The sequence below is a fragment of the Rhinatrema bivittatum genome, chromosome 2 (assembly GCF_901001135.1).
Source record: "Rhinatrema bivittatum chromosome 2, aRhiBiv1.1, whole genome shotgun sequence".
NCBI classification, from domain to species: Eukaryota; Metazoa; Chordata; class Amphibia; order Gymnophiona; family Rhinatrematidae; genus Rhinatrema; species Rhinatrema bivittatum.
In genome coordinates, this window is record NC_042616.1 from 679,437,983 (window position 1) to 679,582,161 (window position 144,179).

The window sequence follows — 144,179 nt, forward strand, 5'->3', positions numbered from 1 at the left end:
ATGGGAATCCTGTCTCTCCTCTATCAAAACATTACTAAACGACATGCAACTAGCTCTAAATCCCAGTAAGACTGAACTCTTAATCATATCAAATGGGCCCCCGCTCCCAGACATCCCACCTGCATACTCTTCCACATCTTTCCCATCACACGTTCGCAACCTTGGGGTTCTTATTGATAACCATCTTACTTTCAAACCCTTTATTAAATCCATCATCAAGGAATGCTATTTTAAGCTCCAAACCATAAAAAAACTTAGACCTATGCTACACTTTTCTGATTTCCGCACTGTACTCCAGTCTATCATTTTATCTAAGGTAGACTATTGTAATGCACTTTTGCTAGGCATTCCCGTTACTCATACTAAACCCTTACAACTATTACAAAATGCTGCCGCTAGGATTCTAACTAATTCAAAAAAAAGAGATCACATCACCCCCACACTTATCGAACTTCACTGGCTCCCTATACATTTCCGAATTCGCTATAAAGCCCTTTCTATCATCCACAAAAGTCTGCTGAACTCTAACCTTAACTGGATTAACCCCCCACTCCTCCCCCGTACTTCGAATAGACCAACACGTACAGCCCTCCAAGGAACCCTACGCGCCCAACCTATCAAATCTTTTAAATTATCCTCCACCATAAGCAGAGCTTTCTCTCTCGCCGGCCCATCTATTTGGAACTCCCTGCCCTCTGATATACGCCTGGAAACATACACTCCTACCTTCAAATAAAAACTGAAAACATGGCTCTTCCAGCAAGCTTACCAGATTTCACCAGCCATTACTTAAACCCCCCTGTTCTACTAAAACTCTTTTTAACTAATAATCCTACTATATGACTAAGGAATTCGACCCTGTGGAATCTGTATTATGCCCTTCGATTTGGTACTTTTGAATCGGCTATTTATGTCATTATCTATTGTTTATAGTTTTGTTCTTATATGTATATAGTGATTATGCTGTATCTATTTATTGACTACATGGACTCTGCCCAGTATAGTCAGCTCTATACCCTTCCAAGTTTTAGCCTCCTTTTTATCAGTTACATGTAAGGGCCCCGCCCAAAAGTTACGCTGTTTTACAATGTTATATGTAAGGGTTTCCGCCCATCTGTTACTGTTTAATTGTAAACCGATGCGATGTGTGAACGGTCATCGGTATAAAAGAGACTTTAAATAAATAAATAAAATAAATAAATAAATATTAGGTGCTACAACCCAAGAAAGAGATCTAGGTGTCATAGTGGATAACACATTGAAATCGTTGGTACAGTGTGCTGCTGTTGTGGCCTGGATTGGCCACTGTTGGAAACGGGATGCTGGGCTTGATGGACCCTTGGTCTGACCCAGTATGGCATTTTCTTATGTTTCTTATGTTTCTTATGGAAGAGTCGTGGATTTCAACACGGGAACAGACAGGGACATCCGCTGCAAACAATGTGCCTGGCATCGAGAACCCCACAATCAGCTGAAGCGAATCTTAGTTGAAGTGGGGGGAGTGTAGTTGTAGCCAGGGTAGACCGAGGATGATGGGGTGTACTGACCGTTTCAGGACCAAGAAGGGAATCTCTTCGTCATGGAGAGTCCCTACGGTCAGTCGGATGGCTATGGTGCGATGGGTGATGCGATCTGGTAAAGGATCTCCATGGATGGAGGCAATTTGCAGCGGAACTTCCAGAGGTTGAACAGGAATCAGGAGCAAAGTGACTAATTCTTCAAGAATAAAATTCCCACCGGCCCCAGTATCCACAAGGGCGGTGGTAGAGAAGGAACATTTTTCCCTAAGGAGAGATGGGAAGCAGTAGTTGGGGCCCGGTAACTGTAGTGCCCAAGCTCGGGATCCCTGTCGGGCTTTGGAGTTTCCCGGAGCCACAGGAAGTCTGGATCTGGTGACTTGGAGCCCCGCAGTAGAGGCAGAGACCAGACTTTTGTCTTCAGAGGCGTTCCTTGGGAGTAAGACGACCGCGATTGATCTGCATCGGTTCCTCTTGTGACGGGATGTCCGTCGGCAGTGCACTTGATTTGGAGCTAGCGAACCGACGTGATTCTAGGGCCACTTTTCGTATGATCTTTACTTCCCAATGCCATTCCTGGAGGCACTAGTCAATCCATCCGACCAAGGAGATAAGGTCCTCCAAAGACACAGAAATCTCTCAGGCTGCCAGTTCGTCTTTTAGGGCGGAAGATAGGCCATCCAGATAAAGTGCCCGCAGGCAGTCTTCCTGCCATCCCAATTCCATTGCCAGGGTTCGGGACTCCACGGTGTACTCTGTGAGGGAATGGGAGTCCTGGCGGAGGTGGAGGAGATGGTGTCCAGGGACCGCCTGTCGGCCTGGATCATCAAAGGTGCGTCAGAATGTGGAAATGAACTGGAGGAGCTGCTGTAGTAAGGAATCAGAATGCTCCCAAAGCGGGCAGGCCCATGCTAGAGCCTTTCCCTTCAAATGAGAGAGAATAAATGTAATCTTGGTGACTTTGTCTGGAAACAAGGAAGGTTGTAGCGCAAATTGCATGTAACACTGGTTGATGAAGCCTCAGCAGAGGTGAAGGTCCCCACTGAAGCAGGGAGGATCTGGGAGGTCCAGCAATGCCCATGAGGGCGATGAACCAGAGGAAGTACCATTAGGGAGAGTTCCAGGGTTGGCCATAACAGTCTCTGCAAGTTGGGCTCGTATTTCTTCAACCGAGGTGGCCAATGCCTCGAGGTATTGCTGCTGCTCCCGGATTCGTGTAGCCAGGCCCGGAATAGCCTGCACGGTGGAGGACTCTGCCGAGTCCATGGCCTTGGCAACCTGTTGCACTGGAGGTGGACCCTTGGCCTGGCGCAGGATTTGTATGGACCTCCGAGGGATCCCAGAGGGCGCCTGCTGCCAGGAGGCGGAGCACACAAGGAGACAGAGGCTGACAGGAACTTCACCAATAGCAATCCGGGGGCTCTGCAGGTTGAGCCCTTGGATTCCCGGACCGCCTGGGCTTCAGTGGGCCTCTTGGGGGTCTCCTGGAGAGATGACGGAGAGGTGTGCCCACCAAGAGGAGAGGTGCGCGGCTGTCAGTAAACAGGCGAGCTAGACCGGAGACCACTGGACCAAGACAGGAACTGAAGGTCCTCCGGGTAGGAAAGGCAGTGCCTAGTGGTCCAGCTCGAGAAAGGCCACGGGTGATGTCGAGGCAGGCAGGCCTGGTGATCACAGGAGGAGCGAAGAGAGCGCAAGGGTCAGAACGAGGGTATCCATCTGAGAATGGTCAGCCAAAGCAAGGGTCAGTTCCAGGTATCAGTCCGAGCGTAGTCAAAGGCGAGTAGAGGTCAGTTCCAGGTATCAGTCCGAGCATAGTCAAAGGCAAGCAGAGGTCAGTTCCAGTTATCAGTCCGAGCGTGGTCAAAGACGAGCAGAGGTCAGTTCCAGGTATCAGTCCAAGCATGGTCAAAGGCAAGCAGAGATTAGTTCCGAGGATCAGTCCAAGTGTGGTCTAGCAAGCCGAGGTCAGTACCGGGTATCAGTCCGAGAAGGTACTACCTGGGTAGGAAGACGAGGAAGAGGACTCAGGAACACAGGAACTCAGGAACCGACGCTGGAACACAGGAAGGACCACGGGAACACAGGAGCAAGGCAGAAACACTGGAACAGGCACTGGAACACTGGAACAGGCACAGGAACAAGGAAAGCAGGAACACTGGAACAGCACAGGTACAAGGAAAGCAGGAACACTGGAACATGCACAGGTACAAGGAATGCAGGAACACTGGAACAAGCACAGGAACGAGGTGATGACCCGATTACCAAGGCGAGGATCTGAGGTGCAGGGCCTCGCTTATATACTGAGGCTAAGTAACGTCATTGGGATGCGTCGCAGAGGAGTTTCCCGCCCTTGGCCCTTTAAAGGGCCGGGCGATCCTCGTGCGCGTGCCTAGGGGCGGAGTCGAGGCAGCGGAGGACGCCGAGCCCCTGCGTGGGGCAAGGAGCAAGGCCTAGGATACCGAAGCGCTGGAGGCAGCCAGGGACGCCGCTGCCCTAAGCTGGGGGTGCCGCCAACTGGCTGCGGGAGCTAGGGAGGAAGGCCTGGGACCTGCGGAGCTGGGAACAAGGTGAGCAGGCCAGGGTGCAGCCCTAGCGCAACCGGGACGCGCAACATTTTTCGCTTTGGAAATATTTTAAAATGTTTTTATTATGAGTTTTTGCCTCTATGGACAACTTCATTTCAAATTCTCTCTTAGTCCGCCTTATCAGTGTTTGAAACTTAACTTGACAATGCTTATGCCTTTTCCTATTTTCTTCAGATGGATCCTTCTTCAAATTTTTGAAGGATTTTTTTGGCTAAAATAGCCTCTTTCACCTCACCTTTTGACCTTGTTGTTAATCATTTTGCCTTCCTTCCACCTTTCTTAATGTGTGGAATACATCTTGACTGTGCTTCTAAGATTGTATTTTTAAACAATGTCCACACTTGTTGTACACTTTTAATCTTTGCAACTGTACCTTTCAGTTTTTTCTATTTTCCTCATTTTATCAAAGTTTCACCTTTGAAAATTTAGTGTTAGAGCTGTAGATGTAAATATTGTTCCCCTTCCAGTCATTAGTTAAAATTTGATCATGCTGTGATCACTATTGCCAAGTGGCCCCCACCACCATTACCTCTCTCACTAGATCCTGTGTTCCACTAAGAATTAAATCTAAAATAGCTCCCTCTCTCATTGGTTCCTGAACCTATGGTTCCATGAAGCAGTCATTTATTCAATCCAAGAACTTTATGTCTCTAGCATGTCCTAATGTTACATTTATCCAGTCAGTATTGAGGTAACTGAAATCTCCCATTATTATTGCACTGCCAAATTGTTTAGCTTCCCTGATTTCTCTTAGCATTTCATCATCTGACCATTTTATCCAGGTGGATGGTAGTATACTCCTATCCCAACCTTTTACCCAACACATATGGGATTTCTACCCATATAGATTCCACTGAGCATTTAGTCTCTTGTATGATCTTTACTCTGTTGGACTCTATACCCTCCTAGACATAAAGTGCCATACCCCTAACAAGTTTATCCTCCCTATCATTGCATTATAATTTGCACCCTGATATAGCACTGTCCCATTGGTTATCCTCCTTCCACTAGGTCTCTGAGATGCCAATTATGTCTATCTCATAATTCACAGCTATACACTCTAACTTTCCCATCTTAGGGGGTCATTCACTTAAGCTTAATCACATGCAAAAAGGGCCTTTTTGCATGCGATATAATGCAAATTAGGGGAAGGGGAGGAGTCGGGAGGGGAGGAGTCGGTGACGCTATTCGGTGCGAAAGCCGGCAGCGAAGACAGGCTTGCCTCCCCCCTTCACCGGCAGCGAAGACAGGCTTGCCCCCCATTTTCGCTGGATTCATCATTCTGCAATGAATGATGAATCCAGGCCTTAGTTCTTAGACTTCTGGCATTGGCATACAGACATTTCAAAGTGTGTTTTTTGTTTGTAGTAACAAACTACTTTTCAGTTGATAGGGATAATTTGGAATTCTTTAGCTCAGTTGATTCTTTACTTATAGACACATGGACTATGTTTGCTTTTATTGGAAACTCTCTGTTGGGATGACCTAACTCTCTTCTTTCATTAGTATCCTTCAAAGATACATTCCACCGAATCATGCACTGCTGAGAAACTGTCTGCTTTCTCCCTTGTTCTAGTTTAAAAGTACAAAGGCACAGGCCTCCCAGATGGCTTGGACAGATAGGATATAAGACAATTATTACAAGGACAAAGGTATAGGCCTTCCAGATAGCATGGACAGATAGGAAAACAGGCAATCATTGGAAGTTCAAATCAGGCCTCCCAGATGGCATGGACAGATAGGAAAACAGGCAATCATTGGAAGTTCAAATCAGGCCTCCCAGATGGCATGGACAGATAGGAAAACAGGCAATCATTGGAAGTATAAAGGCATAGACCTCCCAGATAGCATGGACAGATAGGAAAACAGACAATTATTACAAGGACAAATGAACAGGCTCCCCCAGATAGCATGGACAGATAGGAAAACAGGCAATCATTGGAAGTACAAAGGCACAGGCCTCCCAGTTGGCATGGACAGATAGGAAAAAAAGACAATTATTAAAAGGACAAAGAACAGTCCTTCCAGATAAAATGGACGAAACAGGCAATCATCGGAAGTACAAAGGCCTCCCAGATAGCAGGAAAACAGAAGCCTTTAACTGATACCCACAACTGACTACTTTTGTCGGCACACATGAATTCGGCATCCTTCAAAAAGCCTGTTTACTTCTTGATGCCCCCATCACTGCCCAGGAGATACAGCTGGCTGTTAAAGCTCTTCCGGGGAGGAGGGGGGTAAATCTCCTGGCCCAGATGAATTCCATATGGAACTTTATAAGAAGTTCTTGGCAGATATTGTTCTTTTCCTGCTCCCATTGTTCAATCAAGCTGAGGAACCTAATACAGAGCTTGTTGTGGCTCTTACCAACCCATTTCGCTCCTCAGTGCTGATATTAAGATACTTGCGAAGGTGCTCCAACTTCATTTGCAGGCCGTGCTTCCCGTTCTCCCGTTCTGGTTCATAGTGATCAAACTGGGTTTGTGAAGGGGAGGGTCTCCACTACTAACTCTAGATGGCTTTTTTATATATAATACTTGGCTAAGAAAGGAGGCAAGCTAGAATTAATACTTTCCTTAGATGCTGAGAAAGCCTTTGTCAAGCTTGACTAGTCCTATTTGTTTCAAATTATGGCCCTTGCTGGTATACCTGATTGGTATGTAGGGTGGGTCCAAGCTATGTACAAGCGACCTACAGCTTGGCTATTGAGTAATAGGTCATTGACATCAGCTGCCTGGAACCTGAACTCTGCCTGTACATTGACTTCGTCTGACTGCTGCCTGGAACTTGACCTCTGCCTGACCTGACTACTCCCGGATTGACCCCTGCTTCGGCTGACCATTCTGGACTGATACTCTGGCTTTGATCCTCACTATCCACTCGGACACTCTCTTCTGGCCTCCTGCGACCTCTGGACTTCCTAGCCTGAACATTGACCATGCACCCTTGTTCGTGGTGGGCATGCCCCTGCGCTTCCTCTCAAGGAGACCCTGCTAGTAAATTGCAGTAACAAGTTAGAGTTGTGATCTTTAGTTCCGCTTGGTACACTATGGATGTAGGGATCCCACAGGGATCAATTCCATCTTCTTTCCTTTTTAACATTTATCTTTTACCACTGTTCTTGTTTTAGACTAATTGAATATCTACTTTTGTTGTTATACTGATGACTTACAACTGTATTTTCCAGTGTCTAAGGATATTACTCAAACATTAAATACCATTTCTGTTTCTTTGCAAGCTATTTCTAATTGGATGATTGATAATAATTTATCTTTAAATGTATCAAAATCAGAAGCTCTATGGATTTCTAGCCTGGAAATTCCCAATGATCTTGCCATGCTAAATTTTTATGGAGCGAGCATTAAATTTGTTAATCAAGTTTGTAATTAAGTTTTATTTTGACTTTAAGTTAGATTACACCTGTCAATTAAAGTCTGTGTTGGCTAAGGGGAATTTTAAACTAAAATTATTGCATCATATTTGACCTTTCTTAGACCCTGCTGCTTTTCAAACACTGGTGCAAGCCTTTTTCATGACCACTGTATATTTATTAGGATTACCTAAAACTAAACTATGGGCTTTGCAACTTTTACAAAATTCAGCAGCCTGTTTCACTTTTAAAACTCCAGCTTGGGAGCATATAGTTTCTATATTACAGCAATTACTCTGGCTGCCAGATTTAACATGAGAGAGAGAGAGAGAGAGAGAGAGAGAGAGAGAGAGAGAGAGAGAGAGAGAGAGAGAGAGAGAGAGAGAGAGAGCGAGCACCTGGCTGTAATGTCATCCCCAGAGGTAGGTATTTGTATCCCTATGGTAGGCCCACCTAGTAACTCGAGGTGGAGTTTTGGTATGAGTGTAGGGGGTTAGGGGCCACTTTGACATTCAAAGTGAGATGTACGAACAGAACAGTGGTCTCTTGTGAAGATTTGATCACCTTCGGAGTGAGGAAACTCACGCCAAGATGAGATTTGTGCAGTGTTTGCTCAACCTAGCTTGATGGACTCTCTACCTGGGTAACATCAAGCTAGGTTGAGAGAACATTGCCAAAATCTCATCTTGTAGTGAGTTTCCTCACTCTGAATGCCATCAGATCTTCACAAGAGACCACTGTTCTGTTCATACATGTCACATAGAATGTCAAAGTGGCCCCTAACCCCCTACACTCATACCTAAACCCCACCTCAAGTTACTAGGTGGGCCTACCATAGGGATACAAATACCTACCTCTGGGGATGACATTATGGCCAGTCTCTCTCTCTCCTCTCCCCTTCAATTCTCCTCAAATAGGCCTTACAGGAGACATGTCACAGCATGTGCATTCTGATAAATGACTCCCTCAGTTTGGAATTTACTTTCTGAGGAATTAAGGCTTAAGCAGGATCTTAAAGCTTTTAGGAAAAAGTTGAAAAGTGTTCTGTTTTGTGAGGTTTTTTCTATTTAAGATATGGCATTTTATAGTTGTGTAACACCGATTTTATGTATTTTACTTGTATTTGTTATTGTTTTAATTTGTTGTACTTCACCTAGTATGATTGTGTCATTATAGGTGAAACATAAATAGCCTTAAATAAAATACATAACAGCCAATCCATCAAGTATTACTTTTTCAACTTCCCGTCAAACTGGAATTCTTACTAGCATTGCTTGGTAAGACGATGATTCCCAGGATGCCTAGGACTGGAAGTTTAACTGTAACTGTCTCCACATCGTTGATAGTTTTCTGAAATGTAGCTTTTACCGCCCACACCCTCAACCTCGCGAAGAAAAGACGAGCACGAGCGCCTTTCTTTGCCATTCGTGCACGTGCGCTGTCAGGCGTGTGACGTCGACTGCTTGGGAGGGGTCATGAGTCAGTTCTGTCGCACGCGAGTCGAGGGAAAACGTTCCACAGCAGCCTCCTCTCTGTACAAACAAACGTCTGCTCCTTGGCTCGGCAGCGTTGGCGGCGTGTCCCGGTCGACTGCGCGCTAGCTGCTGTAACTGTCACCAAAGCTGCGAGAGTTGAAGGTGGAGAGCGCTGAGTGATGGGCGCGGAGCGCAAAGAATAACCGTGTGCCGGCAGGATTCTAACGGGAAGAGGAGCCAGAAGTAAGTGCAGTAAGGTGTGTGGCGAGCGGTGTTGCTGCTCGCGCCAGCAGCAAGCAAGTGTACTGAACGCCGACTGGCTCTTGCTGTTTTGAGCTGCATGCAGTACAACGTTAAAGGTACTCTGTGGTGCCTAGCTAGGTTGCTGACATATCCTTAGGAGGCTCTAGAATTATGACTGTATGCTTGCATCTCAAAAGAAGAAGAGGAAATAGGAAGGGAAGTTATGCCATTTGTGCTAGCATGACTTTTTTCCTTAGGGTTTCTTTTTTATTTTTATTAACCTGATGAATTGTTATCTTTTGTTTCTTCCCGATCAGACAGCGGTTGGTGCTATAAATAGAGTTGTCTATAATATAAGTATGGTTTTATTTCTTAAGAAACTGGAGCAGTGGTGGCACAGAGCTGTTTCCTTTTTACACTGGATTTCACCCTTTGTAAGGTGATCAGCATTGAATGGTGATGAATTTTGTAATATCTGAGGGCCCTTTGTTCTTGTGATGGTTACATTTTGAAAAGCAAACCCCAAGAGACCTGAATGAACAGAATTTTGCCATAATCACCTAAACCCTTTTGAAAGTAGATACCTATATGGATTGACAGTTTTGCCTATAGTTATAGAAAAAAAGTATAGAGAGAGCATATGTAGGAAATCAAATAATTTCAAATGGAGAAAAATGTTGATCAATTCATAATGGCAAGTAGTTGCCATCATGCCCATTGCCAGACATAAAATTGTCTAGTTAAAATGAAATTATAAACCCAGTGTTAGTTATTAAATAATACATGCAAAATCAAGCATAATCCATGCAGTTGTTAGTTCATTAGGATGGTCCTAACTAGGCTGTCTTCTGTTGCCAAGCAACAGCATTTGCCTATCTGAATAAAAGCAGCCAATAGAAACATGGCTTAAGGAGAAATAAAAATACATTGGCTGGTATCTAGAAATGTCAAGTAAATAATACGAAACTAATCGATTCTGGTGTGTGAGCAAAATTTACTTGTAGTTCATGTGTTTTGTGTAGTTATATATTCATATAAGGATATAGTGATTAGTGCTTTTGACAAGGCAGAGAAGAGAGATTTGAAGAAAGGGAGCATATTGGTGAGAAGAGATATTGGTAGATTGTTTGTTTAAAATAAAACTGTGTAGGCTACATTATATGTTGAAAAAGAGAGAAGCCAAAATTAAAATAGTGGACAGAATCTATATCAAATTCAACTGGTCCAATATTCCAAAGTACTAATGATTGTAGAGGCTAGGAAAACATCTCATATTTCCCCACTGTTAAAACGTTATACACTGGGATCCAGTTCAGGGTTTTGGGTCTTTGTATCCTTAAATAATTTAGCACCAAAATTCTTGGGTTTGCATGTATCAAGGTATGAGTCTGTTAGCTCATTGAGGATCAGTCTGAAGGCAGTGCAAGGCCCAGCTTTGTCTGCACCTGAGGAAATATTCAGAATTATGCTCTCCACTCCTTTAATTTACCAGTGGCTGCTCAGTTCAGCACTTTCCCTTCGGTGGTAAAGACACAGCTCTCCCTTTGGTAATGGCAATTCCAGCAAAGCATCCAAGAGTTAAAAAAAAAACAAACAAAGTTAGGACAAGTTCCTGGAGGAGAAGTTCCTGGAGGAGAAGTCCATTAACGGCTATTAATCAAGTTTACATAGGGAATAGCCACTGCTATTAATTACATCAGTAGTATGGGATCTTCTTAGTGTTTGGGTAATTGCCAGGTTCTTGTGGCCTGGTTTGGCCTCTGTTGGAAACAGGATGCTGGGCTTGATGGACCCTTGGTCTGACACAGCATGGCAATTTCTTATGTTCTTATGTTCTTCTCTCATACTTTGCCTAGGATCACTTCTCTCTTGCTCTCCACTCCTTCTCCTCAGACCACTCTGTGTCCTGCATCTTCCTCCTTCTTTCCCCCAAGTCCTTCCCCCTTTATCTTGCCTCTCTCTCCTACTCCATGCCTTGCATCTCTCTCTTTGCCCTTCGTCTCTCTTTATCTCCCTCCCCACCCACCCACTACTTGTCCTGTATTCCCTTTTCTCTACCTCACCCTTGCTGTGCATCCTCCTCTTACTTCCCCCTTTCTTCCTTTTTCACCTGCATCCGTCTTTTCTCTATCACCCATCTCTTGTCAAGCAGCTTCCCCCTTCTCCTCCTCACCCTTTGCTCAGCAGCTGCCCTTCTGCCCAGCAGCAGCCACTTCCACTTGCCCAGCAGCCCCTCTCTCCCAACCACCTGCTTAGCAATAGAAGATCCTTATTCCCCTGTCCCCCACAGCCCCCTGCCCAGCAGCAGGCAGGGTCTGTGCATCCCATTAGGTGAATTAGGTGGTCGCCTCGTGTGCTGACCATTAGGGGGCACTGAAGAGCAGGCAGGTCCTCTCTGCCGACAACACACAGCAACTGCTTCCCCACCAGCTCCGGCTGTGCTTCCACTGCCATGGCCTCTCCCAGAGAGAGCAAACCAGCAGCCACCCCTGCTTTACTGGGGGTGCATCGTGCGTGGCGATGGCACCGGACACCGCAGGAGATGAGGATGTCGGAGAAGGTGAGGGTAACAACCAGCCAAGGTGTGGCGGGTTTTGGCCCGGGGGGTAGGTGTGATGGGGGAGGGGCGGGTGCAAGGCAGAAGGTTCACCTAGGGTGCCTTGCACTGGCCCTGGCAGCAGGTCCCCACTCTCTTTGCCTCCTAACTTCCTGCCCAGCATCAGTCTCCTATTTTACTCCCCCTGTGCATTAGCAACCCTCTCCCTTTTCTCCCTTTCTTTCTCTCTCCTTCCTCCACTGCTCAGGCTGCAGTGCTGTAGATCTTTCTGCAATAGCAGATAATTAAATTCAACAATCATTATGTCCCATTACAACCCTTCTAGAACAATCTTATAAAATCATATAATTGAACATCTTAGAGGTAGATATTGAGCTGCTGTGCAACTCAGCTAGTTAGCTACACAAACTTGTCTGACTAACTTGGCCTGTATATTCGGCGGCATGGCTGCACTGCTAAATATACCCTGCTATTCTAAAGTTAGCCAGATAACTTTAGGACAGCCCTATGCCCAACCAGACTTAGTTGGATAAGTTACCTGGCTAGCTCTGAATATCTGAGTTAGCTGGATAACTTATTCGGCTAAGTCGACACCTCCCTTTAGCGTTCAGGTAGGTCAGTCCCAATGAGTGGGTTATGCATCTCGGCCAGCAGATGGAGATGGAGAAAAAGTTTGCATGTAGTTCTGCTTCAAAATCAGCCCGCCTGTGTTCTCCGTCTCCAGCAGATGGTGGAAATGCATTTCCTTCTGGGGACCTCCTGTGAGTAAAAAAAAATAAAAAAGAGAAGGAATTGAAAAGAGATAATAGATTCCGTATAGCACCACTTGCCTCCTGAGGTAATACCATGCGGTCCCTCCCTCAGTAGAGTGTTTCAGTCTGGGCCAGTCTTCTGAATCACCAGTGCCTACTAAGGTTGGTCCAAGGGATTCTCCGCCTGGCTCTGCGGCCAAGCCCTGTAGCACAATGCAGCCTGACTAAACTCAGATGCAGGTAAATCAAAATGATACCGATGATGGGGAACATTTCCCCACCTTTGGAGCCAAATCGAACTCTATTCTGTTTCTTAGAGAAGAGTTGCCAAGTTGGTCTCTCAGGCATTAAAGACCTTCGGAGTGGTTGGTACTGACTTCTTGGGAAGGCAGAAGAAAATTCCTATTTTGTAGGAGGATGCGTCTTGGTGGGTTTATACTCCTTGGATCTGAAGACCAGAGAGTTGTGTTTCCTTAGAGCAGATGCCTTGGTGTGTTCTGTCACAAATCACCCCACCATCCTTGTAGAGGGAGGTACGGCACTGAAGGATGCCCAGGATTGGAGGATTGAGACTATCCTAAAGCAAAGTCCTTGAGGTGTTTTCGGCCTTATAGAGGGAGGTTCTTCCCAGAGTCCTGTCTCTTTCACAGATCTCAGTCCTTATGCCCCCGAGAAGCCCCTCTGTCGATGAAGGTTGTTCGGCTCAGGTTGATTCAGGAGATTGGTGGCGTATATAGCATTTTTAAAACAGGTAGGTCCAGATTACTTCGAATCAATGTGTTCTCGAATCTTTTTGGGATGGGTATGTTCTAGAATTTCTTAGCATTCCTCTGGATTCCTTTATAGCCTCTCTTTCCAACTCTTCTCAGCAGAGGGTAGAAATGGAAGTGACATTACAATGGAGGTTGAACCTGAAAGCGGTGATTCCCGTTCCCAAATCACAGAGATATATGGCCCGTTGTTCCATTTATTTGGTCATGCCTAAGAAAGAAGGGTCGTTTCAGCCTGCACTGGAATCATATTCCCATCTGTTGGGAACTTCAGAGGTCTGTTTTGCTGTTTTGGAACATTCCTTGCCTTTCGGGCTAGCCACACTCCCGGGACCTTTTTTTCTAGGTCATGGTGGCGGTTACAGCGGCTCTCCACAAGGAGGTCGTTCTAGTTCACCCCTATCTGGACAACTGGTTGATTCAAACCAAAACTGTGGAAGCGAATCTTCTTGCTTCCTCAGGGTGGTTCCTTGCTACAGGAACTAGGCTCAGGGGTGAATCTGGCCTAAAGTGATTTGCAGCCATATCTGACCCTGGAGTATCTCGAGGTTTGGTTCGAGACAAGGCAGGGCAGAATATTCCTGCCGCAGTCTCGGTTCCACATGTTGATGCTACAAGTTCCATTCCTGTGGAACCCTGTATGGCTGACCGTGGGTTCCTGGCTGCCGCATGAGAAGTGGTTCAGTGGGAGAGGGCCTATATGTGCCATCTTCAGTGACCGTTGATCGCCTGTTGGAGTCTGTAGCCAAAGAACTATGTGGTGAGGCTGTTCCTCCTGTTAGAGGTGAGATCCCAGTTGGACTGGTGGTTACAGGTGGGTCATCTTAGGAAAGGAATTTCCCTGACAACGCCAGATTGGTTGGTACTCACGATAGATGAGAGCCTCCAGGTTTGGTAGGGCTCACTATCAGAATTTGGTGCTGCAAGTGTGCTGAAATGCGGCAGAGAAGCAGTGGAACATCAACAAACTGGAAGCACAAGCGGTTTGGTGACGTGCCAGTCATTCATCGAGCAGCTTTTCTTAAGCATATTGGACTTCTAATAGCCGGAAAGAACATCTTCAGAGCCAATTCCTCATCAGGAGAAACTTGGACCTAGGAGAATGGGAGCTGGTGGATAAGGCCTTTTTATTCCTGGTGAACATCTAGGACCTATCGGATTTCTGCCTGTAGGCAAGCTGTAACTATGTGAAGCCAAGGAGTCCATGTGCTCAACTATCCAGGTGATGGAGTTACTAGGGTTCATTGTCAACTACCCCAAGTCCCATCTCAGCCAGTCACCACGTTTGGACTTCATTGGAGCTCTGCTAGATACAACTCAGGTCAAGGCCTTCCTGCCCCAGCAACGGGCCATCATGGTGGGAATTCAACAGAGTCATCAGCTTGGCACATGTTGAGGCTGTTGGGTCACATAGTCAGTACAGTACATATTACTCTCTTGGCATGTTTGCACACGCAAAAAGCTCAATGGACCATAAGGTCGCAGTGGCGACAAGCCACTCACGATCTCCAGGGTCGCGTCTGAGTCACACGGAACCTCCAGGCCTCTTTGTCCTGGACGTGGGAAGTCTCGAATCTGGAAAGGAGGGTTGCCCTTCCAAAGTCCTCACACCCAAATTGTCCTTACCATGGATGTGTCTGCCCTGGGCTGGGGAACGGACTCCACCTCACCTTCAGTCGTCCACGCCCTCACGGTTCATCTTTGCAGGGGCCCACCTAAGACCAACCGGCCCCGGTACCCAAAGGCTCAACCTGCAGAGAAAGTGGGCTGGTAGTGGCGAAGGTCCAACTGGCCCCTGCTCCAGGAGAGGAAGGAGTTGGCGGTGTTCCACGTGCTGGCTGGTCCGGGGCAGCCCTGGCGGTGTTGGGGAGATGCCGGCTGCGTCGGGAGGGTCTGGGTGCCGTGACCCGAGAGCTGGGGGCTGGAATGGAGTGTAGGAGAGCCAGAGGGGCCAGCCGGGATGGCCTGCGACCGGTGAGTGTAACACAGACTGCATCTCTGTCTGTTTATGCACAGGCATGATTGCATCTTGAGGGCCATATCAAGGCTCATTCTGTTTGAGCCATGGTAGTGTTGGTGTCCCACTTGCAAGGAGTTCCTATAGAGGAGTTCTGCAGGTCTGCAATGTGGAGTTCCATTCACTCATTCACATCACATTACTGTCTGTGGCATGGCCGTTGCGACAGTAGGTTTGGCTATTCTGTCCTGCGGAACTTATTTGAAGGAAAGGTGGCTGACATAGGTGGAAGACCACCTACTGTCAGTGGCAAATTTCAAACTTTCCACATTAGAACAGTCTACAGCACAGTTTTCCAAGGAAAAATATGCACATTTTATTGCATTGAAACTTGCTACAGATACAAAGTACCTGTAGATGTTTGCATCTACTTTTAATATGGGTATTTTTTCTTAAAAAGTAGCACACTTTGCATGTTATATGGCTAAAAGTATGCACATTGTGGAATGACATGCATTTTTTAGCCACATTGATGAAGGGCAGTTTTCAAACCAGCCGATTTTATATGCATAAATAACTTTGAAAATTGCCCTCCTTACTATTTACAAGACATTCCTTTATAGCTTTTTCTTTGACACTCAGTTCTATAAAGTCTTTTTTTTTTTTTTTTTCTGTCGTCAAGCAGAGTTGAATTAGCTGTGGCAAGGACCCTTCTCTCTATGCTCATAGAGCTTTTATTCTGCTGAGCATTTGTGAGAATCTGCCCCATGATATGTACTCTTTATCGCCAGGTATCTTTTCTTATTAATCCTTTCTTCAATTTTTTTTTTTTTTTTTGCCCCACTACATTGGCAGCACTCCAAACAGTGCTACATTAAAAAAAAAAATAAATAAATTCTTCATAGGATATCTGGTTCCAAAAATATCCACAGTAAGTTGTTTCAAAGTCTTGTCTATGCAGTAGGAAAATGTCCATTAGACAGCCACAATATCTGCTACTGCTGGCTGGGACTGGACCATGACCAGGTAAACTTCCATCACTATGGCCACATGTCTACAGTCTCAAAAATAGAGAGCCTGGAAAATGTAGGAATTGCATAAGACTCTTGAGGAGCCACAGTTAATTCTCCTCCTGGAGTGGGACCACCTCATGCTCTCCAGATGTAGAATTGAGTTGGAGCTTCTTTAAGAGGTCTCCCCCATTGGCAGAACAGACTGCGTTGTTTGGTTTGAGCAAACCAAAAACAAAGAAAAAGAAATGCTCTGTGGAACCAGTGGTGTACCTGGCACTGAAAAAGCATTGAATGTTCCCAGCGATGGCTGATGCACCATTCTTCAGCCCTAGTGTCATCAATTCCTAGGGCTTCATCAAAGCATCGACTTTGATGCTCAAAGCTCCGATGCATAAGTTCTTAATGGAGTTGACATACTGAACCTCGTAGCATGTGATGCTTCAATGCCAATACTGTTCTGAGAAACAAAACTGGCTACTCTGTCAATGTACTGGGCAGCAGTGCTGCTGACTCAGTTGTTTTACACTTTACCAGAACAAAGAGGTGAATCCATGGGGGGGGGAAAAGGTGATGTAATACGCTTATCCCCACCAATCACCAGAACAATATCTCTATCTAGACTACTGGAACAGGGCTGCCTTCTGGAGATGCCAGATCCCATTTGTTCTGTTCCCATAATTATTAACCAGCCTCTGGTACAGATGTTTGAGTCTAAAGGAGGGGCAAGGGAACTCCATCCTGGTATCAGAAGATGATGTTCCACCTCCAATGCTTGATCAAAGAGCACGTCAGTCCTTGAACCAAGTGGTGGAATTGGTGAAAACTTTCTTTACCTCCCCATTTGAAAATATCAGACCTGCTCCCATAAAAAGGAGTCCCAGCTTCCCCAATTAGAGAGGACACTCCATTAGATCCTCCACGAAGTGAATCTAGCACCAGACATTTGCTTGCAGAAGAGTCTAGCCAGTCTCAGGAGATTCACCAGGAGTACACCACTCCAAGGTGACCAAGCTCCCCTCCTTGGTCACCAAATTCATAATTAGGGTCTTAGATTAGTGTTCCCCACCCCCTTGGATCTGAAGAAAGATTGATGGGAATTCTCTTTGATCCTGTACCTGAACCTCCAGAATACTCATCTCACTGGAAAACCTGTCTTATTCCAGATTTCTGGACAAGTTGGGAGCCATGCTTGAGTTCAGTGTTTGTAGGGATAAGGATCCTCAAGTTAAGGTTTTTGGTATTCTCCAAATTCTATGGACCCCAGCAGCCATCCCAATTCATGGTATTCTAAAGGAGTTACAAACAAGAATGTGGGAGAACCCAATTACTTGCACGCTAGTAGCACAAAAATTGGTCCACAAGTTCAGAATGTAAAAATTACCATGATTCAGAGTAGCACAAGTTCCACATCAATCAGTAGTAGAGGAGTCTTCTCTTTTAAAAAAAAAAAAAAAAAAAGCAAAGAAAACAATAATTTTTTCTAATGCCCCACTGGGGAAAGATCCCAGATTAATGACCATTTTGGTAAGAAAGCATTCAGAGCTCCATGCTTAATGCAGGAATATCTTACCGGTTCTATATGATTCAATATTTATACATGGCTGTTTGCAAAAGCTGAAGCCATTTCTTCCATCAGGCAACACCGCTTTGACATATCCGCACCTCTTCTTGACGTGGAATAGTGCATACACTTTCTTATTTGGTCTATAAAGCAGTTGACATGATCGCTCGCTCTTTCTCAACCTGCATAGGAGCATGTTGGATGGCTTATGTGAGGGAGTATACAAAAGACTCCCTCAGACCACTTTAAAACCCTGGCTAGAGCCATCTGTCCAGTTCCACCTTAAGGTGCAAAGGATTCTGGGTCCCAGGAAGTTCCCTGCCTAATACTATAAGGGATCAGAGCCTAAAGGAGTCGGGAAAGCCCCAGTGTGCTACTATGAGCCTATGGTACGCCTGAACCAAATATATATTAACTGCTTGATGTTTAAAGCAAGGTGAGCTGCTTTTGTTTTTGCTGTTTATTTTGACTTCTCTAAATAAATCTTTGCTCTTGACCAGGATAGCCAAGTCTTGTTGTATTCCTTAGCTGTTCAGATGCTGTGGCCAGTCCATATGCTACAGCTTGGTTGTGAGCCAGCAGCTTACAGGATGAGGTCTATGATAAGCTAGCGGATGTCCCCTGCATCGGAGACCACCTCTTCGGAGAGAAACTCAGGGGGAAGGTTGCTCAAATCAGAGCAACATGTGGCAGTTCAATCGCTCTCAGCCATTTCAGAGCAACAGTCCACTGCTGTGCTTTTAAAAGATTGTACTTGCAGAGATGCTCCTTCCAGCAGTTTCAAAGGTACAGAATCCCACCACTGCTTCCACAACAGTTTACTGCCCAAAATCAGCAGCAAGAATGCCATCTACCAAAGGTTGTACAACAGGTCCAACCAAAGCCTGGGCCAAGTTTTTGACCATCCTACAAACCCAACAGCCAACCTCCCTGGTAGGAAGAAAGATTCAACTCTACCTGGGGGAGTGGTGTAAGATTACCAAAGATCACTGGGTACTCAAAATTATGGAGTTTGGATACTGCTTACATTTTTCATAACATTCCCATGCTTCCTTATTGCTCAGCCTTCAATCTGGATCCATTTCATTCAACGTATCTCTGCCTGGAAGTGGAGTTGCTTCTCAGTCAATGAGCGATAGAACCTATTCCATACCAGCAGTATGGTCAGGGGTTCTGCTCCCACTACTACCTTATTCCCAAGAAAACTGGGGGAATGAAAACTATTCTAGATTTAAGAAGCCTGAACGAGAATCTGCTTTAGAGGAACAGATCATTAAAAATAAGCTTTCACACAATTCCCCCCTTCATTCATAAGGGAGAGTGGATATGTGCCATGGATTTGAAGAATGCCTATATTCATAACCCATCCATTCCTCTCACTGGCTTTATCTATGCTTTTTAATGGACTCATTACCATACCTAGTACTCTCCTTTAGACTATCAGCAGTATTTAAGGTCTTCACCAAATGTCTAGCTATAGTGGTGGTGTTCTTTCATCGTTGGGGAATCTAGGTCTTTCTGTATCCAGATCAGTGGTTCTCAACAGGTGTATCGCAAAGTCCTGGGAGGTGTGTCACAGAACCAGCGTAAGACTTATCTTTCCTCATCAGTCTGGGCAGAAGTTGGCTGACTTTTTTTTTTTTTTTCTTTTATTGGGTATAACAGGTAGCTGCTCTTGCTCCCTTCTCTTTTTCCTGGCCAGATGGAGGTTATTCCCTCCTCCTTCACCCAGATCAGAGTGCGATATCACCAACTCCTGTTCATATAGGCCCGGCAGGACACCAACTTTATCTTACTCTGCCTGGCCTGGAAGTGAGGCTGCTGATGCTTTCTTCACCCTATGGGCCTGGATGTGAAAGATGGAGCATAAAGGAGAAAGGTGCATACTCTGTAGATCTGCTTCTGCTGCCTCCTCATCTTCCTCTCCTCAATGCTTCTTGCCCTCATCTGCTGCTGATAATGAGGGAGGGAGATTCTGGCTTGGACAAGTCTTTTCTGCTGGCTGGGAGCCAGGAGGAGGGGGAAATGAACTGGGCAGGAAGGTGTGGGAAGATAGGAGTTTAAGAGTCTGCTAGGTAGGAAGGCATGAGGAAATAGGGAGTCAGGGGTGGGGGAAAGGAGGTTAGTGATGCTGGGTTGAGTGAGGTGGAGGAGGGAGGTGTTGGGGGCTGCTGAGCAGGGAAGAGATGGAAGTGGAGAGATGAAGGTGTAGGACGGTTGGGGGAGAGGAGCAGGGAGTGGGAGATGCTGAGCAGGAAGGGATAGGAAAGAGGTGGTAAGAGGTATTCTGGGTAGAGAGGGAAGGGCTGAAAATTGAACGGGGAGAGAGGGATCACGGGAAGAGGGGGTGGGGGTGTCAGGAATGTTGGACAAGGAATATGAGCATGTGCAGGGATGATTGAGTAGTTGGGAGAATAGAGGGGTGATGGAGGCATGGAGGGGAGTGACTGGGTACAAGAGCCATACTATGTCAGTTTTGAGAATATGCATTTCTTCTCTTTGAACTTTGCTTAGAATAAGAGGAAATATATTTTTGTTTCTAGTCTCCAGTTTTGCACTGCATGTAGAAGGTGGTTTTAGGGTTTCCATTCCAGGTTTTGTTTCCACATTTGTAATTTGTGGTCTTTTATTCTATATTTGGTGAAGGCAGGTCTGTCTGTATTCTGTGTGTGTGACTGAGATAAGGTACTTTACTAGAGGTTTGTATCAGCCTTATTTCTTGTATTTTCTCAATATTATATTGTACCTGTGGTAAATTGCTTCCTTTTCAAGGATAGGGCTATTGCTGTTTCATTTCTTGGAGTTAGTGCTGCCGAGGTATGGCAGGTTTGATAGACCTACAGAGTGGGGTTTGTTTGTATTATTATTTATTTTTTATTTATAACTTTTCAAATACATACAAAGTATGATTTATTTATTTAACAGCTTTTTTTATACCAATATTCAAGGGTACATCATATCGATTTACATATAAAATATAAAAGACGGGGACCAAGGAGCAGGGGGAAGAGATATGGGAGAGGGGAGACAGAGAAAAGACTGAAAAAAGGACAGGAGATTAAGTAAAATAGGAACAGTACCTTGCAAATATACAATATAACATGGCACAGGATCTTGCAAATAAACAATACAGTCTTGCAAAAAATGCAGTATAACATGGCAAAAAGTCTTGTAAAAGTACAGTGGAGCATTAATTGATTTAAGGGAAAGTACTAGTAAAAGAAGACTGAACTCGGGGAGCCGTACAGGAGAACATGGAGAAGGGGGGGGGGGGGTACAAGTCAGTGAAGTGAAAATTTCAGGGGAATGATAAGAAAGGGGGGACAAAATTTATGGGGGGGAAATAATGAGGTGAGAAAAACATTAAGGGGGAGTAATGGAACTAACTAGAGAGGGCAGGAAATACTATGTGCAGGAATAAGGGGGGGGGGGGGGGGAGGATAAAAGGAGTCCTATTCTGGATATGCCTGTGTAAAGAGCCATGTCTTTAGCTTTTTTTTAATTTCAATTTACAAGACTCTAGTCGGAGTTCGGGGAGCATGGTGTTCCAGAGGGTGGGGCCTGTGACAGAGAGGGCTTGCTCCCTCGTGGTGGTCATGTGGGCGGTCTTAAGTGTAGGGGTATAGAGGGTACCTTTGTGGGCTGTTCTGGTGGGGCGGGCGGAGGGCATCATCAAGTCAGTGGAGCTTGTGGGTGTATAGGGTCTTGTGAATGATGCGGAAGGAGATGGGGAGCCAATGGAGTTCCTTGAGGCAGGAGTGATGTGGTCAGCTTTACGAGTATTAGTTAGAATCCTGGCCATTGCATTCTGCAACATTTGGAGCGGTTTGGTGGAGTACGGGAGGCCAAGGAATAGGGAATTGCAGTAATCCATTTTTGATAGTAAAGTTGCTTGTAAGACTGTGCGGAAATCGTGTGCATGAAGCAGGGGTTTAAGTTTTTTAAGAACATGGAGCTTAAAGAAGCCTTCTTTTAAGATAGTATTAATGTATTTTTTTAAGTTTAGTTGGTGGTCAGTGGAGACCCCAAGGTCTCGTACAGTGTGCGGGAAGGAAGTCATGGGGAGGGGAGGGTGGAATTAGGTTGTGGTGGTTAGATATGATAAGAAGTTCAGTTTTAGATGTGTTTAAGGCCAGGTGGAGGTTGGTGAGGAGTGTGTTTATGAATGAGAGGCAGTTTTCCCAGAACTTTAGGGATTTGGAGAGGGATTCTTGTATAGGGATGAGGATTTGGACATCATCCACGTATAGGAAAACTTGAGGCCAAGGTCGGAGAGGAGATGGCAGAGCGGCAACAGGTAAATATTGAAGAGAGTGGAGGATAGGGAGGAGCCCTGTGGGACACCTTGGGTTAGGCGGATGTGAGAGGATTCTGACTTTCCGATTTTTACTGTGTAGTCTCTTTTGTTCAGGTAGGAAGTAAACCAATGGTGGGCTGTGCCTGTAATGCCAATTTCAGATAGGTGGGTAAGGAGGATATTGTGGCTTATAGTATCGAAGGCTGAGGAGATATCGAGGAGGGCACGGATGTAGGATTGCCTGTGGTCTAGGCCCTTGAGGAGGGTGTCGGTGAGGGGAGAGTAAGAGGCTTTCTGTGTTGAGAGACTTACGGAAGCCGAATTGGGAAGGGTGTAGAATATTGTGATCTTCAAGGTATTCAGAGAGCTGGGCGTTGACGACCTTTTCCATAATTTTGGCTAGAAAGGGAAGGTTAGAGATGGGATGGTAATTGGCAGGGTCGGAGGGGTCAAGTGTGGGTTTTTTTGAGGAGGGGTTTGACAACGGCAAGCTTGAGGGGGTCAGGGACCTTGCCAAGGGAGAGGGAGCAGTTAATTATATCGGCAAGGGGTTTAGCGATGATTGTGGGGATGGATAGCAGTGCTTTAGTGGGGATGGTATCAAAGGTGTGAATTGCAGGTTTGATTGGCTTATTCAGTATTTAGGAAATACTGTATAAGCCAATTATGAAACATTAAATAAGCAAAGAAAAAAGATGAAGAAAAAAGAATTATCTTTGGCTTATTACATGGTTAATAAATCCAACCTAAGGGGGGGGGGGGCAATATGAGGAGTACAAAGGAAACAAATGAAGAAAAAGCATAATCCTGAATAAACAGAGCTGCTTGAAAATTACCAAAAACATTGGAACTTTATGGATTTAAAGACTAAATAGTAGATGAATCGAGGAAAGCTCTTGGCTGTTCTGAGGCAAAAAAAATAGAGCAATCACTATCTTAACTATACATTTATAAGGGTATCTTAATTGGAAAGTAGCCCCAGAGGAAATAGTTTCTTGTCTCATAGCTAAGAAACCTTTTCTCCTTTCTTGTGCAATTTTTGTAATAGGAAACATTTGTACATTAGAACCATGAAAAGGAGAATTTAAATGACAAAAATAACAGGACATTAGTAAATTAATGTCTTGTTCAGTAATCAATGAGACAAGTAAAGTGGGATGATCAAAGATTTCAATACCAGTCTATTCCAAAAAGATAGTAAAATTTTGCATATCCAAAGAAAGTCTTCCAGGATCCATTCGTGAGCGTCTTTCCACTGAAGTAATAGGTAAAAAGTACACTTTCTTAATCAAGGGAAGTTCTATCTCTGGAACAAGAAGAACTTCCTGAAGATATCTCTTAAAGGTAACTAATGGAAGATCTCCCATAATCCTAGGAAAATTTATCAATCTAAGATTCAAAGGTCAACTCTAATTTTCCATTAATTCAAGCCTCCTGGATAAAGCTAATCTATCTTTAACTGTGTCTGCAATAAAGCTTTGAATTTGTTGACTATCTGTTTCCATTTTGGCTACAGAGGACTTCAAAGTATGGAGAGTGTCTTCCTGAGCTTTAATTTTTGAATTCAAAGAGGCAGTAAGTAAATCCATTTTACTATTACAAGACTTAATTGCCACTGAGAGCCCAGCAGTAAGTTCCCTTAAAGTGACCACCGCAGGTTTCATTGGAGATACCACAAGCTCACCTGATGTAGAGGGGACACCATCAAGGAAAGGTAGCATTAGGGATTCAACTTGCATCGATGAATCTCCCACAGAAGAATCTTTTCCTCTTCCCGACTGCAAGGACGCAGAAAGTTCTCCTTCCTGCAGCACAGAGCCACTAACATCATGTCAGAATGCCTGCAGATTATCTGAAGCTAACTCACTCCTAGCGGCCGGTGGTCGGGGTGGGCTGAGGGAAACCTTTCCTCCAACTGGATTTGCAGTGGGGGAAACCTCACCGATAGATGCAGCTCCAGGAGCCATAAAGGTGGTAATCAAAGGCTGTTTGGTAAGCTGAGTAGAGATAAAGGGAAAACCCCTCACTTTTCCTTTCAGTTTAGGCAGCATAATTGTAAAAGCAATAGTTGAGAGGAAAGTCTAAGCACAGCTCCCAAACATGGCTCCTGTTTGTATTATTTTACAATGCACCTGGTAGTAGAGGGAATTTGTGTTGATGTTAAGATGTCACCAGAATCAGAATATCATTTTTGTATGGTGAGTTGTACAGGGGAATGTCTTAGTTCTGCTCTGCACCCATTGTTAGGAAGCTGGGGGGCTCCTATCTATGCAGAACATTATAGTGTCCCATGATGGTCATGTGTTCAGTGTGTCACGCATGAAAGCATCATCTCTCAGGTGTGTCCTGATAGAAAAATGGTTGAGAACCACTGATATAGATGATTGGCTAGAATCAATGACTTATTAGGAAGTGGCTCTCACTTCCCTGTCTATTAAACTCCTACAGTTGTTGGGCTTCCTGGTGAACTTTGAAAACATGATCCTAATTCCCACACAGAGAATAAAATTCATAGGAGCATAGATAAATTCCCTGTAAGAAAGAGCTTTCCTTCCATCAGATCAGCGAACACAGTCAGAACACTTATGTGACTCTTCAGTGGGGCCTCTGTTCTCAGTGGGATCATCTAACACAGCCCATGATAAACACGGGGACATTCCCACAGGGTATGAAACAGAAGCTTCTCTGGTGACTGTAACTCTTAATTCTCCAGGAGGATGCGTGAGTCACTCACTGCTTCCTCACCAAGGAGTATTGGATTCCACAAAAGGATGGGGAGCCCACAAGGGCTCCCCATCCTTTTCAAGGGACTTCGTTATTAATTCAAGGGACTTCGTTATTAATAGAAGGACAACTTCAGATTAACCTTCTGGAGTTTTGAGCAATCCAATATGCGTTGAAAACTTTCACACATCTCCAAAGGAAGAGTGTTCTCATTCAAACTCACAACAAAGTAGCCATGTTCTGTGTGAACAAAGGCAGCATGGGGTCATGGAACTTCTGCCAAGAGATGATAAAAGATATTAGGATGAGCATGCAAATATCAAGCTGTTCTGCAAGCAACCTACCTTCCTGGAATTTCCAACAAATTAGGTCGCCTCAACAGAGTATTTTGCCCACATGAGTGGTCCGTACAACAATCGACTGCCAAAAGGCTTTTCAGTCTGTGGGGTCTTCAAAAAATCAACCTCTTCATGCCAGTGTAAAATGGAAAAGTAGAAAGATTTTGCTCCATTCTGCCCAGCAAACTCAGATCCTACAGGATGCTTTTATGTTCAGCTAGCATGCAGATCTCATCTATGCTTTTCCGCTGATCCACAAGACAGTGCGAAAAGTTCTCAGTGATTCTTATTTCTCCAGCATGGCCTAGACAAGTTTGATTCAGGTACCTGGTACAGCTGTTCAGCACCCCTTCAAACTATCTCAGAGCAGAGCCATCCTTACTAACTCAAGCAAGGAAGTCTGTATCATCCAAACTTTGCCATGCCCAAGGAGGTTGAGGATATAGTAGTGTCTACCTGAAAGCCATCTAATAGAAGAGCTTATGGATTCAAGTGGAAAAGGTTCTCATCTTGGTGACCCCAGACTTCCTTGGACTCATTTGCATGCGAACCAAAAGACCTATTTAAGTACTTGCTCTCTCTGTGTCTCAGTACTTCATCAGTGAGATCATCGCAGAGTTATAGTGGCCTACTACTTCCAAAATGACGGTAGACCAACCTCAACTTGTCTGTTGATATTCAAGTTCATGAATGGCTTATGGTATACTAAACCTTTTGGTTGTCAAGCCTCCTGTTCCATGGAACCTGAATATGGTTCTGGCACAGCTAATGAAGCCTTACTTTGAACATAGGGAGTTGGTTTCTCTCAAGTTTCTCAAATGAAAGATGGTATTCCTAGTCTCAATCACATCAGCAAGATGAGTAAGTGGGCTCCAGGTTTTGGTTCATTGCTCTTATATGCAGTTCTTTCACAACAGAGTGGTGCTCTGCACGCACCTAATTTTTTTTTTTTTTTTTTTAACCAAAGTTGGTATCAGTTTTTCATATTAATTAAGCCATCTTGCTTGCTTTCTTTCTGAGACCACATACACATGAAGGTGAAAAACTATTTAATTCCTTAGACTGCAAAAGGGTTTTGCCCTTCTACAGAAAAAGAACTCTGCATTATCAGGCTTCACAGCTAGTGGTCTCTTATGATCCCGACTAGGCATAGTGGTAGCCAAGTGAACATTGTCCAGTTGTCTGGCAGATTGTATTGCACATTATTATGCTCTAGCACAGTGGTTCTCAACCTTTTTCCCATCGTGACACACCGGACAGGCCACACTCACATGTGTGACACACTGCTCATTACAATTCATGGCGGAAATAAAAAGTAAAGGTCCAGTAATTTTTATTGTTTAAAATGACACAAGGAAAAGATACGTATTCTGTGTGAACAGAAATTGCATAAATAGTAAACATCCCACACCAAACAGCACCAATTTCCAGCACTTAAACAGTAACCACCTTACCTAAGAAAAGGCAACACTGAAATATTACACCAGGCCTTAAGACACCAATACATCTCCTATTAGGAAAATGGACCAGGTCAGGCTGCTATAGAGCCCTACACAGAAACTACACACCAGCAGTAATCCTCACCTGAGTCACATGTGCTGACCCTCACCTAACAAAGAATAAAGAGACCAAAACGCATAACTAGAAGCATGCAGAAAAAACTGAATTGGAAACTGCAACAAGCCAGAGTCTCTGTATGCAGTGTAATAAAGGAAAAAAGAAACATCACCCATCCTTATAAAATAAATCAAGAAATATAAAATCAGTAGCAGTAAAACCATACTAACAAAAAGAACAGATTATGTCGAAACTAATGAGTGGAATATCCAATAATTAAAAACTCATATAAAAAATTTCTAGATACCAATAAAATATTTCAAAATAGCAGACACAAAGACCCAGTAATGAAAAATGATACAAAAATGTCTTTGCTCTGCATACCTGGAAACGTTTGATATCCAGGTGTCCTGAGATTGTTTTGAATTAGCAGGAGGAGGGGTGGTTTGCTTGGAACTTTCTCCTCTCTCTGTCACATACCAGCGCTCTCTCTCACACTGGCTCTCAGTTACACACCTATACACACATGCTCTCAGTCACTCACATATACACATACTTTTTCTCACTTATATAGGCTCTTAATTAGATATTTACACACATGCTGTCTATCTTTTCACACTTACACACACAGGCTTTCAATCACACACATACATGCTGTCTTTTTCTCTCACACACAGACTCTCATTCACATGCTTACAAACATGCGCTCTCTCTCTCTTTTACACACAGGCTCTCAATCACATACTCACGTGCTCCCTCACCTAAACCAGCTCAATCTCACCCAGACACACATGTTCTCTCCCATACATACACATGATCTCTCTCAGACACAAAGGATCTCAATCATACACACATACTCTTTCACACAAACAGGTTTTCAATCACAAACTTACACATACAGGTTCCCAATCGTAAACTTACATTCATGCTTTCTCTCTCACAGGCAGGCTTTCAATCACAGACATACATGCTATCTCACTCATACACACAGGATCTCAAACACACATGCTTGCTCATTCACTCTTTTCCCCCCCCCCCCCCCGGAACTAGCGGCAGCTGCAGCCTCCTCCCAACCCTAACCTCCTTCATTTTCATCCCTCGCAGAGGAGGAATCCCATCTGCCGTAGGGGTTGACGCTCTTCTTCATTTTCCTCCGAGCCGCGCTGCACATTCTTCAGACCGCGCCTCTCTTCTGTTCTTCGGTCCGATTCTAACCACACTAGCATGGTCTCTTCTTCCCGCGCACGCACCTGATGCTCACCACTTCCTCTTCCAGGCCACGGGGGGGCGGGGAAGAAGAGACCATGCCGATGCCGCTGACTCCAGCTGTCTTGCCGCGTTCCGCCCGGGCTGATAGCATTTTAAGCCCGGGCGGAACGGGGAGCAGCTGGGTCAACGGGGACCGGGAAGTGTGCCGACACACTGGTGTGTCCCGACACACCTGTTGAGAACCACTGCTCTAGCAGGCAACCAGATCACAGGCTCTACCAAGGCTCATCAAATGAGAGCCATGGCCACGTCTTTTGCTCATTTGAGAGCTGTACCTAGTGAAGAGATCTGCCGAGCTGCAGCTTGGTTGTTCGTGCACACCTTCACATCCTATTACTGTTTGGACAATTTATCAAAAAGCAACAGTAAATTTGGACAAGCAGTTTTGTATAACCTGTTTATCCAGTAGGCCTCTCTGGGTTGCTTAGTCAGGGCTGCAGCGGAGCATTTACTTAGTCGGGACTCTCCATATGTTCTGGTTAATTCAGCCCTGCTTGTCAACAGAGAAAGCAAGTTTGCTTACCTTAAACAATTTTCTTCATGGACAACAGGATGAATTAGCTATGCTAAATTCCCGCCTGCCTTGCTGGAGAGTAGACTACTTACCTAGACTTAGCTTTGTAATTGACTGAGGTACCTCACAATAAATACCAGTGTATAATTAGCAAATCATATTTTAGACATTGTAGAAATTCCGAACATGTGCAGTAGAGTAAAAACTCTGAGCTTAGGGAGAAGGGTCTATTCGGTGCTATCGGATGATGTCACCCACATGTCATAGCTGATTCATCCTGCTGTCCATCTTGCTTTTTGTAATATGATTTGCATACTTTGCAAAATAACCTTGCATTTTGTTATGATTCAAACATAATATAATTTTGGGACATTTTATTGCATAAATTATATACTAAATATATCTCAGAGGCTGAACTGAAACCAACTTTGTTAGGCTCATCTCAGTGCAATTGGCAATTGTCAGCATATAGAAGAAAGAGACCGATTTTCTGTTCCAACCTTAGTTGTAAGCTTTGCATGAAGCTTCCAATCAATTTACATGCAATGTAATGGGTCCTCATTGTAGTTTCAGTAGATCTGATGAAACCCTTTTTGAGTCTCTCTGAATGCTTGGTGGTTAACATATCTCATGTGCAAAGTCACTTCTTTCATGATGGAAATTTCAGCCATCAGAGTTGGAAAGCTTCAGTCCTTAGTACCTTATCTACCCTCAATTAAGTTTCATCGCAAGTTGGTGCAGCACACACACTTCAAGTTTCTGCCTAAGGTCATGACAGACTTCTGCCTTAAACCAACAATCTCTTTTCAAGGTTTTTCTCAGAAGTACGTGACTACAAAGGAGAATGATCCCCTTCACATTTTTGATTGGAAGCAACTGTTGCCTTCTATCTGGAGCAGACTAAAGAACTTAGAACACCCACCCTGGAATTGCTGTGTGAAAGAGAGCATAAGTCTAAATACATAGATTGGCATAAGTGAAGGATATGCAAATCTGCTAAGTAGGTTTGACCTATATTCTCGATGAAGTAATGCTCTGAAGAGCTGTGCAAAGCTGCATTGTAGAATGCAGACCACAATTTCATGTCCCATTGCTGTTTAGACACTGATTCCTGACAACAATAGTTTTTTGGTCATTCTTCAGCATCTTTTTTTCAGGATTAGAGCCCAACTCCAGCCCCCATCAGAGCATCGTCTAGTTGTATCCTTTCATGCTTTGAGCATGTAAATGGATAGGATTGTAATCAAATAAACTTTTATTATTGCTATTAATGTTAATGAACTCCAGTCTAGAAGGAGTGTGACTAACTGCTGTCTTCAGAGAACAGTGTATGCAAATAGTAATAAATATCCAAGAGTTGCTAAGTGTCATCTAACAAAAGGGTGAAAAAACCCCAATTGTCTTGTTAATTGAGACACTACAAACTGCTTTTAAAACATTTTAATTACATCAAAATAAGTAAATACATAGACTAAAAATAAATAACCAGATCAAACAGTCTGAGGAATATCAGCGTAATACAGAAGTGAGGCATATTGCATGGTCAGAGGAATATGGGAAGTGCTGGACATGCTCAGAGGGCTCTTTGGGTTAATCCAAGAAAGCTTTGGCATTGTGTTCTGTAGTTGGTGCCATCAGATGAAATTACCATCTGTGTGAATGGTGAGCTATTTTCAGAGATCACCTGATAAGTTAAGCAACTTTTTATATCTGAATCCTGTTAGAGAAAATCGTTGACAATCACTCCAGTGAACCACTCTTTGTGTATATTCTAGATGAACAAGGAAAAAGGGACAAAACATTATTTTGACAGCAGAACTATAAATTTCTGGAAAAGGTCATTTGTGATGTACTTTTTAAATTCCCCTTGACCCCTGCTACAGTCTGTGCACTGTTGTTTTAAGTGTCCCTTTTCATTCTACCTCTATATATTCTCAGTTTTTACTCAATTCTGATGAAAACAAATAATGTTCTTTTATCTTTTCTTTTAGAAAATAATCAAAATAGATCTGGAATTTTCCTTAGATAATTTTATATATCTTCTCTTACTATTGACTTAGCTTGTTGATTAAAAAAGAAGAAAACAAGTATACTGAGGTATTTTTTCTTTTTTTATTATGCATCTATACAAATATTATTTTAAGATATTGAAACTTAGAATATGATAGTGCAAGGCACATCTATCCTACTCCTTTACCATTCCTGCTGTAATTCTGTTGAATCTACCTCTTGAACTCCGGCTTATGTATGCTCTCTTAATATATGCACGGCTTATGTATGCTCTCTTAATATATGCACTGCTTATGTCTTTCCTTTGTTACATAGACAAATCAAAATTTTTTTAATACCAGTGTATTATTAGCAAATCATATTTTAGACAGTATCTATTGACAGACCTTATACTTTTTCTGCTTTAGTCACAAAGAAAACCAGAACAGCAACAGAATATAACTAAATATTTTTGTCTACTCACCAACATGACTAGATATGTCTTGAACACCTCTCATAAAAACAGCTGGCTTATTTGTTGATATATTGTTGATGATTTAAGGAATTTTCCAGTTACAACATGTACTGTATGCATATGTTTCTTGCCTTCTGAGACAAATGGCTGCAAAATCCACATATCTTAGTTGAATATCACCTACTGGGAATTGTATTACAATATGGGCCTACATAATAAACTTGAATGTGCTTGCTAAAAACTGTGTTATGCAATAAGAGGTAGATCTTAAAGTACGTGCGTGCGTACTTTGTTCGCGCAACCGGCTACGCGCTATGCGCGTATCTTATAAAATCCAGGGTCGGCGCGCACAAGGCTGTGCAAAATCGGCAGTCTGCGCGTGCCGAGCTGCGCAGCCTGCCTCCGTTCCCTCCGAGGCCGTTCCGAAATCGGAGCGGCCTCGGAGGGAACTTTCCTTCCACGTCCTCCCGCCTTCCCCTATCTAACCCACCCCCCAGCCCTACCTAAATCCCCCCCCCACCTTGTTGTACAAGTTACACTTGCTTGAGGCAGGCGAAACTTGTGCGTGCCGCCTCGGCATCCCCCGGCACAGGCTGCAGTGCCGGGGGACTTGGGACCGCCCTCCCGGCCCGGCCCGCCCCCGGACACACCCCGGCCTTCCAACACGTCCCCCTGGACACGCCCCCACCCGCCCCTTTTACGAAGCCCCGGGACTTAAGCGCATCCCGAGGCTTTGCGCACGCTGGCGGCCTATGCAAAATAGGCGCGCCTGCGCACGTAAATCCGGCAGGATTTACGCGCACAGGGCTTTTAAAATCTACCCTTTTGGGTAGGCGCTAGTTTCTGAAAGCAAAATGGGCGGCTTGGCTGCATATTTTGCTTACTGAATCGCGCGGGAATACCTAATAGGGCCATCAACATACATTTGCATGTTGCAGGCGCTATTAGGTTCGGGGGGGGGGGGCTGGGGGGTTGGACGCGCGTTTTGGATGTGCTATTACCCCATACTGAATAAGGGGTAAAGCTAGCGCGTCCAAATGCTGGCTAACAGTGTGCTCCGTCGGAGCACACTGTACTGTATCGGCCTGTTTGGAAGCAAACAGGAAACCAGGAGGAGCCAAGAAGAAAGAAATGAGCATGCTTAATTTAGAATGACTCACTGTTTAGTTTCCCCAAGAATAACATAAGAACATAAGATATGCCATACTAGGTCAGACCACAAATTACAAATGTGGAAACAAAACCTGGAATGGAAACCCTAAGACCACCTTCTGCATGCAGTGCAAAACTGAACACTAGAAACAAAAATGTATTTCCTCCTATACTAAGCAAAGTTCAAAGAGGGAAGAAATCCATATTCTCAAAACTGTCATCGCCCTCCATGCCTCCATCACCCCTCACTTCTCCCAACTACTCAATCATCCCTTCACATGTTCATATCCCTGTCCAATATTCCTGATACCCCACCCCACATCCTTTTCCCTGTGCTCCCTCTCTCCCCATTCAACTCTTCCAGCCCTTCCCTCTCCCTACCCAGAATACCTCTTACCACCTCTTTCCTAGACCTGCCTGCTCAGCAGCCCCCTCTCCTCCAACCCAGCTGACCCACACCTCAATCTCTCCACTTCCATCTCTTCTCTGCTCAGCAGCCCCCAACACCTCCCTCCTTCACCTCACCCTAACCTCCTTTTGCCCACCCCTGACTCCCTATCTTCCCATGCCTTCCTACCCAGTTCATTCCCCCCTCCCCCTTCTGGCTCCCAGCCAGCAGAAAAAAACTTGTCCAATCCAGAGTCTTCCTCCCTCTTTATCAGCAGCAGATGAGGACAAGAAGCATTGAGGAGAGGAAGATGAGGCAGCAGCAGATCTACAGAGCTTGCACCTTTCTCCCTTCTGCTTCTGCTTTCACATCCAGGCCCCATGGGGTGAAGAGAACATCAGCAGCCTCACTACAGGCCAGGCAGAGGAAGATAAAGTTAGTGTCCTGCCTTAGCCCATATGAACAGAAGCTGGTGATATCGTGCTCTGATCTGGGTGAAGAGGAAGGGAACAACTTCCATTTGGTCTGGAAAAGGAGAAGGAAGCAGGAGCAGCTTCCTGTCATATCCAATAAGAGAAGTCAGCCAACTTCTGCCCAGACTGATGAGGAAAGATCAGTCTTATGCTGGCTCTGCGACACACCTCCTGGGTCTTCGCGACACACTAGTGTGTCCCGACACACCTGTTGAGAACCACTGATCTAAGAGATGTTCAAGTCTCAGTGTATTCCCTTGGTGTACCAGTTTTCTCACAGGACAAGCAGGATGGTAGTTCTCACATATCTGTGACATCACAGGATGGAGCCCAATCACGGAACATTTTGTCAAAGTTTCTAGAACTTTGACTGGCCCCTACTGGGCATGCCCAGCATGGCACTAACCCTGCAGCCAGCAGGGGTCCCCCTTTAGTCTTCTTTTTTTCACGCAGCAGTAGCCACGCGGTTAAGGAGCTCTACAGAGATTCCTGACAGGAATTTTCTTCACGGAATTACTAAAAGGTTTCATATCCCACAGGGGTCCCTCCTTCGAATTTTTGACTCCGCAGTACTCCGGTAAGTGTTTACCCATTTTCTGTTGATTCCCGTTGAGTTTGGCCCTCGCGGCCTACTGGCCATCGACCATACCACGGCTCGAGTTTTTTCATGGCCATGGCGTTGGGGTTCCGTCGGTGCCCGGACTGCAATCTCACCATGTCCATAACAGACCCTCAAAGTCTGTGTAATGTGTCTCGGATGTGAGCACGATGTCCTGACCTGCACCAAATGTGCCCTAATGACATCCAAAGGTAGCAAGGCCAGAATGGAGAAGATGGAACTTCTCTTCCGTGCTCAAACCCCGACGCCGTCTATTGCATCGACCGTCTGCAGAATTGGCACCGTCAACTTCGCGCTAGTGTCGACCACCGGCCGGTGACCGTCCGGCATCGACGACTTCTCGCCTTTAACTCCCTCTACTCCCCCTCAGGACCGAGGGGATCATAGAGAGCAACAGCGCCATCGACATTGGAAACCTCGGACCATCGAGGGAGCGAAATCATAAACCTCACCAACGTCCGAGCAGCCGTTGAAGAAACCCCGTCCAGAAAAGGCAGCGACTGGGTCACCGGGGTGAGCCGCGACTCCACCTTGAATGTTGGTCCCTCCGGCTATGCCTCTGCCTCCTTCTGTTCCGGAGCTGGGGCTGCTTGCTCCAGGTCTCCGAAAAGAACTGGACCGTCTGGTTCAGGAGGCCATCGACTCCAAGTTCCTCAGGCACAGACACTGGTACCGATCATGGAACCGACCGCTGACCTGATTCCGGCAGTGTTGGCACCGCTGCTCTCGAAAATGAAAACGCTCATCACCGCTTTTCCACCGATGGATCCCGGGTCACCGATGGCTCCGGTGCCTTCTCCGCTCACCTTGTCATCGGGAGGGGAAACACCGTTCCGCATCCCTCCATCGGGAGTCCTACTGATGCCTCATCCATCGATGCCGATACGGCTATCAGCGCCACCAATCCATTCACCGGTGCGGCCGATGCCTTCATCGGTGCCTCCAATTATTCCTTCGGAGCCTAGACCAGGGATTCCACCATTCCGTCCCCCTAGGGCTCCTAGAGGGGCAGATGCCGATCCCTACGATATCTGGACAGATGATTCTTCACCAGACACCGATGACTTGCCTTCACCACCTTCTCCTTCTGAAAGCAGAAAGTATTCTCCTCCAGAGGACCTTTCCTTCATAAACTTTGTGAAGAAGATGTCTGAATTGGTTCCCTTCCAATTAGAGACCGAGCACGATGATAGGCACCAAATGATGGAGTTGTTGCAATTCCTGGAAGCTCCCAAAGAAATAACCTCCATCCCTATTCACCAAGTTCTTCTGGATCTCCTAAAAAAGAACTGGGAACACCCTGGCTCTGTTGCTCCAGTCAACAGGAAGGCTGACACCACTTATTTGGTACAGACAGCCCCAGGTTTTCAAAAATCTCAATTGGATCACTACTCTGTCGTCGTGGAATCTGCCCAAAAGAGAGCAAAGAGATCAAAACCTTATACTTCCTTTTGCCCCCAGGCAAGGAGCAAAAATTTCTAGATATCATTGGTCGCCGGGTCTTCCAGGGCTCAGTGCTCATCTCTCGAATCGCCTCATCAGCTCTATATGACCCAATACAACAGGGTCTTATTTAAGCAGATACAAGACTTGACAGATTCCCTGCCTCAGCAATTTCAAGATCAGCTCCAAACCCTAGTAAACAAAGGTTTTGAGGCGGGCAAGCATGAGATAAGATCATATTATGATACCCTGGTAGCAGTGTCAAAGATATCTGCAGCTGCTATCTCGGCGAGAAGATGGGCCTGGCTCAAGTCTTCGGACCTTCGCCCTTAAGTGCAGGATAGATTGTCCGACCTGCCCTGTATGGGAGACAATCTGTTTGATGAACAGATTCAACGAACGATGGCGGAACTCAAGGACCATCATGAGACCCTGAGACAGCTCTCAGATGCCTTCTGGTTATGCTTCCAAGCAGCCATTCAGGAAGGATACTAAAAAGTAATTCTTCCGTCCAAAGAAGACCTATCCACCACCATCTAGGACTCGTTCCACGAGACCTTTCCATAAGGCCCAATCTCGTTGGACACGAAAACAAAAGCCACAAGCAGCTCCTCAGCCAGGCCCTGCTTTATTTATTTTATTTATTTAAAATTCTTTTGATATACCGATGCTCAAGACTAGTGTCTTATCGTACCGGTTTACATTGAAACAAGGGGTAACCAATTAACTAGGAAGATAAAGTTACAATGAACAAGGGGTCTACAGAGTGGGAGAGTTGAGATCAAAAGCATACGATTAACATATCAAAGAAAAGCATAACAAAGTTTAAACATAACAGAGTTTAACATAGGGATAGGATGTGGTAAGCTTTGACAATAGCTTAATCTTTAGGTCTATAAAACTGCAGGCACGAAGGTGGGAGAAGGAGGGGGCGGATCTGTGAAAATGAAGTGCAGGGCTGTGCTGTTAGACGGGTGTCCATCAAGGGAAGGCTTGAGTGAACAGCCACGTTTTTAGTTTCTTTCTGAATGAAAACGGGCATTGTTCTAGCCGGAGTTCCGGGGGAAGAAGGTTCCAATGATACAGTCCAGCCGTGGACAAGGTTCGTTTCTGGATGGAAGTGTGACTAGAGGCTTTGTTAGGTTTTTGACTCCTGCTTCCGGTTTTTGACTCCTGCATAGAGCAGCAGCCAGCTTCCACTGCATAGAGCAGCAGCCAGCTTCCACTGCCTCAGATACCAGTGGGAGGTCGATTGTGCCATTTCCACAACAAGTGGCACACAGTCACACAGGTCTCCCTCCTCCTCCAGTCCAGAGCAATAGAACCAGTACCCTATTCCCAATGAGGCCTAGGATTCTATTCTAATCCCAAAAAATCAGGCAGTGTTCATCCAATTCTGGGCCTACGTGCCCTCAACAAGTACCTCCAACGAGAAAAGTTCAAGATGGTAACCTTGGGTTCCCTCCTTCTCCTTCTGCAAAAAGGAGACTGGCTCTGCTCTCTAGACCTCCAGGACGCATACACTCATATTGCAATAACTCCATCTCATCGCAAATACCTGAGATTTCTGGTAGGCCCCAAGCACTATCAGTACAGAGTGCTTCCATTAGGCCTTGCGTCTGCACGGCGAGTCTTCACAAAATGTCTCGTAGTAGTTGTAGCCTTCCTCAGGACTCAGTGTTCACGTCTACCCCTATCTAGACAATTGGTTGATCAGGGCTCCCACTCAGCAAACTGCTCTGTCGTCTCTGCATCTTAACTTACACACCCTGATTCGCTAGGATTTCTCATCAACTACGATAAATCCTACTTAGTCCCATCTTAAACCTTATCATTCATTGGGGCAGATTTGGACACCTTGCAGGCAAAAGCTTTTCTACCTCGACAACGAGCTCTCACTCTCGTCTCTCTTGCACACCAGCTGCAGTCTCAGTGCTACACACCACTTTCTCACTCTACTGGGACACATGGCATCCTCAGTTCAGGTCACCCCAATGGTCCGCCTAGCCATGAGTCAAGCAGTGGACTCTAAGGTCACAATGCATTCAGCCCCTGTTGACCATTGTCCACGTCACCGACTCACTCCCTCTCCTGGTGGAAAAATCAGATCAATCTCCTCCAAGGCTTGCCCTTGCAACCTCCAGACCCTCAAATAATTCTCACCACCGATGGTTCCAATCTCGGCTGGGGAGCCCATGTGGCCAATCTGCAGACACGAGGAAATTGGTCTCCAGAGGAAGCCAAACACCAAATCCTTCCTGGAGCTGCGAGCAATCAGATATGCTCTCAGGGTATCTCAGGATCACCTGTCCAATCAGGTCATCCTGATTCAGATGGACAACCAGGTGGCCATGTGGTACGTCAACAAACAGGGAGGGACGGGCTCCTACCTTCTGTGTCAGGAAGCTGTGCAGATATGGGCGGAGGTCCTCTCCCACTCAATGTACCTCAGGGCCACCTACTTGATGGGAGTGGACAATGCGTTGGCAGACAAGCTAAGTCACGCCTTTCAACCGCACGAGTGGTCTCTCAACCCCTTAGTGGCGGACTCGATCTTCCAACAATGGGGTTTACCCTCCTATAGATCTCTTTGCAACAGGTCAAAACCGCAAAGTAGAGAACTTTTGCTCTCACTCGCTGCCAACACTCACAACCAAGAGATGCATTCTCCCTCTCGTGGGCGACAAGTCTCTTATATGCATTCCCTCCACTTCTCTCAAAGACTCTCGTGAAGTTACGTCAGGACAAGGGAACCATGATCCTGATAGCACCCCACTGGCTGCGCCAAGTGAGGTTTCCAATACTTCAGGATCTCTCCATTCGTAGTCACATTCCCTTGGGAAAGGACCCGCTTCTGATTAAGTAAAATGACGGGTGCCTGCGCCACCCCAATCTGCAAGCCTTGTCCCTTGGCATGGATATTGAAAGGTTAATCCTTCAGCCACTTAACCTTTCTGAATCAGTTTCCCGTGTCCTGATTGCTTCATGGAAGCCTTCCATGAGAAAGTCTTATTCTTACAAATGGAACAGGTTTCAGTCATGGTGCTCTTCTCAATCCCTTGACCCCTTTACCTGGACTATCTCTGGCACTTGTCTGAGTCGGGTCTAAAAACTTCCTCCATCAAAATGCATGTTAGTGCAGTGGCCGCCTTCCATAAAGGTGTTGGGAATGTTCCTTTATCAGTACAACCCCCTGTAACACGTTTTCTGAAGGGCTTGCTTCACCTCAAGCCTCCACTGTGTCCTCCGGCCCCTTCTTGGGACCTCAACCTGGTTTTAGGAAGGCTCATGAAACCATCATTCGAGCCTCTCCACTCCTGTGAACTTCGTTATCTCACAAGGAAAGTGATTTTCCTTTTGGCAATCGCTTCGGTTCGCAGAGTTAGTGAGTTACAGGCCTTAGTTACCTATCTGCCTTACACTAAACTTCTGCAAGACCGGGCAGTACTCCGCACTCACCCTAAGTTCTTGCCTAAGGTAGTGTCAGAGTTTCATCTCCATCAATCCATTATACTACCTACCTTTTTTCCCAGGCCCCATTCCAATCCAGGAGAGTAGGCTCTGCATACCCTTGACTGTAAACGGGCTCTAGCGTTCTACCTGGACCGTACAGCTGCCCACAGGAAAAGCACTCAATTGTTTGTCTCTTTCCATTCCATCAAATTGGGGCAGCCTGTGGGTAAGCAGACTCTTTCCTCCTGGTTAGCGGACTGCATATCCTTTTGCTATCAGCAAGCAGGCATTCCACTTCAAGACCGTGTTAAAGCACACTCTGAGGGCCATGGCAACTTCAGAAACACACCTACGCTCGGTGCCGCTTCCTGACATTTGCAGGGCTGCCACCTGGAGTTCTCGCCATACCTTTACAGCCCACTATTGCTTGGACAAGGCCGGAAGACAAGATTCCATCTTCGGCCAATCTATCCTGCGTAACCTATTCACAACACCCAACACCCTTCCGCCTGCCCGTTAGGGTTCAGGATGCCCTCAGCCAAATTCCACCCGTTGTTGTGCCTGTTGCACGTCTTGGGTACATTTGGTGCATACTCGGACATCCTCAGCTTGGTACTCACCCATATGTGAGGATTACCATCCTGCTTGTCCTGTGAGAAAGCAAATGTTGCTTATCTGTAACGGGTGTTCTCACAGGACAGCAGGATGTTAGTCCTCACGAAACCTGCCCGCTGCCCCGCGGTGTTGGGTTCATTACGTTTCTTATTTTATTTTTCGGCACTTCCTGTAGCTTTTTAAACAAGACTGAAGGGGGACCCCTGCTGGCTGCAGGGTTAGTGCCATGCTGGACATGCCCAGTAGGGGCCAGTCAAAGTTCTAGAAATTTTGACAAAAGTGTTCCGTGATTGGGCTCCATCCTGTGATGTCACCCATATGTGAGGACTAACATCCTGCTGTCCTGTGGGAACACCTGATACAGGTAAGCAACATTTGCTATACCAGTTTACATGGAAATTAATAATTTTAAAGCGTAGGTTATTTTACAATGGAGATTTTTCTGCCATTTTATTTCCAACAAATTGTTAACTTTTTGATACGCTTCCGATGTTGACTTTAACACTGGGTGTTCCTTAACAACAACTGACATCTTCATTCCAAATAAGTATTTTAACAGATGAACAGATTTGTCCCTCAGTGTCAATATCTGTGTATTGTACCCACCAATTACCCTGTCTCATAATATATTTATTATGGTAAAAGGGGAAATTTTAGAGTGTTTACTCCTGCTTTTTGCTTTAACCTTTAAAAGCCTTGAGGCAGTTAGTGTAGCTGGGTTCAAAAAAGGTTTGGATAAGTTCATGGAGGAGAAGTCCGTTACCTGCTATTAATCAAGTTTACTTAGGGAATAGCCACTGCTATTAATTGCATCAGTAGCATGGGATCTTCTTAGTGTTTGGGTAATTGCCAGGTTCTTGTAGCCTGTTGGAAACAGGATGCTTTGGCCTCTGTTGGAAACAGGATGCTGGGCTTGATGGACCCTTGGTCTGACCCAGCATGGCAATTTTCTTATGTTCTTAAGGTGTTTTATTCATCCAGAGGAATTTTGATAAAATGTAGCCAATAAATTTGTAAAATAAGGGAGGAAAGAAAACCGGCAACTTATTGAGAGTATAGTTCACCATAGATGCTATTGGCATTTTGATTGCCACTAGCTTGCCCCACCAAGACATATATAAAGTTATCTTCTACAGCTGACAACTTTTAATTTACTTTCTTATCTAAATGTTTCCTGTAATTACACCCCCCCCCCCCTTGTATCTTTTTTTATGGGGGTTATTCATACTATTAACATTCAATGGTAACATTTTTATATTTAACCCAGCCATTATGCTCTACATTTCAAACTCATTTGGTACTGTGTACTTATTTATGAGGCAGTAGTAAGTTAGTACCTGACTTCTTATTTTCATACTTATTTTAGAATTAGACCTTATAACAAACAACTAACGATCAATACCTATGCCCAAGGACCTAATGAACCACATACCAGATCAACAGATGTGGGTTCTAATATTATCACGTATCTTTTCATTAGCCACCAAATAAATCTGTGGCAAAAAACAAAAAAATTGTAGTCAGTGTATTTAATATCAATACTTAAGAAAATCCATTGTTTTTCATCTTTAAAGATGAGTAATTGAATACTATCCTATCCAAATGTGAATTCCAAAGATAGAAGACCAACAGTTCCAGGACAATTTGTGTCCCTTAAGGTGAAAATGTCAGTAAGTAGGTCCATGTATAGCACTGATTGCTGTATCAAGTAACAGTCACATCCATACTTTTTCTTTGCTAAAGAATTTGAATACCTTTACAGCTCCTTTGGGTCTTCAAACATTTTTATATTGTTACTTATAGTAAACCTCACTTTTGCTGGATAAAATAAGCCATATCTAGCACCCACACTTCTAAGTTGTGTACGAATGCTCAAGATTTTATTCCTTTTCTGTGCAGCTGACTTGTTTAAATCAGTCATAATGATTATTTTCTTTCCTTCCCATAATAAGGGGGAATCTCTCTTTAACCTTGGCAATAATTTCTACAAGCTGAGGATAGTGCAGAATTTTTATCACCAGTGGTCTAGAATATTGTGTGCTCTCAATTTCAAAATCCTTTGTGAAGTTAATGTCTAGCAGTTCTGGTAAAAGAAATTCTCCATGAAACTTACTGGATCCGCTCCTTTTGCCCCATCACGAATTCCTAAAATCCATAGGTTGTTCCTTCTATTTCTGTTTTTGAAGTCCTTCAGGTCTCTTTTGAGTGTACTAATCAGATTTGTTTTATTTCCAGTCGATAGCAGGGCTGAATTAGCCATGCTGTCCTGGGACTGTCAGTCTTGAGGCGGAGTTTCTCAAAGCTGATACAGAGCTTTGCTCTGTGTGACTGCGCGAGCGTTCCCGCGCAGAAAACAGCTTCTCCTCAGTCTGTCTTTTCCGCGAGCGGGAACACACGCGGAGCCACGACTCTCTCCTCAGACTAGTCAAAAACAAATAAATAAATAAATAATAATTACTGAGAAATTCTCCACTTCATCCCAGAAACGACAGCAGGTATGCCATGGCCATCCGGCTTTAAACCATGAGCTTGTGGGAAAATAATGTCCATAACTGATGGACATGAGCCCTGCTATCAGTGCTTAGGCCCGAATCACAACCAAACAATATGTATACATTGTGGTGGAATGTTGCTGCGAGCGAGACACCAGAGAGTGGCAAAAATTGAGAGACTAAAAAGCATGTCTTGTTCCGGTGCCACCCCATCAGAAGCTCACTCCTCCCCTGGTCCGAGGTCGAAGCATGCACAGACCGTTCGAAGGGCTTCGTCGCTGGAACCGAACACCACTGAGAAACAAAAAGTTTCATGAAAACACCGAGACACATTAAAAACATCGCATCACAAAAGGGACTTGGCCGACTCCTCATCTGAGTCGAAGCAATTGAAGCTATCAACTACAAGCGTCAAATGTTCCAGATTGAACCCCTTGACTCAGGTTCAGGATCGCATGCGTCTATTATATCGAAGCTCCAAGGGAAAATCCTGAAGCGTCGATCGACGCATGGAACGGAAGATTGCTCGACGCACTTACAGACGCAAACATCGAAGTGGGCGCCAGGACACCAGTCGACGCAAACGCCGACGCACGCGTCGAAGCAGAAAAACAGCCTTTGACGCATATGTCAGCACCGCAGACACAGCGTCGCTATCGAAGCATCCAGTCAAACTACTTCACCACTCAAAGCACACCCTAGAGCACATGTCTCATGCGCCAATGACTCATCATCCATCTCATCGACAGAAGACCTTGTAAAATTCCCCGAAGCCTTCAACATCAAGAGATAACTTGTCTCCCTTGAACCTAGAACAGAACACCCCACCTTCTGTTCACTCTAGTCAAGGGCAAGGCAACCCGGGGACGGATTCACCTGTCGACTCAGAGGACGACTTGATTAGCGTGTCGTCTTACTCTTCATCTTCATCTTCAGAGAAGGTGTTTTCAGATATATTGTCTGTATCGAAGAGGAAACGGGCCATACCTCAGTTACATGAACTGTTGCTAAAGCATACCAAATTACACGAAACAGTTATCTTACAGAAATATCAGCCACATACTAAAGACTCAGATATTTTGATGGCTGCAATTCCAACCAATCCACCCCCTACGGCACCTCCACAGCCTCAGATTCTGGACGACACACAAAAAGCGATAACTCTGTTATCACTAGCTTTCTTGGACTTCCTATCAACCATTCAAACGGGATTTGGAATCCCTGCACCAATTCCTATTACCCCAAGGGGGGAAAATCCAAATTTACCACCCCTGGATACCCCTCCAGAAGTTCCAGAACCAACACACCAGAGTGAACCACTGGTGATACCACAGTTCTCACCTCCACAGTCACAGCCTCGACCGGGTACTTCACCTCCATTGACCAATCAACCTGATTCAATTCCATCATCACCAGGATCATCCACAGGGTATCCTTCAGACCCTCCAGAGGGCCCTCAGGAACCATAATCACCACCTGAAGACTTGACGTACCCTAAATTCATAGATAAAGTGGGTTTGGCACTGAATGTGGAAGTCACAAACAGCCAGATCCCAGGTCAGAAACACTAGGTCTGTTGAAGATATTCGATCTTCCTTCAGACCCTTCGGTTCTGCCATCTCACAAAGTGCTTGATTCTGTGCTTGAAAAATCTTGGCAGACGCCATATTCCAAAACTCCAGTATCCAGAAAAACAGACATCAAATACAGGATGCAACAATCAAGTTTTTACTCTACAACTCAATTACCACACAATTCAATTGTAGTTGAATCCACTATGCAGCGAGCCAAAAAATCGAGACTTCACTCAAATACACCACCAGGGAAAGACGACAAATGTTGCGACTATTTCGGAAAAGAATATTTCAATCATCCATGTTAGGTGCAAGAATACACCAACACCAATTCTATACAGTCCACTACTTATTTGAGACTCTACAACAGCTCACGGAAACCATACCGGACTCAGACCCGACATCCCAGCCTTTTCAACTGATACAAAACATGGAAGAAGGAATCGGGCACCTTTAAGAAGTGTGTATGAAGGTTTTCAATCATCTTCTAGGACCTCAGCATCAGCCATAGCTGCCAGGCGCCTGCTGTGGTTAAAGGCTAGTGCTATACGTGAGGACGTACATGATAAACTAGCAAACCTGCCCTGCTGTGGTGACACTTTGGCGATAAGCTACAGGAAACTGTCGCTCGATTGAAAGAACAGAATGCGGCAGTTCAAGCGTTGACAACTTTGACTACGTATGGTTCTTTTTCTCGTCTCTACTTTGCTCCAAGTAGAAGACCACCATATCAGACACCCATTCAGGTCTTATCCATCCTACCGACCACAATCTTATACACAACCACCTAGCCAACCGCCTTCAAATAACCAACAACGCAGAGGTAACCCGCAGACACAGCGTCAACAGGCACAACAACCGGCCATGGCTGCAAAGCCATGAACTTCTTTTTAGGGTTCACGGGGCTGCCACCCCCCACAGCTGTGGGAGGCAGAATTTCAGCATTCAAGGATGTCTAGAATACAATCACATCTGACCGCTGCGTGCTGGAGATAATATCTCAAGGTTATCAATTGCATTTCCAATCCAATCCTACTCTTCCGCATTTAACTGCCAACATGGGCAATTACTCCTGTCACCTTCACTTGCTACAAGAGCTTTCACAGCTAAATAGCCAACGAGCAATAAGAATTCTACCATCACACCTCCACAATATGGGGTTTTATTCCCCATATTTCCTAATTCCCAAGAAAACAGGAGGCCTCAGACCGATTTTGGACTTGCGCAACCTGAACAAACATCTAGTCAAAGAGAAGTTCAAGATGGTCTCACTCAAGTCAATTCTTCCACTCCTTCAACCTAACGATTGGATGTGCTCTCTAGACCTCAAGGAAGCCTATGCACATATTCCAATGCAACCTTCTTATACATATTCAACATTACCAATACAGAGTCCTCCCCTTCGGTCTCTCATCAGCCCCACGGGTATTCACAAAATGTATGACAGTGGTGGTGGCCCACCTTCAGCAGCTAGAAATTCAAATATTTCCCTACCTAGACGACTGGCTCATAGTAGCATCAGACCAAGAGATATTAGATCACCTACATCAAACCATCTCCTGTCTACAAAGTCTGGGTTTGCTCATAAATTACAAAAAATCCAACCTAACACCCTCCCAAACATTGCACTTCATAGGAGCATTGTTAGACACGACAAAAGCAAGGGCCTATTTACCAACAGACAGGAGATTATCGCTACAGACACTGACCAAGGATCTCTGTTAACCAAATCGACAGCCAGAGGATTAGTAACTGTTCTAGGACATATGGCTGCGGCCATTCATATGGTCCCAAATACTCGACTTCACATTCGCCAACTTCAATGGGGATTAAAACGCCAATGGAAGCAACATTCCCAGTCGATGACTCGCAAGATCGCCTTGACTTCAGCAATGAAGAAGGACCTGGAATGGTGGTTGCGACCACAGATACTCCAGAGAGGTGCACTGTTTTCAACACCACCTCACAACATTGTACTAACAACGGATGCATCCCACAAGGGTTGGGGAGGGCACACCTCAATCAACTGGAAACACAAGGACTATGGTCTCCTCGTGAGACTGCTTATCAAATCAACCTCCTCGAACTCAGAGCAGTCAGTTATGCCCTTCGATCCTTTAGAACACAGTTACAGGGAAGAAGAGTAATGATATACATTGACAACCAAGTGGCCATGTTTTTATATAAACAAACAAGGAGGGTCCGGTTCATGGATTCTCTGCAGAGAAGCCCTTCTCATATGGGATTGGGCATCTCGACATTCAATACTCTTACAAGCAACCTATCTTCCCGGCATAGCCAACACCAGAGCAGACCGATTGAGTCGAATATTTCACCCTCACGAATGGACTGTAAACCAAGAGGTAGCCAACCACGTCTTTTCACATTGGGGAACGCCATCCATAGACCTCTTTGCCACGGAAAGCAACAGAAAAGTACCTTATTTCTGTTCACTGTTTTCCAGGATGGCTCAAGACGCCTTCTTAATACCATGCCTTCCTTCCAATTCCACTAATAATGCGCACACTTCAAAAATGCATGACTGAGGCGGCGGATCTCATCCTCATCACCCCGGCTTGGCCGAGACAACCATGGTACTCTTCCCTTCTTTGTCTCTCGATCGACCCATCCATTCCCTTGGGCAACAGGGAAGGACTTCTATCCCAGGACCAGGGAACTCTCCTCCATGCAATGCAGGACTCCCTCCTCTTGACAGCGTGGAGATTGAACGGTCACTATTCAGAGAACAAGGAATCTCAGAAGATAGCCAAACCATTCTTTTAGCAGCCAGGAAAGCATACCAAGATGGAAATGTTACAAATCATGGTGTTCAACCAATCACCATGATCCCTTTCATTATGCTCCTACGAATCTCTTAGATTACCTTTTTTCTTGTATTCGTCAGGGTTAGCGATTACCTCAGTGCGGGTACACCTTGGCGCCATAGCAGCCTACCATAGACCACTCCAAGGACAACCATCCGATGGTTTCCAGATTCATCGGAGGTCTCTATCATCTCCGACCCCCGATTTCTAAGCCACCAGTAGCCTGGAATCTCAACTTAATGCTTGAACAAGTGATGCTTTCCCCATTCGAGCCTCTAGATTCAGCACATATAAAATACCTCACATGGAAGGTAGTATTTCTTGTCGCAGTAACTTCCACACGACGAGTAAGTGATCTTCAGGCGCTGGTGCACTACGAACCTTACCTACAGTTCTTGCACCACAAGGTGGTCCTGCAAACTCACCCTTCCTTCCTACCAAAGGTGGTTTCAGCATTTCACATCAACCAGTCTATTGAACACCCTACGTTCTTTCCAAAGCCACATCAGAATGACCAGGAGAAACTTCTCCTTGACTGCAAAAGAGCGTTAGCCTACTATAAGACTAGAATGCATGTGGACTCCAGATCATCTCAGTTGTTCCTATTCTTTAATCCAAATGCACCTGGCATACCAGATGCAAAACAAACAATCTCTAGCTGGATAACTCAGTGCATTCAGTTCTGTTGCAACAAAAGACAGGAAACGCTACATGGAAAACCAAATGCGCATCAACTTCGGGCGATCTGGTCATCTCTACATACTTTTATATCTCACTACTGCTTAGACCAGCAGACGTCTCAAGATGCTAAGCTGGGACGAGTGGTATTGGACAACTTGATTTAAGAACTACACATCAGCTGTCCACTCAAAACAAGTCACGCAAAAAAAAAAAAAGTTACAACACTTTCAGCGTGACAAGGGAGCTTGGGACTTCCAGGACAGCATGGCTAATTCAGCACTGCTATCGACTGGAAAAAGCAAGTTTGCTTATCGTAAACGGTGTTTCCGTAGATAGGCTGAATAAGCCATGCTGACCCACCCACCTCCCTGGACAGCCTCGCATACTTCTAACTGCTACAATACAGACTGAGGAGAAGCTGTTTTCTGCGTGGGAACGCTCTCGCAGTTGCATAGAGCAAAACCCTGTAACAGCTTTGAGAAGCTCCACCTCTGACGCAAGACTGACAGTCCCAGGACAGCATGGCTAATTCATCCTGCTATCTACGGAAACACCGTTTACGGTAAGCAAACTTGCTTATTTATAACTGTGGCATCTTATCTTCTAACATGCTAGTATATTTACCTGCATTGCTTTTTGAGAAGAGGTTGTGTCAGGCATCACTTTCCCTGTGAGGCTATAAACATTATTTCAGTTTTGTCTAGATGTAATCCTGGATACAGTAGTTTTGTTATGGAAGGGTGCTTCATGATTTCTGGTGGTGTTCTTGGTGATGGATAAGATCTCACCATTGTCAGATTGATGTACTGTGAGAAAAATGTAATTAAAAGGTTTAAATATATATAGCCTCTAACTGGGGCTATCTGTTGTTCTGTAACCCAGACAGCTGAGAAATCACTTTTAAAGCAAGAAATTTTCATTCTGCCATTAAAAAATACATATTTTGTGCAAGTATATCCATGGAATGCCAACTCTATGCTTCCATCCAGCTAAACAGTTCACTATGTTTTGGCTAGAGTGCTTTTGACCAGAAGATCCTATAGTTTCAAGTGGAAGAGGCTCTAAGCTTCATCAAGTTCACTTCAGTGAACTTGAAGTTTCTCACCTGGAAAGTATTGTTTCTCATGACCAACACTTTGAAACACAGAATAAGTGAATTGCAGTCTCTGGTTTCATATTCACCCTATTTGCAATTTTTTCATGGTTCTGAAAGTGGTGTCTGCTTCCTGTAGGAACACAGCTCGCAGGATGGCCCCATGAGACACTGTACTCATCCTGACACCGTCTGCATGCTCCCACAGCTGGGATGCTGCCATTTCCTCGGCACTGCTGGGCGCGGCCCCACATGCCGCCATGCTGCACCTGTCCCGGAACCTCCTTAGTTGTGTGTGCATATGCACACATTATATGGGTCACACAGTGAGAAATGCTGAGCGGTGCCCTCCGATGACGTCAGGCCAACCAGCCTATTTAATTGTGGTTCATGACCACCTGCTGCTTGGATCTGACCCTTTTTTGCCTAGACCTGACCACTCTTGCTAGCTGCCTGCCCCAACCTTGGCATGTCTCTGACTCCATTAGTCTGCTGCCTGCCCTAACCTCAATGTGCTTTTGGACTGTAATTAATTATCTTTTGGATCCGCCTAAGTCCTGCTGGCCGCCAGAATCCAAGAGCTCAACCAGAGTATTTTCGCCAGCTGCGGCATAGGCCTTATGGGTTCACCCTCAAGGCTGTGTCAACTACACCACAGCACAAAGGGCTCACACATCCACTACCCTTCCCAATTCCATATAATCAAGCTATTGTGCTCCTACATTCTTTCTTTCCAAGACCTCATGTTCACTCTTTGGACTGTAAGAGTCCCATGGCATATTTCCTAAAGAGAACTTCTCAATTATTTGTGTCCTTTGATTGTAATAGATTGGGAAGGGAAGTTGCCAAACTCTGTCCAACTGGCTAGCCATCTGTATTATGCACTGCTTTTATATTGCTATTTAAGTAATCCTAATTTTTGCTGGATAAAATAAGCCATATCTAACACCCAGACTTCTAAGCTGTGTATGAATGCTTAAGATTTTATTCCGTTTTTGTGCAGCTGACTTGTTTAAAGCAGTCATAATGATTATTTTCTTTCCTTCCCATAATAAGGGGATCTACTGGCTTGCAGATTACAGACTTTGTTCAGGTTTATCAAGTGAGAGCCATGGTGACTTCCATGGCTCACCTCAGGGCCAGTTTTGTTAAAGACATTTGCAAAGCTGCTACATGGACATCTGTGCACACCTCCATGTCCTACTACTGTTTGGACAGCATATCATGAGGAGTAATTTATCAAGCAGTTCTGCACAGTAGTGCACTCTCCACCTGGTGGGGCCGGGTTATCTTGGTAATTGCTTCCGCAGTGCAACAGCTTGGGACTCCCCATGCATAATGGCTAATTCGTGCCTGCCAGTTGACAGAGAAAGTAAGTTTGCTTACCTGTAAACAGGGTACACCGTAGACAGGAGGATGAATTGGCTATTCTTAATACCCACCCGCCTCCCTGGAGAGTTGACTTCTAAGCTAAAGCTTATGCTCTAGAAAAGACTGTTGGGCTCATGAGGGTTGTGTGAACTGGAAGTTCCACACATCTCAGTCTTTGCTGAGCTCTGAGAACTAGATTCTTCTCTGTGCAATAATAGTAGCAATTCTGCAGGTCTCAAGGTCACATTTCCAGTGGCAGATTCACATGAAGGCAGGTATTTGTCTGTATATAAAATAGGAATATTTTATATACAATATAAGCTTGTTACAAATATGTATGTTAGAAAACTGTGTAGCTACAAGAGAGAGAGGAGATGGAGGCGGGGACAGGGGGGATGTCTGTGAGTCTCTGTGCCCAACTTCCTGATGGATGGATCTATTGTTCTATTAAGTTTTATTACTCTTCATTTGCATTTCTCTCTGAAATGCATACATGTTGGTTCTCATATACAAATGAGACTCTCAAGATGGAAAGAGAACTTTTTTTGAAATACAAAGAAGAACTTGTAACCTCTAAGTATAAGAAGTAAGGGTTAATTATAGTACAAAATCATTGGGCCTAGTCATGCCAAACACAGGTAGCTGAATTACATTATTGATACTGATATTTCCCACATTTGTTTTCTTCTTATGAGAATGTGCATGATGGGAATGTGAAAGCTGTTTATGAATTATCTGTGAACAGAGCATTAAGAGATTTGACTGCCTTGCATACAGAAGTAGTTAATAGCACAACACAGCACTTGTCAGAATTATGATGCCTCTAACATCACCAATATTGCTGAAGATGCAAGTATGTTCCCCTGACTTGCACATAGCTATGGAGGTAAATAAGTCCGTTTATGAGTCCAAGCCTTGTGAGTTCAATAAGACAGCCATTACTAGGCGGGTAACCCAATATGCCACTTCAGTGCTCTTCATAGAGAGAATGAATAGTGCATAAAGATGCAGGTATATTTGATAAAGAGGATAAGGGCTCAAGGTACCATGATGCATGAGTGACGATATGTTGGTACGAGAAGTAATAATATACTAGAACTGAATCTGGGAAGCAGTATAATAGTTTCAGTTCTGGATTCAGACACAGATGCTGAGAGAGACTATAGCCAGTCAAAACATAATGAAAGCTAAAAGGACTTGTGTTGTAGGAAGTTGTATATCATTTTCTTCTTAGAAAACAAGGAAATCATAATCTTAATGATATAATGATCTATCTTAGTTGAATTTGTATAAGTATCAAAAAATGATAGGATAAATGAGAAAATTAAAAACCTGATTAGCAGTAGGTGAGCAGCTAAATAAAACCTCCCATGTAGAAACATTCCATTCCAGTAGGTAATGAAGTGAGTCACATCTGTGGAGATTGTCACAAAATGATCAATATAAGTGTGGAGTTCTATAAAGTTTTACAGTTTGTGTAATGACTCTTCTCCCATGCCTAGAGGTAGCAGATGCACAACACATGAGAGAGTCTGGAATGTCAATAAAATCATTGGTAACAGGGATATTTATTTATTAGAATATCTATTGAATGTTTTCTGCCATCAGTGGTAGTTGAGGGTAATAAAGTATTCAGTAGAGAGTCAGAAGGTAATAGAGTATTCAGTAGCGAGTTAGAACTGTAGATAGAGTCCTTAGGAAGATGGAAGTCATATACTTTATGAACAATAGAAAAAAACATTCTGAGGAGAAAAGAACTGAAAACAAGTGTCCAGCTCTGAAAATACAAAATATGTGAGGTGGTGGGTGAGTGAGTTTTTGCAGATAGGGAACAGGAGGATGAATTAAACCAACAAAAGGTGTCAGTCAGCCTCTTGAAACAGATAAATAATAGTATATTGATCTGATCATGGGATCAAAATATAGATATAGCATCTTTGTCATGAACAGAATGGAACACTAAGATGGTAACTTTAAAACGAGCAAGCGTGCACACACATGCAGGAATTTTTAAATTGCACAAGTGCGTGTGTACTATTTAAAATACACCTATTGTGGTCTCTAACATCAACCCTCGCAAAGTCTTTATCTGAATGTTTTACAAATATAACTATCACATCTTCTCAGATGTGTATGCTTAATGAAAATCTTGGGAAATCTAGAAGCAAAAGAAAATTTTCAAAAAATGGAAGAAGAAATAAAACAAGTTAAAACAGTTCAATCAACTATGGTGCAGAACTTTGGGGTTATAAATAGAAAAATTGAATATCTAGAGAATGCGACGAGGCAATTAAATCTAAGGATTTTGAACTTTCCCAGAGTGGAAGGAGAGTTACCTCAATTGACTATAAAGAGATACTTCACTGAAGTTTTGGATATTACCACTGAAAAAACTCCACCGCTGGACAAAGTATATTTCCTTCCTCTATGCAAGTCTCAGCAAAGACAGATAATAACCCCAAATGTTCTAGAGAACTTAACGGAGTTCTTAGAGTCGTCAGCTTACGAAATTGCAGAGAGAACTACGCTCCTAATCTCCTTTTTTAATTTAAAAGATCTGGGAGATATTATGAGGGCCTATTTTAAAAGGGCCAACAGACGTTTTATGGGAGCTACTGTGAGAATTTACCCTGAGGCTACTAAGACTACACAACAGAGAAGAAAAGCATTTCTTGAATTGAAATCTGAGGTGCTGGCTGTGGGAGCGTCATTTTTTCTGTGCTTCCCATGCAAATGCATCGTGAAATATAAAGAGGACACACATATATTTTCTACCAATAAGAACACTTAAAAAGCTTTGTTGAAGGGAAAAAAGCTTTACAACAACTAAGTATTAATATTACTGGCCTTTGAGAAAAAATATGGTTTTGCGATTCCTTTATTAGAATTATATTTTCTTATTGAATCTCTCCTAAGTATGCAGTTATCCATCCTCCCCATTTTAGAGGTCTAATGGGTGTCACATTTGGAGAATATATTATATGAAACTGTTTTCCTGAATTTATTTTCATCTGTATGTAATGCCATATTGCTGTTTCAAAGTGGATACTTTGTAAGATTTTGTTGAAAAATTAATAAAGAATAAAATACACCTATTGCGCGTATGTGTGCTCCTAATTTTAAGCATTTACATGAGCAAACATTATTTGCATATCTTCCTTAGAGATTTTTCAACTTTAACGCACACAGCTAAACAGATTTTAAAACATGTACAAGTGAAGGAAATTGCCATTTTGACCACTTAGTCTGCCAATTTGCCCAGCTTATTCCTAGGTCACCCAGACCCTCTGGTTTGTTTTTTGTTTTTTTTTGTTTTTTTTTTAATAAACTGTTTGAAACTAATATGCAGATACATTTTTCAGCATATTACCAAATAAAGAATGCTCCAAAATACAAATATGCAGTAATGTACATATCAATAACAATAACTAGAGTACAATAATATTCGTCAAGTTTTTAAATATTTTTCCCCCTTTCACATCCTCTACATTCACACATACAATCATGCCTTTTTCACAAATATCCACTATCTGAATGACAATTTTAGTCATAAACCAATGCAGACCACCTAGTTCTAAAGTCTGCACTCTGCCCAGTTTACCCAGACCACTCACCTAGGCGTTTTAGGTCTAAGACTAGTTTTCTTTAGACTTACACCTCATTAAGAGCAGAAGTAAATAAGCGTGGGTAGCAGTCCTGCACACTCTGTGGCCATGGGATTTTAAATCTGTATTTACTTGTATGTGTTGGTCCTACTCCAGAATGCCCCTGACATACCCTAACTCCGCTCCTTTTTTCTGTACGTTACGTTGCTTGAGCACTCGCCTACATGCACATAACTGGGCCATTTTCAAATACGAGTTACTTGTGCTCAGCGCAGGTACTTGCATATATGGGCCTTTTAACATGGGCAACTCTTAAAATGTATCCCTGTTTACTAATCAAGGTTAATAGTAAATGTAGGCAATATGGTGCTAGCCATCAGAGTGAGAGGGTGGCCAGTGTCCTAATTTAGCAGTGATAAAAATTTATTTAAGGATATTAATAAACTCAATCTGTACTTGATCACACAGGCTATAGCCCAAAAAAATGTTTTCCTAGCATGTATTCTTCATATACTAACAGACAAATTGTAAAAGCTTTGCCTACGCACTAATGGCCCCATACACCCGAATGTTGGCTGCGCGTGAGCAACACAAATTTTAAGAAGCCAAGAAGTACACTCATACATACTTGTGTACGCTTTAAGAATAAGGAGACAGAAAAGGAGCAGGGAATGGGCGTTCCAGGGTGAGGCTAAGACATACGCACGTAAACCCTGAATTTTGAAAGACTGACTATGGCAATGTATGCCAAGTTACGCAAGTAACTTTACTACTGGTCCTAATGAGACACAAGTCTGAGGGAGAGAAGAGAGCAAGAGAGAGAGAATGCCTTTTTTAAAGGGCCAGTCTTACACTCTCTCTATATATCTCACTGTAAGGGGGGGCCACTTTCAACTCAGGGTGGGTTGGGGGGGGCAGTGTTACATTGGACTGCCTAGGGTGCAAGGATCTGTAGACCCTTGTAACACTGCTCTCCCCCCCCCCCAAAAAAAAAAAAAAAACCCAAAACATCCTAAGTTGAAAGTGCCCCCCTTACAGTGGGATATATAGAGAGTGTCACATTGGCCCATTAAAAGAGAGTCTCTCTCTCACTCACTCACTCACTCACTCACTCACACACACACACACGTATAAGGCTCCAACACATACACATGGTAGGGATATTTTAAATGGTACACATACTTGCATACACAATATAAAATTGAGCGTATTTTTGCTTGCGTGCCCAATACGTGTGTTTATGGGCACATGCATGCACCTTTTTAAAATTTCCTTGTAAGGTGGGTACTATAAAGAAGTCCCATTATTTGTATGCAGTGAGAAAAACCTTATGAAGCAGTTTGAGATGTAAATCCCATCTTATTATGGAGCACCTCTAAATTCAATTGAATTAAAGGCATCAAGTGCAGTTCCTGTGCCACCTAAAATTGTAATTCACAGAAATATCAAAATTGATTAGCTTGGGGTATGACTGACTGCATAGCAAGCCAAGCATTAAGCATTTACATGTGTTTGTGACAAACAGAACAATTTTGGATTTTTGTGAGTATCCAAAAATAATTTAGAAAACAGGAGCTAAGTGAAAAAAAAAGTTCATCATATTTAATCTGAAAGGAATGTCCTAAGAATATAGGAGTGGTAGATAAATACAATACATAACATATATAAAGAATGAAGCCCTGTAATATGTTGTAGCAGGAACCTTTCCAGGTACCTTATCTTGACAGGAGATATTTCATAGAATCAGCGTAGGAGGACCAAAGACTTGGGCCAAAAAGATAACTCTCTCTGTGGAAGTATTCAATTTTTGTGTTCTTTCTAAAGAAGTGGAAATAGGTGGTGTCTATTGATTTTGAGTAATGTTTACAGAAAACACTACAGTCTCTTTCTATACAGAACAGAAACTCGGGATGATAAGGGTTTTTCCCTCAGGGAAAGGTAGGGGTTACATCCAGATAGTGATATGCACCATCTGTGGAATTAGTCTAATATTCTGAAAACAAAAGTTAAGTAAAAGAAAGTACAAACACCCACAAGCATGATTAAAGCAAACAAATGTAAGATATACTAAGCAATAAAACCTAAATAAAATTAACAAGATTCCTTTTTATATAGAATGTGATAAAACTTATCACTTAATTAACAAGATTTATAAAACATATAAAATTTATGTTTATAAAATATAAAATATTGAATTAATTAATTATAACTAAAATGTAGAGACCGAGTGATGTTTCCCAGTCTGGAGGCACAAAGCCACACTGACTCCAGCCTTTTCAAAGCAGTTTTTACTTTATTCAGCATGACAGAACTTCAACACAAGCATGACTGCCTACCTTTGCAGTAAGTTTCCCTATCCCTGAGCTTTATGTCAGCATAGATTTACAGGGGCTACCTCTCCTGGAGATGTAGGGGGCCTCCTGAACCCAGCTAGGCTTACTGTACTTTCTTACGCTCCCCAGCTGGTCCTGCCCTCTGGACTTTCTCCTGCCCCTCAGGATCCCATCCACAGAGTTCTCTCCCTGTGTGGGATATAAGGTGGATCAGGTCTCTAACTTGGTCCTGCACATACAGCAGGGGGGAAATGGGGGTCACTCTGGTACACCATCCAATAGGAAACCTTTTTTACAGAGCACAGGCATCAATACAGTGTTCCAGCTTGTCATACATGAAAGCAAAAAAAATCTATAAACACATATTAATCATATGGTTTCAGTTGAGTGATAGGTGTTGGTGTTTGAGGTAGTTGTGGGTGAATCCTTGGGCCGGTGGCAGATGACCACGCCCCCGGGGGAAGATCCCGAGAGGGACCACCGGTCAGGCTCAGAGTATGAAGACATACACACACTAGTTCTTTTATTAAACAGTATATTGAACCACCAGAGGTGGCAGTAGTGAGCTGGAAGTGCCTGACAGGGCTGTAGTCCCTCAGGTACTGGAACAGCGATCCTGGATAACTGAGCTGTAGAGAAACTGAATATAGTGAGTAGGCAGGGTATGCAGAGTTCAGGAACAGAGCCTTGATGGTAACACTCACACAATAGTCTCTAGAAGTAGTTCAGGTGTTGGAATAGGTTAGGCCCTCGGAGTGAGTACCTGGTTCCAGGGAAAGCTCTGAGAGAGAGAGAAGATAACTCACTGGTGTAGTAGGGCAGCGATGACTTCCCGGCAGAAAGGACATTCTTTTCTTCTAATCCTTTTAGACATATCAGCGGCGTTCGATACCGTCAACCACGCCATCCTCCTGAATCGTCTATTAGACTAGGCATCTCAGGACAAGTCTACAACTGGTTCAAGTCTTTCCTTAGCGATAGAAGTTTCAAGGTCAGAATAAATAATAAAGAATCACCACCAACAAATTCATCACTTGGAGTACCCTCAAGGATCCTCCCTGTCCCCCACCCTTTTTAATATCTACCTCCTCCCCCTATGCCAACTATTAACAAGCCTCAACCTTATTCACTACATTTACGCGGATGATGTGCAGATCCTGATCCCCATAACGGAATCCATCACCAAATCACTCTCGATCTGGAACAAACTGCCTACATTCTATCACTAATCTCCTCAACAGTTTAAATTGGTCCTCAATGCTAAAAAGACCGAACTCCTCCTCATTTCCGCCTTCCAAGATAACTATCAGTCACAGGCCCAACATAACCACGCCCTCTCTCATACTCAAGTTAGAGACCTTGGGGTTATACTTGATAACCGTCTTAACCTAAAGATATGATTAACACTATAACCAAAGATTGCTTCTTCAGACTACAGGTATTAAAAAGACTCAAACCCCTTTATATTTCCACGACTTTAGGACAGTTCTTCAATCATTGATTTTTGCCAAAATAGACTACTGCAGCACGCTCTTCACAGGATTACCCAACTCATCCATCAGGCCTCTCCAGATGATACAGAATGCTGCAGCTAGAATCCTGACAAGCACCAACCGGAATGATCATATTACACCCATCCTCCGAAATCTACACTGGTTACCAGTCAATTACAGAGTCCTTCACAAATCTTTAACATTAATACACAAATTCATCTATAATCTCCTTTATCTCGACCTTGAAATTCCATTAAAACTCCATACTTCTAACAGGCCAATGAGAGAAATATCCAAAGGAACGCTACAAGCCCCTCCAACCAAAGCCACACGACTCATCGCATCCAGGGACCGAGCATTTTCGACAGCAGGCCCAGCCATCTGGAACAAACCTCCCTGCAGAACTTAGGCTGGAACCTTGCCTGCTAACTTTTAAGAAAAAACTCAAAACGTGGCTGTTCCGCCAAGCCTTCCCAGAACCCTGGGATACACATTAGGCGTTATCTACCCATGATTAATGGATCCTCCCCTCCTCTGAATACCTTGACAGCATGGATACCGACTCTAACATGTGGACTATCTCTAGTCTGGACTACCTCTAGTCCGGAATTTGGTTTCTCTCCCTTTAACTTAACTTTATATTTCTCTTCTAGCTTCCTAAGCTTCCAAGTTCACAGTCCTCGTTGTAATGTAACTTTGTTTTTCTTCCTTTATCTAGTTATTTTACCCCTGTTCGATGTAAACCGTCCTGATATGGTATTTAACCATGAAGGTCGGTATAGAAAAATGTTAAATAAATAAATAAATAAATAAAGAGTATTCAGCAGCCAGTCCGGGAACATGGGCCCTCGAGGGCGAGTGCCGGTTCCTGAATGTGACTTGAAAAAGCAGCCATAATGCAACCTAATGCGAGCCATAAACTCCTGGTCAACCATAACAGAAACTGTGGCAAACAAACTATGTCCACTGACAACAAAAAAAGTCAAACAAGGTGCGTCCAAAAAGCAGCTATGGTTCACAAACGAACTTAAAAAACCTCAAACTCAATTTACGTCAGAAAGTAAATGGCGTAATGCCCCTTCCCCCCGCTACACTTGCTACATACAAATTCGCCCTACACTCATACAAGAGCTCCACCTTAAAAAGCAAAAAGTGACTTCTACGCACATAAGATCCATCACATTATCTTCGACCCCCAAACCGCTTTTCACTTTTGTCCGCCAATCTAACTCAGGCCAATCCACCAGATATTCCAGCCAACCAAGCTCAATCAAAAGCTGATGAGCTGGCACTCTTCTTCAGTAAATAAAATCACAAACCTTCTAACTCAATTAAAGCCCTATACAGGCACACCAACCAACACTTACGTACTCCACAACAAGGACATATTCCTCCAAACGCTTGAACTCACCACTTCCTCAGAGATCCAAACACTTCTGAAGAAATGAAACCTTCATCACATCCCTTCGACCAAATCCCATCTAAAATTACTACTTCTAATCCCGGACACCATAACCAAAACAATAGCAGACATCAAAAACTGCTCATTCATCCAGGGTTACTATCCAGACGACCTCAAACTTGCATCCATCAAACCGCTTCTCAAGAACCTAACTTGGACCCCAAAGACCCTAACAGCTACCGTCCAATCTCCAATCTTCCTTTCATGCCAGGTGATGGAGAAACTAGTAAACACCCAACTATCAGAATACATAGAAGAACACAAAATTCTATTCCCTACTCAATTCGGTTTCAGAAAAGCTTCAAGTATCGAATCCTACTCATCTCTCTGACGGACTACCTTACCTTGGGCCCTCGACAAAGGACAGGCCTTCCTACTGATCCTATTGGATCTATCGGCAGCATTCGACACTGTTAACCACGCCACATTACTAACCAGCTGGCGAACATCGGTATTGCAGGATCAGCCACTAACATGGTTCAAAACTTCTTAGAGAACAGAGGTTTCAAAGTTAGAATCCACAACAAAGAATCCCATAGATACCCATCTTCACAAGGAGTTCCTTAGGGTTCTTCTCTCTCACCAACACTTTTCAACTTATATACTTCTCCCCGCTCTGCCAACTGCTAAAAAATTGAACCTAAAACACTTTATATTTGCAGACGACGTCCAGATTGTGATCCCCCTCAAAGATTCCATCACTAAAACTCTAGAACTTTGGGAAAACTGTTTTCAAGAAATTAATGACCTCCTATCCAGCTTAAATTTAATTCTAAACCAATCAAAAAGTGAATTCCTGCTAATCTCTCCAGATAATTGCAAAATCACTACAAACCCGCCAGCCATTTGCAAATCACAAAAAGTAAGAGATCTAGGAGTGTCTATAGACAACCGGCTAAATCTAAAATCATTCATTACCAAACAACTAAGGACTGCTTCCACAAACTACACGTATTGAAAAGAATAAAACCCCTATTTCATTTCCATGATTATAGAACAGTGCTCCAAGCAATAATCTTTGCTAAAATAGATTACTGCAACGCTATCTTACTAGGCCTCCCATCATCCCATACTAAACCGCTCCAAATGATTCAGAACACGGCATCAAGAATCCTAACAAACAAGAGGAGAAGAGATCACATTACGCCAGTCCTTAAGGACCTGCACTGGTTGCCAATCCACTACAGAATAATCCATAAATCTCTCACTACAATCTACAAAAATATTCATGGACTGGCTCCACTCCATCTACAAATAGAACTCAAAAAACACTCCTCCAACAGACCCATCAGAGAAACATACAGAGAATATCTACAGGTACCACATGCCAATACCACCCAACATATAACATTGAGAGACCGGGCCTTCTCTACAGCAGGCCCACCACTATGGAACTCCATCCCCTTAGAATTACGACAGGAACCATGTCTTCCAACCTTCAGAAAAAGACTTAAAACATGGCTGTTCAAGAAAGCCTTTCCGGACCCTTACTGATTCTCCTACACCAAATACAGAAAGACTGATCATCATCCATTAAACTAATATAGACATCAACAACCACCGCAAGGTTTTACTTCTTGTTAAACTTCTTCTATCATCCTTTACTCCCAGTTAGAATCATACCTGTTTTATTGTAACTTCTTTTTCCGAGCACTTGTTATAATTTGTTGTTATTATTTATTTATTTATTTAGCACTTTTATATACCGACTTTCCAATAACAGAGTTACTGATCAATTCGGTTTACATTCTAAACAGAAACATTGACAAGTTAATGTCTTACAATGAACAGGTAGCAGGAACTTGGATACAGATATATGGGGTTAATAACATAACGTAAATGCTACGGAGCCAATGTTGGCTAAGGAAATAGGTGATAGGTATAAGGCTGGGTATTTGATTTTTAGACTGCCAAGGATTCATAGATGACCTGATAGTTCTTTGGGGGTACTAGAGAGAACTAGAGATGATTAATATAGTTCTCTACTGGTTACCAAAGAAGGGATCCTTGGCAGGTAAAGTTCCGCAGATTGATGATTATGAGAAAGCTTGGTTATAAGTTGTAATGTATACGCTCTAGTTATAGTTATGTATTGCTCACCCCTTGTTTTATGTAAAACCGACATGATACGAACTCCGTGAATGCCAGTATAGAAAAAAAAACACAAATAAATAAATAAATAAAAACAAAGAGAGAGCAAGGCCCCCGAGGAGCGGGTACCCTTGGTAAGTCCGAGGAGGCAGAGTAGCTTAGACGAATCCTATTCCTTTCCTTGCCTACTTGATTAGTTAGCGATTTCTAACACCTTATATATCCGGTACTGATGATGTCATCTCAGGGGGACGCCCCTGAGGTTCGCGCCACTGCTGGTACATCAGTCGGGGCTGCGCCGCACACCCTTAGGCCCTTGTGAATCATGGCAGATTGCAGCGTCGAGCCGCTCCGGGGACGCCGGAGGAAGATGGCAGAGAGACGCCGCGGTGGCCAACCTTCCAATTGAGCAAGAGGGAGTCGCCAAAGAGGTGAGGTGGGCGTAGTGGAGACATTGGGCAGCAACGGTCGCAACAATAGGTTTCCACTCTGTTGGTTGTTGAACATTAGAATCTTGTACAAGTATGGAACTAAAGCATGAGTGATCAAGTATGGTCCATCCCACTTTGCTGGTACCAAAGGGAATATCTGGGTTCAGGTTGAGAAGCTTGACCTTACTTCTGAGCTTGAGTGGCCTTAAACTAGAACCTTTGCATATACATCCTGCAAGTAATCCCTAGACTTTTCTGTTCACCAGCATACTAGTCTCTCTTTCTTTCAAATGTTCTTATAAGGATTTTAGCCAGTCGTTAGCAAAAATCACTGATCCTCTGAAAGAAAAAGATGTAGCAGGTTCTTCCATTGTGGCATAGGTTTTCCCATTTAGGCTTCTTAGGGTGCAGACATTAGCTCTGATAGGCATGAAGACCAATGGAAGTACTTGATCTCAGTTTTTTCCCAGTCTGATTGAGAACAGGGCTGAGATTAACCGTAATTGTTTGGGTCATCATTTCTACTTGAAAATGTATCCAATGAGAGAATAAATGATGTAAAAAATATCTAATCATTTAAATCCCCAGTATCCCTTGCCCTTATGTACTAGATCAGTTGTTAATATGTAATAGAAAATTCATTAGATAGATATTAATGCCGGTATAAGAATCCTACCTCTGTAACCAATCATTGTTTATTTGTTGAGTTATAACTATGAATGTCACTTTGTAAACCGTTGATCTATACATGGAACGACAGTATATAAAATATCTAAATAAACAAAAATGCTTACCCTGCTGCCTGTGGACGGTATGGAATATGCAATTGTTTTGTACCCAAAAATATCAAACGATTCCTTGATTATCTGAAAAATTTATTTATTTTATTTATTTATTTAATGCTTTTTATATACCGGCATTCGTAGGACACATCATGTCGGTTTACATATAACTGAGAAAGGAAAATACAATGAACGCTTTGAAAATACAATGAACGCTTATAGTAGGTTAACTAGATAACGTAAGAAAGTACATATTTAAGAGATGAGTAACGAGCAAGTAAAATTACGTAGTACATATTGGATATTTAACGTATCCAAAATTAATTAAATTAAGTGAAAAAAACTTGAGAAGCTTAAATACAATCTTAGGTATATATTGGAAAAGATGATAATATGTACATATGACGGCTAGGGTTGAGGAGGGTAGGGGGGGGATGAGGGAGGGGCAGGGGGAAAAGGGTGATAAGAGGAAGACATTGTCCGGGGGGGGGGGGGGGCAGGGTAGGGGGAGAAAAATGAAGCAGGACCATTAAAAGAATCTATGGGCTTTCCCCAGTGTGTAAATAGTTGAGTAGTTATGACTATAAGCTGTGTTTCTTACAGTCTGATCTGGTTCAGGGAACTCTTCTACCCAAAGTGAGAAGGAATCAACAAAAGTGAGTTAAAACCTGTTTTTAATTGTGGTTAGGGTCATAAGGATCCTCTTCTTTTATCTGTAATCTTTCAAATGGATCATATGGTGGCACTCTCATTAGCTATTCTCTTCTCTTTTTAGATTGCCTTATCAATAAGGCATAGATCCTGTATATCATGTTTCATTTCAGGCCACCATACCAGCATGTTAAGGATGGGAAGTATTTTATCTGTTTTAGAATATCCCATGGGACCTGTCATGAAGCTAATGCCTCCATTCCTTCTTGAGCTCTGGGGATAGCTATAACAAAGCTGCCTTCTTTTCACACGCAAAATGTCCTTTCTGTATAGTGAATGTGAGAAATGGTGTGTGCTGATGTTATCTGTGGAGTCGTGCACTAGCTTTCTTAAATTAGAAAGTTCAATGTCATTTTTCTGCAACGCTGTAAAACAGTTCTCAACCGGTGTGTCACGACGCAACAGTGCCATGCTTCCCGGTCTCCACTGACCCAGCTGCTTCCCCTACCCCAGCAATATGTGAACTCTTTCTCCTCCTGACTTGAAATTCTGATAGCCCAGATGGAATGTGGCAGGAAAGCTGAAGAAGCTCTAGGTCACTGGCACTAGCAGCATGGTCTCTTGTTCCTACCCCTGTGGGAAGAAGTGGTCTACAGCAGCTGCATGCACGGGAAGAAGAGACCATGCTAAGTTACAAGTGCGTACAGCATCGGCCCAAAGGAGAAAAGCAGTGTGGCCTGAAGAAAAAAGATGATCAATGTCAGCTCCTGCGGCTGATGGGACTCCTTTCTCCAGACTGCAATAGCTGGAAGAGGAGGAGGCTGCTACTGCCGCCTGTTGTTTTTAGATGGAGGGAGACAGAGTGAATGAGCGAGCATGTGTGTTTGAGACTGTGTGTGTGTGTGTTAGACAGCATGTATGTAAGGGTGTGATTGAGAGCCTGTATGTGTGAAAGAAAACATGTATGTGTTTGATTGTGTGAGCAAAAGTGATTGCTTGTATGTGTAAGTGAGAATGCATATGTATGTTTAATAGCCTGTGTGTATAAGTGAGAGAGAGAGCATGTGTGTCTGTGTGTGACTAAGAGCCTGTGTGGGTGTGAGAGCATATACATGTGACTGTAAGAGAGGAGAAAGTTGCAAGCAACCCCCCCCCCCCCCTTTCTTAATTCACAACAATCTCAGGGCACCTGGGAATCCAACATTTCCAGAGCAGTGTAGGGATCTTAGCAGCCTAGCTTGTTCCATTTTCCTAATAGGAGTATTGGTGTGTTAAGGCCTGATGTAATATTTTCAGTGTTGCCTTTTCTTAGGTAAGGTGATTACTGTGAGTGCTAAAAGTTGGTGCTGTTCTGGTATGGGAGATTTACTATTTATGTAATTTCTGTTCAGAGAGAGTACTATCTTTCCCTCGTCACTCTTAAAAATAAAAGTAATACTGGGCTTTTTTTAAAATTATTTCTGCCATGGATTATAATGAGAAGTGTATTCCACATGTGAGTGCTGTCTGTCAGGTATGTCACGATGGGAAAAAGGTTGAGAACTACTGCTGTAAAATAATTAGGTGGCACCACATGATCATAATCTGTAGAGCCTGTTGCTATAGCAACCATGCGAGTCTGCTTGTACCATGGCTATACAGGCCTACATGGCATGCATCTTTTGCCAGTGAATCTGCTAATCATCAAGAGAAACATCGACACCGTCATTGAAGTGTCTCCTCTGATGTAGGAATCGGAAAGCCATAGACATCGGCGACGGAGCCACCAACCAAAAAGCCCCGAGGAGACGAGGCGCCATCCCGTCTGGACTCGGGGCACTGAAGCATTCCCCACTGGTATTGGTGCTGGGATCTGGAACTTTACTGCCATCGTGGAACCTCCAGCTACGCTTTCCGAGCCTCCACCCCCCAATAGCCGTGCCCCCATGCCGGCTTCTCGAGTGGAATTGGACAGGATTGTCCAGGAGGCAGTGCTTCAGGCTTTATGATCATTCAGGTCTCCACCGGCACCGGTCCCCATGCCGATACCTGATCACACGACGATGTTGCTAGCTCCTCTTCTAGATAGACTGGACTTGTTAATTGGTGCTCTTCCTGTGGTTCCAGCTGTGCCATTGGCCTCGCGAAGCCACGGACACCGATGCCGATACCTTTATCCTAGGACGAGGAACCGGATCGGCCGATGGCCGAACCAACACCAGGACCATCGGGCATCGTACCATCGCACTGGCCTTCGAAAACATTGATGCCATCGATGCCCTCACCATCTTCGGTGCCCCCCTCGAATTCAATCAGTGCCACCTCTATATCCAGCTGAATTTCCACCTCCACACCAACTTCAAGGCCCTGGAGGTGCTGGTGCCCCACCTTTATAATCCATGGGGAGGTTGATTCTTCTGACACTGATGGTTCAGATGATCTCCTTCACAACCTTCATCTCCAGATGAACGTCTACGTTCCCACCTGAAGACTTGACTTTTGCAATTTTATTAAGGAAATGTCGCAAGACAATTCCCTTTGATTTGCAACAGAAGAGGATGCCAGGCATAAAATGCTTGAGTACTACAATTCTTTGATGGACCCAAGGAGGTCATGGCAGTTCTTGTTCATGAAGTACTACTGGACCTTTTAAACCATAACTGGGAGCATCCTGGCTCAGTTCCTCCTGTGAATAGGAAAGCTGATGCTATCTATTTGGTACAATCGGCCCCAAATTTCCAAAAATCTCAACTACCTCACCAGCCAGTAGTTGTGGAGTCTGCCCAAAAGAAATCTATAAAGGCCAGACCTCATTCATGAGCACCTCCAGGTAAGGAACAGAAATCCTTAGACGCCTTCGGAAGAAGGGTCTTCCATGGCTCAATGCTCATTGCAGCATACCAGCTATATATGATTCAGTACTCTAGGAATCTCTGGAAGAGAGTACAAGAGTATTCTGAATCTTTACCTGATGAATACCAGGAAGGACTTAACAGCATCCTCCTCAAGGATTTTAGATACTGGTAAGCATGAAATAAGAGCAGTCTATGATATCTTTGACACCGCCTCCAGGGTTTCTGCAGCAGGCATCAGTGCATGACGTTGGGCATGGCTTAAATCCTCTGACTTATGACAAGAGGTTCAGGATCGTCTTGCAGACCTGCCATGTACTGGTGACAACTTATTTGGTACCAAAATCCAAGAAACAGTTGCACAGTTAAAAGACCACCACGACACCCTACGACAGCTGTCTGCTCTTCCTCCAGATTATCCTTCCACTAAAAAGCAATCTTTCAGACGAGATCCTCGATGGTTTCAATATAAAACCAGAAGTTACTGTCCACCGCAATCTCGTCCTCGACAATCTAAACCTCCCCAAAGAGGATAGACTCGACAGACTAAAACACAAAAAACCCAACCTGCCCCACAAACAGGGCCAGCTTCGGGTTTTTGACTCTCCTCTAGAGAGCAACAGCCAATCTCTTCCTTCCCATGCCATTCCAGTGGGGGGGGGGGGCGCTTGTTCCTCTTCTCCACTCTATGGCATACCATCACGACAGATCAGTGGGTACTCTCTGCAATAAGCCAAGGGTATCATCTAAACTTTCTCACTGTACCGCCAAACGGCTCATCCCCTCCTCTCACAAATCCAAACAGTCAACTCCTCCCCGCTTCTCCGAAGCGGAACTCTTGACCCTTCTACAATCCATGCTGTAGAACCAGTACCATCGGCAGCATTGAGGTCAAGGATTCTTCTCCCTCTACTTTCCTGATCCCAAATATTCAGGAGGCATTCCTATTTTGGATTTCTGTGCCCTAAACAATATCTCAGAAAAGAAAAGTTCAGAAAGGTAACCTTAGGACCTTGCTCCCACTGATTCAAAAGAACAGATTGGCTTTGTTCCCTGGACCTTCCAGGAGGCTTACGCACACATCGCGATATATCTGCCTCATTGCAAATACCTAAGATTTATAGTAGGACAGCCTCATTTTCAGTACTGTGTACTACCATTTGGACTGGCATCAGCCCCAAGGGTTTTCACAAAATGCCTGGCATTCGTAGGCAGCCCATTTAAGGAAAAACAACGTCCACGTCCATTCCATACCTGGACGATTGGCTTATAAGACTCCGACTCAAAAGGGAGCATCTCAGTCAATCCGTTGCACAGTTGATCTGCTCCAATCACTGGGGTTCCTAATCAACTACTCCAAATCCAATCTGACTCCATCTCAGAAAATTTCGTTCATAGGAGCAGATCTAGACACTCTCCAGGCAAAAGCGTTCCACAGTCCAGGGTACTATCCTTATCCATCATGGCAAGATTCCTTCAATCTCGCCAGACCACTACAGCTTGTCACCTCTTGACCTTACTGGGCCACAGTGGCGTCCACAGTCATGTAACTCCCATGGCTCGCTTAGCGTGAAGTATCTCAATAGACTTTAAAATCCCAATGGTCCCAGTCAAGTCAAAAGATGTCTCACATTATCCATGGCACCAATCAGTTATGTCTCTCCCTGAATTGGTGGATCCAGGAGTCCAATCTCCTTCTAGGACTACCTTTCCAGCCTCCACAATCCCAAATTATTCTAACCACAGATGCATCTACCCTGGGTTGGGGAGCTCACGTCCACAATCTCCAGACCCAGGGTTTGTGGACCAAGGTGGAGTCAAACCATCAGATAAATTTTCTAGAACTCCATGCAATTCAATATGCCTTCTCTGCTTTTCAGGATTGCCTATCAAACAAAGTGGTCCTCATACAAACCAACAATCAGGTTGTAATGTGGTATCTAAACAAACAAGGGGGCAAAGGATCTTATCTACTGTGTCAGGAGACGGCGCAGATCTGGGCCTGGGCTCTCTCCCACTCCATATTGCTGAGGGTGACTTATCTAGCAGGCGTAGACAACATGATGCAGACAATCTCAGCTGCACTTTTCATCCCCCACGAATGGTCCCTAAACCCCACGGTAGCAGAACGTATATTTCACCAGTGGGGCCATCCACAAGTAGACCTCTTTGCGTCAATACACAACCACAAAGTAAGGACTTTCTACTCTGCACCGCAGCAAGAAGCTCCCCCATGGGATGCCTTCGCCCACTTGTGGTCAGTGGGTCTCCTCTATGCTTACCCTCCACTTCCACTCATCAGCAAGACTCTCGTGAAGTTACGGCAGGACAAGGGAACAATGATTCTCATAGCCCCTCACTGGCCACGTCAGGTATGGTTTCCCATCCTTTGCGACCTATCAGTTCAATGTCCCATTTGCCTGGGCACAGACCCAATGCTAATAATTCAGAACAGTCTACTGCATCATCCCAACCTCCAGTCACTATCCCTGACAGCTTAGATGTTGAAAGCTTGACTTTGCAAGCTTTAAACCTATCTGACAGTGTTTCACAAGTCCTCGTAGCTTCACGAAAGCCTTCCATCAGGAGATGCTATCGTGCAAAATAGAAAAGATTTTCCTCGTGGTACGAGCCAAAGGAAATAGACCCTTTTTCCTGTTCCCTAGAAAATCTTCTGGACTAGCTTTGGCATCTTTCGGAATCTGGATTACAGACTTCCTCTCTTAGAGTACACATTAGTGCTACTGTGGCTTATCACAAAGGTATTGACAACACCACGATATCAACACAACCGCTCGTGGCTCACTTCATGAGGGATTTACTACACCTTAAACCTCCCCTATGTCCTCCAGTTTCTACCTGGGACCTTAATGTTGTTCTAGCACATCTTATGAAGCCTCCCTTTGAGCCTTTGCATTCCTGCAAGCTTCGCCATCTCACTTGGAAGGTGATCTTTCTCATAGCTATTACATCCGCTCACAGGGTTAGTGAGTTACATGCATTAGTCACATATGCACCTTACACTAGGGTTCCTTCACAGACCACGGTAGTACTCCGTACTCACCCTAAATTCCTGCCAAAGGTGGTCTCTGAATTTCATTTAAAATCAAGTGTATAACTCTTCCAACCTTTTTTCCCAGACCTCACTCTACAACCAGGTGAGCAAGCTCTCCACTCTTGGACTGCAAACATGTGCTCTTGCTTTTTATTTAGATTGATACTGCAGCCCACAGGACATCCACCCAATTATTTGTCTCTTTCGATAAAGCCAATTGGGTACTCGGGTAGGGAAACAGACCATTTCCACTGGCTAGCAGATTGCATTTCCTTTTGCTATCATCAAGCAGGTCTTCCTCTTCAAGAACAGTGTTAAAGCACACTCTGTAAGAGCAATGGCAACGTCAGTGGCTCACCTCCGTTCCGTTCCTCTTGCGACATCTGTAGGGCTGCCACATGGAGCTCCCTCCATACCTTTGCAGCTCATTACTGCTTGACAAAACTGGTAGACAGGATTCCATCTTCGGCCAATCTGGTCCTCCGTAACCTGTTTCCCATCTAATATCCCAACTCCTTCCTATGACCCAGGAAGATGATCAGCTGCCTGATTCACCAAAACCTCCTCAGTTGTTGTGCCTGTTGCACATATTAGGTATTTTGGCTATAACATTTGGGCATCCTGTAGCTTGCTAATCACCCACATGTGAGGATTACCATCCTGCTTGTCCTGTGACAAAGCAGAGTTGCTTACCTGTAACAGGTGTTCTCACAGGACAGCAGGATGTTAGTCCTCACAGAACCCCGCCCGCCACCCCATGGAGTTGAGTCTGTTGCAATTTCTTATTTTATTTTTTGCTCGATCTTTACTACAAACGAGACTGAAGGGGGGGACCCCTGCTGGATGCAGGGTTGGTATCATGCTGGGCATGCTCAGTGGTGCCAGTCAAAGTTCTAGAAACTTTGACAAAAGTGTTCCGTGATTGGGCTCCATCCTGATGATGTCACCCACATGTGAGGACTAACATCCTGCTGTCCTGTGAGAACACCTGTTACAGGTAAGCAATTCTGCTTTCTCTATGCTGATTTCACAATGTATGAGATAAGCATGGAGGAACTGGGAGCCCTGCAAACTTTTTTTTAATACCGTAGGACCTGCACAGAGGAGGCAGCAGAACAGGCTTCAATACCAGTAGCAGCGATATGCACCTCCCCAATAGCCACGGTTTGGCAAAAGAAAGAGGGGGTTTGCTTTCAGCGTGTGCATGTGTATGAATAGGAATCTGCCTGAGGGTATTTGTATGAATGAATGGGTGCCTGCCTGGGGTCTGTGGGTGTAAATGAAAGCTTGTCTGGGGGGTGTGTGTGTGGGAGAATGGGTGCTGCAGGTGGACAAAACTGAACATACTGCTTCATCATTGGTGCAGTCAGTCTAGCTATTTTTGTGTTTCCCATTTTCTCCCTCTCTCTTGTGTATCGTAATCTCTAGAAAACAGAATTGGCAAAACATTGTTTTTTTTCATTGGCCAAAAGATAGAAAAGAAGTTTTCTCCAAGAGAGATCTCCTCAGCTCCTTTATTCCACCAGCATGGATCACTACAGTAGTAGATGTCTCCTCTTCTCCACCCAATATTCTGAATGCATGATCTTCATGATGCACCTGAGCCTTACTTGACAGGAGGGTGCCACAGCTCTGCATTGGAGCAATAGGGCCAATCCAGGACATGTTTTGTATGATAGTGGCTTCGCAACCCTCACTAAACTTTTCTTTTGTGACAGATGTTCTGGGAATCTTTGCATATTTGACTCCTCCCCTATCTTTGAAACATCCACTTTTTGGGATAGGTCTTGCCTATATATTTACTAGCCGTTAAGCCAGTAAGAATGGGCTACATTAACATTTTTTTTCAGTCCATTTCCTTATCCTTCATTCTCCCCTCCCTCCCCTCATTCTCCCCTCCCTCACCCTCTAGTCTCCCTCCTACCCCCCCCTCCCCTCCCCCTAAGTCACTCTCCCTCCCTCCCCTTAGTCAGTCACTCCCTCCCCTCCCCTCAGTCACTTCCTCCTCCCTCCCCTCATTCACAACCCCTTCGGATGGCGCAGACGGAAGATCTCCGGGGGAGGTCCCTCCCTCGCGCGCGCCGCTGTTACTGCTCGCTGCCGCTGCCATTACTGCTTGTACTCCTCGCCGCGCCATTTTGGTTACTGGCAAGCTCTGACCGACGAGCTGCCCACACATGCGCGGTAGAGTTGCTCTCTACTGCGCATTTGCGGCATGTCTGTCGAGCTTCATTCATCTAGTAGATAGGAGTAAGTATGCTTAAAAGAGAGCTCTTTTTTGAAGAGTTGGCAAGTTTGGAGCTGAGGAAAGTGGTTTTGGAGGTGAAGTTCCTGGTAGATCTCCCTGCTCATTAATTATAGGGTTGTGAGGATGGACTGGAATTTTTTTTTTTTTTTTGTGATTTTGACCAGTTCTCAACAGGAAGGCCAGTACACCTTTGCTGGAAGGGCTGGATTTCCAGTTACCTTGCCTCTGCAACCAGCTAACAGTGGGGACAGAGAGTACAGGCTTTTTCCATTCATACCTCTCCTCCTATACAGAGACTTCCGCATGGTTTTACAAGCCATCATACTCCCAAAGCTGGATTATTGTAACTCTCTCCTCCTAGGCCTTCCAGCATGCACCATCAAACCACTTCAGATGGTCCTGAACGCCTCTGCAAGAATTCTATCAAATGCAAAAAAGAGAGATCATATCACCCCAATTCTCCACCATCTCCACTGGCTTCCAATTAAATACAGGATCCAGTTCAAGTCTTTAATGATGATACATAAGGCCTTACACAACATCGCACCTCTCAACCTAACATTCCAAATTCAATTACACACATCTGTGAAACCAACCAGAAGCGCCTATCAGAACAGACTAATCACACAACCTGCGAAATCCGTTCTGAGGAAACGTGCATTATCCACAGCGGGCCCTTCACTTTGGAACTCGCTCCCTCAAGACCTTCGTTTGGAACCATGCCACTCTACATTTAAAGGGAAACTTAAGACTTGGCTTTTCAAACAAGCTTTCCCCTAGAGCCAAGAACACGAAGAAAAGTATTTTCAAGCCCACAACGAGTTATTCAGATCTATTTTTTTCTTCCTTTGTTAATCAGAAATTTACACATGCTGACTTCAATGTAAAACTTATTACTTTGTTTTTGTTCAATGTAAAACTTCTTTTATTCTGTTCTATGTAAACCGCTATTTGTAGCGATAGTTACTGTTCTTTGTGAACCGGGGTGATATGTATATTATACAGGAACCTCCGGTATATAAATTAATTTAAATAAATAAATAAATACCTCTTGCTTATGATTTTGATCAAGGAGAATTTCCCACCCTTCAAGGGGAGGACGTAATTGGACATTGATTCTGATCCGAGAAGAGTTAATAGGGCTAGCACTATGGATAAAGAAGCTACAGCCCTAGGAGCAGTTCTTTAATTGTCAATGATTTTTTCCATTTTGGCATGGATTCTGGGGTGTGTTTTTTTTTTTTCTTTGTTTTTAAGTTGAAGTAAAGCTATTTTTAAATACTGAACATTACCATTGGACTGTTGGCTGTGTTTCTCAAAGCGTGATTGAGTCGTCTTTGCTATGTGAATACCCTCAGAACTGAGGTTGAAAGGGTGTTAGAGTGACTGACTGAATTGTGAGCCTCACCACTTGGAGGTCATACCTCCTTCCCACCTGTGGAATTCCAGCATCCCAGTGGTTGTTACATTGTGAGATGGCAGAGAGAATAAGAGGTCTGGGACATTAAATAGCTAGTCCTGGGAACTCTGTGGCTTCTTTATTCAGTCTAAACAATGGGGTTACATTTATATTTTGTTTTTTAGTTTTATTATATCGTCTATAAAAGTGCATGCTATTTATATGCATATATGAAAGCACCCCTGTTTTTATTTTTACAATTTTTTAAGCATGAAAAACCTACCATTTTAAAAATATAGCCCCTTTTGTTTATGAATAGACTTTCTGAAATTGAATATAAAAGTAAGAGTGTATCGTACACACATCTCTTGGGCTTCCCTTTTGTTCATTATTGGCTAATACTCCACTTACTGGGACAGCTGTCTCAATGTAAGGCAAGCTGATGACATAGCAAACCAAAAATAGCACAACTGCTTTGGATGCCGGGAACTGTCAGCGTGAACATGTTAATACTCAGCCTGAGGCCTTCTCTGGAAGGATTTTATAGAACCCATTAAGTAGCAGTAAGTCTGTTTTTTAGAATCTTATAAAATCTAGCCTTTACTTAATATATTTTTTTTTATCTGTGATTGTTTTTTTGTTTATGAAATCTTAGAATCTATTGAGAATGTTTCCTTAATTTCATGTCTATCTCTGGTACAATACTGTAAGTACGAACTTTCTTATAATTGTGCTGCTGGAAAGATATTCTAACCAAATAATACTAAATAACTGTTCATAGTTGCAATTGTAGGGCCTTAATTACTAAGCATTTTTCCTATAGACACAGAATGGGGGAAAAGCCTTAGTTAAATCAGTACCATAGTTTTCTAAAATTAGTAAAATTAGAGACTTTACATCAAAATTCTATAATAAAAATATTTTCTTTTGTTAATGAATTAGCAAAAAGTGCAGTTTAAAGGGAGTAAGATGTTTGCTTTGATTTACTGTTTTCGGGGGGAGGGGGGCAGTGAGAGTTTATATTTACTATCAATTAAAACAGTTGTGCATTTAAGCTAAAATATAATTAAATACCTAACAATACTATACTCTGTTTATGTATAAATTGCTCTATAAAAATAACAAGAAATAGTTTATCCTACATTATATAGCTTCAGTTCTCTTTATTGCTCTATGATCTTGGTTCTCTCCCCTTAGAGTTCAGTCTAGGAGCAATAATTGTTGCATCTATATAGCTAGACCCCAAGCCAGCTGAGACAACTAAAATGGAGAAAAAAATAATTTAAAAAGAAATAAAAGACAATCTCTTTTTCTTTTTTTTTTTAAATATTGGCTTGTAAGTACAAATATATATTGCTAGTCAAAAGCATGGTATATGTTTTGACCTAATATTTGATTTGGTATAATATTGCCATTGCTACCATCTTTTATTCTTCACGAATTTAAAACATTTCACCATGTGTCTTTCAGTTCAGTGATAGCAAAAACATCTTTAGTAGCAACTTTCACATCAATGGACCACTGCGTGTTATCTTCACACTACATTGTTTTCATTTTTATTTTTAAAGTAAAGAATCTATTTCCCTATCTCAGCTGAGATAGGGAAATAGATTTGATTTGTCAGCATTTGGCTTCTGGGAAGAACATGGTTTTGCCATATTAGATGAGAGATATGAGTAGAAAAGATTAGTAATGCATCGAAAATGGCCCTAGGGAAGGACAGGAATTGAAATTGAATGCCTTAGAGAAATCCAGTTTTGCATGCATGTGTTTTAGTGTTGTTTGTCTCTGTACTGATATATATGTATGCATGGCCCTCTCCCTCTCCCTCTCCCTCTCCCTCTCCAACTACCGATTCTCTCAGCACATACTGATTCTACCACACTCGCTCTGCACATAATCCCGGTGCAAATCACTCCATGCATACTGCTCTCATTCTCATAGGCCAGTGCAATAAAGTGCGCCCAGCCTAGTGCTAGGTTTACTTGCAGTTGAGTGCACGTTTTGGGTGCACTAGAATAGCACCCGATGCAGTAAGGAGATTAGCATGCCCAAAACATGTGCCCTAAGAAAGGCATATCCGATAGCACCCATCACATGTAAATTCCATGTGATGGGTGCTATCGGATATGCCCAAATCAGGGCATATCCAATAGCACCAGGTGCCCAATGTACACTTTTTAAAATGCGGAATTTAACTCTAGCTCTGGAAGTGGAGTAAAGACAACTCACAGTCAAGGGCTCATGAGAAACATAAAAATATATGGTCCTCTGAGTTGCGATAAATGTGTCTTCATCCTTAGTATCATTGTGACTCTAATTTACTGCTTCTGGTGAAGAAAAATAAATATATACTGATCAAAAAGAAACCCACTTTTCTTATGGCCACACAGTTTAGATGCCCATAGTAAGGAGTTCCTAATATAACACACTTCAACAACCTCAGCAACTTAACAAAAAAGAAGTGGGATCAAAACAGATGCTTGTATTGAACACCCTTTGTAATTGTGGGTACCTGATGCAATGAACTACTTTGAGTGGTGCAGATGCACAATTCTCCCTTAAGTACACCCTTTTTTAGGTTGCCTTTCATTTAAATACTGCATTGGTCGCCCAGGGGATGTGGCGTCACGCATGTTATGACAATGGGCGCTCAATAGGAGTGCCCCTTTTGAGTGTATGTTCTACTGCATTGGCCTGTGAGGCCGATGCAATAATCTGCAGTAAACTAGTGCATCGGGAGTTAAAATGTATGTATATTGAGTCAATATGTGCAGTCAGCACAGACTGAATGCACATTTCAATTCAGGAGGGGAGGGGCTGAATGGGAGAGTGTGTAGAAGAGCATATCTTTTCTTGTGCTCCCAATTTAAGGGCACATCTTTTCTTATGCTCCTAGCCAGCTATCACTGTTAGGCTTAAAAACACAAATGCATTGTCAAGCCACCGCCACTTGTCCTCGTGGGTAGTGGTAGAGCCCTGGTGTCGGATGCTGCGTTAGAAACTTTTTCATCTCTGACCAGGAGCAAAGTTTCTAGCACTAAGAAATTGTGACCTCAGCCAGTGCACCTCTCTGCATTGAGAGGGAATGCTTAATGCCCTCATTTGCATGGAATTTCCATGTAAGGGTGTTGAGCTGAGCACACATTTTTAAATGCACATTTTGTGCAGGTAAAACTCCTTTCTGCGAGAGTGTGGGTAAAACTGTGTGTTCAACTGAAATACTTTATTGCATTGGCCTGTCTTTATAATAATCCTAGCGCTATCTCTACTCTGTGTCTACTAACTCTTCTGGAGTAGTATACTGTGCCTTCCATCCGCATGTACTCACTCGCCACACTCTCTGTGACTACTGACTTCCAATGCATTATACTCCCTCCCTCTGTCCATGCATACTTATCTCATTCTGCATGCTGGGTGGAACCATGGCCCTCAATTTGGGAGGCCATGTCCATTAGTCATTTTGTGACAGGCTCTTTCAGCTAGTTTGTGTTATAAATAGACCATTATTTTAATTTAGTTTTTGTGAATTGTGGCATATTTATGTAGATTTCACATTACAAGAGCTTTATAAAGTTCACAGATATTCAAAATTAAAAAAGAAAAGCTAATGATTACACCAGCAAATTGCTCCAGGAAATATCACACTTCTGTGCTCCGATATGCTTATGAGCTTTCTAATTTAATATCTCCTTCTATTTTACATTTTGTCATCCATATAATCTGTAGAATGTTAGAATATTCTTCAGAGGTTGGCACTATAAGCAAGTATGTCTTTGTAGAGGTAATCTTTCTAAAATAAACACTTCTTGTAAGGCACTAATTTAAGCACTTATGAATGGCTTAATAGAAAATCTTTTATAATTAATTTTAAAAGTGTAACAGAAGGCAAAGCTCCCCATTGCCTGAAATGGAATGGCTCATCTTCCAGTAACAACTGATCCAAAAAATAAAGGTAGGAGGAATATCAGCTAATCAACCAGTATGATTTGCTTAACAATAAGCAGTGATGTTATATTCTAAATTCTTTTGGAATTATGTATAGCAGATTAGTATTAAATAGAAAAAATCATGTGTATATTTCTGAATCATGAAATTTTTGTATTTCACCCATACTATAATACAATGGCAGTATCCAGATTTCTAAAATGCTTATGTCATGCTGAGCCTTCTGTACCGTGGAGCCTGAATGTCATCCTTTCTCAAGTCACAAGGCACCCTTTTGATCCCATAAAATTTGCTTGAATGGAAAGTATTCTGTCTGGTACAGTGGCATGAACCGACATAGTCTGTACATTGCAAGCATACATTCACTATTCACAATACATACAATTCTTCCTCTTCAGGGTAGCGCAAAGACAGGCCTCAAGGTGGTCAATCAGGTCTTCCTGGAAGGAATTCTTGGGTAGGTTGCACCAGCCCATGTAGAATTCCATGTGCTGATACCTAGGGCTCATCCTGGAGAAAGCATTGGAAGTGGCGGACGCCTTCCATCAGGCTCAGTTGATGCCAGACTTAGTGTAGAAGCTGGAAGGACACCCACACAGGCACTCTTATGGTAATGAGAGTACAGGACCCCAACAACTGTCTCCAGAGCAGGACAGCTCTACTTCTGTACCCTGGTCACAGCCACCAGACTCCTTAGCTAGTTTCAACTGTGTAAAGAGAGGGCATTTGTCCAGATATTCCAATACCAAAGAAATGAGGGCATGGATGTCAACTTGGTAACTGGCATATATGGACGAGGGAGGGCCATCAAAGGATGGACTTTTGTAGAGTCAGAGAAAAAAAGAGTCTGTAAGGTACCTGCCCACCTGAGTAGCAAAGGTTTGGACATTTTTTCGTTTTGCTCACTTTGTGCTGGGAATGGACATGAGGAAGAGTGTTGCCCCCTGTCAAAGAAGAAACTGGATATATGAGACAGATGATCATATATCTGAATACCTTACTAGAATTTAAATGCTTTGGAAACAGCAGCAGTGATACTCAGATGATAAATTTAATTTAAAAATTACAACCGTAAAGAACAGCAGATGTGTGTGTATGGAAATGGGGTATATAAAGAGAGATGATCATCATACTGACTACAGAAGCTGCTTTTCTATAATTTATACTCCTGTCATTTAATTTAAACTCCTTATTTTTTGTTTTAGGTACTGCTATGTGGATATTTAGTAGCAATGACTGATGTTGAATCTACATATGCAGATTTCATTGCTTCAGGACGAACAGGCAGAAGAAATGCACTCCATGATATTCTCGCATCCTCTGATAGTGGCAATACAAGTGATTTAGCCCTAAAGCTATCAGAAATTGATATAAACAAGGATGGTAAGTACTAATTACATACATTATTGAAATTTCAAAGAAGTAAATTTTGCAGAATCCTAAATAAAATATAAATTAATACTATTAATACTCTATGAAGACGGCTAAGGGGAGAGGTGATAAAGTAATGAATGGACTGAAACAAGTAAACATTAATTAGTTGTTTACTCTTTTGACAAGTACAAAGACCAGAGGACAGACAAGTTACTAGGGAATACATTTAAAACTAAAAGAAAATTATTTTTTTACTGAAAGCTCTGGAATTCATTGCCAGAGGACGTAGTGAAAGCTATTTATTTATTTTATTTATTTATTTATTTATTTTATTTGCAGACCATATTCGTTACTAAAATTCCTTGTAAAAAGATGAACTCACACATACTTCATTACACGGTTAAGGTTTTGTTAATTGTTAAATTTGTTAAATATAATTATTATTACTTTCAATGTTCATTGTGATAAGGTTAAATAGTTGTAATAAGGTTCAATGGCTGATTGTTATTGTTCAACGTTCCATGTAAAAAAAACCCCGGTCTAACCTCCCAGACCAGGGCAACCTTTTCGTTACTTGTAAACCGGATTGATTTGTATTGTATACAGGAATTCCGGTATATAAAAATTAAAAATAAATAAATAAATAAATATTTAAAATGTAATTTAAAAACAAATGCAATGCTTTGGAGTCCATTAAAAGTCACCAACAGCATGTACACTAAACAAACTTATCATGCATGATAACTAGATTCCTATTCACCAAGAAGCCAATATTCAGTGCTACTTATCTAGATAAGTAGGAACTTATCCAGCTAAGTGGTGCAGCGGCTGATTATCTGGTTCTATTTAGCAGCTGCCACTTTGCCAGATAAGTGGTGGGCACGATATAGGCATTCTGAAGAAGAGCTACTTATCTGGCGATATTCAAACTTATCTAGTTAAGTTAACCGGATACCTTAGACATGCTCAATAGCAGATCTAAAGTTAGCCAGATAAGACTTATCCGGCTAACTAGTTATTGTTACAGGGATATTTGGCAGCATAGTCACGTAATATTCCCTTGACTGCTTACCTTGAGGAGCTTTTTTGGGTACAGGACCAACTTGGGGCAGACTTCAATCCTCTTGGTTTTGGCACTTAGTACCTCCACCTGGGGAAGAAGGTATTAGTGGGTAGGATTTCCCTCCCTTCACCCCTGGAAAGCAAATGGGATTGTGAACAAGGCTGACAGTATGTACGAATATATACAGGTTTATTAGACTTTGATTATATTCATGTCTACATGACTATGTACATCGTTAACAGGATATCAAACAGCACACTTATATACTCGTGGTTATTAGTCTCAGGCCATGCAAATATATTTCTCACAGGACAAGCAGGATGGTAGTCTTCACATATGGGTGACATCAGGATGGAGCCCAATCACGAACACTTTTGTCAGTTTCTAGAACTTTGACTGGCACCACTGAGCATGCCCAGCATGGTACCACCCCTGCATCCAGCAGGGGTTCCCCTTCAGTCTTTTTTTTTTTTCCGCGCAGCTCTTCCACGGTTTCCTGACATGAAAATATTCTTCAGGAAAAAGTTCAAATTTTTCAAAAATTTCACCACAGCTGGGGTCCCCCTTGTATACCGTCGATACGTGTGCCTGTTCGGTAAATTTATCCTACCTTTCGGTCGGTTACCATTGGTTCCAGCTTTTAGGCCCAGAGGTCACCGACCCCCGCTGCGGACTAAATTTTTGACGACAACGATGGCGACGGGTTTTCGTAGGTGTCCGGACTGTTCGAGGACAATGTCCATCACCGACCCTCACCAGGTTTGTGTGTTGTGCTTTGGCCCTACCCATGATGTAGATTCGTGTACCAACTGCACCCAAATGACCCCTAAAGGGCATCGGGCTCGTTTGGAAAAGATGACTTTATTGTTGCATTCCAAACAGGTTTCCTCATCAAAAGCGTCGAAGTCATCGACACCATCGCTATCCAAGTTCCATCATCTGGTCGGATACCGATGATTCTCGACCCGCATCGAGGACTTCAATTTCTGTTTCTTCTTCGGCGCCGGACACCAGTAAGGGAGGCCATAAGGAAAAGCATTGCCATTGGCATCGCAAACCCTTACCATCTGATCCGAGTGCATCGATGGCTTCCACTTCTACTTCCAAGGAGCCAACCGAGGAAGAAGGCCAGTGCCGAGGAGCCCTAACCTCCCTCTGTGCCAGGTTCACCTGAGGCTTCCCTCGTCTTCGGGACAAGCACCGACCAATGCTCCACCTATACCTGTGGTTGTTCTGGGCGGTGCCCATCTATCCTCCCACTCCAGACCTGGCCTTAACAACGCCAGCGTTCATGAGGAACTGAACCATATGTTTCAGGAGGCGGTGGTGCAAGCTCATCCATGGATACCCGATTCCATTGGTACAGATACCAGCTCTGATTCCGACGCTGGAACAGATGCCACAGATGCTTGCACCATTGCTGGACAGGCTCGATTCCTCATCAGTGCTTTGTCTTTGGTACCGAGGAAAACACCGTTGCCTCGGAGTCCTTCGATGCTCATTCCCCTCTCTTCAGATGAGGGTGAATTGCCGATGCCGGACCTGGTGCCGGCCCTTCTGGCATGTTCCCACCGAGGAAGCCATTGAATCCTTCTGCACCACTTTTGCCATCGATGCCGACACCAGTGCCACCCATACAGCCACCAGTCCCTTCAGTGCCCAACCTCCCCCGGCTGGGGGAGGTCCATTTTTGCCCTCTGGAGAACCGTTGGGTGCTGGGGATCAGCACTATCATCCTTGGTCTGATGACTCTTCCGAATCCCAAGACACAGGAGATATTCCATCAGAGCCTTCTCTCTCCTGATGAGAGAAGAAATTCTCCACCAGAGGACCTCTCTTTTATAAGTTTCATCAAAGAGATGTCGGAGACTATTCCATTTACACTCCAGACTAAAGAAGACTCCAGACATAAAATATTAGAAGTCCTTCAGTTGTTGATGCACCGAAGGAGGTAATGTCCATACCTGTCCATGAGGTCCTCCTTGACCTCCTTCAATGCAATTAGAACATCCAGGGGACAGTCCCTGCGGTAAATCGTAAGACTGATGCTACATATCTAGTCCAAGCAGCACCTGGATTCCAGAAGGCTCAACTTCCCACCATTCAGTGGTGGTAGGGTCCGCCCAGAAAAAGCCAGAATGCCAAGACCCTCACTCGTCCATACCTCCAGGAAAAGAGCAGAAATTCCTCGACGCTTTTGGGCGTAGGGTCTTCCATGGAGTAATGCTAATCTCCCATATTGCAGCTTACCAGCTTTACATCTCGCAATACAACAGAAACCTGTTCAAACAGCTCCAGGATCTTTCTGATACTCTTCCTGACCGGTTCAATGCCATTCTAAAGAAAGGTCTGGATGCTGGTAAACATGAGGTGCGCTCAGCTTATGACATCTTCGACACAGACACCAGGGTGTCAGCAGCTGGGATAAGTGCTCAGAGATGGGCCTGGCTCAACTTTTCGGATCTGCATTCAGAAGTTCAAGAGAGGTTAGCTGACCTCCCCTGTACGGGAGATAACCTCTTCGGTGAGAAAATTCAGGAGACTGTTGCTCCACTTAAAAACCATAACGAGACACTACTGCAACTCTCAGCTGGGCACATGGACTTCTCCACTTCTTCTAAACTCCCATTCCGTAAGGAGGCTAAGCGAACCACCTTTAAGGCCCGCAGATACTACCCACCTCAGACTATGTCTCGCCCATCGAGACCATATCAGAAGCCTCAAACTCGCCAGCCTAGGCCTCAGAAGGCGCAGCCTCCTCCACAGCCTGTCCGTCGCCTGGTTTTTGACTGCCCAAAAGAGAGCAAATGTCCACCTCCACCTCTGCCGCAATTACCAGTGGCGGCCGTCTCTGCCATTTCATCAACATCTGGCACACGGTCACCACAGACCAGTGGGTCATAAGAACATAAGAAAATGCCATACTGGTCAGACCAAGGGTCCATCAAGCCCAGCATCCTGTTTCCAACAGTGGCCAATCCAGGCCATAAGAACCTGGCAAGTACCCAAAAACTAAGTCTATTCCATGTTACCATTGCTAATGGCAGTTGCTATTCTCTAGGTGAACTTAATAGCAGGTAATGGACTTCTCCTCCAAGAACTTATCCAATCCTTTTTTAAACACAGCTATACTAACTTCACTAACCACATCCTCTGGCAACAAATTCCATAGTTTAATTGTGCGTTGAGTAAAAAAGAACTTTCTTCCGATTAGTTTTAAATGTGCCCCATGCTAACTTCATGGAGTGCCCCCTAGTCTTTCTACTATCTGAAAGAGTAAATAACAGATTCACATCTACCCGTTCTAGACCTCTCATAATTTTAAACATCTCTATCATATCTCCCCTCAGCCGTCTCTTCTTCAAGCTGAAAAGTCCTAACCTCTTTAGTCTTTCCTCATAGGGGAGTTGTTCCATTCCCCTTATCATTTTGGTAGCCCTTCTCTGTACCTTCTCCATCGCAATTATATCTTTTTTCAGATGCGGCGACCAGAATTGTACACAGTATTCAAGGTGCGGTCTCACCATGGAGCGATACAGAGGCATTATGACATTTTCCGTTTTATTCACCATTCCCTTTCTAATAATTCCCAACATTCTGTTTGCTTTTTTGACTGCCGCAGCACACTGAACCGACGATTTCAATGTGTTGTCCACTATGACACCTAGATCTCTTTCTTGGGTTTTAGCAACCTAATATGGAACCCAACATTGTGTAATTATAGCATGGGTTATTTTTCCCTATGTGCATCACCTTGCACTTATCCACATTAAATTTCATCTGCCATTTGGATGCCCAGTTTTTCCAGTCTCACAAGGTCTTCCTGCAATTTATCACAATCTGCTTGTGATTTAACTACTCTGAACAATTTTGTATCATCTGCAAATTTGATTATCTCACTCAGCGTATTTCTTTCCAGATCATTTATAAATATATTGAAAAGTAAGGGTCCCAATACAGATCCCTGAGGGCACTCCACTGTCCACTCCCTTCCACTGAGAAAATTGTCCATTTAATCCTACTCTCTGTTTCCTGTCTTTTAGCCAGTTTGCAATCCACGAAAGGACATCGCCACCTATCCCATGACTTTTTACTTTTCCTAGAAGCCTCTCATGAGGAACTTTGGTCAAACGCCTTCTGAAAATCCAAGTATACTATATCTACCGGTTCACCTTTATCCACGTGTTTATTAACTCCTTCAAAAAAGTGAAGCAGATTTGTGAGGCAAGACTTGCCCTGGGTAAGCCATTCTGACTTTGTTCCATTAAACCATATCTTTCTATATGTTCTGTGATTTTGATGTTTAGAACACTTTCCACTATTTTTCCTGGCACTGAAGTCAGGCTAACCGGTCTGTAGTTTCCCGGATCACCCCTGGAGCCCTTTTTAAATATTGGGGTTACATTTGCTATCCTCCACTCTTCAGTACAATGGATGATTTTAATGATAGGTTACAAATTTTTACTAATGGGTCTGAAATTTCATTTTTAGTTCCTTCAGAACTCTGGGGTGTATGCCATCCGGTCCAGGTGATTTACTGCTCTTCAGTTTGTCAATCAGGCCTACCACATCTTCTAGGTTCACCGTGATTTGATTCAGTCCATCTGACTCATTACCCATGAAAAACCTTCTCTGACGAGAAGAGGATGTTGGGGAGGTACCCGTAATGGAGAAGGGTTTTCATGGGTAATGATTCAGATGGACTGAATCAAATCACGGTGAAACCTAGAAGACGTGGTAGGCCTGATTGACAAACTGAAGAGCAGTAAATCACCTGGACCGGATGGTATACACCCCAGAGTTCTGAAAGAACTAAAAAATGAAATTTCAGACCCATTAGTAAAAATTTGTAACCTATCATTAAAATCATCCATTGTACCTGAAGAGTGGAGGATAGCAAATGCAACCCCAATATTTAAAAAGGGCTCCAGGGGTGATCCGGGAAACTACAGACCGGTTAGCCTGACTTCAGTGCCAGGAAAAATAGTGGAAAGTGTTCTAAACATCAAAATCACAGAACATATAGAAAGATATGGTTTAATGGAACAAAGTCAGAATTGCTTTACCCAGGGCAAGTCTTGCCTCACAAATCTGCTTCACTTTTTTGAAGGAGTTAATAAACACGTGGATAAAGGTGAACCGGTAGATATAGTATACTTGGATTTTCAGAAGGCGTTTGACAAAGTTCCTCATGAGAGGCTTCTAGGAAAAGTAAAAAGTCATGGGATAGGTGGCGATGTCCTTTCGTGGATTGCAAACTGGCTAAAAGACAGGAAACAGAGAGTAGGATTAAATGGACAATTTTCTCAGTGGAAGGGAGTGGACAGTGGAGTGCCTCAGGGATCTGTATTGGGACCCTTACTTTTCAATATATTTATAAATGATCTGGAAAGAAATACGCTGAGTGAGATAATCAAATTTGCAGATGATACAAAATTGTTCAGAGTAGTTAAATCACAAGCAGATTGTGATAAATTGCAGGAAGACCTTGTGAGACTGGAAAACTGGGCATCCAAATGGCAGATGAAATTTAATGTGGATAAGTGCAAGGTGATGCTCATAGGGAAAAATAACCCATGCTATAATTACACAATGTTGGGTTCCATATTAGGTGCTACAACCCAAGAAAGAGATCTAGGTGTCATAGTGGACAACACATTGAAATCGTCGGTTCAGTGTGCTGTGGCAGTCAAAAAAGCAAACAGAATGTTGGGAATTATTAGAAAGGGAATGGTGAATAAAACGGAAAATGTCATAATGCCTCTGTATCGCTCCATGGTGAGACCGCACCTTGAATACTGTGTACAATTCTGGTCGCCGCATCTGAAAAAAGATATAATTGCGATGGAGAAGGTACAGAGAAGGGCTACCAAAATGATAAGGGGAATGGAACAACTCCCCTATGAGGAAAGACTAAAGAGGTTAGGACTTTTCAGCTTGAAGAAGAGACGGCTGAGGGGAGATATGATAGAGATGTTTAAAATTATGAGAGGTCTAGAATGGGTAGATGTGAATCTGTTATTTACTCTTTCAGATAGTAGAAAGACTAGGGGGCACTCCATGAAGTTAGCATGGGGCACATTTAAAACTAATCGGAGAAAGTTCTTTTTTACTCAACGCACAATTAAACTCTGGAATTTGTTGCCAGAGGATGTGGTTAGTGAAGTTAGTATAGCTGTGTTTAAAAAAGGATTGAATAAGTTCTTGGAGGAGAAGTCCATTACCTGCTTATTAAGTTCACCTAGAGAATAGCAACTGCCATTAGCAATGGTAACATGGAATAGACTTAGTTTTTGGGTACTTGCCAGGTTCTTGTGGCCTGGATTGGCCACTGTTGGAAGCAGGATGCTGGGCTTGATGGACCCTTGGTCTGACCCAGTATGGCATTTTCTTATATAATAATAATGGGAGAGTCAATTAAAAAAAAAACCAAACAAACAATGGGTTAACCTGGCTGGATATAGGCCTGCTCAAACAACCATATTTTTAACATTTTTTTGAAAGATTGTATATTTGCTTCTTGTCTGATATCAAGCGGAAGTGAGTTCCAGAGTTTTGGCCCAGCCAGCGAAAGGGCTCTTTCCCTAACTGAGTTTAAATGAGCAGATTTTGGAGAAGGTATTGAGAGAAGTTCCTTGCCTGAAGATTTTAAATTATGTGCGGTCGTGTCTATACGCAAGGATGCATTTAACCAATCCGTGTTCTCTCCATAAACTGTTTTTTGAATTAATGTTAAACATTTATACTGAAATCGGGCATGGATTGGTAACCAATGTAGATCAGCCAGTATGGGGGTGATTATGATCGAATTTCAAGCATTGGTAAGTAGGCGTGCCACTGCATTTTGCAGAAGCTGCAAAGGGCAGATTGCTACCGAGGGCAATCCTAGAAGGAGGGCATTGCAGTAGCCAAGTTTTGACAATAATAAGGCTTGGAGAACCATCTGGAAATCAGCCTTGTGAAGCAGTGGTTTTAGTTTCTTCAATATTTGGAGTTTATAGAATCCCTCTTTGTCTGTGGCTTTTATGAAGGCTTTCAGGTTAAGCTCACAGTCCAGAATACACCCTAAATCTCTAGCTTCTCGATTGATTTGATAGGATGGAAGGAATGAAGCTAATGGTTGATGTAATTTTTTTGCATATAAGCAAAATTTCAGTTTTGGAATCATTTAAGGCTAAAGACATTTGGGTAAGAAGTTGTTTAATAGAGCTAAAGTAAATTTCCCAAAGTTTAAGGGTTTTGTGTATTGAGTCTTTAATGGGTAAGAGAATCTGGACATTGTCTGCATAGATGTAGTGGACTAGTCCTAGATCTGCCAGAGGTTTACAAAGCGGTGCTATGTAAATGTTGATCAGAGTAGGGGAAAGGGAAGAACCCTGAGGAACACCAGAGCTTAGGGGAACTTTAACAGATTCTGCAGTCCCTATTTTAACTTTGAAAGATCATTTTACAAAGTATGATTTAAACCAGGTTAGCGCAGTTTCTTTGAGGCCAATTTCTTGAAGTCTGGTTATCATTGAATCATAGTTGATGGTATCAAATGCAGCCGTGATGTCGAGTAAAATTAAAAGATAAGTTACCATAATCAAGCCCTCTTAACATGGTATCTGAAAGAGAAGTGAGAAGAGTTTATGTATTGTGAAGTTTCCGAAACCCAAATTGGGAAGGAAAGAGCAACTGATTAGACTCTAAATAATCCATTAATTGTGTGTTTACTACTTTTTCTATCAACTTTGCTAGAAAGGGAAGAGTTGAAATGGGCCAAAAGTTTGCAATATTATCAGGGTCTAACTGCGGTTTCTTTAATAAGGGTTTGACAACCGCACATTTTAATGAATCTGGAAATAAACCTTCCAAAGAAATGTTGACGACATCAGCTAATGAGCGGGCAACTATATCTGGGATGGATTGAAGTGATTTTATTGAGATCATGTCTTGCGGATGGACGCCGGGTTTATCTTTTTTAGAATATTCATGATTTCAATGGATGATACCGTTTCAAAGGAAGACCAACTAATAGAAGGGTTTGCGGGGAGCGAAATAACTTGTTTAGGTGTAGTGGCTAACTTATTCAAAATGCAAGAAATCTTATCTATAAAAAAGTTGGCAAATTTGTTGGTTTTGTCTTTATGGTTATCCAAAGCATGTAAGGAATATTTAGAATTGGTGAGATGTGAAACATATGCAAATAAGGTTTTCGGGTTAAATTGAAATTTATTAATTTTTTCAGAATAGAAATCGTGCTTAGTAGTGTTAATGGCAGATCTATACTTATGTAAAGCTATTTTATATTGAGTCAATGAACTGGAATTGCGATGTTTAAGCCAAAATCTTTCAAAGCGATGAAGGTCTTGTTTAAGAATTTTTAATTGTGCTGAGAACCAAGGGACTTTGTTTCGCAAATGGAATTATCCATTTCTTTATAGTTGGGCAAAGGATTTTAGAAAGATAATAATCTTTTCCCAGGAATTAACTGCTTTTGATGCGGAAGAGGTAACTAAACAAGTGAGGGCCTCCAGGAACGATGCGATCAACTCATCCATCCTACAGGGTTTTCTAAATTAAATTTCAGTCTTGGATGAAAGTCGTTCAACAGGGGAAAGTTTAAAACATAATGAAGATGTGATTAAGTAATGATCAGAGCAGGGAACTGGTAAACTATTAGGCCGATCTTTTATATCAAAGGCGTCATTAATAAACAAAAGGTCTAAAGAGTACCCCTGATGCCGGATTCCCGGCTCCTAGGCTTTGCCCATCGCTGGGAGGATGCTACTTCAGACAGCTTTTGCATCCAGCTTGCTCAGCAGTGTATACAATCGGGAGAGACTTTACAGAAACTGGATATTCGAGTACAAAGACGAAAGATTAATACATATTCTTGAGGAAGGACACCTAGGGCCTTATTTTCCAATATCGCATTGGTAACGCATTAGGGGGCGTTACCAATGCAAATGAGGCTTCTTTCGTGCAGTGGGGAAAAATCGCGTGCGGCGATGTTTTCGCCATTCACGAAAACATTAGCGCTGCACGCGATGTTTTCCCAGTGCACGATGATTCTTTCAGTCATTTATCGCAGTGCACGATATTTGCCGGTTTCTTTTATCGCGGTGCACGATAGTCCCAGACAGCCTGTTGAGAGAGAGAGAGAGAGAGAGAGAGAGACTGACTGACTGACTGACTATGCCCTACATAGGTATTTGAACCCCTATGGGAGGGCCACCTACTAACTCGGGGTGGGGATTAGGTATGAGCGTCGGGGGTTGGGGGCCACTTTCGCATTCCACATGAGACCTACGGACAGAACAGTGGTCTCTAGTGCAGATTTGCTGGCTGTCGGAGTGAGGACGCTCACTCCAAGAAGTGGTTTGGGCAACGTTCTCTCTACCTAGCTTGATGGACACTCTACCTGGGCAACAACATGCTAGGTGGAGAGAATGTTGGCCAAATCTCCGCTTGGAGTGAGCGTCCTCACTCCGACGGCCAGCAAATCTGCACTAGAGACCACTGTTCAGTCCGTAGGTCTCATGTGGAATGCGAAAGTGGCCCCCAACCCCCGACGCTCATACCTAATCCCCACCCCGAGTTAGTAGATGGCCCTCCCATAGGGGTTAAAATACCTATGTAGGGCATAGGCACTATAGTAAGTCTCTCTCTCTCTCTCTCTCTCTCTCTCTCTCTCTCTCTCTCTCTCTCTCTCTCTCTCTCTCTCTCTCACTCCTCTCTCACTCTCTCTCACTCTCTCTCACTCTCTCTCACTCTCTCTCTCTCTCTCTCACTCTCACTCTCTCTCTCTCTCTCTCTCTCTCTCTCTCTCACTCTCTCTCAACGCGATTTGCGAATTTATCGCACGCGGTAAAGTGCTTGGAAAATGAGGCCCCTAGTCTGAAACATTGCAATGTTGAGGTTCGCATAAAGGATGACACAAGTTGTCTTTTGCACCAATGCTTTGAAAAAATGTTTTTGTCCCTGGATTGAAGAACAAGCTTAAGATAAGTTCAGCTTCTGTTTTAACTTTTGAATTTTATATACAAATAATATTAAAAAAATTAATTTTTGGGCTCATGATATGGACATAGAGGTACTCACTATTTGACCAATGATTATACAATTGCACATTAAAGATTTACAGAAACTTGAAATCTTTCATGTCTGACCCGTGCAGTATGAAGGTCATTTATGTTTAGAGATGCAAGTTCATTAAGTGAGATTTCTTGTATAGTGTGATATTTTTGATTCTTTCACTTTTGGGTTCTGGTTTTGATAATTCTCTATCAGCTAAGCATCTCAATCGAATGTTGCCAATGTTGGTGTTGGGGTATCAGAGTGGATCTGTGCGAGGTAGAAAAAAAAATGGTGTGACCAATATACGCAAGTTGTCCTGGTTATCAGCCTCGACGCTGACAAAGCATTTGCAATGGTCATATATGTTCTGGCTTCTTCAGCAATATGGTCTTCCTGAATCCTTTGTAAAATGGATACAGCTTTTGTACTTTACACCTGAAGTTAGCTTACTGATCATTGGTGAAGTCTGTAGTCCATTTAAACTAGGATGTACACAAGGATGTCCCCTCTCTCCACGTTTATATGTTCTTACCAATGAACCCCTAACCATTAAAATAAGACAATTGAAAGATATTAAAGGTTTTCACCCGGGGTCTAATGAATATAAGAGATGTTTGCTGATGAAATTCTTCTGTTTCTTGCAGATCCCTTACATTCACTTGCAAAGACACTATCTATAATAGATCAGTTTGGTCTCTTTGCTGGTCTGAAAATTAATCTTACTAAATCTGAAGCTATGCCTATAAAAGAGGAATTGAAATTTGCTTGGCAAGGTATCTTGCCTCTTGCATGGTCTTCAGGAACATTTATTTGGGGTCTGGATACCTCATGATTTGTCTATCAATTGAATATAACTAATACAATTGATAGTATAAAAGACCAACTGTTAGTATGGAAGGAGTTGCCTCTATCCTTAATAGGAAGATGTGCGTTGTTTAAAATGACCCTTCTGCCTAAACTGCTTTATAAATTACAGATGCTTCCTATTTGGATGAAACAAGCAAACATGAAGCAGTTACAGAAGACGGTTACACATTTTATTTGGAAGGGAAAGGTATCCATATTAAGTTATGTTACTCTCATGAGATCCAAAAAATATGGAGGTTTATAAGTTCCTTATTTTTGGTTATATAATATGGCCTACCAACTACGATTTTGTTGGGAATGGTTCCTGTCATTATATTTGAAGTTCCTTATCTCATCTCAGAAATGATCACCCCTTATTTAGAAGTTAATATACTTCACATGAAGGATTTGGTTTTTCCAAGAGCTTTACATTCCCATATTTTAATCAGACCGGTTATATTGGCATGATGATTTTTCTTCATTTATTTATTTTTATTTATCAGGTTTTATATACCGTCATTAAGAAAATATTCCATCACAATGGTTTACAAAATACATTTCAAAAATAATAATAAAAGAATAAAGAAATACAAATTATCAATAAACAGTACTACATAAAATTCTGACATACTAGAAATTTGAATTATAAATGGAATGGAATATAAATCTACATGCCACAGAATTATTAGAATTAATTGGTAATCCTGAATTTATTCCTGGTACAGAAAACCCAATATTTAAGTAATAAAAAAGACATGGTCTGGTGGCAATAGAAAAATGTTATTGTAAGACAAGTAATACTTTTCTTTCCTTTGAGAATTTGAAAGCTCTATATGATTTGAACAATAGAGACTTCTATATGTATCTGCAGAGTAGAAACTACATACAAACGATAGCCTCGCAAATTTTAAATATAATGTGCACAGGATTAATTGGTAACAGTGTTTAAGAAAGTAGCACACTATCTTTTCTGGTATAGACTTAGGTTTCAGATAGAAAAGGTGGAGTTGTTAGAGCCTTTAGCAAAATTGTGGTCAAAATTGTGGTCAGGTTTTCTAGGAATATGGATATCTGACAAATTAATTTTGTCTTCTTTAGATGCTGCTTTTTCCACCACTATTGATGCAAAGTTTCAGGAAATGCAATTTAAAAGAATCATAAAATGTATACAGATGGGGTAAAGGCATACAGAATGAAATTGAGAGAGATGGATAGGTGTATCAAATGCTGTATAGATAAAGGGACGTTGTCCATAATTTTGTATTGTGCGCACAACCAGTTCCATTTTGGATGTTGGTACTGGCCTTTGTTGAAGCGGTTACTCATTGCAAACCTCTGTATTCTGGGAAATTCTTGCTGTTGGATTCTTTATATTGGCTTCCATCTGCATCCAAGAGTTTGACTGAATTTATGCGAGTTGTAACTTTACTAGCTAAATCATGCATCTTATTTAATTGGATTAAAACAGTGTCCTAGTGTTCAATTTTGCCTAGTGTTCCTAGTGGCATCAAAAACTTGCAGATTGGATGCAAATTGCGCACTTGGATGATTATATAGTTATGGGAAGGAGCTTATTTGCTCACAAATCCCTTACAATCAGGTCGATGGAGCACCCGCTCTCCCGCGGGTTTTACTGTGAGGCTAGCGCCTGCTCTCCCGACGTGCGCACAGGCCACTCTCCTGTCCGCGCAATTTAGTATGCAAATGAGGGCCTGCGGTAAAAAGAGGCGCTAGGGACACTAGTGCGTCCCTAGCGCCTCTTTTTTGACAGGAGCGGCAGCTTTCAGCGACTTTGACAGCAGACGCTCAATTTTGCCGGCGTCGGTTCTCAAGCCTGCTGACAGCCACCGGTTCGGAAAATGGATGCCGGCATACTTGAGCATCCGTCTTCCGACCTGCGGGCCGATTTTAATTAAAAAATTTTTTTTTTAAATTTTGGGGCCTCCGACTTAATATCGCTATATCCCCGGCTCCGGCTTTTCTGTACACTTCACCTAGGGCTGGGTACCGATGGCTTTCCCCGTTCCCTCTGAGTCCGTTCCGAAATCAGAGCAGCCTCGGAGGGAACTTTCCTTCCGCCCCCACCAGCCCTACCTAAAAGCCCCCCTAACATTTATTTCAGAAGTTAGGCCTGCCTCTGGGCAGCGGTGCTGGCGAGCGATCCCCCGGCACGGCCGCTGTGCCCCCACCCCACCCTTCACAAAGCCGGGTAGCACACACAAATGTAGGCCGCGCGCGCAGGTTTTAAAATCTGCCCCTGTATGTGCAGGTAGTCGTGTGTGTGTGTGTGTGTGTGTGTGTGTGAGAGAGGAAAAATGGAAAATGCTGTACTGCACGTGGGATTACATATTTACTTAACAGATATAACGGATATCAATTTACAATGTACAGTTTAGTAAAAGGTTTTTTGCTTCACTGTTTAATTTCAATTATATTCAAGTTGTATAATCCTCTTTGGGATAGTGCTATTGTATCCGAAGACACTGTTATTTGTATAATCACCTTATTTTATAATGTAATCTTGTGCGTAAATAAAAGATTTTAAAAAAAAAAAGATGGTAAGAAGGTGCAAAAGCCATAGACCAGCAATAAAACATCATGGGCTGCCTTCATGCTGCACTGATTCTTAAGCTGCAGGATGCAGTATGTGGTCTCTGCCCTTCATAGATTAGATATCCATATCCAGGCTTTCCCCTCAGTTGAATCCTTCAAGCCTAGGCCCAGTTGCTCTTTTTTCTCTGCACATCGTACTGACAGCAGAAGCCAGTAATAGTCTCTATTTTTTAAATATTTTTTGGAGTAAGGAGAAGGAGCAGGGAGAAAAACTGAACATGCACAAAATAATACACAGGTTGTAACTTATATTGTGAGGAAGCGAATTAATAATTTATTTTTTAAAAACTTTATTTAAACACCCACAGCACTTACAGACATGATATCCGCGAACAGCATACAATGAATTAACAGATGTTGTATTACAAAAGAAATGTTAATATTTATTTATCTATTTATTTATTTAGATGTTTATATACTTTTGTTCCAAAAGATCTCAATGGTTTACAGTTACAGTATTCATGGTCTCTGATCATATACTTTGTGTCCACATTCAACTACTATTTCAACACTACATTCAACTTCTACTTCAACACCACAGCAAGTACATATTCTAGTTCATAGTTATACATATCTTAGAATATCAAGGTAGCTACTATATAATTTTTTAGATCATATTGATGTATTTACTGCTGTGTTGAGCTAGAAAAACGAGTTCTAATTCTATATCATTCATTATATCTTGCTTGCTCATTTAGCATTAATTATGTTACTGTTTCAGTTATCAGCATATTGGCATTTTATGTTAAATCGTAAGTCCTTCTGAAGAGCTATGTTTTCAGTTCATGCTTGAAATGCTTTTGTTATGTGGCATAAAGGCTCTGGAAGTGAGTTCCACAGCTTGGGGCCTGCAATTGAAAACATTCGGTCTCTTATTTGCATCAGGCGTGTATTCCGAGTGGAGAGTACCATTAGAAGTCCTTTGTTTTGTGATCTTAGGTCTCTCTTTGGTGTGTAGGGTTGAAGTGTCACTCCTAATAAGCATGAATCGATATTGTTCATATTGAAAATTAGGGATAGCACTTTGTAATGAATTCTGGATTGTACAGGAAGCCAGTGCAGGGCAATCAGCGAGGGAGTGGTGTGTTCAAATTTCCTTGTCCCCAGTAAGAGTCTTGCAGATGCATTTTGAAGTAACTATAATGGTTTTATTGAGTGTAATAAAATTTATTACACTCAAGGGGAGACCTAGAAAAAGTGAGTTGCAGTAGTCTGAAAATACAAGTGTTTATAATACAGTTCGGAAGTCTTGTATTGTTAATAGAGGTTTTAGTCAATGTAATATTCTCAACTTGGGTATCCTGCTTTAATTTGCTTATATGCTTTTTCGTAATGAAGTTCTTGTCTGTCTGAATTCCTAGGTCTCGTACTTCATCTGATGGAGTAATATTGGTAATACCTAGGTATAGGGATGGCGGTTTATCTTCTCTCCTTAGCCAAACAATTTCGTTTTTTTAGGGTTTAGAGTTTCAGTTGAGAAAGTTTGTTGTATTCCCTTCATGTATATTGACAGGGATGCTGCAGTTTTTTCAAATGTTTTGTTGAAAGGGATGTAGAATTGTATGTCTGCAGATAGGAAGAAGTTGATTCCTAGATTTGGTAGTAATGCACAAATAGGCAGCAGGTAGATGTTGAAAAGTGTGTCTGAGGGTGTTAAACCTTGGGAGACACCTGTTTCAATTGGGTCAGTGTTTGAAATTTGTTTGACTTGGAATGTCCTATCTTTTAGGAAGGAAGAAAGAAAACCATTTATTAACATTTCCACCTATTCTGGTGTCATAGTTGGTTATGGTCAACTGTGTCGAATGCTGCCATTAAATCTATTAGTACTAGGATATATGATTCATTGTTGTCAAAGCCTTATAGAATAGGGTCAGTTAAAGAAATGAGTAGAGTTTCTGTTGAGCAATTTTTATTTTTTATTTATTTATTTTTTTTCCTCTGAATCCGAATTGGTTTGGGTATAGTATATTGATGTCTTCTAGGTGGTTCTCTAATTGAGACATAACTGCTTTTTCTAGGACTTTTGTAATGAAAGGCAGGTTGGATATTGGTCTGTAATTGTCCCAATCATCGATTCTGCTGGTTTTCTTTTTAGAATTGGTTTAATCACAACTTGTTTTGTTCTGTCAGGAACCGTCCTTCCACTAGCAAGTGGTTTTATTATGGTTGTGAATATTGGGGCAATTACGCATTTTACCTTTTTAGGGTACTTGGTGAGATAGGATCCAGTGGGTGGGTCGCAGGTTTCATTTTGGTGATTTGGTTTATTTTGCGTTTCGATACTGGGTCAGATGTATTCACGGGAAGAGGAAACCACTGAACAGAGAACTTCAAAACACAAAGAGAAGAAAAAAAACCTGATCTATCCCAAGATAAGTAACAATTCTACTGTATTCTCTTTCTGCTTAACATTCACACTATTACTAAATATTCAATCGCTAGCAAAACAAATCCCACTGATAATTGACCTTCAAGAGGTCACAACTGAAACAAAGTTGAAAGATTTTGATACTGTCCTCCTAAACCAAATTGACCATCCCAACTATATCTTTCACTTCACCAGACACAAATGAAAAGGTGGGGGTCTCTTAATGATTTGCGTAAAGAGCTTAAACTAAAACCAAATTTGAGATAAACGCACCTAATGAAGATGCTATACTAAAATCTCTACTTCTAAAAATTGGTCTGATCTATATCTCATCCAGAAAGCTACAAAAAGACTTCTCGCCTCTAATCGAAATATTCACTAAAGATTAATAGATGCCTGGTGCATGTCTCATACTGGGGATTCAGATTTTTCTTTTTTACTTGAATGCCCACCATGCATATTCCAGGCTAGATTATTTCTTAATTTCAGAAAGTTGGTTTGCTAAAATAATATCAAGTGATATGCAAGATGTATCTTATTCTGATCATTTGATTTTATTATCTCTAAAATTTGCAGATGCCAAGATTGGCCAAACGGCTTGGAGATTACCTCCAGTACTATACATAATAGAACTTTTAAAAAAGTCTTGGTTGGGAAGTGAATATAGCACTGATAACACATCACCAGAGATAAACATGTTTTACATATTGGAATGCTGCCAAAGCAGTCATTTGAGGACACAGTATCTCTTACTGTGCAGGAAAAAGAAAACAAAATGGTAAAATATTAGCATTATCAAAAAAATTGGCAGAAGTTAAAGAACTCACATACGAGATCTTACTGTGGAAGATGGAAGCAGTCAGAAGGGAATTAAGTGAAGTATTGGACAACAAGGCCATACGTACTTTGCTTTATCAATTAAATTATTCCAGTGGAGAAATAAATCTGGTAAATTTATAGCAAATTTGTTAAGAATCCAGATCCCAAAAAATTACAATTAAAATCAGAAGCCAAACTAAAAATACCACTAGTACCCACGCAGAAGAAACATTACAAGAGATTTTCATTTTCGAGAATCTATATTGCAAGGAATCCAATAATGGTCAGGTTGTGAATAAATTTCTGGATACTGTGCAAATACCTCAAATAACAGAAGATCAAAAGATAGCTTTAGAAAGACTCATACAAGATGCTGAAATACTAAGTTATAAAGCTGTTAAAACTGTGTAAGATTTCGAACCCAGATGGATTTGGACCTGAATTTTTAAAATATTACATACATCTGTTGTCACCCTTCTAGGAGAAATATATTCATGGGCACATGAATGAGACTCTTTTGAGACAGGGCACTGTTTGGCCACTATAATATTATTGCCAAAACCAGGTGAAGACATATTACTTCCTGAATCGTATCAACCAATTTCACTCCTCAACCAAGGTATAAAAATACTGAAAGCAGTGTTGGCCTATAGATTAACAGGATTAATACAAGGATTAATAAACTCTGATCAAACTGGATTAATTAACGGTTGTAGCTCCTCCACAAACATTTTAAAGGCAATATTAGCTTTGCAGAATAACAAGCAGCAAAATCTTACCAATATATATGTTAGTTTGAACTCTGAAAAAGCTATCTACCAAGTTATTTGGTCCTATTGGTGGAAGATACTTAAAAAATATGGATTTGCTGATGGTTTTATAAGCTGGGTAAAATTATATATATGGACCCCTGGGCTCAAATTCAAGAAAGTGAATTTTAACTCAAATTTTCCCATTAAACGTGGTACCCACCAAGGTTGTCTTCTCTCTCCTTTATTAGATGTTGTGTCCTTGAAACCTTTGACTATAAAATTGAAGGATTTACAAGCCTTTCAGGGCATTGAGGTAGGAAACAAAAAGGTAAAGATCAGTCTATTCACGGATGACCTGCTTTTATTTTTAGGCAACCCAGATTCTTGTTTAGAGACTGTGATCCAAACTATTCAGCTATTTGGATCTTTTTCTGGTTTAAAAATAAATGATGATAAATCAAATCGGAAGATTTTCCTATATTGTCCTCTTTCAACGATAACTGGCAGCAACGTTTTCCATTTAAATGGAGCATGTCTGCCCTGAAATATCTGGGTATCTGGTTAACACCCACAGAAGAAGATTTGTATAGAATGAATATCAAAATCTTTAACAATTTGTAAAAAGCTATTAGGGTAATCCACCCATTTATTTTTCTCCAAGGACAAGCAGGATGGTGGTCCTCACACACATGGGTGACATCGGATGGAGCCCGGCAGGGGCTAGAAATTTTGACAGACATACTGAGTATGCCCAGCTTGCCGCCAACCACTCATCCATGCGGGGTCCCTCTTCAGTCTCTTCTTTTCCGCAGAGCTGTTGCCTCATGGTTTTGGAGCTCGTGCTTTTTTTTTTTTTTTTGATAATTTGCTACTCCAAAGTGATTTTCTTAGCCTTCCACACGTCTTGTAGGGTCCCTCAGGCTTCTCGACCTCCGGTAGTAAGTTTACGGGTCATCGCAGTCAGTCGCCAACAGCGTTCCCCCTAGGTACCTGCCGACCATTGACTGCACGTGGTGCTCTTTTTCCTATGGCATCAACCGGCTTCCACCGGTGCCCTCAGAGCCCTCGGACCATGTCCATCACGGACCCTCACGAGGTCTGTGTCATCTGCCTAGGGGCTTCCCATGATGCTGTGTCTGTGACCTCTGTGCCCAAATGACCCCCTAAGGGTTGTCAGGCCTATCTCAACAAAATGGAGAAATACTTTGGGTCCAAGCAATTGGCGCCGTCCTCTGCATTTGGGAACCTCCACTCCACTTGGCAAGGAGCCCCTGGCCTCGGCTCCATCAGGTTCTCCTGCAACTGCCCTACCGGGTCCTGAGCTCAGGGCGGGGGACCAACCACTGTATCTGTCGTTCCTTTCCCGATCGGGTTCCTTGACAGTGGCATTGGGCAAGGACCATGGTGATTGTTGAGAGAGGTCCAAAAAGCACCAGCATCGATCACCTTCTTCTTCTAAACCAGACCATGAGAAAACTTCAACCTCTGTGCCTCTCACAAAGCAGTCAAGGGCAGAGGAAGCCATTCCCTCCGACCCCACCGAGGCCTCCAGGCGGCTTCTACCGGCACCGGTGGAGGGCTCGGTTCCCCTTTAGCCAGGGAGTGCACTGATCCTGCCAGCTCCTCCTCAGCCCATTTTATCCTCTCAGGCTTTTGAGGAGGAGCTAGAGAGGCATGTGTGGCTGGTGGTCAGCCAAGCCTTGCAGGGCCTCAAGCCTCCGGTTCCCCGAGTACTGCCTCCGTCTCAAGAGCCTGCTCCACCAGTGCTCGCACCGTTGCTGGAGTGGCTTGATGTGCTGCTCGGTGTACTACCCACGGAACCGGCTCTGGTGCTCCAAGCCCCCCAAATGGCCTCATGGTGCACTGCTGTCATCGCCCTATACCGGTGAGTGACTCCTCTGAGGAGGAAGGGCCATTGGGCGCGATGGCGGGCCGGAGACACATGGTTCCACCTCACCTTCTGGCTCTCCCAGGGCTCTTGGGGTCGATTACTTCGGTACTCCTGATCCCGCTAGCGACATCAGATCCCTTGCCTCCCTCATGGGCGTGAGGCCCTCTGGTGCATCTCTCAGTGCCTTCGAGACACAAGCCACCAACACCGATGGGCCTTTGGCCCCCCACATCCCCAGAGGATTGCATCGAGGGTGAGGTCTCCTATGACTCTTGGGAGGGTGAGGCATCCATATCCTGCTCGGAAGAATCGGAGGATCTGCTTTCTAAACCTTCTCCCCTGGAGGAACAACTCTGGTTTCCCCCCAAGGACCTCTCCTTTGCAGGGTTTGTCAAGACCATGGCCGAGTCTGGGCCCTTTCTATTACTGACAGCAGGACTCCAGGCACAGAATGCTTGAGATCCTACAGTTCATGGATGCCCCGAAAGAGGTGGTGGCAGTACCATAATATTTTCAAGGAACTGGTAACTTGCCTGTGGGAGCATCCCATCTCGGTGCTGCCGGCTAATAGAAAGACAGATGCAGTGTACTTAGTCCAGCCATCAACTGGATTCGATCGCCTTCAACTCCCTCACCAATCGGTGGTGATAGCCTTGAAAAAGGCTAAGGGTTTGTTCCCATGCCTCGGCTCTGCCAGGACACGAACATAAAGCCCTTGTTGCATTGGGATGCCGAGTGTTTCATGGCGCCATGCTCATTGCCCGTATAGCTTGCTACTAGCTTTACATGCGTAATATTCCCAGAATCTGTGGAAGCAGGCCCTGGAGTTCAATGAGCGTCTGCTTCAACAATTCCAAGGCCTGGAGTGTGATAAATATGAAGTCCGCTCAGCTTATGATGTCTTCAAGACAGCTATGAGATCCGCTGTACTGGGCATTGGTGCACAGTTTGGCTTCGAGCCTCCAACTTGCCTTGTACTGGTGAGAACCTGTTTGGGGACAGGATTAAGGAGGCTGTAGCTCAACTGAAGGATTACCAAGAAACCCTTCAGCAATTGTCGGCTAACACTTCTGACATACAGCCTACCAGTAAGCCCTCACAACAATTTCAGAGACATTCTTTCTATCCACCTTGTAAGTATTACCCACCTGCACCAAGGGCCAGGGCTTAGAGGCCTATCCTCAAGGCCAGATATAGGCAGTCTAGGGCACCCACGGCGAAGGAGTATGAGCTATCCTTCCCTGCAGGACCCTGGCTTTTCGCAGAATGATGGATCTCGATCACATCAGATCTCTGGGTCCTATCCATCGTTCACCAGGGTTACCAGCTGCATTTCCAGCGACTTCCACCCTGCTCTCCCCTGTCTCCCAAGTGGAGAGCGGCAGGGGACGTTCGGATACTTTGGGTAGAGCTCTTAGCCCTTGTTTCTGCTCAAGTGGTCAAACCTGTTCCGAACAGCCAACAGTGCAAAGGTTCTACTCCAGGTATTTCCTAATTCCCAAGAAAACTGGTGGCCTCAGGTCCATACTGGACCTGAGAGCTTTAAACTGCTTCTTGGTAAAGGAAAAGTTCAAGATGTTCTCGCTGGGTACCCTGATCCACCTTCTCAGGGTGGAGGACTGGCTCTGCTCCCTCGATCTACAAGACACATACACTCATATCCCCATTTTTCAGGCAGATCTGCAGTATCTAAGATTTGTGGTCGGGCGCCACTATCAGTATCAAGTTCTGCCCTTTGGCCTGGTATCTGTGCCCCGAGTTTTCACCAAATGTTTGGCAGTTGTCTGTGCTCATCTTTGGCAGGGAATTCACATTTCATTACCTCAAAGGCAACTCCAGTCAAGGAGCTCAGAGTGCCATTCGTGTCACGATTGAAACTTTGGAGACCCTGGGATTCTTGATCAATTATCCCAAGTCCCACCTTCAGCTGGCCATGCAGCTGGACTTCATTGGGGCATGCCTGGACACCGTCCAAGAGAAGACCTACCTACCTCAGGATAGGGCAGAGATCTTAGCAGCTCTTGCCCACATGTCTCCAGCTGCCTAATGTCTACAATGGCCTCTCTTCCCCCCTCTTTTTTCCCACGGTAGCGCTGCACAGTGCAATCACCTGGGGTTTTGACCAATAGGGTACTCTAACCTCTTTCTCACATTGGCTGGCTCCTGAGGCTCCTTCTCTGCACGTGGTGGAGAGAGACTGGAGAATAATTTGTCAGAGCAGTGCTCAAGCATGGCATAGTGGTTGAGGAGAAGTTCTGATGTAGGCTGTAATGCATACACTCAGCTCGAGTCTTTACCCCTCCCCATCCCTAGCTCCTACAGTTTCATGTACTGCTGGTAGGCCTCTTAAAAGTTGGGGAAAACTGGAGCAGCAGCACAAGAAAGTCTGAGTCAGGGCAGTGCTTTTGACAGTAGGCAGCTCTGCACTCTCCATTCTCTGGTAGCTGCCTGAACCTCACCAGCCAGAGGAAGCTGCCCCAGTGCAGCCTGTTCCTCATCCTCCTTGCCTCCTGCATGTGAGCCTGCAAAAGGTAATAGAACAAAACTAACTGCCCCTCCCTTCCCAGACAAATGTCTCCCCAGCTCAGGCAGCTTTCACTGCTTTACCTTTTCTTCATGGAGCTTTTGGCTGCAGCCTCGGATTGTAAACCGTTGTGATGGTTAATTTACTGAATGACTGCATAGAAAAGATTTTAAATAAATAAATAAATCCTTTATCTGGCTCTTTCCTATTCTACTATGCACAGAGGGCCTGTTTGTGTGTCCCAGAGAGGAGTTGTGGAGGCCATGAGTTGTATGGGGATGGGGAACAGACTGCCGGAGAGTGAGGCTGCAATGCTCACCTGACCTGGGTGGATTGGGGGGGGGGGGGGGGGGGGGGACTGCCTGCCATCTTTTGTCTTTCATTCATGTCTTCCTCCCCTCCTCAAGCAGTCTCCAGAGCCTGAGCTCAGCTAGACTGGTGGGCCTGACATGCCACCACAGAGCGCATCCCATGGTGGCTGAAGATTAGATCCAGAAGAGAAGGGGAGGCTCTGAAAGAGAGTGCCTGCTTGTGTGTTTGAGAGAGTGCCTGTGTGTGTGTATGAAAGACAGAACACCTGCATGGTTTGAGAGATCCTGAGTGTGTGCATGAGAGAGCCTGCATGTGTGTGTGTGTGAGAGAGAGAAAATAGTTTCTGTGGTCCCTTCTGCCACCAACCAATCTGAGTGACTGGAAATCAAAAGATCCCTATTATGGAGAGCTGGAGACTTTTTAATCCTATTTTAAATTTGTGAGTGTTATTTCATGGCCCTTTCCCTCTTCAGCTACCTGATGCTATCCGGCAGCTACCTTCACTATCTTCCACCACTTACAGCTGCCAGCCTTCTGCTGCGAACAGGACTGCTGGCTGTCACCTGGGGTGGACTGTGCCCCCCCCCCCTTAGTACGCCACTGTTTATACTGCTTTTTAAAAATAGGGAAAAGTTAATAGGACATTTTAGGAATGTTTTCTGATAGAAGGTAGCTTGTTTTTTAGCTCTATTTCCTAAAAGTGTGTAAAGTTTTTAAAGGATCATAATGTCTCCCATAGATATAAAAGGAAATTGCATGTGTTCAGCAGTGCTGTGTGTCTGAGTTAGTCCTACTTCAGGCAAAAGTAATATATGTTTGGGAGTTTGTAGGGTATATCTGTGGGTAGAGTGGAGGGCATTTGATGTAGCATATGTAGTAGCTCGTGAATTCGGAAAATCTATTTTTTTTATTTTTTTTTTTGCCAAATCTTGCAAAAATATTCATTTAATCCAGTTAATATTTGGCTCTTTGCTAATATTTACCTTTCAGAAACTAAATTTATTTTAGATGAACCAGATTTGCATTTTTCTTGCTGAAGCCAGCGTTACCAGTTTTGGAAGGAAAATTAAGTGTAAGGATGATAAAAATGCCAAAATATGTAATCAGACTTGTAAAGAAACCAAATAATTCTTGGAATCCAGGAAGTCTCCCAAATTTTATTATAAGGGCTAGACATACTACTAATTACAGCAGTAATCAGATTATAGCATATGATTATACAAAAGTTTAGAACGTTTGCTTTCACTAGGCATTCTTAGATATAGAATATGTAAACAGAAACCAAATCTCTGCTGTTTACTATTATCTGGATTGGATTATTGTACTTTGCTTTATATCTGTGTTCCATCTGATGTTTTACCACCTCTTCAAGTTGTTCAAAATGCAACTGTGTATTTTTTAATTGGTGTTAGTCTGCATGACTATATTACATTATGTTGGCTGCACTGAAGGCCAGTCAATTGGAGAATTAAATATAAATGTAGCTATGTCTATCTGTAAGTTACTCATACTCGGTGGCAATATTTCTCCCTGGGTGAGGTCAGTGTTTCATATATACAATCTTCTATGTGTTAAGATTGTCACAGGCAGGTTTATTAGACATTATGGGGGTAAAAATGGACCAGAATGGCAGCCTAACCCTACAAACTGGATGTAAATTCTTGCTGGAGAAATTATGTTTTTAACTGCTTTCTAACAGGTCGATACAGTAAGGTCGAGGTAGAAACAGTGAGGTAGTGTCAGGCGCACCCTTCCTCCCCACACGCACAGTTCTCTTCACTAACTCCCCGATTCTCTCTTCTAATTGCATGCAAATGCATGCCGCGGCTTTAAAGCGGTAGGGAAGGGTTATGCCCGCGTAACCCATTTTACTGTATAGGCGCTTAATACAGCGCCTATACAGTAACCTGGGTGCGCTGGTACCTGTCATTTCAAATGACATTTGAAATGACAGGCACCAGGAAGTGTAAAAATCAAAATTTTTAAATACCTGTCGGAGGGCCGCGTGGGTCCAGGCGGCCGGCGGGATCCGGGGGGCCGGTGGTCGCGTGTTAAATCTAGGCTGCGGGCGGGTGGGCGCCTGTTCCAGGCGGCAGCGGCGGCGGGGGGACACGCGTTAGTTCGAGACGGGCGGCGGGTGGTCGCGTGTTAAATCTAGGCCGGGTCCGCACAGGCGCGCATTCATTCACTGCCGGTGGGGCTGCCGGCAGCCCCCACCGGCATTGAATGAATGCGCGCCTGTGCGACCCCTGCGATTCGGCGCTCAAGGCGTGACGTCACGGCATGTGACTGCCTTGAGCGCCGAATCGCAGGGGTCGCACAGGCGCGCATTCATTCATCCAGGCGGAGGAGCCGGTGGCGAAAGCAGCCGGCTCCTCCGCCTGGATGAATGAATTCATTCACTGCCGGTGGGGGCTGCCTCTCTGGCAGCCCCCACCGGCAGTGAATGAATGAATGTGCGCCTGTGCGACCCCTGCGATTCGGCGCTCAAGGCAGTCACATGCCGTGACGTCACGCCTTGAGCGCCGAATCGCAGGGGTCGCACAGGCGCGCATTCATTCACTGCCGGTGGGGGCTGCCGGCAGCCCCCACCGGCAGTGAATGAATGCGCGCCTGTGCGGACCCGGCCTAGATTTAACACGCGAACGCCCGCCGGCCGTCTCGAACTAACGCGTGTCCCCCCGCCGCCGCTGCCGCCTGGAACAGGCGCCCACCCCGCCCGCGGCCTAGATTTAACACGCGACCACCCGGCTCCCGCCGCCGCCGGCCGCCTGGACCCACGCGGCCCTCCGACAGGTATTTAAAAATTTTTATTTTTTTTCTGACAGGTTTTATGTGTCCCACATCATTACATTTTCTCGATCATCTCTGTATCGCTTTTTTTTTAAATTGTTTTATTGTTTTTGAGTATCTTAAGCGGTGTCGATGGATTTGTTACTAGACTCACAGTCCTAACTCCTACTAGGGGGAGGCGGTAAACTAACATGTTACGGCCGCGGCAAAACAGTGCGTTACTAATGAGAGAACCTGAGTGCCCGTTACGGTATCGGAGGGGAATAGCTAATTCCTTCATTATACAGCTAATTCGTTCATTTACATGCCGGGTGCGGGAAGGGTTACGCGTCTGTTTTAAGAAGCGCTACGGACGCGCAAAACTGGAGACTGTATCGCTGGTTTGCCTTACGCGTCCAAATTGTGCGCAGCGAGCTCGTTACAGACGAGAAATCTTCAACTGAACTTTACTGTATCGAGCTGTAAATGATTTAACACAGGTGATTACAGGAAGCTGCTTAGGTCAAGTGTTCTAAAGACTTGGTCCCACTACTTGAGAATGCCCTTTCCTTTGTTTCAGCCAGATGGGCTTGCCCTTTATTCGGGCAGCCCATCTGGCTGAAACAAAGGAAAGGGCATTCTCAGTAGTGGGACCAAGTCTTTAGAACACTTGACCTAAGCAGCTTCCTGTAATCACCTGTGTTTAAATCATTAGAAAGCAGTTAAAAACATAATTTCTCCAGCAAGAATTTACATCCAGTTTGTAGTGTTAGGCTGCCATTCTGGTGACATTCAGAATTAAATGCTAGTATTTTTCCTCCTCCTGGCACCTTTGTCAATATATGAGCAGAAGGATACTAGTTTTTTTTTCTTTTACTTTGTGTAATTGGGCATTCTCACAAGACAAGCAGGATGGTAGTCCTCACATATGGGTGACATCACAGGATGGAGCCCAGTCACAGAACACTTTTGTCAAAGTTTCTAGAACTTTGACGGCCCCTACTGGGCATGCCCAGCATGGCACTAACCCTGCAGCCAGCAGGGGTCCCTCTTCAGTCTTCTTTTTCCGTGCAGGCAGTAGCCACGCGGTTAAGGAACTCTGCAAGGATTCCTGACAGGAATTTTCCTCACGGAATTATTAAAAGTTAAATTGCCCCACAGGGGTCCCTCTGTTAACTTTTTCAGTCCGCGGTATTCTGGTAAGTTTTAACCCTTTTTCTGTCGATTACCGTCTAGTTTGGCCCTCGCAGCCTACTGGCCGTCGACCGTACCGCGGCTCGATTTTTTTTTCTATGGCCATTGGTGTCGAGGTTCCATCAGTGCCCGGACTGTACTCGTACCATGTCCATTACAGACCCCCATAAAGTCTGTGTAATGTGTCTTGGATGAGAGCACAATGTCTTGACCTGCACCAAATGTGCCCTAATGACACCAAAAGGTCGCAAAGCCAGAATGGAGAAGATGGGACTTCTCTTCGTGCCCAAACCCCGACTCCGTCCATTGCATCGATGTCATCTGAACCGGACCGTCAACGTCGCGCCAGTATCGACCACTGACCGGTAACCGCCCGGCATCGACAACTTCTCGGCCTTTGACACCCTCTTCTCTACCTCAGGACTGAGGGGATCAGAAGCAGAAACATTGCCATCGGCACCGAAAATCTAGGACCATTGAGGGAGCGAAACCATAGACCTCGCCATCGTCCGAGCCTCCATCGAAGAAACCCCGTCCAGAAAAGGCACCGACCTTTTTGGCGACCAGGTCACCGAGGCAATCCTCGCCCGACAGGGCATCGGGAGCCGAGACTCCACCTTTAACGGTGGTCCCTCTGGCTATGCCTCTGCCTTCTTCTTCTCTTCCGGAGCTGGGGCTGCTTGCTCCAGATCTCTGAGAAGAACTGGACCGGATGGTTCAGGAGGCCATCGACAAGGCAATGCACAGACTCCAGGTTCCCGCAGCACCGACATCTGTACCGATAGTGGAACAGACTACTGACCCGATTCCAGCAGTCTTGGCACCGCTGCTATCGAGGATGGAAGCGCTTATAGCCGCTTTTCCACCGATGGCTCCGGTGCACTCCCCGCTTACTTTATCATTGGGAGGAGAAACACCATTCCACATCCCTCTGGGAGTTCTGCCTCGGCCATCGAAATCGGAACACATACCTCCATCGGTGCCATCGAGCCATCCATCGATGCCCTCGATGCCTGCGCCAGGGCCTTCATTGCTCTCATCGGTGCCTCCAGTTATTCCACCGATGCCTTTGGAGCTTAGACCGGGACCTGCAGGTATCCAACTACCCCGTCCCTCTACAGTTCCTAGAGGGACAGGTGCTGATCCTTATGATACCTGGACTGATGATTCCTCACACAGACACCGATGATTTGCCATCACCCTCCTTCACCCACTGAGAGTAGAAAGCGTTCTCCTTCAGAGGACCTTTCTTTCATAAATTTTGTGAAGGAAATGTCTGAATTGGTCCCCTTCCAATTACTGACGGAACAGGACAACAGACATCAAATGATGGAGTTGCTTCAATTCCTGGATGCGCCCAAGGAAATCACCTCCATCTCTATCCACCAAGTTCTTCTAGATCTCCTCAAGAAGAACTGGGAACATCCTGGCTCCGTTGCACCAGTCCACAGAAAAACTGACTCTACCTATTTGGTGCAGTCAGCTCCAAAGCCTCAGTTGGATCACCAATCTGTGATGATTGAATCTGCGCAAAAGAGAGCAGAAAGGTCAAAACCTCACACTTCCTTCCCCCTGGCAAGGAACAGAAGTTTTTAGATACCATTGGTCACCGAGTCTTTCAAGGATCAATGTTGATCCTCCGAATTGCCGCTTACCAACTCTATATGACCAAATATAATAGGGTCATTTTTAAGCAGATACCGGAGTTGACAACCTCCATGCCTCAGTCACTTCCAGAACAACTCCACACCCTAATTAACAAGGGTTTGGAGGCAGACAAACATGAAATCAGATCATGTTATGACATCTTTGACACTGCAACCAGAGTATCAGCAGCTGCTATTTCAGCGAGACAATGGGCTTGGCTCAAGTCTTCAAACCTTCGACCAGAAGTCCAAGATAGGTTGTCTGACCTTCCCTGCATAGGAGACAATCTCTTTGGTGAGCAGATTCAAAAGACAGTGGCTGAATTAAAGGACCATCATGAGACTCTGACAGCTCTCTGATACCTTCGGATTATCCTTCCAAACAGCCTTTCCGAAAGGACTCTAAAAAGTCTTTCTACAGACCAAAGAAGTCCTACCCGCCAGCAGCCAGATGGCTTTCTGCAAGACCATTCCTCAAATCATAGTCTCGTCAGACCCGAAAACAAAAGCCAGAGACAGCCCCCCAGCCGGGCCCTGCTTCTGGGTTTTGTCTCTCGTGTAGAGAGCAGCAGCCAGATTCCATTACCACACATACCAGTGGGAGGGCGGTTATGCCATTTCAACAACATATGGCAATCAATCTCCTCAGGCCACTGGGTCCTAGCAATAATTGCTCAAGGCTATCATCTCAATTTTCTCTCCATCCCACCGGATTCCCCGCCTCTAATGGCGTGGAAAACATCCGACCATTCATTGCTCCTGGAGCAGGAGTTATCCCTCCTACTCCAGTCCAGAGCAATAGAACCAGTACCATTCCCTCAGCAAGGTCTCGGGTTCTATTCCCGGAACTTTCTAATACCCAAAAGATTGGGAGGCGTTCGTCCAATTCTGGATCTACGAGCCCTCAACAAGTACCTAGAAAAGTTCAAGATGGTAACCTTGGGCTCGCTTCTTCCTCTTCTACAAAGTGGAGACTGTTCTGCTCTTTCGAACCTCCAGGAGCATACACTCATATTGCGATAAACTCAATCTCATTGCAAATACCTGAGGTTTCTCATAGGCCCCAAGCACTATCAATATTGTGTGCTCCCATTCGGCCTAGCGTCTGCACCACAAGTCTTTACAAATGCCTCGTCATGGTTGCCGCCTTCCTCAGGACCCAAGGTGTTCACATCTACCCCTATCTGGGACGATTGGTTAATCAAGGGCTTCCGACTCAGCAAGCCGCTTTGTCCATCCCTACATCTCACCTTAAACACTTGTAATTTCACTCGGATTTCTCGTCAAACTACGACAAATTCTGCTTAGTCCCATCTCAAACCTTATCGTTCATTGGGGCAGACTTGGACACATTACAAGCAAAGGCTTTCCCTGCCTCGACAACGAGCCCTCACTCTGTCTCTGGCGCATCAGCTGCAGTCTCAATGCTTGACGACTGCTTATCGTTTTCTCATCCTCCTAGGACATGTGGCATCCTCAGTTCAGGTCACCCCAGTGGCTCGCCTGGCCATGAGAGTCATGCAGTGGACCCTAAGGGGCGGATTTTAAGAGCCCTGCTCGCGTAAATCCGCCCGGATTTACGCGAGCAGGGCCCTGCGCGCCGGTAAGCCTATTTACATAGGCCTACCGGCGCGCGCAGACCCCGGGACTCGCATACGTCCCGGGGTTTTCGGAGGGGGGCGTGTCGGGGGGCGGGCCCGGTCGTCGCGGCGTTTCGGGGGCGTGTCGGCAGCGTTTTGGGGGCGGGTACGGGGGCGTGGCTACGGCCCGGGGCGGTCCGGGGGCGTGGCCGCGCCCTCCGTACCCGCCCCAGGTCGCGGCCCGGCGCGCAGCAGGCCCGCTGGCGCGCGGGGATTTACGTCTCCCTCCGGGAGGCGTAAATCCCCCGACAAAGGTAAGGGGGGGGTGTAGACAGGGCCGGGGGGGTGGGTTTAGGTAGGGGAAGGGAGGGTAAGGTGAGGGGAGGGCAAAGGAAAGTTCCCTCCGAGGCCGCTCCGATTTCGGAGCGGCCTTGGAGGGAACGGGGGGAGGCAGCGCGGCTCGGCGCGCGCAGGCTATACAAAATCGATAGCCTTGCGCGCGCCGATCCAGGATTTTAGTGGATACGCGCGGCTCCGCGCGTATCTACTAAAATCCAGCGTACTTTTGCTTGAGTCTGATGCGCAAGCAAAAGTAGGCTGATCGCGCTTCTTTTAAAATCTACCCCAAAGGTTGCAATGGACTCAATCCCTTCAGCCCCTGTCGACCATTGTCCACGTCACCGACTCACTCAGTCTGTCTCTCACCTGGTGGATGAATCAAATCAATCTTCTACAGGGCTCGCCCTTTCAGGCGCCAAACCCTCAAATAACTCTAACCACCGATGCTTCCAACTTTGGGTGGGGAGCCCATGTGGCCGATCTCCAGACACAAGGTTCTTTGTCTCCAGAGGAAGCCAAACACCAGATAAATTTCCTGGAACTACAAGCAATTCGATACGCTCTCAGAGTATTTCAGATCGCCTGTCCAATCAAGTCATCCTGATCCAGACGGACAACCAGGTGGCCATGTGATACATCAACAAACAGGGAGGCACAGGATCCTACCTTCTGTGTCAGGAAGCTGCACAGATTTGGGCGGAGGCTCTCTCCCACTCGATGTACCTCAGGGCCACCTACTTGCCGGGAGTGGACAACGTGTTGGCAGACAAGTTGAGTCGCACCTTCCAACTGCACGAGTGGTCTCTAAACCCCTCAGTAGCGAACTCCATCATCCAACAATGGGGTTATCCTCAAATAGACCTCTTTGCGTCACCCCAGAATCGCAAAGTAGGCAATTTCTGCTCTCTCACTCGCAGCCAACATTATCCACCAAGAGACGCGTTCTCCCTATCATGGGTAACCGGTCTCCTATATGCATTCCCTCCACTTCCACTTCTCTCGAAGACTCTCGTGAAGTTACGTTAGGACAAGGGAACCATGATCCTGATAGCACCCCACTGGCCCCGCCAGGTATGGTTTCCAATACTTCAGGATCTCTCCATTCGCAGGCACATTCCTTTGGGAACAGACCCGCTTCTAATCACTCAAAACGATGGGTGCCTTCGCCACCCCATTCTGCAATCCCTGTCCCTGACTGCATGGATGTTGAAAGGTTAATCCTTCAGCCGCTTAACCTTACTGATCCAGTCTCCCGTGTCTTGATTGCTTCACAGAAGCCTTCCACGAGAAAATCGTATCCTTACACATGGAACAGGTTCACGTCATGGTGCTCTTCTCAGGCCCTTGATCCCTTTACCTGTCCAATCCCGCAGTTTCTAGACTACCTCTGGCACTTGTCAGAGTCAGGTCTTAAAACTTCCTCCATCAGAATGCATGTCATTGCGGTAGCCGCCTTCCAGAAAGGTATCGGGGGTGTCCCTATCTTAGTACAACCCTTTGAAACACACTTCTTGAAGGGCTTGCTTCACCTCAAGCCTCCACTGCGTCCTCCGGCCCCTTCTTGGGTCCCCAACCTGGTTTTGGGTCGGCTCATGAAACCACCATTTGAGCCTCTCCAATCCTGTGAGCTTCGCTATCTCAATGGAAAGTGATTTTCCTTTTGGCAATCACTTCAGCTCGCAGAGTTAGTGAACTACAGGCCCTAGTTACCTATCCGCCTTACACTAAACCTCTGCAGGACCGGGCGGTACTTCGCACCCACCCTATGTTCTTGCCTAAGGTAGTATCAGAGTTTCATCTCAATCAATCCATCATACTACCTACCTTTTTCCCAGGCCCCATTCCAATCCAGGAGAGCAGGCTCTGCATACTCTTCACTGCAAACGGGCTCTAGCGTTCTACCTAGACCTTACAGCTGCCCACAGTAAGAGCACTCAATTATTTATCTCTTTCCATCCTAACAAATTGGGGCAGCCAGTAGGGTAAGGAGATTCTTTCCTCCTGGCTAGCGGATTGCATATCCTTTTGCTATCAGCAAGCGGGCATTCCGCTTCAAGACCGTGTTAAAGCACACTCTGTGAGGGCCATGGCGACTTCAGTAGCACACCTATGATCGGTGCCGCTTCCTGACATTTGCAAGGGCTGCCACTTGGAGTTCTCTCCATACTTTTAGAGCCCACTATTGCCTAGACAAAGCCGGGAAGACAAGATTCCATCTTCGGCCAGTCTGTCTTGCGTAACTTATTTACGACTTGATGTACCAAAACCCTTCCGCCTGCCCGGTGGGGTTCAGGATGCCCTCCCCCAAATTCTACCCCAATTGTTGTGCCTGTTGCACGTCTTGGGGTACATTTGGTGCATGTCCGGACATCCTCAGCTCGGTTACTCACCCATATGTGAGGACTACCATCCTGCTTGTCCTGTGAGAAAGCAAATGTTGCTTACTTGTAACAGGTGTTCACAGGACAGCAGGATGTTAGTCCTCATGAAACCCGCCCGCCACCCCGCAGTGTTGGGTTCGTTTTCTTATTTTATTTTTCGGCACTGCCTGTAGCTTTGTAACCAGACTGAAGAGGAACCCCTGCTGGCTGCAGGGTTAGTGCCATGCTGGGCATGCCCAGTAGGGGCCAGTCAAAGTTCTAGAAACTTTGACAAAAGTGTTCCGTGATTGAGCTCCATCCTGTGATGTCACCCATATGTGAGGACTAACATCCTGCTGTCCTGTGAGAACACCTGTTACAGGTAAGCAACATTTACTATACAGCAGCATGGATGGGCAGCAGTCATGTTTTTTGTTTTTACATTGTTTTAACTTTTTATGCATGGAATGTTGTACCATGCAAGCAATACACTAGGATTTACTGGCAGTTGATTAAACTGCTTCTTGGAGATCAGATGGGTGGGGAAGTGAGATGATCAGTCTGTACCATACTTCATGATGTTGATGATGACTCTGCTGAAGTTTATCAAGTTTCATGTCTTATGCAATTTTGGTAGTGTCTCTCAGTTAATGAAGGATGCCATTCTGTCTATCATGGGTCACATGCGTGCCCTCTGGATAGAGTCACTGCAACTTTCCATCCAGGATGTGTTTTGGGTTCAGGAAGGGATACATCTTACATTGTTTTGAGAAGTCAGGAATGTGATCTTGTAGTTTTGGTATATATGTTGATCTTGACAGTTTTTACAGTTAAGATCAATGTTGTAGTATTTCATCTTGGTTCAAGGAAGTTAACGTGTTATCTTTAGCCTATAGAATTGAACTTGGAACCTTATCCCTTGTACTACATGCAAAACATAATTGTTACAGAACCAAGCTAACCGTAACACTAGGAATTTTAGCAGCAATGGAGTTAAGGGCAAAAACTAAACATTCAAGAAAGCATGGAATAAACAGAGGATCCTTAGCTGTGAAGTAAAATCCAGAAATCAATTGAGGTCTAGGGCATTGCAACAGGAAGTAAACAAAGCAGATTAATAATGAGTTTTTACAATCCTACTCTGTCTTCTCATTCTATGTTCACTCTTTCTATATAGAAAAATAAGACTGAAACCATATTTTACCAAAGTTTGACTTACTAAACCGGGGCTGATGATGTTCGAGTCAGGTGCCTAATATGCACATATTTTCAAATCCTGTACTTTCAAGTAGCCCTAAACTTTCTTTTTTTTTTTTCTTGTAGAAAGTGAAGGAGATGTGCAAACCAAATCCAACAGAGAAAATTACCGATACCCAGAAAGAACCAGCAAAGCAAGAATGCTAACAACACACTTTAACTAGCATAAACAGCTGCTTATGATTTCAGGCTGCACAAGACAATGGTGAAATTTATTTTACATAATCAGTAAGAATCATAAAAAGGAAATGGCAGTTTTAACTGGACCAGTCTACTAAAGTACTAAAACTAGAGGCATGGATTATGACAAGAGACAGCTTTTTTGTTTCCATGGTCAATGAGAGACTATCACTATTCTTGGGATTTTTTTATCAATTGGATTTAGCAGCTGACCTCTTTACTAGATATAGAACAAACTACTAAATGATTATTCTTGTAGCACCAACTGTCTAAACGTCTGAGGTTTTAAAGTGTTTCTTTTGTAATGAGTCATATGTAGAGCTTAATGTTTTCTGACCAGTATTCATCCATTAAATGAATTATTGAAGAAAGAACAAATGTTTTATAAAATGATGCCTCTGTTTTACATGCTCCTTTGTATTATATTGTAAAGGTCAGAGGCTGTACCCTTCTCAGATGTTAATGAAAAAATTTTCTGTTACTATCACTAGATTGAAAGGGCTTTTTTTTTTCTTTTTTTTTTTTTTTTTGCATAATGAGATGGGGTACACGATATAAAAATGTTAATTGCTAAATTGATCCTACCTGAATCTAATGGTTCATTTAATCTATAGATAGGCATTCCCTCAAAAAGATCAATTAATTCATTGTACATTGTATCATAGTCAGCTTACACTTCCAACGCCATACAATTTGAATCAAATTTAAAATAGTTGGTTTTCCTCTATTGCAAATCTTTGCCATGTTTTATTGATCACTTTTTTAGAGCGTTTTTAAACTATCGAGTGAGTCTGTTTTGTAGCTTAAATTATAAACTTGTAGCCACCACACTAAAACAAAACATTAATAAAACTAAGTTGATGCTCTTTTCTTGGTGTCAGTAGGTCGCTAGTTGTCCAAAGAGGAAAACAGTAATTAATGTGACAGTCCTTTGGGCATCAAGGAAAGATGTATCAAAATTTTGCTCACATACTAACTTTGCTTCAGATTTATCAATACAAATGTCTCATTTTCAGAGGGAAAAAGGGGATCAAACGAGCAGTTAATGCAGTAAAGAAACTTCAAGTTTATTTGCCCCTCAGATTTTAAATGAGCCTTGTGGTTTAACTTGTTACCCCAAAGAGGGTGTCACTTTATGATATTATTCTTGTTTCAGATGTTATTATGCACTTTTAATGTTTGCAACTTTTACTAATTGCTGGCATGATTTGTTTTCTGGAATATTAGCTTGTTATTAATTAAAACAAAGCTTATTCTTTAACACTGTTATAATATGTTTTTTCTGACAGTAAATACTTTTTTTTGTTACACTGGATTTTTGTGAAATATGTAAATCTTATGCTCAGTATTAACTCATTTATTACTCTTAATAGCAAACCAGCATTATACCTATGATTTATGAGCTTAATGTCATGTAACTAACTCATCTTGATAAATACTGTATTTCAAAAAGATTGTCAGAAGAATGTTTTGGATTTTGACAACATAAAATATGCCTATAAACGATCATACTGTAAGGATATGTCCTCTTATTATCAGGATACAGCATCTTTAGAACATATAACGTTAAAAGTTCATTGAGGGGGTATGGTGTTTGTGTGTGCTAAATACATGAACTATTTTAGAGTTAATATATCTCTATTTGTTAACTTCTCTGTATAATGAGTTCCTTGGATAAAATACTTTTAGAATCTACTATAGTCCAAACCAAAAGTAATAGCAAACAATGCACACATTCATAAAAAAAAATTCAATAAAATAATGATGCTTTTCTTATAGAATAATACACATTTTTCCTCTATAAATAAAATATACTGTATATTTATAATTACTGGTTATTAATTATCCTGTTTTTGTATTTCACACAAAAATGGTCACATGACAGAAAATATTGACTTAATTTCCAATTCTTTGTACTTTTATAGTGCCATGTCCAAGAATAGTATCTGCAGATGTAAGCAGAATAAAAGAAGTACTAATAACACAATTGGTAGACCAAAACTCTCTCTTCTACTGAAAAAACCCAGGCATTCCACCAATATAAGTCGTACATTTTATTTTAAAAAGTTGATGTTTGAATTCAGATATGAATCTTTTACTAGGCTCTACCATGATGAATATTCATATTTATATTTATTTTCCAACTTTTCACAACAAGCAAAAGGCAGATCACAACATAATTTTTAAGTGTTGCCATTTTTAAATTAACATAACATGAAAAATAATTTACAACATTGTCACCCCTATCTACTTGACATCCATTCGAGTGAGCAATCCCTCTCATAATTTCTGCCTTGTGGCCTCCAGCCCTTATGCTTAGCAGCCTATGGGCCTTTTTGTACTACTGCCTTCAGACCACGGTGTTCTCTGTTCTGTGTTGTCTAGTCCTTGTCTGGGAGCACTGAGAGGAAAGGATCACCATGCTGGTGGCTGAAAGGAATCCATAAGTTGTTTGCTTGGGAAATTTTCTTTTTTAAAAATATTGGGGCGAAGTTAACTATTGAGGAATATTATTTAGTGTGTTTGTGCTTTTAATAGTCAGTAAGATAGTGAATAAACAGAAGTTAGACTTAATTGGCATATCAGAGACATGGTGGAAGGAGGATAACCAATGGGACAGTGCTATCCTGGGGTACAAATTATATCGCAATGACAGAGGAGCATCTGGGAGGTGGTGTGGCGCTTTACGTCTGGGATGGCAGAGTCTAACAGGATATAAACATCCTGCATGAGACTAAATGCACAATCGAATCTTTATGGGTAGAAATCCCTTGTGTGTTGGGGAAGTCTGTAGTGATAGTATACTATCATTCACCTGGCCAAGATGGTGAGACGGACAGTGAAATGCTAAGAAAAATTAGGGAAGCTAACCAAATTGGTAGTGCGGTAATAATGGGAGATTTCAATTACCCCAATATTGACAGGGTAAATGTATCATCTTGGATGGAATAAATGACAGTTTTATGGAGCAATTGGATCAGGAACAGAGAGAGGGAGCAAATTTTAGATTTAATTCTCAGTGGAGCACCCGATTTGGTGAGAGAGGTAACAGTGGTAGGGCTGTTCAGTGATCAAATTTGAATTAATGACTGGAAAGGGGATAGTAAGCAAATCCAAGGCTCTCGTGCTAAACTTTCAAAAGGGAAACTTTGATAAAATGAGAAAAATGGAAACTGAAAGGAGCAGCTACAAAGGTAAAAAGTGTGCAAGAGGTGTGGTCATTGTTTAGAAAAGTAAATAAAATACCATCCTAGAAGTGTAGTACAGAAGTATTCCACACATTAAGAAAGGTGGAAGGAAGGCAAAACGATTACTGGCATGGTTAAAAGGTGAGGTGAAAGAAGCTATTTAACTAAAAGATCTCCATTCAAAAATTGGAAGAAGAATCCAATAGAAGAAAATAAGATAATGCATAAGCATTGACAAATTAAATGTATGACATTGATAAGACAGGCTAAGAGAGAATTTGAAAAGAAGTTGGCTATAGAGGCAAAAACTCACAGTAAAAATGTTTTTAAATATATCCGAAGCAGAAAGCCTGTGCAGGAGTCAGTTGGACCATTAAATGATCGAGCGGTTAAAGGGGCACTTAGTTTAATCTTTTTGTGATGGCCTTATCTTCTCTATTTTTTTGCTTTGGTATTTACTGAATAGGATGTTGGCGAGATACCTGTTCCGGAGAAGGTTTTCATGGGTAATGATTCAGATGGACTGAACCAAATCATGGTGAACTTAGAAGATGTGGTAGGCCTGATTGACAAACTGAAGAGTAGTAAATCACTTGGACCGGATGGTATACACCCCAGGGTTCTGAAGGAACTAAAAAAATGAAATTTCAGAATCTATTAGTAAAAATTTGTAACCTATCATTAAATTCATCCATTCTACCCGAATATTTAAAAAGGACTCCAGGGGCGATCCGGAAAACTACGTACCAGTTAGCCTGACCTCAGTGCCATGAAAAATAGTGGAAAGTGTTCTAAATATCAAAATCACAGAACATATGGAAAGACATGGTTTAATTGAACAAAGTCAGTACGGCTTTACCCAAGGCAAGTCTTGTCTCACAAATCTGCTTCACTTTTTTGAAGGAATAAACATGTAGATAAAGGTGAACCGGTAGATGTAGTGTATTTGGATTTTCAGAAGGCATTTGACAAAATTCCTCATGAGAGGCTTCTCGGAAAAGTAAAAAGTCATGGGTTAGGTGGCAATGTTCTTTTGTGGAGTACAAACTGGTTAAAAGACAGGAACCAGAGAGTAGGATTAAATGGACAATTTTCTCAGTGGAAGGGAGTGGGCAGTGGAGTGCCTCAGGGATCTGTATTGGGACCCTTACTTTTCAATATATTTATAAATGATCTGGAAAGAAATACGACAAGTGAGGTAATCAAATTTGCAGATGATACAAAATTGTTCAGATTAGTTAAATCACAAGCAGATTGTGATAAATTGCAGGAAGACCTTATGAGACTGGAAAATTGGGCATCCAAATGGCAGATGAAATTTAATGTGGATAAGTGCAAGGTGATGCATTAGGGAAAAATAACCCATGCTATACTTACACAATGTTAAGTTCATATTAGGAGTTACCACCCAAGAAACGGGCCGATACAGTAAACGTTGCGGGCGAGCGCCCGCTCTCCTGTGCACGCGATATAGTATTCAAATGAGGGCCCGCGGTAAAAAGAGGCAGTAGGGACACTAGTGTGTCCCTAGCGCCACTTTTGACAGGAGCGGGGGCTATCAGCGAGTAACAGCAGACGCCAATTTTGCCGGCATCTGTTCTCAAACCTGCTGACAGCCACGGGTTCAGAAACCGGACGCCAGCAAAATTGAGCATCCGGTTTTCAATCCATGAGCCGCGGGCAGATTTAAAAAATTTTTTTATTTAAAATTATTTTTTACTTTTGGGACCTCCGACTTAATATCACCATGATATTAAGTCGGAGGGTGTACAGAAAAGCAGTTTTTACTGCTTTTCTGTACACTTTCCCGGTGCCGTCAGAAATTACCGCCTACCTTTGGGTAGGCGGTAATTTCTGAAAGTAAAATGTGCGGTTTGTTCGCACAAAAATAACCCCTAAACCCACCCTGACCTTTAAAACTAATCCCTTAGCTTTCCCCACCCTCCCGACACCCCCAAAAACTTTTTACAGGTACTTGGTGGTCCAGTGGGGGTCCCTGGAGCGATATCCCGCTCCCAGGCCGTCTGCTGCCACTAATCAAAATGGCGCCGATGGCCCTTTGCCCTTACCATGTGACAGGGTATCCATGCCATTGGCTGGACCCTGTCACATAGTAGGAGTACTGGATGGCCTGCGCCATCTTGTGCTCCTACCATGTGACAGGGGCTGACCAATGGCACCGGTAGCCCCTGTGACATAGTAAGGGCAAAGGCTATCGGTGCGATTTTGAATACTGAAATAAAATCCCCAAATACTTAGTCTTTAGCCCATTTTACAGGAAATTGCGGCCAATCTGGTTGCAGATTACCCAGAAGATCTAGAGCCTCAGTCTTATCCAGGTTAAGCTTAAATCCAGAGACTAAATTATAGCTTTGAAATATATTTATGGCCGCTGGAAGAGATCTTCGAGCTTCTGTGAGAAGAAGGAGAATATCATCGGCGAATAACAAAGTCTTGTAATATTGAGAGCCTACACGTATGCCTGTTAACTTCGGGTCATTCCATAGTTGATGCACCAAGGGCTCTACCGTAAGAATAAATAGTAGGGGGCGACATAGGACACCCTTGTCTCATACCTCGGACTAAGTGGAATTCATCCGACAGGGTCCCATTTACCATGATTCGTGCTGTGGGAGAGTATAGAAGCATAATGTATTCATAAAACTTCCTATCAAACCCCATCCTATGTAAAACTGGTCTAAGAAAAGACCAGGCGACCCTGTCTAAGGCCTTTTCAGTATCACACGTTACTAATAGAGGTTGCAGGATATTATCCAATAAGCAACTCTCCATGGCAGTTAGTACTTTATGAATATTTACCGTGGATCTACGCCCGTGCACAAAGCCAACTTGCCCCAGCTGAACTAATAAAGGGAGCACAGTTTTCAGTCTATTGGCCAAAGTTTTGCATATATTTTTATGTCAAATTCAAAAGTGAAATCGGTCTATAAGAAGCAGTCAACAAAGGGTCTCGCCCTGGTTTTGGTAACACCACTAGGGTGGCAGCCCTCCATAGTAGGAGGCATACTACCTTCCAAGGAAATCTCCTCAAAAAGATGGGCTAAGTGGGAGCTAATATCTTCCCGGAGACTTTTATAGAATACAGCAGTAAGCCCATCCGGGCCGGGAGCCTTGTCATCTTGCAGAGCTAAAATCGCTTCCTGGACTTCTTGCTCCGTTTATTGATTGATTTAAAGTGCTTTTATGTTCCGGGGTTATAGTGGATAACTCGAGACCATCCAGAAATTTTTCTGTGTCGTTTTCAACAACCAGGTCTTCAGAGTAAAGAGTTTTATAGTATTCTAGAAATACCTGAGCAATATCTGTGGATGATGTTTGTATCGTACCCCCCACCGACTTTATTTGCCCAATATGGGGCGGATTTTAAATGCCCTGCGCGCTGGCGCGCACAAGTCCCGGGGCTTCGGGGAGGGGGCGTTCCTGAAATGACGTGGCGTTTCAGGGGCAGGCCCGGGGGCGTGGTGCCGGCCCGGGGGCGTGGTCAAGGCCTCCGGACCAGCTCCCGGGTCGGGTGATGGCGCGCGCAGATTTACGTCTGCTTTTAGCAGGCGTAAATCTGCCGACAAAGGTAAGGGGGGGGTTTTGGGGGGGGGTTTAGATAGGGCCGGGGGGGGGGTTAGGGAGGGGAAGGGAGGGGAGGGGAAGGGCGAAGGAAAGTTCCCTCCGAGGCCGCTCCGAAATCGGAGCGGCCTTGGAGGAAACAGGCAGCGCGCGCTGGGCTCAGGGCGCGCAGGTTGCACAAATGTGCACCCCCTTGCGTGCGCCGACCCCGGATTTTATAAGATACGCGTGTATCTTATAAAATCCAGCGTACTTTTGTTTGCGCCTGGTGCGCGAACAAAAGTACGCGATCGCGCACATTTTTTAAATCTGCCCCTATACTTGGAAGGCTCTTGTGCTTTCAGTAACGAGGCCAGGAGTTTCCCCGCCTTATTCCCATGATGGAAAATTGTGACTTTGCGGTGCTGTAAAGTACGAGAAGCCCTTTCATTTAAAAGAACATTTAAAGCAGCCTGCGCAGCTTGAAAATTAGTTTTAAGACTCTCATCCCCATATTGGAGCAGCTTACGCTTCAACTCCATCAATCGCCGTTCAAGATATAGAATATCAGAATCCATTTTCCTCCATTTAGTGGACACATAACTTATAATCTCTCCCCTGAGTACAGCTTTCGCTGTTTCCCAGAATAAAATAGGCTGAGTCTGGGCGGCATTGGAAACTTTAAAGTCAAGCCATTTTTTCTGTAAATAAGAGGGAAACTCCGGGTCTTTTGTCAGTTGTCTCGGTAGCCGCCATTGAGTAGAAGTGGTTAGACTGCCATATTGAAATTCCCCTGAAACGGGGCAGTGGTCTGATATGACCAATTCATGAATCTCTGCCTTCTGAAATTTAGAAAAAATGGATTCTGATACCAGTAAATAATCAATTCTTGTGCGGGTTGGGTGTGCCTTGGCGACATGTGTAAATTCAGCCACACCCGGATGTAGAGTCCGCCACAAATCCAGTAATTTCAATGTCTACATAGGAAGGTAGGACCTTTCCTGAGACTAATGTTGTGTCCCATCCTAGGTGGTTTGTCTATCCAGCAAGGGGTCCACTGTGAAATTCATATCACCCCTCCAGATGATGGGGTAGTCTCCTAGAATAGTGAGTTGGGTAATTAAATGCGTAAAAAAAGAATGGTCATATGCATTAGGTGCATATACTGAAGCTAAAATGACCATTATGCCCATTAGAGACCCCAATACCAGAACATATCTGCCATTTGGATCAGCACAAATATGGTGCATTTGAAAGGAAAACTGCGTTGTGGAGGAGAATTGCCACCCCCCTACTCTTGGAGGTGGCCTGCCGCTTAAAAACACTTGGGATAATCCCCCTTTTTCTTAATTTTAACACTTCCGGAGCTGTTAGGTGAGTTTCCTGTAGGAAACTAATCTTAGCCCCTAAGTCTCTGAATTCTAGTAAGTACTTTCTCTCGTTTAATTGGTGTTCCAGCCCTGCTACATTCCAAGTTACAAAAATTAACCCATACATGGTGGAAAAGAAAAAAGAGGGGATCAACCCGAGATCAGAAAACAAAAAGGAAACCTTGGATGGATCAAATGCAGTGCAGACAATGAATTTAAGAAAAAGACCCACATCCCAAACGTGGTTATTTAGCTGTAGAAGAATTAACAGTGTCATATATGTCACCTGATAACACAGATATACACCTCCATCTCCCTTATCACCTCCCTCCCTCCCTCCCCCTCCTTGGCAGAATCCCCCAACAGAACACACAATAAAAGAACTATAACAACTGCAAACCCATGTGGAATCTGCCCCCCAACAGTAATACTCATGCACCATCCCCACATTAGGGATAAGGATCACACGCGGTAAAAATGCGTTCGTCCCTCACGCATCTCTATGTATGCCATTAGGGGAGAAAAGCAAAAAGAAAAGATAAACTAATCTCCCCCATTCAAATGTAATAAATAGTCAAGCTCGGTTTTATATAGTCTCCCACAAACCAAATAAGGTCCAAAGATGAATAAGAAAAAAAAAACAAAAAAAAACAGCAACCTCCAAAAAGAAAAAGAGATCGTGGTAGTCAGCCTTGATCTGCACAACTTTTAACAGTATCAAAGCAGACACTGAATAGTAGCCAGAGAGGAGCCTAGAGGGGAAACCGAGCTGGAAAAAAGGGAAAGAAAAAAAGAAAAATAGACTCATTTGGTTGTCGCATTCAGCTTTTCCACATATTGCTTTGCCCCATTTACCTCCTCAAACACTTGGGTAGTGCCTTGGTATGTAATTCTTAATTTTTCCGGGTACAATCAAGGCAAATTTAATGCCTTTGGAAACCAAGTCGGAGCAGACACCTGAGAAAGCCTTCGTTGAAGAGAAACCCTGGCCAAGAAATTTGTGAAAAATAAGCACTGCTTTTTTCTCAAATTGAATGCCTTTGTTTTTACGATAGTATTGTAAAATTAACATCTTATGAGCATAGTTCAAATAACCGTGCAATAACTACAGTGGCCATTGCAATGAGGAGGCCTCAGTCTTCCTGCCCAAGTCGATGCGCTCGCTCAATCAGGCCCCCATGCGCTGCTGTGAGATCCGGGATGTTCGCTCTTAACCAGTTTTCCATACAACGTGGTAAGTCAGACTGGGCGATTGCTTCCGAAAAGCCAACAAAGCGCAGATTATTCCAGCTGCTGCGATTTTCTAGATCTTCCAATTTATCATCTCGAGCTGCTGCTTCTTTAACAAGGATTTCCAGCTTCCATTCCATTGCGCCAATGTCATCTTCCAAAAGGCCAACACGGCCTTCAGCTCGCTCTATGCGGGCATCCATGTCTCCTAATGCAGAACGAACCTCCGCAGTCTGTTCGGAGATTTGATGTAGTCTCACGTCCAGGGCATTGACCACCGCCTGCGATATCATGTCTTCCAAGGATTCTTCTTGCGACTGAGGCGAGGCACCCGGTGAGGCAGCCATTTTGGAGTCAGGGCCCCGAAGCTTCTCTCTGTCTTTCCGAATAATTCGAGATGCCATAGGGCAAGTTTGTTCAACACCCAATTGTCTATGTCGTTAAGAGGCAAAAGTTGTTAGTTTCTGATACGAAATTCAGTGTTTTCGGGGCATCAGATGATTGGCAAGGCGCGAGAGGGACGGAGCTCGACAAGAACACGTCCTATCGAGCCCACCGCATCACGTGATCATCTGCTATAGTTCTTTAAGGAGAAAAGGCATATGGGTATTAATGTTTTTTATGGCCTATTGATTACTGACTACACTGAATGTAGGTAATTATCAATAAACCCAAAATAATAACATATTTCCTGACAGGAAGGGTAGGGTTAGGGATAGGAAAGTTACCTCCCAGTCTGCTCCTTAATTGGAATGGGCTGGGAGGGAACTGGGGGAGGCCCCATTGCACAGTGTGCATGTGGGCGTGGGAGCCATATTTCATAACATGCGCACATGTTATAAAATAGCCACATCCTTGTGCGCGAGCTGGGAACCACGTGCATGTTTGTTTTTTCTACCTTTTAGTGTAGTTGGGTTTACAAAAGGTTTGGATAAGTTCCTGGAGGAGAAGAATATTAACTGCTGTTAATCAAGTTGACTTAGGAAATAGCCATCTCTGTTACTGGCATGGGATCTACTTAATGTTTGGGCACTTGGTAGGTAATTGTAACGTGGATTGGCCACTGTTGGAAGCAAGATGCTGGGCTTGATGGACCCTCGGTCTGACACAGTATGGCAACTTCTTATGTTCTTATGGTTGATCTCTTGTGTCTGTATTTCCCACACTCTTCCTGCTAGTCACATTAGTGGCTGTAACAGCAACTCACTTGAAGCAGACAACATGGCTAACTGAACCTGAGTTCTTCACAAAGAGCAATGATGGATAATCAGCTGAAAGAGACTTTCAGGCTCATTAAACCTGGATGGAGATGCATGTTTTTGACAGTTTTTTTATTGTATCATGTTTAAAAATAGTGGTATCTTCAATACCAGTTGGGATGTGTTCTTTATTATGCTGACACTCTGTGTCATCGTATTGCTTATCTTAGAGTCTCTGCATGCTGTAGATTCTTTTTATTGATTAGTTATTGTTTGAATATTTCTGAACATCCTATTGGATCTGTTCCTGTTTGCTCTATCTCCCCATCTTTGTCTCTCTTCATTTTCTATTGGTCCCTTGAATAAAAGCAGTTCGGGACTGTCCTACTTCCTCCTGAGACTTCAGTTGGAAAGGGGCTCTTGGCAAGCTAACAGCTCTTCCTAATTTTTCCCTTCAAGTTCCTAGAATCATCACTTTTTTCATCTCTTGCCACAATTCCAGTTTCTTCTACAGCTGTAGTTGTTTGTCTGTAACTACTGAGCGTTCAGAGATTTTCATCAGGTAACTAAAACATTAAATGCTTGTATAGAAATGGGAAAAAGGGCAGTATCTGGAAAACTATGTACACTAATGCTCATAGTATGATAAATCAAGTCCTGCATCTAGAAGCAGTTATTAATGGCAGTCATGGAGATTTGGTACACAGAAAACCATAACTGGGTGACTGGAATTTAGTTATATTGTTCAATGTTGATTGGGACATAGCTGTGGCAACTTCTAGAAGCAAAGAGACTCTGGATTCTTTGTAAAGGGAATTATTTTGTCAACTGGTAATGGAACCCACATGGGAAGGGGTGATACTGGATCTGGAGCTTTCCAATGGGGAAAGTATCTCCAATGTTGTAGTGGATGATCATATGGGATTCAGTATAAGAGCACAGAGATGGGGAGGTGTCAAGATGGTGACTTAGCCTGTGCACCAAGCTGCCTGTTTACTAGGGATGTGAATCGTTTTTTTGACTATTTAAAATATCGTCCGATATTTTTTAATTCGTCATTAATCGTTAAAGACTGTGAAACAATAGAAATTTCCCCAATTTATCGTGAAAAAAATCATTTATCGTCTTAGTGCGCACTAACGGGAGTTAGTGCACGCTACATCTCCAATAGTGCGCACTAACCACTGTTAGTCCACACTAACAGAAAATGATACTAATTTGACACTTTTTGGGCAATTTAGGAACGAATATGTATTCCTATTGGCTGCCCTCTTGTTATTTATTGATGTTACCAAGGTTCCCTCTGACGTGATGGTTTAATATATGGGGGATGGGAAATGGAAACGGGTGGCAGCTTGACAAAAAAAGTAATGTGATCAGTCATGTGACTAAAACTTGTTTTATTATTTTTGTTACCAGGGCACTGGCACAAGAAATGCTAGTTCATGTTTTGAATTTGCCAATCCTTGTGCATTTTAGAAAGGGGATCCTGGAATTATATATGCATTATACACACTTCGAATAATCCAATCCTGCTTCCTTTTATATGAGATGTATATGGTAATTGGTAAGTGTATTTTTTAATTGGCCAATACGTTTACTTTCCCTTCTACTTTTCCACACTAGCTAAGCTATATAAGAAGGGCTTCTCTGCTTGTGTGTTGCTTTTGTTTGTTGTGAGGAGAGGAGAAACATCAGCTCTTTATTCAATCTACTAGATTATTATATCAACCTACTCAATTTTTTATTGATTTATTATATCAGTGAATTAATAATTAATTACTAGGTGGTGATTGTCTGATACACTAGGCTACTAGCTAGTGTCTGGCTAGTGGCATTTAGCAGAATTAGTAGCAGTACTGCAACATTATTCAAGCCTAGGTAGGCACCACTCCAGCAGTCATATCAGTGCTTCCTGTGCAGTGCAGCATTATTTATATTATCGATCAATCAGTATTAGCTGTAGCTGGTGATTGATTGATACTAAAATATCAGTCTAACTACTAAAGTAGTGTGTCGTCTTACTGCTGTGCCAGTGTGTTGGTGCTGGACTTGCACTTGAGCCTTAAATTTATAAATCAATTGTTAGTAGCGCTAGTATAATACTTATTAAGGGGTAGCCTAGTGTCATTGGCTAGTGGCTACTAGCCAGTGAGCCACTATTCAGATTATTAGTCACACAGTGACCTGTCACTCACTATGTATCCTATCCTCTGTCCTGTGCTCTGGCTGGGGCTATATTATATTAGCTGCTTAAGTTTAAAAAGTAAAATACAACACAATACATTACTGAACTACTCACTGGCTGCTGTGCCAGCTTACATTGTTGGTGCTGGACTTGAGTCAGCCTGGCTGGCGGTTATAATGTATAAATCACTTAGTATCAGTAGCGCTATTAAAGGGTAGCTCGCTCATATATTGCTACTGGCTACCAGTGGCTGGCTAGTGGCTACTAGTAGCCAGTGAGCCACTAGTCAGATTACTAGTCACTCAGTGACGTGTCACTCACTAAGTCACTATATCCTTATATCTATTCAGCGCTGCTATTAGTGTCACTACACTGCTGTGCCAGCTTACTTGTTGGTATTTATTATTATTTATTTTTGTTTACTACTTTTTACTATACCGATATTCAAGACAAGGGTCTTATCGTACCAGTTTACATCAAACAAGGGAAACATGGCGATGAATTCAAGACAACTTAATAAGAAGATAATTAAGCTTTAACATAGGGCTAAACTCAGAATGAAGATAACTCGGTATGAAAATAATTTAGCGTTAACACGGAATTTTAACTCAAATCTTAAGGGAGGACCGGGCTTTTTTTGGGGGGGGGGGGGGAGAGGGGGGGGGGGGGTTGGGACAAAGGGTCAGGGGATCAAGGGGGGGGCTAAGGAGCAGGAAGGTGGTGTAATTTATCACAAAATTACAGCAGGAATATAGGAAGGTTCTGAATGATTCTGAATTGATGACTGCTATAAGAGTCAGAATTTAAGGTTTGGCAGAATAAGGGAAGGCTTGTTCGAAAAGCCATGTCTTCAGTTTCTTTCGAAAGGTAAATGGACATTGTTCCTGGCGAAGCTCTGGAGATAATGAGTTCCATTGAGAGGGTCCGGCTGTTGAGAATGCATGTTTCCGAATGGAGGGGTGAAGCGTGGATTTGGGGGGGAGGGGGCGAGGAGGGACCCTTTATAGGCAGTTCTGTTCGGTCTCGTGGAGGAGTGTAGGTTGAGCAGAATTTTTAGCTGGTGTGGATTGATAGTGGATGGCTTTGTGTATAATAGTCAGGGACTTATACAGGATTCTGAAGTTGATGGGGAGCCAATGTAAATTTTTGAAGATGGGCGTGATATGGTCTCTTCACCTAGAGTTGGTTAAGATCCTCGCGGCGGCGTTCTGGAGCATCTGCAAAGGTTTAGTGGTGGAAGTAGGAAGGCCAAGGAGTAGAGAGTTACAGTAGTCGATTTTTGAGAAAAGGATGGCTTGGAGGACTGTGCGGAAGTCATGAAAGTGAAGGAGGGGTCTGAGCTGTTTTAGAACATGAAGCTTGTAGAAGCACTCTTTTGTGGTGGTGTTTATGAATTTTTTGAAGTTCATTCGTGTGTCTAATATGGCACCGAGATCTCTCACTTGGGTCACTGATGGTATATTGAGGTTGCTGGAGAGTGTGGGTTACAGTCATTGGGAGAGATGATGAGGAGTTCTGTTTTGGAGGGGTTGAGGCTAGAGAGGAGAAGGTTGATGGAGTGAAGGCAGCTGTTCCAGAAATTTAGGGTTACGGAGATGGGATCTGTTATGGGGATCAAGATCTGCTCATCGTCGGCGTAAATGAAATGTGTTAAGTTTAGACTTGCAAGGAGCTGGCAGAGGGGTAGAAGATATATGTTAAACAGAGTTGGAGAGAGAGACGATCCCTGAGGTACTCCATGAGAGGAACTGATGGGGTGGGATTCCTTATTGCTTATTTTAACCTTGTAGTTTCTGTTGCTGAGGAAGGACTTGAACCAACTGAGGGCGGTACCAGAGATGCCGATGTCTGCAAGTCGGTTGATGAGGATGGGATGATTCACAGTGTCAAAAGCTGCTGAAATGTCGAGCAAAGCCAGTAGGTAGGATTGTCCTTTGTCTAGGCCCATTAGGATGTTGTCTGTGAGTGAGATCAGGAGGGATTCCATGTTTAGGAATTTACGGAATCCGAACTGGGAAGGGTAGAGAATCTTGTGAATGTCTAGGTATTCAGAGAGTTGGTTGTTGACCAGTTTCTTCATTAGCTTAGTGATGAAAGGTAGGTTGGCGATGGGGCGAAAGTTAGCAGGGTCTGCTGGATCCAGGTTGGGTTTCTTTAGTAGTGGTTTGAGTGTGGCGAGTTTCAAGTGGCCAGGAACAGATCCTTGGGAAAGAGAGCAGTTTATAATATCCGCCAGTGGTTTGGAGATGGTAAATAGGAGTTTAGTAGGTATGTGGTCGGAGGGATGGGAGGAAGGCTTCATGTTCATGAGGATGGATTTGATTTCTAGGAATGAAGTGAGTTTGAAGGAGTCGAAAGTTAGTTTATGGATAGGGGGGGTTGTAGGGGGAGGGGGCTGGTTATTCGAGAGGATAAGAGGGGCTAGTAAGTTGGTGATTTTCCTCTCGAAAAAAGTTGCCAGTTCGATGGATTTATTTTGGGCTTTGTCATCTAGGATGGTTGGGGGGAGTTGGTTTGTAAGTACTGAGACATATGAAAACAAGGCCTTTGCGTCGTAGAGAAAGTTGTGGATTTTGTTGGCGTAGAAATTTCTCTTAGTACGCAGTATGGTGTTCCAGTAGTAGTGCATGGATGCTTTGTAGGCTGCCTGTGAAGCGGGGGTGGGGTCCTTGCGCCATCTTTGTTCTTTGTGTCTTAGCTCTTGTTTATGGTTCTTTAGTTCTAGTGAGAACCAAGATTTTTTGTTTTGTCGAGCAGAGTTAATTTCTTTCGATGTCATGGGACATATTTTATTAGCTATGGAGTTTGTGATGTTGAGCCATGAGGTCATGGCAGAGTCTGCGCTAGAGAGATCAAGGTTTTGTAGGTCCATAGAGAGCTGGGAGCTGAGGTCATCCATGGAGCAGGGTTTTCTGAAGTGGATGGTAGTTTTGGGGAAGGGGGGGGGGGGGGGGTCAGACTTTTCTTTAATGAGAGTTCAGTGGAAATCATCAAATGGTCAGACCATGGGATCGGGGTACAAGAGGGAGGGGAAATAGGTGAGATGGTTTCAATTATGAAGATGAGATCCAGGGTATGGCCCACTTTGTGGGTGGGTTTGTTAATGATTTGCTTGAAACCCATGGCCCTGAAGGAGGATAGAAAGGCTTCGCAGTTGGCGGTCAGTGGGGTCGAGTCTGCATGGATGTTGAAATCCCTCAAGATAATAGCAGGGGAGTCCATGTTGATGTGTTTTGCTATGATTTCAATGAGAGGAGATGGGTCTGATTCTAGGAGCCCAGGGGAGTAGATTAGGCAGATTTGTAATTGGTTAGATTTGAAGAGGCCGATTTCTAGTTTGGAGGCCGATTTCAGAGTTTGAGGAATTAATCTGAGCTCTTTTTTTTGCCGCTAACAGTAAACCGCCCCCTCTTTTTTTATGCCTGGGTATAGAGAATATATCGTAGAGCTGTAGTGGCAATTGGTTGGTCAGGGCTATATCTGTATTTTTCATCAGTGTTTCAGTGATAGCACAGATATCAGGTTGAGAATCCAATAGGTAGTCGTTGAGAATGTGGGTTTTTTTGGTGAGGGATTGTGTGTTGAGTAGCGTTAGAGTGATAAGAGTGAGACCAAGGAACTGAGTGAGGGGAGAGGTCATGATAGGAATCAGTGATCTCTTTAGACGCGGATGTGTAGGAGTTGTTAGTTTTCCTCTGTTATGGTAGAGGTGGGTGATAATAGGGATGGGGTACGTTTGCATCTTAGTAGGTTATGTTGGTGGAGTGTCAGGGGTAGGATGTGGATGGCTGTTACAAGGGTGGGGAAAGATCCCCTGTAAGACTGGTGTGGAGAGGGGAAGGCTGTCACACTCAGTGGGTGCACGAAGGGGCGCACTAAGGGGCAGGCCCCTTTGTTGCGCTCCTTAGGCGTGCGGTGCCAGAGGCGCACTCCTGCTCTTTAAATAGTGATCAGGTCCCACGTCGCCGCCTGGAGAGCGTCGGTGGGTGGGGTTGGAGGTCGAGAGGAGAGAGAGAGAAGAGAGGCGGCCCTCCCAGGGCTTTCTTCCAGGTAAGGAGGAGGAGCCGGGATACTGCTAACTCCCTCAGTGGACGGTGGGGTGCCGGGGGATCAGGCCTGCCAGAGTATGGAGAGACCTGTGCAGTGAGGGCCCTCTGTGGAGGACGGTCCAGTTGAGAACAGGGCCTACCGTGGAGGTAGTACCTGGTGGCTCGTCTCATGTGCAAATTCTAAATTGTGGGTCCGAGGGAAGTAGGCCGCGGCGGGGGCCTACCTTGATGGTAGAGACGTCGGGAGTCCTCTGTGCCGCGGTGAGGCAAGGCGGTCCAGCGATCCAATTCAAAAGGGGACTGGACTGGTACTGGTACTGGACTTGACTTGCAGCTTGACTGAGTCTGGCTGGTGGGCCAGTGGCCACTGGTTATAAATCACCAGTAGCACTAGTATAATTAATTTCCTCTGCTCTGGGGCTCCTATAGTATTATTACCTGCTAAAGCCATAAAGTTTTAAAATGTTTGGTGGTAACAAGAGTGCTACTGGAAAGAGAAGTACAGTCCCTAGAAAAAAACTGCGATTTGATAAGAATGATACCCTTTCTAATGCAGCTAATGTAGAAGTGCAAGGTAACTTGCAGGACAAGGAAGAAGCAAAATCAGAAAAATGTGAAGGAAAGGTGAAGGTCAAATCTGTGCAGCTGCAGCACACTTTATTGTTAGATGAAGTGCTAGAGAAAGTCTTGAATAAAGAATCAGAGGACTCTGAGGAGGAGGAGGATGACAGTGTTGATGATGATCAGGGCTTTTGGGCTATTAAAAATTCTGAGGAGGAGGAGAACACCACCAATGACGATGAACTATCAGATGGTGGTAATGGTAGTCTGATTGCAAAAACCACTGTCAGTGCCAGTATCATCCTCCCTATCCCTAAACCAGTTGAACATCGGCAAGTTAATACAACAACAACAACTTCTTCTGCTACTTCTTGTAATACTAGTACTATGACAATGACAAGAAGTGTCCAGCCTAGAGTAAGGGATAGTAGAAAAACATCTAAGATTTGGAATCATTTTAATGTTGTAGCTGATCGGAGATGTGCTGAATGTATCCATTGTAAAAGGATGGTGAGCTGTGGAAGAATTCTTGGACATCTTACTAACAGCAACATGAAATATCACCTTGAAAGAGAACATAGAGCACTGTTGCTTGCAGAAGAAGCTGCAGGGAAGCCACAGAAGGAAAGTAGTTCAGAAGATTGTGTGTATGTGAAGCAGAAGCAGTCTTCTCCTTCTCTTCCCCGGCAGCAGCGGCAAGCTACTATTGAGCAGATGGGGTGGTGTCCTTCTTCAATTTCACAGACTAGGAAGCAAGTAATATCCAAAGTGGTGACACGACAAATTGCTGTAATGATTGCTGAGGATGATCAGCCACTGCAGATTGTAGAGAATGGTGGATTTAAGAAGCTGATCCATCTTTTAGCCCCTGACTACAAAATTCCTTCAAGAACTACATTTACCCATCAGGTGATTCCTTCCCTGAACTCACAATGTCGTGCTCAAATGCAGAGCGTGATGGCAAGGGCAAAGGGAAGGAACATACATCTCACCAGTGATGATTGGACTAGTATGAATGCAATGCACGCATATTTGTCTCTAACAGCACATTGGTGGCAGCTGGATGAGGCATTAACTGACAGCACAAGCAGTGGCAGTAGCACCAGTAGCTCCAAAAAGCTTTCTCCAGGATACCGGTGGGCTTTACTGCATACTCAAGTGCTAGACAAGAGACATACTTCTGTAAATATCTTACAGGCAATTCAGGGGATGATGGAAGGATGGAAAGGGCTACTTAGAAGCAGTGATATGGAATGTTTAAATGGATATATTATTACTGACAATGGTGCCAATATGATTAAGGCTCTGGGTGATGGTGGATTCAAGGGCATCCGATGCTTTGCACATACACTGCACCTGGTAGTGAGGGATGCTTTGGGACTAAGTGGCAAGGAAGTGCAAGGGGCTGGTACTAGTCAAGTCCTGAAGCGGTTGATTGAAAAGTGTCACAAAATAGCTGGGCATTTCAATTGCAGTGTGAAAAGTGGGAAGGAACTCAGAGAGAAACAAATAGCAGTTAAGGCACCATTGAATAACCTTGTTCAAGATGTGCCTACCAGATGGAATTCCACTTATCTTATGTTGGAGAGGTTGTCTGAACAACAGACACCTCTGCATGATTTGGCAATGGAATCTGAAATTGGATTGGAAAGTCCTCTGGGATGTCAGGACTGGACAAACATTGCACAGATGGTGCAATGTTTTGCAATGGTGCAACTCTACTTATTTAAGTGATACCTCTCTTGTCTTATGTATTAAGTCTTATGTATTCTCTCCCTTTTAATTCCTTTTAACTTTGGTTCTCTCCCCTCCCTCTCCTCTTCCCCCCCCTTTTCCCACTCCCCTCTTAAACCCTCACCCACCCTCCCTCCCCTCGCCCTCCCCCTCCTCTCCCCCCCCCCCTTCCTCCCCCTTAAATCTCCTGCTCCATTGGTTCCTTTTGTAATGCCTTTGTACTGTTTTATTTTGTTCAGTTCTGTCTTTTATTCTTTTGGTTAGTAATATTATATTACATTGTTTATAAAGTTATTTTGTTATACTGCTATATTGTTTTGCTGTATCTCATCTGAGTTCTTTGTAAACCGGCATGATGTGCTTCACAAATGTCGGTAAATAAAAGTTAATAAATAAATAAATAAATAAATAAATAAATGTCCTCAAGCCTTTCAAAGAATATACTGATGAAGTGAATGCAGCTACGGCCAGTTTAGGTGATATCATCCCTGTAATATACGATCTGGAGCAGTTATTAGAGGAATTTCTGCATCAGCCAGATTTGTCGAAGGAAGTGTTGCAGCTTGTGAAATGCTTAAAAGAGCAAGTACAGTAAAGGTTGAAACCTTTAATGGAAAGGGATAGCTATATGTTAGCTGCTATGTGTGACCCACGTGTGAAAGGCAATTTTGCTCTTGTGCAATACTCTTGCATACTGGAAACATAAGTTGATTAAAATGGTTGAAAAGATTTCAACTCCTCTCACTCCATCCTGCTCAACTGCTTCCAGTTCCACCAGCTGCTCCCCTCTCATGATAACACCCCATCCTCCTCCCAAATTTCATCAAATTGGTGCTATTTCAAAAGCAAGAGCAAAACTTGGCAGAATTGTGACTGGTGCTGCTAACTAGCAGCAATACCTGCAAGACAAGGTTGCAGAAATTCATGTGAAGAATTTTCTCTCTGAGCCAGTTCAGAGCATGGAGTCAGATCTTCTGAGATATTGGGCAGAAAAAGCTTCAATGTGGCCTAATCTTACCATAGTAGGACAACACTTTCTTTCCTGCCCACCCACCAGTGTGCAACGTGAAAGAGTATTTTCATTGACAGGGAACATTGTGAGTCCACACCGTGCACGTTTGAATCCAGAATTAGTAGAGGAATTGGTTTTCATCAAAATGAACCTTCCGCTGCTTGAGAATCTGAACATTCCCTGTGACTGGGAGGAGGAGTGAGTCTCTTGTCTAGGATGGGGATGCAAGGTCGTTTGGGGATGCAGCATTCAGCATCATGTGTCCCATACTGGCTTTTTTGCAGAAGTCAGCCAGTCAGCCCTGCTCCTGCCTCCTGTCCAGGTGACACACCACGGTACCGCCGCTGCCTCTTGTGGCCCCTGGCAGAAGCGTCCAGGAGCAAGCCATGGGGTGAGAAAAGGCCCCGTCCTGCTGCGTCCCCACACCACAGGCTGCCAGCCAGTCAGTCAGTCAGTCAGCCCTGCTCCTGCCTCCTGTCCAGGCCCCCAGATGCAAGGTCGAGGGCTGGAAGCGAGGCAGGTCTTGCTCTAGTCTGTGCACACAGGATTCTCACTCCCACGCTCTCTCTCTCGCCCAGACAGACACGACACGCACACAGGCTTCTCACTCCCACGCTCTCTCGCCCACAGACAGATATGACACGCACACAGGCTTCTCACTCCCACGCTCTCTCTTGCCCACCTCCAAGGCTGGATCCAGCCCGGTTCCTTCCTCTGCCTCCCCCAGCGTCCACCTCTGAGGCTGGACCCAGCCGGGTTCCTTCCTCTGCCTCCTTTCCACCAGCATCCACCTCTGAGGCCAGACCCAGTCGGGTTCCTGCCTTTTCCTCCTTTCCACCAGCGTCCACCTCCGAGGCCAGACCCAGCCGGGTTCCTTCCTCTGCCTCCCCCAGCGTCCACCTCCGAGGCCAGACCCAGCCGGGTTCCTTCCTCTGCCTCCTTTCCACCAGCATCCACCTCTGAGGCCGGACCCAGCCGGGTTCCTTCCTCTGCCTCCTTTCCATCAGCGTCCACCTCTGAGGCCGGACCCAGCCGGGTTCCTTCCTCTGCCTCCCCCAGCATCCACCTCCTTTCCACCAGTGTCTCATAGTCTTTTCCAAAACAAAATAATTGTGTGAATGAATTATGAAAGATTTTCAAGGTCAATGCAATAAAGTAAGTGCAAAGACCTTCAGAAATAATGCAAAAGTAATATTAGAAGAAAAAGAAAAACTGAGCCCCCAGCAGTTGTGTATTTCTGAAGGATTTTTTTTTTAAGATTCTGCTTTCTCTTATCCTACTTTGGTATCACACAAACATATTTGCTGTTTAAATGACTGCCTTGTTCATGCTTTGTACTTGTTCCAATAGAATGAGTGCACTGCAGTGCTGCATACAGTGCACTGCACAATATTGCATTGGCCCGTTTGAAAGATGTGTGAATGGTCAGTAGCCATGGTTGAAGCCTTGAAGTTGGCGCTACTGCTCACAAGTATACAACTTGTGCTAATTCAACCAGACTGAATTTTTATTTCTGAATGTGTATGACTGAGTGCTATACTAAATTAAAAAACACTGAAATTTGTTGGATTATATATAATACGATTACTTACATATCTGTTCTCTGTAAATTTAGTACCATACTACTTCATTTAGTAATAATAATGAAGAATAAGTTCAAGAACTTCTTTAAATAATATATAAGTAATAAAATCATATAAATACAGAAAGACATCTATGAACATAATCAAGCACAGGACAGTTGTCACATTATAATAATTGAGTCCACTAATATTTCTCAAATGAAAAATATTTTATTAACTAAAAAAAATAACTAAAATAAATAATAATGTTTATAAAAATATAAAACTTTCTACAACAAAACATTTAAAAACAAACAAACATGGGGTTTAGCACCCCCCTCAGGGCTAATTTTGATACTCAATCATTGCAAGGATGTGGAGAGGAGGATGGCAACCCGGGAGGAGGATACTACTCTGGAGCAGAGGCCACTAGCATCTCCTCCTCACGAGGCATCTCATGAGGAGGAGGAGATACCTGTGCCCTCAGCTCCTGAATGGCTTCCTCCATGGCTGACAGCCTCCTCTCCACATCCTTGCAATGAGTATCAAAATTAGCCCTGAGGCTGTTTACTCCCTGCAGGATCTCCTTCAGCATGCCAAACTGTGCATGCACAGTGCATACACAGCTTGGAGGAGATCCTGCAGGGAGTAAAGCAGCAGTGGCACTGGTGGCTGTGGCTGCCTCTTCTTGCCCTGTAAAGAAATGTAAAAAAAATGCAACATAAGATATAGAACAATACATATATGTGAAATAAGCAAATATTGTACGCACGCCAGCAAGTTTATAATATTAACCCTTAGTTTACTAAATTACAGGGTTTTAGAAAAATGAGTCTATATTCTACAACATCAGAGAGGGAGAGTGGAGGGATATCATTCTAGATAATTAGATAATATTATATAAATATATAACATAACATACATCTATCCCACCCTCTATAACTGACTGATCATAGACAATATTTTTGATTTTCAGCCTCAGAGAGATATACTAGACAGTAGAGACACTACTACTTACTTACTGGCCCTGTGACCCATAATACAAGCCATTAAGCTCGTGAAATCGGGCTACATTAAAAAAAAAATAAAATTTCAGTTCGTTTTTGAACATGGCACTCTTCTACACTTCTTCTTCCTCACTCACCCTCTTTCTCCCACTGCCTCCCTCCCCTCTCACTGACTGATACCCCCTTCCCTCACTCTCACCTCCCCCCCATTCGCATTTGCAGCACGTTGGTCAGGGCTAAATTATCTAATATTACCTGGCCCACTGGCTGCGGCTGTTGGCTCCATCCTCCTCTGCTGATGGCAGCTGCTGCTGGGCACAGGAAGCCCCGCCTTGTCCTTTCTTCTGTGTGGTTCTGTTCAAAATTCAGAGAACAACAGTTACAATTTAAAAAACAGGAATGGGATCAGACACAAGCATTCATTCACTGTTATAATAATAATTTATATTAAACAAACATTAAACACAAATTCCATTACAATTAATTGAATAATAATTGTGTACTTGTGTAGTATTCTGAAAACAACCTACCAGGCAAGAACATAAGAAATTGCCATGCTGGGTCAGACCAAGGGTCCATCAAGCCCAGCATCCTGTTTCCAACAGAGGCCAAAACCAGGCCACAAGAACCTGGCAATTACCCAAACACTAAGAAGATCCCATGCTACTGATGCAATCAATAGCAATGGCTATTCCCTAAGTAAAATTGATTAAAAGCCATTAATGGACTTCTCCTCCAAGAACTTATCCAAACCTTTTTTGAACCCAGCTACACTAACTGCACTAATCACATCCTCTGGCAACAAATTCCAGAGCTTTATTGTGCGTTGAGTGAAAAAGAATTTTCTCCGATTAGTCTTAAATGTGCTACTTGCTAACTTCATGGAATATCCCCTAGTCTTTCTATTATCCAAAAGTGAAAATAACCGAGTCGCATCTACTCGTTCAAGACCTCTCATGTTCTTAAAGACCTCTATCATATCCCCACTCAGCTGTCTCTTCTCCAAGCTGAACAGCCCTAACCTCTTCAGCCTTTCCTCATAGGGAAGCTGTTCCATCCCCTTTATCATTTTGGTTGCCCTTCTCTGTACCTTCTCCATCGCAACTATCTTTTTTGAGATGCGGCGACCAGAATTGTACACAGTATTCAAGTTTCGGTCATACCATGGAGCGATACAGAGGCATTATGACATTTTCCGTTCTATTAACCATTCCCTTCCTAATAATTCCTAACATTCTATTTGCTTTTTTGACTGCTGCAGTGCACTGAGCCGACGGGATGGGACAAAGTTCTGTGGACCTCCAGGAGTTCTGTGGACGTCCATGAGCATCTCACCCTCGTGAAGTCGTAGGTGACGACCTGAGAATTAGAGAGAGAAAGGAAAAAGAATAACATTTATTAATTTAATTACAAACAACATGTCCAAGTATTGCCTTGAACTACTAAGTTATTTTTTTATGCAACATAGAAATGTCAGTAATAAACTATTACTTAGATAATATTTCAATGTGGCATTCAAAATCCCAAATACCACCATTTCAAAACAATAAATATAAATATTAATAATAATACCACAGATAACTTTTTCTTTTGTAGTCTAGTAGTTACTGTAGTGTAAGGGTGGTAGACTACTACTATTTTCAATTCTTCTAAAATATATGTATTTTAAATTAGTAGTACTGTACTTTACTTACTACTTATAACTATATATAACTGACTCTATGCCATTACTACAAATACATACGCTATTCAATTTTCAAATACAAATGAAAATATACATAATAATTGACCAACATTATTATCTCCCATCTTTCTTCTTGAGATCTTCGATCTCATGAGGGTAAGAGGCTCACTGGCTAAATTCCTCCTGGAGGGACACCCAGGCTGCAGACTCCCTTTGCAGGTTAGGTCTGCAGCCTGGGCGGGTGTACAAATTGTCCTGATCCAGGAGGATTAGCCGGGCTAGGAGGTCCACATCAGTCCGACTAAAGTGGGGCTTCCTGGACCTATCAGCTGCCATCTTGGAGGAGGACGGTTGGGCGGAATCTGACTCCCTATCACGATCCATCTACAATGAGAAAATAAAAAAGAAGATGAAAAAAAAAAAGTATGTTCAGAAACTCAGAATGCAAAGGGCTAAAGTGTCCCACCCTTCACATCCCTCCCCCCCCCCCCACCCCACACCATTCACTGCTGCTATATGGGAGAGAGGAGGGGGGATGAAGGGCCAGGCAGTCCCTGTCTCTGAAAGACAGCTCTCTTCAGAAAATCAGACCTGAATGCAGGGGCTGTCTCCCCCTTCATCTCCCTCCCCTCCCCACACCCACACCATTCACTGCTGGTATATGGGAGAGAGGAGGGGGGGGGGGGTGAAGGGCCAGGCAGTCCCTGTCTCTGAAAGACAGCTCTCTTCAGAAAATCAGACCTGAATGCAGGGGCTGTCTCCCCCTTCATCTCCCTCCCCTCCTCACACCCACACCATTCACTGCTGGTATATGGGAGAGAGGAGGGGGGTGAAGGGCCAGGCAGTCCCTGTCTCTGTAGGACAGCTCTCTTCAGAAAATCAGACCTGAATGCAGGGGCCGTCTCCCCCTTCACATCCCTCCCTCCCCCCCCCCCACACTATTCACTGCGGGTATATGGGAGAGGGGGGGGGGGGTGAAGGGCCAGGCAGTCCCTGAAGGACAGCTGTCTGTTCAGAAGTTCAGATGGGCCATGCAGATAAAATTGGTGAGAAAACTGTGCTCAAGTTTGCAGTTCCTATATTAAACTTTTTTTTCACTAGAATAGCATAAAATAAAATACTTTGTGTATTAAACTAAAGAAACTTTACATAAAATGAAATTAAGTACGTCTCTTCATTTAATATGCTACTTTAGTGAAACAAAATATTTAATAAAGAAACTTGCAACCTAAGCTTCAAAACATTAACATACTAAAGAAAAACTAAACAAAAAAGCTTCTAATACGAGTACTTATTTATTATACTTACAGTGGTTACATTTAAAGAGCAGGCAATGGTAATTTCAAATGCTTACTTGCACTGCACATCTGAGTCTTGTCCGTGCGTGGCTGCGTGCTTTCTGGTAGCAAAATGGCTGTGGGGAACAGCACCAAGCATGCGCGGTTTAGCGCGCACTAAATTGCGGTTAGTGCGCACTACAGTAAATCAGTTAAATGGTTCTACTTTCCCATCTATATGGTTCTACTTTCCCATTGGCTGTCTCCAAGGTGGAGACAGCCAATGGGGACGCAGAAGAATACCTCTAGCTAACGAACATTTCCTCAAATGTTACTTTTAAACCGTTAAGTAACATTTTTTGATAGTGTGCACTAACTCGCCGGTAGTGTGCACTAACTCGCCGGTAGTGGGCACTATTCAGAAAAATGACTTTTTTACTAAAAAAATAAATGCTGAACCGCAGGAACACAATATTTTCCGGCTGCCAGACGAACCAGATCGTGAAAACGATCGGGCACCCGATTCACATCCCTACTGTTTGCTATTTTTACCTGAAATTTTTTCTGCTATTTGAATTGGAATGCCTGTGAAGAGGAAAGGGAGAATTAGACCATATCCCTCGGTCCCTTTAACCTTGCCTGGACATAAGACCATCTTGAGGTGCACAGGAGCTACTATGCACTTAGGGTCTCAAGTTCCAGCTGTCTAAGTGTGTGGAGGAGAAGCCACAATGACCTCAGATGAGGTTTCGCTGAGTCCTCAGGATGAGTGGAGACCGCCGACAGTACGAGAAGCCATGACGCCACACCCTGCATGGAGTCCCGGAGAGGAGATCCAGTTGTTGAAGGTCGAGGGAGCAGCATTAGCTCATCATTGATTAATGGAGATAATGCTATTTCAACTGCACCGGCTGCTCCGTTAAATCAGGCTGAGAATGGAGGTGGAAGTTTACCTGCACTGAATGTTTCAATTAACGGTTTCCTGATATGTTTGGAAAAACCTTTTGGTAGTCACTTAGAACCTGATTTTAAAAGCCCTGCGCACGCCAGGCCTATCTTAAAAAGGCCTGGTGATGCTCGTAAAGCCCTGGGACGTGTGTAAGTCCCGGGGCTTGCAAAAAGGGGGTGGTCCAGGGCGGAGCAGTCCAGGGCAGGGCGGTCAGGGGCGGGACCAGAGGCCTCCGACACAGCAGCCATTTGCTGCTGTCAGAGGATCGCGTGTTGGCAGGCTGCCGGTGTGTGCAACCTGCGCCTGCCTCCAGGCAGGCGCAAAAGGTCAGATAAAAATTTTGGAGGAGGTTAGAGTAGGGCTAGGGGGGGAAGATTAGGGGAAGGAGAGGGAAGGTTAGGTTAGGGGGAAGGGAACAGGGGAAGCCCGCGAGCGTCAGCGCGCACAAGGTGCACTAGTGTGCACTCCCTTGTGTGCGCCGACCCGATTTTGTAACTTGCATGTGCAAGTTATAAAATTGGGTGTATGTGTGCGTGCGCCAGGTAGTGCGTGCACATGTACGCCCGTGTGCTTCTATTAAAATCTACCCCTTAGACTCTTTGTGGGACTTGATGTCTTCTTTGGGGAAAGTTTTCTCAGACTGCTCATCGAAGATTAATTTGTTAACCCAGCAAGTGGATACTATGGTTAAAAATAATGATGTGAACAGACAGGAAATTTCTGATAAATTCAAGAATATGAAAGAAGAAATACAACATGTTAAAAATGTTCAGACTACGATTATTCAAGATTGTTCACCTTTTAAACAGGAAAGTGGAATTTATTGAAAACTCCTTAAGACATTTGAATTTGCGAGTACTGAATTTTCCCAGGGTTTTGGTAGAGATTCCTCGAGTTACCATTAGAAGATATTTCCTAGAAATTTTGGCATTTACAAATGAATCTGCGCCCCCCTTCTCCCCAGATAAGGTGTATTTTTTACCTTATTACACCAGTGCCTGGGTTCAAATTTCTCCTGTTGATACAGATAATTTATCTGAATATTTAGAATCATCTAATTTTGAAATATCTGAGCGAGCTACCTTGCTGATATCTCTATTCACTGAAAAAGATCTCAGTATTGTTATGAAGAATTATTTTAAAAAATCAAACGTATTGTTCATGGGGCAAAATATCAGGATATTTCCTGAGTTAACTAAAACAACTCAGGGAGCAACCTTCTTCCTAAAATTCTCATGTAAATGCATTGTTAAATATAATAGAGAAAATTATGTATTCTTTGCACCAGAACAGCTTAAAAGCTTTATAGACTCTAAGAAGATATTGATTCAAGCCAGTAACATCTGAGTTTAAAAATCATCCATTATTAGAATGTGTATGCCTTTATAAGTTAAGCCATTGCTATTCTTTTCTTTATTAGTTTCAGTGATGTTCTCCTATATTTGCTGATTTCCTCCCCCCCCCCCCCCCCCAATTTATAGTGGCCTAAAGGGTGTTGGCTGTTCTTAGCTAATCTGAATTTCCTTATGTAATTTTCTTTTCATACTCAATGTCATGTTTTCTTCACAAAGTGGATAGATACTTTGAAAGTTGTAAAATTCAGTAAATAAAAAATTAAAAAAAAGAGCACTAGAGATGAAGGTTCAAGGGTCCTACACTTCAGGAAAACTAATTTTGTTAAAATGATTGAGTACCTCAACGAGTCATTAGCTGGTTGGGAAGATGTAGGGGAAGTAGAAGAACAGTGGGCATCTAACCTTTTTGTTCTCAAAGGAGGTGGCTGACAAAATTAAAGCTAAAAGAACTGCATACAAGAAATACAAAAGATCCCAAAGGAAGGAGCACAAAGAAGAATATTTGTATCAACTGAGGGAGACAAAGAAATTAATCAAGTTGGCAAAAAGTCAAGCAGAAGAGAGAATTGCCAAGGAGATAAAATATGGTGACAAAACATTTTTCAGATACATCAGCGAAAAGAGAAAGGTCCAAAGTGGTATAGTGAAATTGAAAGGTGGAAATGATCAATGTGTGGAGGGAGACGAAGAAATGGCAGAAATATTAAACGAATACTTCAGCTCTGTGTTCACTAAAGAAGACCCTGGAGAAGGACCATCTCTACACAACAAGAAACTGGAGGGAAGCGGAACAGAGGAAAATCCATTTACAGTAGATAATGTATGGGAAGAGCTAAAGAATCTGAAAGTGGACAAAGCCATGGGGCCTGATGGGATTCATCCAAGGATATTGAGGGAGCTCAGAGATGTGCTGGCGGGACCGCTGTGCGACCTGTTCAATAGATCCCTAGAAACGGGAGTGGTGCCGAGTGATTGGAGAAGAGCGGTGGTGGTCCCGCTTCACAAGAGTGGGAACAGAGAGGAGGCTGGTAACTACAGACCGGTTAGCCTCACTTCAGTGGTGGGAAAAGTAATGGAGTCACTGTTGAAAGAGAGAATAGTGAACTATCTACAGTCCGGAGAATTGATGGACCAGAGGCAGCATGGATTCACCAGAGGAAGATCCTGTCAGACAAATCTGATTGACTTTTTTGACTGGGTAACCAAGGAATTGGATAGAGGAAGAGCGCTCGATATCATATACTTGGATTTCAGCAAAGCTTTTGATACGGTTCCGCACAGGAGACTGGTGAATAAAACGAGAAGCTTGGGAGTGAGTGCCGAGGTGGTGACCTGGATTGCAAATTGGTTGACGGACAGAAGACAATGTGTGATGGTAAATGGAACCTTCTCTGAAGAGAGAGCGGTTTTAAGTGGTGTACCGCAAGGATCGGTGTTGGGACCGGTCCTGTTCAATATCTTTGTGAGCGACATTGCAGACGGGATAGAAGGTAAGGTTTGTCTTTTTGCGGATGACACTAAGATCTGCAACAGAGTGGACACGCCGGAAGGAGTGGAGAGAATGAGACGGGATCTAAGGAAACTGGAAGAGTGGTCGAAGATATGGCAGCTGAGATTCAATGCCAAGAAGTGCAAAGTCATGCATATGGGGAGTGGAAATCCAAATGAACTGTATTTAATGGGGGGGGAAAGGCTGATATGCACGGAGCAGGAGAGGGACCTTGGGGTGATGGTGTCTAATGATCTGAAGTCGGCGAAACAATGCGACAAGGCGATAGCTAAAGCCAGAAGAATGCTGGGCTGCATAGAGAGAGGAATATCGAGTAAGAAAAGGGAAGTGATTATTCCCTTGTACAGGTCCTTGGTGAGGCCTCACCTGGAGTACTGTGTTCAGTTCTGGAGACCGTACCTTCAAAAAGACAAAGACAAGATGGAGGCGGTACAGAGAAGGGCGACCAGGAAGGTGGAGGATCTTCATCGGATGACGTACGAGGAGAGATTGAAGAATCTAAATATGTACACCCTGGAGGAAAGGAGGAGCAGAGGTGATATGATACAGACTTTCAGATACTTGAAAGGTGTTAATGATCAAAAGACAACGACAAACCTTTTCCTAAGGAAAAAAATCAGCAGAACCAGGGGTCACGATTTGAAGCTCCAGGGAGGAAGATTCAGAACCAATGTCAGGAAGTATTTCTTCACGGAGAGGGTGGTGGATGCCTGGAATGCCCTTCCGGAGGATGTGGTGAAGACCAGAACTGTGAAGGACTTCAAAGGGGCGTGGGATAAACACTGTGGATCCATAAAGTCAAGAGGCTGCCAATGAAGAGTGGGTGACTCGCCAGAATGATGGCTACTGCCTGGAGTCAATACCCTTATTAAATAAACATACACAGGCTTGACTCCAACATCGCTCTAAGCTTCAACAGCAAGAGGAAATGTGGAAAAAAGGATTCACACTCACAAAGAGGGGAGTAGCTGGCTTGTTACGGCGGTTACTACCCCAAATCAAATAAGCCTGATACTTCATTTTCAATGCATATACAGCATAGTTCTCTGATTCAACGGCAGGGGAGAAGAAAAGAGGGTTCACACTCACAAAGCGGGGAGTAGCTGGCTTGTTACGGCGGTTACTACCCCAAACCAAATGGGCCTGATACTTCACTTTCGATGCACATCCAGCATGGCTCTCTGCTTCAACGGCATGGGAGAAGACTTATACGTCACGCATATCCAGCATAGCTCCCTGCTTCAACTGCAGGGGAGAAGAAAAACAACCAATAAGGGCTAATAACATAGTCTGGGTAAAACAAATAAGCATGGGTGCAGCTTGCTTATTGCGGCGGCTACTACCCCAAACTAATCAAGCTAGATATTTCACTTGGATGCAGCTCCATCACTGCTCTCTACATTAAAGGTGGGGATGGAAGGGAAATAGAACCAAGAGCTAAGAGAAACAGATAAGTATGAGAGAAAATATGTGTGAAGCTTGCTGGGCAGACTAGATGGGCCATTTGGTCTTCTTCTGCCGTCATTTCTATGTTTCTATGTTTCTATGTTTCTATGTTAGGAAAGTAAATAAAGAAAAGAAGTAAAAAAAAAGACACTAATAAAACTGCACATAAACCATTGTTTTATATACCTAAATTGCTTTGAAATTTACCCTCCAAGTTGTTTGTTCTCCAAGCCCTAACCTTTTCAAGTTCTTATGTATCTTTTTCTGAGATGTAGCAACCAGAACTGCGGTAAGAGCAAGCCATGCTGGTTTACAGCACGGCGGCAGTAACAGGGGGAAAGCACACGAAGAGCTGCAGACAGAGCAGGGGGAGAGGTAGTTTAGGAGTTAGGAAGGTGGGAAGAGAGGGAGGCAAAGGGAGGGGGAAGGGCGGAGGAAGAAGCAGAATCAAAGAAGGGAAGCGGATTGGATAGGGTAAGGTGATGTCAGAGGAGCAACGGAGTCAGTTAGCCAAAAGAGGGAGAGAGGTAGGAGCGACGAACTTTGTGCTCCAGATTGATGGCGCATTTAGGTTGCAGGGCACTGGTTTAAACCAAAATAATAATACAAATAACTATGAGGAGGAGCGGGGAGCGAAAGAGCTTGCCTGTGAGCCAGGGCCGGGCTGGTCCCAAAAAAGGGGGTCGCGGCCCCAGCAGGTCACTGTTAGCAAGCCTGCAAACGGCGGTTGCACCCCCGGGCCCCCATCTTCGCCCCCCCCCCCCCCCCCCCCCCCCCCCGAGGGAGACTGAGAGTATGTTGGTCAGTTCTGGAGGGAGTAGGCATGAAGCAGAACCTGAGGTGAGCCCGAGCACAGCCCTTCCAACGGGGCATGCACCCTGTTCCCCCTCAGACTCCCTTGTTCTGGATGGAGCTCGGACCCGCCAGCCCAGCCCGGAGCCCAGTGACGGGCGGACTGGGGGACCAGGGACCGGATGAAGTGTCAGCCAGCAGGACACCAGTGGAGCATTCCTTAGTTCCTTCAGGAGCTGGGAAAGCTGCGGAATCCGTAGGTGTGGCGTGTACTGGGGCAGGAAGACAGAGAGGCCTGAAGTCGAGACCGTGCACCGGGGCGATACGGGTGGCGAGTCCAAGCGTAAGGAGAAGAAACAAGATGGTCACTGAGGCGCAGTGCAGGGGTTTCCATGCCGAAGGACAAGGATGGATAAGAGCTCGGGGAGCGGCAGCGGTGTATGGACGAGGGGACCCTGCATCCAGAATCACAGGACATGAGCATGCGTGCGGTGAGTGTGGTCGCATGTGCAAGGAACAGGAGGGGGTATGGGGGGGAAAGAGGAGAATATGGGTTCGGGGGAGACAGACCAGAGCAAAGGGGGGCAGGGATGAGAGGTTTCGGTGGTTGGCCAGCGTGGAGACAAAGTGCACAGGGAGATGACAGGGCAGAGAGTCGGGGGAGAGAGGACCATTCATGATGGGGGGTACCGAGCGGTTACAGTGAAATGGGGATTTCCAGCAGGGTTCACAGGGATATGATGGGTTCGGAGCAGCAAGCTTTATGCAGGTCAGGTACTACGGCCAGTGTGCTTTCTGTTACAGATACCAGGGGTGAAGAGAGACAGAGTACTTCCTACAGCGAGGAGCAGTGGAGGAGGGAGATGCTCTACCCAAGTATGGACAGGCCAGTGGCCGGGCGTGCGGATAGACCAAGGGGAGAGGCAGCAAAGACTCGCATCCTGGGAGCCGACGAAGGTAACGAGCAGGGTGGGGTTCCGGAACATCATGCAAAAAACAAAGCTAAGCGCAAATGGGATAGTAGTTCCAGTGATACTGATAGTAGTTCTACAACAGCATCTTCTTCGGACTACAGT

General features: G+C 43.8%; 1 protein-coding gene across 4 annotated transcripts; it reads left to right on the forward strand.

The window, feature by feature from the left end:
- Window positions 1-8,893: 8,893 nt before the first annotated feature.
- Window positions 8,894-112,946, forward strand: PKIA (cAMP-dependent protein kinase inhibitor alpha). 4 transcript variants are annotated; one of them, XM_029591509.1, is made up of 3 exons: window positions 8,894-9,207; window positions 76,680-76,857; window positions 111,316-112,946. In XM_029591509.1, exons 2-3 carry the CDS (start codon window positions 76,707-76,709, stop codon window positions 111,411-111,413), a joined length of 249 nt encoding a protein of 82 aa, XP_029447369.1. In that variant the 5' UTR covers window positions 8,894-9,207; window positions 76,680-76,706; the 3' UTR covers window positions 111,414-112,946. The 4 variants fall into 4 exon arrangements, with proteins under 4 accessions (XP_029447369.1, XP_029447367.1, XP_029447368.1 ...); XM_029591507.1 differs by having other exon boundaries at window positions 8,897-9,193; XM_029591508.1 differs by lacking the exon at window positions 8,894-9,207 and adding an exon at window positions 72,001-72,089.
- Window positions 112,947-144,179: the final 31,233 nt, after the last annotated feature.

Coding starts and splice junctions, on each gene's coding strand:
- PKIA (XM_029591509.1), top strand. CDS start 76,707: ATGACTGATGTTGAATCTACATATGCAGATTTCATTGCTTCAGGACGA. Junction 76,858..111,315: donor AATTGATATAAACAAGGATG/GTAAGTACTAAT, acceptor TTTTTCTTGTAG/AAAGTGAAGGAGATGTGCAA.